The sequence below is a fragment of the Sturnus vulgaris genome, chromosome 4 (genome assembly GCF_052056855.1).
Source record: "Sturnus vulgaris isolate bStuVul1 chromosome 4, bStuVul1.hap1, whole genome shotgun sequence".
In the NCBI taxonomy this organism is placed as follows: Eukaryota; Metazoa; Chordata; class Aves; order Passeriformes; family Sturnidae; genus Sturnus; species Sturnus vulgaris.
The window spans coordinates 59,431,487-59,573,940 of record NC_142246.1 but is presented as its reverse complement, the minus strand read 5'-3'; the positions used below and the strand labels follow the sequence as shown (position 1 = coordinate 59,573,940).

Below are 142,454 nucleotides of genomic sequence, written 5' to 3'. Positions count from 1 at the left end.
TACTCCTGTAGATAAATTACTTCTTTGTATTAAAAAGAATATACAGACAAGTATCTGCAAGACCAGCCTCCAGGCCTCTTGTTTGTATCAGCAGCAATATTTCACCAGTGTTATTCAGCATTACTCAGCCTTGCACGGGGCCTCTGCAATAGCTGAGTTTCCCTACTGGCTGTCACATTTAATTTTTATGATCCGCTTCTTCTACAGCACAAAAGGCTCCCTCCATCAGCACCATCACACAGAGCACCTCCAGAGGTGGTGATACTGATGTCTGGTAGCTCAGCTGAGCTGCTGGCACACATATGAATGCAATAGTGCCATTTCTCTGCTTGACTTTTACCAGCAGAATCCATCCGCTGGCCATTTTGAGCTGAGTGACTTCAGAAGGGTCAGATACACCAGGAAACTCACTTGAAGAGAGAGAGAGACTACAAAGCACATCTTAAGCTGTGCTCTGCAAATCAGCATTCGATGATTGTCTGTGTAAAATTTTGGAAATCCTCTTTTTATCTGTACTATTATTGCAATTTTCACTGTAAGAAAATTGACAAAATAGCGACATCTGAGCCACAGCCTGAATCTGCTTCATATCAGTGTCTCCAAGGAGGTAAAGGTTTACTTCAGCTTTAGAGAAAGAGAAGGGTAAACCAAATTTACAGAATTTACAGTTCAAACATGACTGCTGAAATCCTCCCTAGCTCCCAACACCACACTGACATTCATTTTCCTCAGTAATTAGTAGAACCTTTGTGCCTCAGCAAGCTGGAGGCGAGATCATCCACAGTTCTGAAAAGATGCAGTAAAACATAGATATTAGAATTTACTGAAGTATGCTGAATTGTTTTCTTCTGATTTATCCTTTACAAAGTGCCACACTAAGACTGGTATTCACACAAGCAAATGGCTTTAGGTAGACCTGCCTCATGGATACCTGAAATGCTCACTTCATTTTCAAAATTACTCGTCCCATCCCTATTACAGAAATCATCAGTGCTCTTGCATTCATGCTAACCTGTAGATTAAATCTACATAATAAAGCAAGCATAAGTAACTGGCTGAAAAATTGAAGCCTGAAAATATAAAAAAATGTTTCAGAGCGTGGTCGAAAAATCATCTGAGCTGACCCTGGAAGCTTCTAACGAACTACTCAATGCTATGTCTAACCATAATTGGGAATTTCCTGCAGTCTCTGAAGTATGGTCCATGAGAAAAATTAGGAGATACTGGAAAACGGGTCAGCAAATTGCTAGTGAAAAAAATACCATCTTGCACAAGAAGTATATTAGCAGTAGAATACAATGGAAACAACATGGAGCTGAAACATTTGGTAAGGCCTACAGAGAAGAAAAACTAAGCAACATCCAGTCATCACTAAACTATTTCATCAGAGAGGAAATATTTACCAAGAAGCTTGTTTTAAAAGAAAATACAGCAACTGACAATACTGGGTGAAGACAAGACAGACATGAACAAGTATAGCTAGACAAATTTGAGACCCAGCAGGTGTGCCTGCTACCCACAGGAGGGTTTTAAATTAGGTTAAATGAACGTCTTAACAATTGTTTTGCTCAAACATTTGCTGAATCTTCATCCTGGGAGTTCAGACTGGACATCAGGAAAAGATTCTGAGTGGCCCAGTGAGAAAGTGAGTGGTCAGTAGAACAGGCTCCCCAGAGAAGTGATCATGGCACCAAGCCTGACAGACTCCAAGTAGTGTCAGGATAATGCTCTTAGTCATATGGTTTAGTTTTAAATATAGTCCTGCAAGGAGCAGGGAATTGGACTTGATGATCCTTATGGGACCCTTCCAACCTGAGATATTCCATGACTATTACAGGACTGGTCTGGCCCCACCAACTACTGTTTGTCCTTCATCCAAAGCATACAGACAAAAAGCAGCAGCTTCGCTAGTTAGAACTATTTGAGAACAACCTTTTTTCCTCAATCTTGTCTAGATGAGTAGTCTTTGTCAATCTTAGTTCACCACATGCACAGAAAGTGTTTGCTACTTTAGAGTTAATGAGGGCTAGAGTTACAGCAGCCCACAGCACCAAAGTACAAGCACAAAGCATAAGGTATGTAAAGCACTGGTTCTTTGGGTGACGAAAAATGAACATTTCAAGCACAGATTTCACTGATGGATCTGCAGCTTCAACAGACTACACGAGACCAGAGAGGTGTCCAGTGTTTCTTATCTTGTGTAATATCTTTAATGATGATCTGGGTGAGGGGATTGAGTCTATCATTAGCAAATTTGCAGATGACACCAAGCTGGATGGGAGTATTGATCTCCTGGAGGGTAGGAAGGCTTTGCAGAGGGATCTGGACAGGCTGGATCAATGGGCTGAGACCAAGTGCCAGGTTTCAGCTGGGTCACAACAACTCCAGGCAGCACCACAGTGTGAGGGATGAATGGCTGGGAAATGGTCCAGTGGAAAAGGACCTGGGGGTGCTGGGTGACACCAGCCAAACATGAGCCAGCAGTGCCCAGGTAGCCAAGATGAGCAACAGCACCCTGGCCTGTTTCAGAAACCGTGCAGCCAGCAGGAGCAGGGCAGGGATTGTCCCCCTGAACACTGGTGAGGCCACAAAACTGAGGTTCTGGAGCAGGTCCAGAGACAGGCAACAAACTGGTCACTCAGCCAGACTCATGGGAGTCTTTTTCACCCTTGCACATTTGCTGGCCTTCTCTATGAATGCTGACTTGCCTGTCCAGTTGTGATTATCCCCTCACAGAACATTGCCCTCATGTCTCTGCCTACAGTGAATATAAGTATCTGATAAAGGAGCATAACTGCACCAAGATAGTCACTTAACTGGAGTGTTTTAGCAGACAAGAGGCTGCACTCCAGCAGGCTGATTACAAAACCTCCAAGGCAATAGTAACTCAACTGTGATAGCCAGAACATTGCCAGAATTACAGTAGTATTTCATCTCTGAAAGGAGTTGTTCATTATCTTGCCCAATGATCTCATCTCAGGATCCATCACTCGCTTGTTCAGTTGTTTTTCTTTTTACTGCAGTATCTGGAGCTTAAATCATGAACTCTTTTTAAAAGGGCCATCTTGACTGAGCCAAACTACAGAGGCATATGACCAAGATGCAAAAATTAAGTTCAGTCAGAGCTACTTCAGTTTATCACAGAGGGAAGGTAGCAAAAAAAAGACTTGAACTGCACACAACAGGCTCCCCTTGGCTGGTACCTGTGCTCCCAAATGTGGGACAGCTGACCTAAATGAGGTGTAAACTCAAGCAGCCTCTCCTTACCCTTTTCTCAGTTAAACTCTTATACAAAATTGAACTTTCAGGCATGAAGCACCTGCACCAAATCAGACATACAGCTGAGCACAGACAGAACACTCTCCAGGTATAAAAACAAAGAGTGCAGAAGACAAAGGGTCACAAATAAAGCTGGAAACGCCCAAAATTTGCATTTCTACTCCTGAAAAGCTTCTTCTTCACCTCCTAACCAAGCAGCCCTCAGGTAACTGGAACACACAGCTCAGGAACATTCTCTGGGAATGCTGATATGGGGCAATATTAATGCTCTACTTAATCCAGGGAAACATTTGAACTATAGGTAGACCAGATGCTAATCTGCAACCTGAGTTATACTGTGATCCCAGTGTCTTCTCAGTTTCTGAAACAACTTAGAAAGGATATGAAGAACACTACAACATTATTTCTAAGAGGGAAGCAGACTTAGCAAATATTAAGTCACACTGAGTTTTAAACAGTTAAGATGTACATTTGGACTAATCACAAACTAGGTATTTAGAATATTTCTTTTCTGTTTTCCAAATAGTGGAGTCATTTCACCTTTAATGAAAAAACCTTTAAGTTTTTGTTGTGTAATGTAGCCATTTTACCTGCACAAATGGAATATAAGAAATAACCAAAAGAGCTCAGAGGCGTAAATCTTTTTAGAAGTGAAAACTGGCATTTTGGGTCCTAACTACCACTTTTAGATTTTAAAATTCCACATTATTTTGACATTCTAAATCTGAAATCCCACTACAACCTCTACAGGCTAAATGCCAGCAATGTTTAACATTGGAGAATTCTGCTGCATCAGTATAATCTCTACATCAGTGGAATTGATTAGGTTTGCTTGTAAAACACATGCAACTACACATATGTCCTTTACTAAAGAAAATATTTAACCCTATTTCCATTACACAGAAATTTGCATGCCAGGGAATCCAGCACACAAAATATATTTAAATTTCATATAAATCATTTCTGTTAGGTTTTCTTATTGTAGCACATACACATAAATAAAGGGACAGGGAAATAATATGTTACATGCTCATAAAACACTCTCAACTCTGCATAGTAAATGGAAGAAAACATGATAACTGTTTTATTCAAAGCAATCAGACATGCTACTAAATGTACAATGGAGAAACTGCAGAGGAAAATAAATCAGGACATTGCTTCGGAGAGCAATAGTTGCTAAATACCATTAATTGGTGCTGTACATTTCCTACGGAGCTCTTTGTGAAGGCAGTAAAGTTTAAAGACACATTTACTTCATGAAAGACTGATGACACTCCTCCTTCCAAGCAGTCCAGCTGACCTTACTGCTCCACAACTTTATTTTTTTGTGGGTAAAGTTGATCCGAGTCCTCTTGTTTGGCACCCACAGGAAGGGCAGTAAGCCCTAAAGGAAAGCACAGTAAATACCAGCTGATAAAGTTTCACATGTGTGCATGAAGAGAACCAGCAATTCTTAAGACTTCTGTGTAACAAAGTCGAGTGCTATTTCAACATGTATGATTTCTTTCTTAATTGAGCTGAGTCACAACTTGTCAAATATGAAAGGCTGACTTTTTAACCTTTGATTTGTCTGAATCATAGCAGGAAAAATAAATAGATGATAAAACTAGTAAGGAATTTGTCTTTTTGGTTGTACAAAGAAACAGTTTCCCACAATAAAACTCATACTCCAATTCTAAGCTTCTGAACAAGACATTCTTCTAAAGCTTTATATCCATTGATACTATAAATCAGAAGCTTCTCAGTTAGTTTCATTTATTTTAATGTCTTTTCATCTGGAAAATTTAATGCTTCAACACGCTGTTCTTTTAAATCAGAAAAGGACTTTATTATTACAGCTATGGGGAAGGTTATTGCTCCTTTAACCAGTAAGCTGGATTTTCATCCTGGCTCCTGCCTCAGTGCTTGAGGAACAGAAATCTGGAAAAAAAAAAAAAAAAATCAGAGCTGATAACATCCATTTCCCAAATGATGAAAACAGGTATACTTCCTATTTACTTCCACGGATGACACTAAGCCATGTCATACCTAAAATAATTCTCAAAGAGAATGAGTTTTGGGTTAATTTCATTGCTTTTATTCTAAAACTACCAGTAAATTGATTTTTGTTTGGTTGGTTGGTTTTCAAATCTTTAATTCTTGGTGGCTGCTACCTCCAGGGCAGCAGGGTACATCCACGGTACATCTTCCAAAACACTTTATTTTATTAATAAAGATTTTTTTTTAAAACTTTCTTTTCCTCTTTGAGTTTTCATTAAATTACAAGCTAAAGTGTGTTCAGACCTCTTGTGATCCTGGCCCAGACAGAGGTTTATACTGGCTCAGCCCAAACTTTTGCCTTCTGTGAGCTTTTTAAAATCAAGTTTTGTTTTTCACCTGCCTCTTGGAGGCTCCCCCTGCCCGTTCAAGCTCACAGCACCCAGTACCTTCCTTGCAGACAACCCCAGCTAACCCAGGCTTCTGAGGCAGCCTAAGAATGGGTGCAAGTGGAAGAAAATTTCAAAGACAGCAACCACACTGAAACAAGTTTGTTACAGCTGAATATGAGCTCTATTATAAAATGAAGAAATACAATAACCAGCTGCAAACACCATGCTGACAAAACAAGCAAGAACCTAGATAAATGGTTCCAGCTTTACCACTGTGAGACAAAGAGTTTTGATCGTAAGATCAGTGTGCCTAAATCCACTTAGGATCAGTTGAAAACAAAATTCCAGCTGCTGCCACTAAACAGACACGAAGTGTGCCTGTTTTCTCCTGTCACATGGTTCACACTGCTGGAATACCAAACTTAGTTTCCAGTCTTGACTTTCTGCTTCTAGCACTGTGCCAGACAGAATATCCACCCCAAAAAAAGCAGTGGCGAGGAATTGACTATATATGAATATTTTACTTGTGGTAATCAGATGCTGGTAATCAAACATCTGAACTGTAGGTAGGAGTAAAAGTAGGTGAGCTGTTGAGTTAATTTTTAAAATATTTAACTTGGTAGCCCAGTGTACTTGGCTCATGTACTAGGAAGGAAAACTTATGCTTCCTTTCATCACCAATATGTTAATACCACTGCTGAGGAGCAGCTCATCAAATACAGAGCTTGAAGTCAAATTTCAGCCTGCTTTATAAAATCCATGTGTCTGAAATCAGACAACCAACAACAACAACAAAAACCACAAAAACCCTCCAAACAAAGAACAACCCACAAAGCCAAAAGAAAAAAATACAAGAGACACACCCAATACATATAAAAGTAGTTCCAGGTGTTCTCACAGTTTCCTCAAACATCATCTTTGTACTTTCCTCCCTTACAAAAAAAGTGCTTACCAAGTTACCTGTATTTTGGCCTATCCTGAAACCATCAAGTTATCATCACATCAATCATGAAAACAAGATGTGTAAACTGTGAAACTTTTCAGTGTCTGAAAATGGAGCTTCCTGCTGTTTGCAACATCCTGTGTACACGCAGGGAAAGGGGAGAGGAAAAAAAATATAAGTGAAGCAAATAACATGAATGCTGTTACGAAGGGGAGCACTGCATTAATATGCTGATAATCTGGCCTATTATAGCCCTTTAAGGAGTTTTGATACACAAGATGAAAGGAAAAGTTGATCAAGAGAGAATAAATTACTGTCAGTGTTACCAGAAAGACTTTTTTTCCAATAATGCTATAGAGATCTAACACTATGGTTAGGGCAAACAGATTATTGTAAAGAAACTACCAAAGATTTTGCAATATACTGAGCCAAAAATATTACATGACTGTGTTTCAAGGCACTTCTAGACACAGTACTTGAGCTGTTTACTGAGCAGTCCACAAGCAGCCTACTCAGATATTTGATTTTATCGATGCAGGCCACCCACATCTGACCCAGTAAAAGCGCACATGTGCAAGAAGAATCCCCCCAAAACAGTGCATCTTTTTTATATAATCTGACCTTTAGCAAACAAAAAACTTCTTTTCTGTCATACTCATACAGAAAGAAATCCAGTACATAATTTCATGGAAAGTACACTGGAAATGTTTCTGTATCACTGAGCATGGCATTAAGTCAAGACAGGATTTTTTTCAGAGACTTGTCAATACCTCAGCATTTCTTTTAGTTCCAGTTTATGAAAGAATATCAATACAAAATGTTTACACATCACACATGTACCTAATGGGCAAGGTAGACTTGAGGCTCCCTGAGGGGAAAAAAAAAAAAAAAAAAAAAAAAAATCAATGGACAAAGAGTTGCTCATTATAGGAGGTTCTGGACAACATATGCTGACAATTACTATTACTAATCTGAAAATGTGTACTTCGCTTACACTTCCCTTACAGCAAAGGCAGGATGAAAAATAAACTGTTTCATCTTTTTCTTTTTCCAAAACCTAAAATTTATTCATACAAAAACACTTGCAGGCAATCTGTAAGGTTTGAGAACAGGGAGAACAGGGAGAAATGGAGCCTAAAGCAGAAAAAAAACAAAAGTGCAGCAAACAAAGCTCCATCAACCACCAGAGACCCACCACCATGTTGCAGTTTGGTTTAGAAACCACAACCTACACTGACTGAACAATTTGGTTTATACTTTCAACTTATTCCTCATGCAGGGATCCAGTTCTCACATCTCAAGTCAAACACAAGGAGAGATATACCTAGGAGAGAATAAGCCCTTGGCATAAAATGAATATGTGAGGTTTCTATATACAGCACTGAAAAGAACTTTCTCTTCTAGAGACAGAAAAAGTGAAAAATAAACAGTTCTACTGCAAAAGTATTTGCAGCATCATACTATTCTCATGCTTCTTATCAATCATCACAGATGTCAATGGTGACACCAAGGAATGGAGAGCTGTGGGATGGTAAGGCCTTCCACCAGATACAGGAACACCTACAGGACCAGGTCATGGGGAAACTGAGCTCTGCTGTGGCCAGCATTGTGTTTATGTAACACCTACAGAGAAAATCACTTTTGATTACTGTAGAGCAATTACAAGCCAAGATGCATTCCCTTGCCTCAAACAACACTTCAGACACTGTCAGAAGACAGGAGACATACCTAAGAATTTAAAAAAAAAAAACACATTGCAAATAAGATCATATTCAACATTAAAGGATGAACACCATGAATAGCCTTTTGTGAATTAGACAGCATACTGCAGCTGTGCCTCAAAGCAAACTGGGCAGCAGAAGATGCTGTGTAATGAGTAACTAATAAAAGGCACCCAGCACATGAGTGCTCAAAGACAGCCTCATCTCTTTTATGCAGTGACTCTTAGCTTCTGCATCCACCTATACACCTTGATTTGCTCATCTCTAGGTTTTTTTTGTGACAATCATCTCAAGTAATCTGAAAGTGCAACAAAGTGGGGACATCCATGAGCAACTTCTTGAAGCATAGCAAACATCCACAGTGACTCACCACACTCATCCATTTTTCTCTACCTGAATAAAAACATGGCACTAAAATTTTTCAAGGAAAATTCAAGTTTCAAAGGTGCTAAGTCTTAAGAGGCCATGTAAAATGCTGTCACTACTCACTTTTGTATTTCACTTGACTTACTCATCTGTCTCTATGACTTCACATTGTAGCTTTTCAAAAATTAAACCTACATTTGAATTGTAGAGGAACAAGATAGGTCTAACAGCATATTAAGTAGCAATGGCACTTCATTTCCCATATGAATTATACTTTCTCCTGCCCATTAATATTTCATTATACCAAGTCTATCTACCAAACAGCTAAAAAGCTCAGATCAAATGTAAAGGAAAAATGTTACAGTCCACATTTTATTAGCAGAGAGTGTGCAGCTGTGGGGTAAGCCTTTTGTAGGAAGAATGGCAAGCTGTATCCTCACTTATCTAGTTGGATAGCACAGTGGTGACTGATGAAAGCTTTTTTCCTTGCATCCTACAGGTTGTTTCCAACTTGGGCAGTTAATGTCTGGGAATATTCTAATCTTAACTCCCAATAAACATCTCATTATTTTGCTCAGTTCTGCTCAACAATCCCCTTTCAGAAACAATCACCCAACCCCATCAAAGCTTATTGCAGTTCTCTGTTTTCTGGTTTTGCATGTCTCACACTATGTAATTCATTCAGATGGTGACCAAGGGATTTAGTGTTGAGGTCAAACATAAGTTACAGAAGAAAAAAAAAATCTTATGCTGAGAGCAACTGCTTCTTGATGTGTACTTAACTTTTAATGCAGCGTGCACTTGGAAGCCACGAGAGAGTTAAACCTGCCCCAGACCTTGCCAGCTGCTCTGTGCACTTCCGAAATAACCTTGGGAAGGAGCTAGCAACAATCTGTGTCCCAGCTCCCAGAATGCCAGGCATTCACACATCACAGTAACAGATGCTCAATTATGGCACTGCAGCTTTCTGTACTGGCACACTTTCATTTGTTCCCAGCCATCATCCCCACTGACCTCCTACAGACCTCAGATCAAAAACAAAACAGGGAAAACTGCATTCAGGATCCCAGCTAAAAAGCAGCTTTCCCTCAGTATGATGTTACCTGACAAACCAAAACTAAAAGCACACCAGCTTTCAGCTACAATCACAGTATCACAAGCTGACAGTGTCATTAAGACAGTGCTTACCTCAATAAAATTAGCATATAACAACTTAACTTGGCAGAACTCTTTCCATCCCAATAAACCAGCGTCAAATTTTCCCAGTTACATAATCATCACAAAATGTGATTGGCCCATACAAAACCAAGGAGCATATTCTGGTTGTTCAAATAGGTCACAAGGTTTCCTCAGATATGAGGATAAAGATGGCCCTTAACTTCAGCCTCACTCCCAAGAACCTTGAAAAATACAGTGCTATATATCAATACCCCAGACAGCTGGGTGAAGTCTGTATTTCTGTGTCATGACTGATACTGAAATTTTTTTTCTGCATTAGGAAGGGATTTCAAAGTAACATCTTCCCAAGCACACAGAACAGACTCCACAGCAGCTCCTTTTCACGTAAGTGTTTGCCAAAAAGATGATACTCATGGGAAAATATTTTTTTACACTCAACTAGGAATGTTCAAACAAGTTCATTCCTATAACTGTATGAAAATTATGACACAGAGCAAGTACGAGGATGAATGCAAACAAACCTTATCTGTGAACTGACACTTGAAATAATGTCCACATAACTGGTACAGAGAACTCAGATACTAGTTAATAAAGGAGCAGCAGTGCTTGAATTTTTTGCCAAAACATGCATAAAACACTTCATTTAGAGTTGGTTGTATAACCTGAAATATCCTAGACTTAAATCTCCTTCCCTTCTGTATACCCTCGTCTTACCTACAGTAAAAAGGTATCTGTACCTGAAGAGCACTATGCATCACTTCATATTCTTTGTTTCAGAATTTGTATCACTTGCAAGCAAATGGATCTGGAACCCAAGCAAAATATAAAGCCCCTGAACAGGTACACAACATAGAATACACAACATACAATGGTCAAACAATTTTGCATTAGCACAGTCAAAAAAAAAAAATAGCTCTGAGCTTTAAAGCACTCCCATGACATCTGATGTGGAAATCTTCAGGGGGAAGATGGAGGGTTGGAGAATGACCAGCAAACAGTGGGTGGCAGCCACCTCCAGTCCTCCAGCTCTTCACCTGATGAGCTCACCAGCCAAAAGTCCTATAAACCATCTCCCCACCAAGCCCACAGAGACAGCCTCTGATTTGTGGATAATTTTTTTGGGCCCCCTGGGTATCCAGACAGAGGTCATCTCTATGGTCACTGTGTCTTGCAGCTATTCCAGAAAGCTGGAACATCTGAAAACATTACATTTGGTCAGAGAAGTGTCAGGAGGCTGAGCTGTTTCATTCATGAGCCTGACAAGTTCATGTGAGGGGATTTTATGGCCTTTTGTCTCTGTTCTAGTCTTCTGCTCTGTCCTGGCAGGTGTCATTAATAATCCTTTTGTGGATTTCACTTGGTCTGAGCCCTGTTTAGGAGGGAGACTACAGTAAATCCCCTTGAAGGACCAGGGAAAAACCTGGGTGTTATTCCAACACCAGCTCTGCCTGCTTTAAAGGGAACCTTCAGAAAGCTGCCCAGGTAGAGCATTCGAGAGGATGTGTGGGAACACTTACAGTTCTCCTTTTGGTGGGTGTTTCTTAGTAGCCAGTTACCATAATGAAGGAAATAATCCTTGCAATCTCCGTTTAGGACAGGACATGTGTACACACAAATAGATCAGGGTTTTTTCGGTCCAAGCACCAGGGTGTCAAGTGGCAGCAAAACAGGCACAAAATGTTCTGCCCCATAAAAATCTCAGATCTTAATGAAACCATAACAGTTACCAGGGAGCCAGCTTTCCTGTGTTCTGGGAAAACAAACACAGATTTGATGTGCCAGGGGTCTCATATTCCACCAAAAATAAACAGCTTCAAGGGTTAAAGTCAGCAGAAGACAGATGTGCTGCCTTTTCCCATCAGCCACCCATACCTGTGCCAAGCCTGCCTGAGACCACGGTGACAACTAACTGGAAGTCAGCTGAGGCAGCCTGTGAATCTCTTGCATAGCACAGGTTTGGAAACATTCAACCTTCCCTCAACAGCTGCCTTCAGAAGGTCTTCAAGGAATAATTTGGAATACAGAGGCAATTGGACAATGAAACCCTCAGATCATGGCTATAAATACTTCCTTTCCCCACTGCTATATTAGTTAAGGGCCATTCACACCACCCTTACACATACTATTCAATCCACTTGCATTAACTACTCAGAAAAGGTGCTGTTAATGAATTAACATTTCAAAAGCTCATTTAGCTCCTAATTCCACTTGGTTTCAGTAAGATGCCCAGCTGTGATGAATCTCAGAGCCTGTATCTCAAATGGACAGAACCAAGTATCTCCCAGGTGTCTGTCGGGAAAGTTTCTGCACCTGATGCCTTTTTCAACCTAGAAATGAAACAACATACACTTTCAACATAATATTAGCATAGGAGGTAATATAAAAGCTGGTCTTCGATGGAGGCCTCCAGAGGCAGTTATGGAGAAATGTCCACAAAAACCCACCCCCCACAGGGGTGCACACAGTTATACAAGTTTAGTAAATTCGCATCATTGTCAAAACCCACCAATTAGGAGCACAAGGGGTGATCCAGTCAGAAGTGAGAGGAAAGCTCATGTCTTGACAATTTGATGGGTGAAGGTGTGGGTGTGGATCTTTGAAATGGGTCTTAATGTCTCTACTAATTTTGGCAGCAGGTTTCTTGCAGAGCCCAGACAGCTCAGCTCCTGAAACACAAGGGTCTGCACCAGGCTGAACTTCTAAACTTGAGGGTAAAATAGGTTCAAGGGGAAGAATATGGGGTAGGAAGTTCGGGAAGGCTGTACCTTCCTAATGTCACTGAAACTGTTGGAAAAACAAAAGCCCTCCAACAATATTTTTAGTATTAGAGAATCACGGTATTACTTTTTTAGGATGTGCAACAGAAATCGTTTCATCCACACATAGCCCAGATGTGCTGAGAAAATCATTCCACAACACATTAATTTTACCTGATTTTTCACAAACTTCATACAGTCAAAACCCATAGAAATTGATTGGTTCAGTGTTCATTGGTTCTAAGTTACTTAGTTCTCAGTATTTGGTTTCCTGTTGGTTACAGTTCTCTTCTAATTAGATCCTCATTTTTATCTCTCCTTTTCCAGACCAGGTGTCTCCAGCTGTTGCAGGTTTATTGTTTGGAGCTGATGGTTCATTAATGGCCCTTGAGGGGCTCTATCTTTGGTGCATCTCCTGTGCTAGTCCTGTTGGGACTGTTAAACTCATCAGGACTTCACCTGGTGGAACAATGCCCTGGAAAGAAACAAATTCCTTTCCCCTGGGGTAAAGGCTTGATGGTTGGACTTGATGACATCAAAAGTCTTTTCCAATATAGGATATTCAACATGTTCACAGAATGGACTATCTCCAACAGTAGTTGCCAATGTAGTAGCCAATGGGGAAAGGAACAGGCCAACATGCAGCTGGGAGTTTAGGATAAAAGGAGGCTGCACCCTCTGAAACCCACAGTGTCCATCCGGGTAGACTCTCTCCCTTTATTTTTATTTGTATTCAAGTTGCAAGACTCCTCTGTCGCCTTTTGGGACATAAACCTCAGGTGTTTGTGGATTTTTCTTGCAGAAGTGACACCAGCATTGCTGTGACAGGAACAACAGGAGCAGAAGTGCTCCCAGTACTCTCAGTTCAGCCATGTCACTGGCAGATGAGTTGCTGGCAGACCTGGAGGAGGTGGCAGGGGAGGAGGACGAGGCTGAAGGCTCCAAGGGAGAGGAGGAGCTCCTGACTGAGGATGTTAGGGAGGAGCTGGAGCTGCCTAAGGCTGCGAAGTCCATGCAGAGCATCACCAAGCTCTGGGGGTCCCAGGCATCTGCCGAGATCACACAGAAGATTGAGGAATACATCGGGCTACAGCCCAGGGCAGCCAAAGGTTTGGGGCCAGTGGAGGCAGCCCCTGAGTACCAGCTGATCCTGGACACCAACAACCTCGTGGTGGAGACTGAGAATGAGCTCAACATCATCCACAACTTCATACAGGACAAATATTCCAAACAGTTCCTGGAGCTGGAGTCGCTGGTGCCCAACACCCTGGATTGCATCAGAATGTCAAGGAATTGGGGAATTCCCTGGATAAAAGCAAGAACAACGAGAATGTGCAGCAGATCCTGGCCAATGCCACCATCGTGGTGGTCAGCATGGCAGCAGCTGTCAGAGGAGGAGCTGGGCAGGATCAAGGACACATGTGACCTGGCGCTGGCACTGAGGGGCTCCAAGCTGTGCATCTATGAGTTTGTAGAGTCCTGCACATCCCTCATCTTGCCCAGCCTCTCCCTCATCCTCGGGGCCTCCACTGCTGCCAAGATCATAGGGGTGTCAGGGGCCTGACCCATCCAAGCTGCCAGCCTAGAACCTCCTCCTGCTGGGGCCCAGCCCCAGACACTGCCCGGATTCTCCTCCTCCTCTGTCCTGCCCCACATCAGCTTCATCTACCACAGAGACATCATCTGCTCCCTGCTGCTGGATTTGAGGAGAAAAGTGGCACAGCTCATGGCAGCCAAGGTGGAGAACTTTCACGAAAGCCAGGAGGGGAAGGAGGGCTATGAGCTGAAGGAGGAGATGGAGCGCAAGTTCAAACAGCAGGAGCCCATCCCCGTGAAGCCACTGCTGCCAGCACTGCTGGAAGGGCTGAGGGAGAAGAGGGGGGTGACAGTACTGGAAGATGAAGGAACTCTTGGGGCTGATGGATATCCCCAGACAGGCACCAGGATGAGTTTTGGGAGATCCAGGAGGATGCCTACAAGGAGGTTCAGCCTGGGCAAGGCCCAAGTCAATGAGGCCACCAAGGCCCAGATCAGCCAAGCCCTGCAGAAGCAGAGTGTCATTTAGGGGGCAAATCCATGATCTGGGACCACAGCTCAGGCATGGCCTCCAGCGTGGCCTCCATCCCCCTGCAGGGGCTGGAGATGGTGAACCTGCAGGTGGCCAAGAAAAAGTGGCTGAGGCCAACCAGAAATATTTCTCTGGCACAGCCAAGTTTCTCAAGGTCAAGGGGAGCAAAAATGTGGCCCCCATTCCCCCAACCCCACTTAGATTCCCCAATTGCACCTTGCAACCCCCCGAATTCCCAAAGATTCCCTCCCAGTGTTACTTTCCCGAGCTTTTTATAAATTTTGGAATTTGTGGTTGGAGCATCCTGGGGCAGTTGTGGGGGGATTGAAGGGAGGTCAGAGGGTCCTGGGTGGATTTCGGGGAGTGGAAAAAATATATATATATACACACACACAGACTACAGAGTCACAAATATATGTGTAAAGAATGCAGACAATAAATAAAACAAAAAAAGGCAAAAAATCGATAGGCATCACACCCAGATGGTGCTTTGATATTTAAGAAGTTGCCATGGTAACACCTGTACTGCAGCCCAGAATGAAGCAAGTCTTGCTACTAGTCCTCTGCCAGAACTACTGGAGCCTTATTTTTTTAATTACTTACAGTACCCTCAGGGCTAAAATATCAGCCCAAAAAGCAGACAAAAAACCCCTCGTCACTGAGTAGAACACTCAGTTGCAGAACTGCTGATTTTCCTGGGCGTTCAATTGACTGAATCTTATGCAAGGAACTTAAAATAACAGAAACTGATTAAGAGCTAGACCTAGATTAAGTTGTGTTTTAAGTTTGATTTTGATGCTGTAAAATTCACATCTAGAATTACAGATGCCCAACTCTTAAAATGAGAAATATGTTCCTGGGAGAGTACATCACAGTAAGCAATACACAGGTCTCATTTCTCAAGTTTTTGGGTTTTTTTACTAACTAAAAGAAAATATATATAGTCTCCTTGTAATCCTAAGAGTCCTCTCCATCCCCTTGAAATCCATCACCCGTGGCACCATGAATTCTGGAGCACCTGCATGTGTTTGGTTTGTAAACACAAGCTCTGTTTATTTTCTGTCACTCAAAGCAGGCAGCTGCTCACACACTCTGCACCAGTGAACCCTGGCTCACTGTTTCCTTAACTCTCCCACTTGAATCCCAGAAGAGGGCAGATGTGCAAGGTACTAACCTTATCTTCTAAAGGAAGGCATGGAAATACAAACATGTTCCACAACAGCAGCCTGGGAAGAATTACTTGACAGAAGGAGCAAAGTCCTGTCTGCTTTGTTGTATCACTTCAGGAAAGCTCTGTTATTTTGCCCACAAAAAGTTCAAAGACACCTCCTCTGACATCTTCACCTGTGCCTGGCACAAGCTGCTAAACAAGCCTTCATAACATAAAAGGCTTCTCATTCATTACTGACCTAAAACGTTGTGAGCAATATCAGATCTAAAAAAGCCTGCAAAATTTTCTTTCCACTTTAGCATTATTCCATGTTCTATCTAATGATGCAATATAATGGTAAATAACTCTGTAATCATGGATTAAGAAAAACAAAGAGGGATTTATCAATTTTCTCAGTGCCCTTTTTTTAATAATCATCTCAAATGACACCTTATCTTCTGACTGTATCAAAGTCAATAAGTAACTGAGAAAGCTAAAAGGATAATTCATTTCAGCCAATGCCAGGAACTTCTGTATCCATCACAAAACTCAAATATCACTGAAGCAAAAGAGCAGTAAAACAGAAATTATGTATAGAGGCACATACCTTTATAGCCCATTAAGTACAACTGTCACTGTTACATTTAGTGAAGAAAGTGTCATGGTTCTGCTTACTAGGGAATTTTATAATTCTAAATTTCATTTGAACCATTCTTCCAGCTCCTTCCACTGCCAGTCCTTGTGGGTTTTGTTATGCAGGCCCTAGGAATACATGGACCAGCTGCAACAGCAGGGATCCAGTTTCACTTTCTGTCTTACCTTATGGAACTACAAACACTTAATGTCGACCTTCAGAAAATTAATCCAGATGACATCCTTTGAAACACAGCATGCTGCTTTCTGCAGTTTGCTTTTGTGGGGAACTGCTGCACAAGTCCAGGCCTTCATGAGCTGCATGTTTCCTCCTAACATCTATGGCACTGCAAACATCAGACCAGATACGTTGAAGACTATTAGTAACACAATGAGGTAGCTATAACAAAACAGCAGTAAATATGCTCAGCTGGTTCCAGCTTTCTCATCTTACCCTTGCCTAACTTGCATTTTGTTCCACCTCTCTCATGCCATATAGTCAGCTTCCTTGCATGCATACTTTGTGTTTACAATTTGGAGTCAATGCAGAAGTTACTCACCATTAGGAATTAAAATTTTCTGAATTGACTCTTGTTTATTTCAAAATAAAATTCTATGTGTCCTGAGTTTCTCTTAAAATTGTTTACAAATCATTCCACAAGGTTTTTCTTTGGAATTCATGATAACTTGGCTGTGTACACATACCTCTCTCACTGTTTATAACAAGGTTTGTGACAACTTTCTGCTGCTTTCCTAAGAAAAGCAAAGCTCATCTATTTACCAAAAAGAGTTGTCTACTGACTTCTAAAAACTAAGTAGCTGAAGAGTGCTTTTGATGACATATTTTCTCTTGCAGCTGGCTACTAAAAAATGTTCCCAAATACTCAGCTTTAGCATAGCAATTTAATACCAAAGGCAACAAGCTTTAAAATAACAAGCTAGAGAGATTTTGAAAGGACCACGATGGAGTGAATCCAGAGAAGGGCAATGGACCTGGAGAAGGGTCTAAAGGGCAAGTCCTGGGAGGGGAAGCTCAGGGGTCTGGGGGTGTTTAGCCTGAAGAAGAGGAGGCTCAGGGGACACTTTATCACTGTCTAAAACTGTCTGAAAGGAGGTTGTAGAAAAGTGGGGGTAGGTCTTCTCCAAGGGAACCGGTGACAGGATGAGAGGAAATGGTCTGAAGCTGAGCCAGGGGAGGTTCAGGCTGGAAATCAGGAAGAATTTTTTCACTGAGAGGGTGATTGGCATTGGAATGGGCTGCCCAGGGAAGTGGTGGAGTCACCATCCCTGGAGGTGGTTGAGAAACAGCTGAATATGGCACTCAGTGCTGTGGTTTAGTCGGGGGACATGGGAATGGGATGGATTTTGGTCAAAGGTTGTGCTTGGTCCTGGAGGTCTTTTCCCATGTAGCCACAAAATAAACTAAGAGAAACAATTGTATGCCAGTGTTGCCAGAGCAGCTTTAACTGAATGCTGCCATAGTCAGATACTGCTTACATTAACTAAAATTAACATTATAAATTAGAAGTTCTCTGCCAAAACAGAGCTCATAGGCATTGATGTAGAAATGGACAGCCCTGCACTGTGTTCTGTAAAGGTAAGTGCTTTCTTCTGCCAAGCTAAGAATCAAATTCAACCCTCAACTAACATTGTTTCATAGAGCTTGGTCACTTTAACAGAAAGCATATTAAAATAATTATTTGCACTTGTTTATTGCATTATTTTACCAAGTCTGTTAAAAATTCAGACCTTAACCTCCACCCCACCTCACTTTGAGAAGCATTAGAGGTGTAAAAGTATCACCTTGTCCTTCTCAGTTATTTAAAAAAAACATGCAGACCCCTGACTTGGACTCAGCATCACAGACAATATTATTGTTTCATGCAGTAGGCACACAATTGCAAACTCTTAAAAGCATTCATTTCTCTGCCTGTACTGTTCTCAAACCCCAGCAGAACAGGAGGAAAACTGTCTATAGGATATGGGAGCATCACAGTTGTACTCATCCAACAATAGTGACACATAGCAGAAGACAGAGTAGCTTCTATTTTGAGGTTAATGGAATTCCAATATATTTTAAATTCAATGCCACAGTGAACTTTTGTCTACTTGATGCTTCTGTAAGCTAAACTAAACTAATGCTCCTCAACTCATCCTCTTCAGGACAAAAGTCATTGTTATACCACACAGTCTCCTACTAGCACTCAAAAAGAAGCAATTTAAACTATCTCTAATACTTACATATGTTGCAAGTGAAGCAAAAGACCCATCCCTAATTTCCAACTCTGGAGTTAAAGCCTAGTGATAGATCAAGTTAAGCAGGCTGCAAGTCAGTACTAAAGGAATTTTAAATCTATGAGAGGAATTTTCAGGTAAGGGCATCAACTCCACAGCAAGCTTTGCTGGTATGGTTTTAGATGAGGTTGCCATTTCAAAGTAATACATATAAAAAGCCATTTTTATCAAATCAAGTGTTGCATATGCTTTTATGCACATATTTTAACGGGACTGTCAGTGTAAGAAGATACTGGAAACACAAGTTTTAAACTGGATACCTGTTAAATGTGCCATGAATCAGGCTGTGGCAAATCATAAGTGTTTAATAGGCTTTTTCATGCAGGTATAGAACCTTACCAAATCAACCTATTTTTACAGGTAACACTATAAAGCCTAGAATTCCTTAACACATTTTATAGCCCAGAACAGGAAATTAATTATTGTGAGTTTCTGACAGCATTTCTGAGTGTGATGGGGGCTGAACACAGCTCAACAAATCCTTTTCTTCAACTGTTGGAAAAAGATGAGCTTTCAACCTCACATAGATGCTTATGGGGGAATGGTTACAGCCTGCTCAAAACAGCAGAGGACTGAGCTGGAAGAGACCTCTGGAGATAACCTGGTGCAATGCCCCAATTTAACATAGGCCATCTACAACAGACTATCCTAGACCAGGTTCTTCTGGGGTTTGTATAGCCCAAGAATGGAAATTTCACAGTCTCTTTGAGCAACCTCTGATCCTTCCTGACCACTTTCACAGGAGAAAGACTTCTTATTTATTGCCTTTTGCCCTTCCACTGGTGTAAGGCAGAGCAATTTAGCTCTGTCACCTTCAGTGCCTGTAAATGATGACATTTCCTATTACTCAGAAGACATCCCATAAAACCTAAGTTGAATTACCTAAATAAAAACCAGTTACTCTTAAATTTGAAGTCAAGCTTGGTAAGGAAGCTTGTAGATTAAAAACCCATCAGAATAAAAGAGATGATTCAACATCTGAAAGTCTCAGCTCCCACAAACCTGCACAGGCAAGTAAGAAACAATTCCAGCCTCTTTTCAAGACCTGCACAATTGACTCAGTTGATACAAAGGTGAAGGGATGTACAATTGCACAGGCTGAGCAGCAGGTATGAAAACAGCCTGAAGCTCCAAAATTCTGATTTAGCCTTGAAACAAACATGAGCTTAGTGAATTCACAGGGGAGGGCAGTCTGCCTCACAGGCTATCCAGGCAACTCAGAAATAGCGTGAGTTTTTTTTTTTTCAAACTTTCTTGTGCTATAAACTTGAATAGTCTTTACTTAGACACACTAATAAAACTAACCACTACTCTGATCTGGAGACAGGATAAACTTGAGATGGTTGTGTTCAATTAGCAGCTTCCCTACTCTACTGCTAAATCCAAATTCTTCCCTCAAAAGAGAGGGTAAAAGTTTGTTTGTTTTTTTTTTTTTTAAAGACGAAAATGGGCATAATCTAACTGTTTAAACTGTGCTTATGTTCAGCAAGCACAATTATTTTACCATACCACTGAATAAAATTAAAAGAAAAAATAAATTACTTAATTTTCTTATACACTCGCCAGATGCTACCTGCAGGTAAGTTCACACAGAATCCTGCACCTTTAAAAGTAAAGTCTAGTTTTAAGCACTAGACTCAATAAGCTCAAGAAAACATTGACTAATACTCATTTCTGGTCTGGCAAAGGGAAGGACATGATAGGATGAAAGGATTAGACAAACTCCATTAAATCACCTAATTATGTTAGTGTTTTCCTGCAGATGTTACAACTGTGTAGGACAGGTAGCTATCTAAATAAGCTTAAGCTTGATATTCTTAGTAACTTCTAACAAACTTCCTTCTCCCTGCCCTGCTGAGCTGAGTAGTTTCTGCTTCCCTCTAAAATAATTAGCAATCCCTACTGGACAGAACATTTTTTTTTTCACATTTTCAAAGAAAACATTACTCCCTTGATCATACCCTTTAATATTTTTCATATTTCTTTAATTTGGTACCTACAATACCAAAACCGGATGTTTCTTTCAGCAAATCTAGGATTTTAGCAGTACATTTGCTTGAATACAGAGCAAATACAGCCTACAGGACCTACCTGCATTAAAAGCTCTGCCTTTTACCTCAGCTTTTACCCTGAATCTGACTTGGAAAGAATGGACATTTCCATAAATCTCAGAGCAGCAGCCAGCAAGGACTCAGGAAACAAGTCAATAAAAGCCAATTATGTAACTAAGACAGAAGGATTAATTGAACTCAGGTACTTGTAATATTAATTACTGCAGAAGCTGCCTGTTCCTCAGTACAGCTTGAAGATTAAAAGTCAAGCTATTTTTTAGCTAACAAGTTTATTTCCTTCTTCTCTACCCTGTCCCTCCATTTGAAAGCAAGACAGACCAGCTTTCATTTGTGAACAACTGGGTGGAACCACTGAACTGAGATCATGTACCCACTGGGATTTTAAGAGACTTCCATTCAGTCCAGACAGCCTTGTAACACGGTGCCCCTGGTCCTCACTCTTGGATGGTTCACATGACTTTCTGGAGTTAACAGAGCCATCAAAAGTATCAGTGTGAAGGAAAAGTCAGGGCCAAAACATTAAACTGGACAGAAACATGAGTTCTGTTCCAAGAATGATTAAAGGAGAAGTTGGTGTCTGCTATTTGCTGAGCAGCCAAGTCTCAGACTTCAGTGCCCCAGAAATGCAGGATATAAAATCCAGATTGAATCTCATAGTTTGGACCCTCAGCTGAACAGCAAAACAGCACATCAGAGAGCAAGATGAAAATAACTGCATGTACTTGACTGAAATGCAGTTTACCCTTATTTCTGCTAAAAATGTTCAGATATTATTTAAAAATGCGTAGAAAACCACCTTCCTTTGGCCAGACTCTCATTTAAATATCAGATCTTTAATTTTTTTTATTAATTCATGCCATTTTTGTTGATAACAATGATGAGCACACACTATTAAAGTGATAAGCTCTTTTAATCTAAGTCAGAATCTGAACACTTCAGGAGATGTCTGAACTCACTTGTCAGTGTCCTGCACCCCCCCAAAGCAGACAACTGAAGCAATTACCACATTGCTGATAATCTTGCAAACCTATTTTTTAACTCCTGTTGCCCACTTCCATAAGGAAAATTATATTTCACCTTTAGGTGCACAAAAACATTTCAAACTGCTAATTTGCTAAAGCTTTAGCTGTGGAATTGACTTCGTCAGCTTAATATCCAGGGCTCCAATATTCTGGTCCAGCAGAAAGCTCCATTTTCTGAAAATACACAAAACCTCAGAGATCTGGAGCTGGCTGGCTCAAGTTACTCCAAGTTCTCCTGGGCTGTTTCTTAGGGTATTAAGTTGAAGTGCTCCCTTCCCCTTTTTGCTGGAGAGACTGCTTTCCCTCCAAAAGCCCTTCTGTATTCTCCCAGGCCTGATCTCCCCAAGCAGCAAGGGGAGCCCATGCAGAGGGAGCATTTCCATCTCCATCCTGTTTCTGCCTGAAGCCACTTTTTCTGCTTGGGGTTGCTGTACTGGGCACCCTAAATGTCTCCTCTTCTGCTGCCTGGAGTAGCTGGAAGACAAAAATACCACGGTCCCCATTCTTCACATTCACTTCCAAACCCAAAACATTTGGTACAGCTTGCTGTCCAGACATCATCCCCAAGGCAGTTCCCAGCCCTCCTCTTTTTTTCTGATCCTTGTTCTACTGTCTTAAATTTCCATGTTATTTCTCCCCAGAAGTTTCCCCCTTTGATCTACTTTTGATCCAGTAGGAAAAAAGTGGTGGGAAAACGAGATGCACTGAAAAGCTGCATTTATCACAGAAACATTCCATGAAAGTCTACTAATTTAAAACATGGAGAGACATCTCAGCTAGAGCTATCACAAGACAGTTTTGTGACACTAACTCACACACTGTTTCTAGTGAACTTTTATAAATACAGCTACTCCACCCTCCCTTCTTTTTTAGAGGAGAAATTCAAAGGGAGTGCCAGCACATGCTCACTCCAACCTTGTTCAGAGCAAAAGACAAAAGTCTTTTGTTCAGGTTCAGGAGGCATTTATTGTTCCTCTGTGATGACAAAAACTTAACAGAGTTAAGCTAAATGGAAAGGTTTTCTTGGTAGTACCAATAGACTTTTATATATCCATATGAATTTGTGCTATTAAAATCAATTACAGAATTTTCATTATAAGTATACCTAAAGGAGACTCATAATGCCCCAAAAAAGAAAGTTACATTACCAGCAAAAATGGAAACGAAACTTGTTTATGCTGCATTTTAGTGTACCACACTCCCTTCTGTTTTTGCAGTCCTCCCTCACGCTACATAACCTTATTTTGTCATCAATTTCTCTTTTGTTTTTCACTTTACATTTTGCAGCACCAGACCATAAGCATAATTTCTAGTGAGAAGTTGCACTGCATCTAAATTGAAAATAGAACATTTTTGGTTTAAAACCAAGATATTTCTTTTAATAAAAATGACATGAGCTATGATTTACAAAGTCTTCCACAGCCCAAGTGGTTCTGTGATACTCTGGAACTAACCTTAAAAATTCACAGCTTTTACTCATGTTTTAAGAAACCCACACCTCTATTGTCCACATCAAATGTCTGCTATGAATAAACCCAGTATGTCACTTCAAGGGCTGTCCATCCCAAAGTCGCTCCCGTACTAAGTTTAATTTGTTTTTCAAAAGGAGCAGAGCAGCTGAAGGTCTCTCTTCAAAATATTCAGAGCAAAACAAGACCTTGTTATTGCAGCAGCACTCCTTGTGGCCCTAAAGACGATGTGCCAGCCTTTCCCTTATCACAACCTCTATTTCTCAGAGGTTAATAACTGATGTACCTCTCTGCAGCTACACAGAACAATCCACAGAGTCTCCACCAGGGAGAAGCCCCACAGGATACAGCTGGGTCTTTTCCAATTAAAATTAATTTCTTCAAGCAAACAAGTCTAGCAACATTACAACGTTAAGATAATTTTCAAAACATCAAGGGAAATAAAATTGTCACTTAATAAATTCATAAAATGCTGTACTGAGTGAAACTGCATTTTTTAGCTGTAGGTATGCTCCAAATTCATGTTTGTCTTTAAACTGTTTGGAGCAGGGTTTTTTCACCTGTTTTCTAACTATGAAGAGAAAGGCTTCTGTCCTCACAAAAATTCCACACTTGAACTTTATGACACTCTTGCATTTCAGCAGTCCTCACAGTCCAAACCCATCAAATATTGCAGTTAACATGTGAAGATTCCAATTTAAAAGATTTGTTGCAATTCTAAAAGTACTTCAAACTCTCAATCTAAAAGTATTCACTTGCTTACAATGCTTTCTTACCCATCCAAATATTAGAGCAGGAGGTCGTAGCCAGCTCCATTTACTTCCAGCACTTACAGAGGATTTGCTACAGCCATGGGTACTCTAGCTTCTCACACACTCTTAAAATATGTATTTAAAGATACTATTTCATATTACTGTTTTCTAGAACTAAATCTTTCACTCCTCAATCTACATCCTTTGTTCTTCCATGTGACCCTGTTTAAGTACAAAATTCCTGGCCCCCCAAAGCTACTGGTCACTTTCTGACAGGAGGATTGAATAGACATGTTAACATGTGGCAAAAAAAAACAGTGAGAATTTAAAGCTGTGTTAAATGAATGTACTGCTTTGTGCAAAGCAAATATCCAGTTCTGATGCCTTAGCACAAAGGTCCCTCAAATTCCTCATGTCCACCTGAATATATGCTTTTAGAGGATGAATAGAGATTGATACTGGGGAAGTCTGAACTCTGTTAGACATACAACAACTGCACTTCCCCTGAAAACAGCTCAGTTATGATTCTGCACTTGTAACACCTGACTGATATGGTAACTCATTTTCCATGTAGGTGAAAGACTTAGCAGAGACCCTCTGGCCAAGCAGGGGCTTTAAGGACATTCTGGATATCATGGAGTTCTGCTTCTTGGGATTTCCTCCTGCTGCTATGACCATGCACAGGCACTAAGGACATTTAAGTGCAGCTAAATCCCCACCACACAATATTCCCACTTTTCTCATACTTCACACATTTGTAAAAATTTAAGAACTGATTATCAGCAAAAAAAAAACAGTCCTCCCCCCATCAACATGCCTACTGCAAGAAATGTGTAATTGTAGATTTTGCTTGATCTCTCACTGCCATTCATGAAAGGCACACATGAAACCTGTCAGAGCTCAATGGGACTTGCAGACTCTCACTGACCAGCTTACATGCAACTTGATGTTCTGCTGTGTGAAAAACAAGAAGGCATTGAACACTTGCCTTGCTCTGTGAACTAGACAATAGCTGCATTTTTCATCAATGAAATAATCTATAATTTAACTATGAAGTCAACTGTTTGTTTATTGTAAAAAGCACAATTAATAACATGCATCTTTCGAGCTACAACATTAAGTAAATGTCTAAAACGCCACTGTTCTCCTGGGCAGCCTATTCCAATGCCTGACCACACTTTCAGCAAAAACATTTTTCCTAATATCCAATCTAAACCCCCTGTGGTACAGCTTGAGGCCACTCCTCTCATCCTGTCCCTTGTTACCTGGGAGAAATGACTGACTCCCTCCTTGCTACAGCCTCTTTTCAGAGGGTTGCAGACTAACATTAAAGTTTCTCCTCAAAGCTCAGTTCTAGTCAACCAGAGAAATTTAATTTTAAGAATAGTATAGAAATTATTGAATTCCAACTGTACAGGCTCAACACCAGTGAAAAAAGTAAACAATAAAAACTCAAGTATTTAGGAAGCAGGAAAAGAGATTTTTCAGGTATCTGCTAGTCTTCTTCAATTTTTAAAGTGATGGAAGGAAAGAAAAGCTGTAGATGAGAAAAACACTGAATATTCTATTTAGCAACAAGATGTGAGCCAGGGCAAGAAAAGGATGATCTCATCTCTAACAGCACCACATTTTTCCATCCAGCATGTGCCACTTGGGCACATCACATGTCAGATAAGATCTCAGCAGTGCAACACAGCAGAGTACACATTTGCACATGCCTTCTTCACTCGTCACAAAATGAGTCATCCACTGCAAATCACAACCAAAGAACTGATTATTTTCACCTCGAAGAGGCAAATTTTGTTACTTCCAGAGAATAAGAGTTTAAGTAGGATCTCACTGCACGATTAGTCAGCATGCCCACGCTTACCTGTGCTTCACTACTATACAGTAGCATCTTAGGTATTGGTGTAAGGAAATTCTGATTAATTAAAATATCCCAAGTAGCTGCTTATTCTATTGTAAAATTGAAATTAGGACACAGAATAATATTATCTCTTAACTACCTGTAAACTATTTATCATACACATATATTGTTCGATTATACCTTCCAAAAGAAGTTTAATACCAACATTGAACATATAAAATACATGCTCACTGTAGGCAAAGCAGCCACAGAACTCTTCCACAGGGGCCCCACTGTCCATATCCAGCTCTGTGCTGTGAAATTTTCTTCAGCTGCTCCATTGCCCTCAGCCCTGCCTGCCCACCCCATGGCACAAAAGTCCTGCCACAGCCCAGCCAGAGCATGATTTTCAATTGCAGCTCTGAGGTTTCCATTTGGGATGTATTGGCCTCTGAATATTTACTGCAAAACCTGTTTTCCTTCTAACAAGAAATCACATGATTCCAAGTTTGTGATCTGCCACTGCATGTCACATTTCTTTAAATCTTTGAGAGCTTACTCCTAATTGTGAAGTTAGAGAAATCTCTGGAAAATTCAGTAAGCAGCAACAAATGAGAAGGAGCTTGTCTTTCTATATTCCTCAGCAGAAAAAAAAAAAGCTTAAATTTATTTGAGCTTATTACTGGCACAGTACTAAGAGGCAAGAGGCATTTTTGCATTGTTTCCAAAACTCACATATCTTGGGGAACTTGGCACAACTCCTTTTAAAACAAGCCTTGCTCTCCAGTCACCTTTGACAGAGATGGGGTTCACTGCACCCTCTCACTTCACTGGAGGTGTAGGAGCAAGCTGAGACTGGGGAACACCTGGCCACAGCAAGTTTACAGAGGAAGCAGATGAAAGAATATGATCTATAGACCATAAAGTGTAGGAAGCACCTTAAGATCATGCCTCTTCGGAGGCTTGTTCCAAAGCAAGTCAACTCCATCAAGATCAATAAGCCCTTGAAGTGGATTCAATTCATACAGGAAAAAAAAAATGTAAGTCCTTTCAAAGAGAAGAATAGCAAACCAGGACAAAGAGGGAGAGGCTGGAGATAAGTGAGTGCAGCCAGAGGTAACATAAAAGGCTGCACTCAAGACACAGAAGTCTACTGAAGCATCTCAAAGTGCTGTTGCTCCATATATTGTAGAAAACATTTTATTCTTCCTCTCTTTTATTATTTCTTGAGCCAAAGCCAGGCACTCCCTGAGCAGATCTCTGATTTCAGAACTGCTACACTCAGATGAATAATAGATACCAACTCTGAAAGGAAATAATTCGAAACTTCAAATTTGCTTTAGCACCAGAGAAATGTCCTTATTGTCCATTGTCTCCAAAAGTTAATGCAGCCTGCTGCACAGAAAAATGTGTGTTCGCCTGTTTCCAGAAGAAAATTTCTCCCCAGGACAAAACAGGATTAGTGCTAACCTTTACTTTGCACAGGCAAGACCTTTAACCTGAGAGCAGATCTGCATATTTCCACAGATGGCACTCAAGTGAGGATTGTGACAACAGCAGTTGTGGGACTGAAGAAAAAAATAATTTCTTGCTCCTATTTATGCCATGTTCTCCCCCACAGATGTGGAAGTGTTGTGGTTTTACCCAATCTGTCAATTAAGTACAACACAGCTGCTCATTCACTCCTCAGGAATTTCCAGAGGGGTTGGAGGCCCTCTCCTCCTCCCAGCAGGGCTGAAAGGATTAGGAGAAAGCAGTCAGTGGCTCTCCCTGTTTTCCAGGTAGCAAAACTGAGACAGGCCTGGCCCACAACTTTCTTTGGGTGATGTGGCTGGACAGTAGCAGAGCTGGCACTGTCACCAGACCACACAATCTTAGAGAAATGCTTTATGTATATGTATCAACCACCTGAGAAACTTCCTTTCCTGATCATGCTGCAAGGAAAAACCTTAGCTTTGAAGCACTATTTCCATGCAAAATAATCTCTCCTAAGCTATGAGAGTGTGTCAAATTAACTTACATCTCTGGAGCCCTGTCCCATACATAATTATGCCAACAGCAAAGCTGACACACACAGAGCATTGCTGTGAACATACACAGAAGACACACTTCTTTTGCTACTCTTCCTGTTGGATATAATCATGTCTCATAGATGTCTTGTTCCAAACTGATTAAACTCCTTTATGAACAATGAAGTGTATTCCTGACAACACTTAGTGAGAAAATGACAAGCTCCTCCAAGCAGAAGGAACAGCTGAACAGGACAAAAGCAAGCTTACATAAGTATTACAGTTCATCTTTCCAAAAGAACTTTCTAAAATACTCAACCTTGCAACACAGAGTTGAGTGAATAATAAAGTTAGAATTGGTTTGACTACAGGGTCATTTTCTACTTTGAAACATTTTCCTTATCAGGATCAGTCTCATAAGATAGAGTCTCTGAGGAAAAAGCCCTGGGCAAATATCCTAAGGTGTCAACATTTTTGCCTGCCTGCATTCCCAATACTTCTTAAGGAATGATTTATATTAACAGAACAATACAAACTTGTCCTAGCAGGAACATGAACTCTGTGACTGTTCCCTTCTAAAATATACTCCTTTTCTCATCTGTTCTCTTTGCAAACACCTTGAATTGCCAAAATTATCTGACTCACCTGCCCCCAGCAGTGAGCAGGCCATGAGCCCTTCTCATGAATAGCACTTTGTCCTTTCCCTTCTGACTGCAGTTCAGCTGAGGTGCTAGCACAGGACCCATGGACCCTGCAGAAGAAATCATACACATCCTTGAGGACTGCCCATCATACAAATGCTTTAGCATTCATTTCATCCACCACTAAATGTGCACAAATGAGATCATTATGGTCCCTTACAACCCAAATCATTGTATGGAAGAGTATGGAAACTGTGTTATTTGCTCTTCCTCAACTGCTTTTCAGGAGGCAGTAATGTAGTAGCTTTCTAATTCTCCCCTTACAGAGATGAACATTTATTAGATCACCTGACCACTCCAGTGGAAGCAGATAAATCATTCTGTTAGAAAATCCATGTATTCATACCTGCCCTTACAGACATTTAAACCTCAGAAATGACCTTGTGTTCCAGGAGAAGAAAGGGATGCACAAATATTTGTTTGGGTGTCTTGTTGAGGAAGGGAAGGGGAAAAGAGTGATCAACATTTCCTAGAATCAGTAGTATGAACATTAAAGCCCTGGCAAGTTATAATCCATAGCTTACAGCTGAAGTTGCATCAGAATTGCAGATGATATTAGACTGGTGCATCTTTTTGTTATACTATAGCATCCCACAGAAAATCACCACTAGAAAGGCTGCTCAGAGCTTTCATTTTAATGTGGGAGACCATAATTGTGCTTCAGGCATCTCAGTCAAGCAGAACAAAAAAGTTTAAAAAAAATAATTTGAAGCACAGACTCCAGCCATGACCCTGTTAGACATCAAATGTTTTTCATTTAATTTAACCAAGAACTAAGAACTTTCTCTGCTTACCACATTTTGTGAACTTGACTGACTGCAGAGGAGGTATTTTAAGTCTCTACTGCTAAGTTGTTTGCGACAGTATTTGTAACTTAGCATATGAGCATACAAGAGGTAAAACTTAGCTATTAGTGTATCAATAATATGTATTTATTCTGAACTTTTTGGGTTTTGTTGTTTTGGTTTTTTTTAATCTGTTTTGAAAAAAAATTTTATACAACAGTTATTCCCTTTCAAAAGAAATTTGCAACTTCTACTGCAACCATTTTGGTTCTGTTCTAGAAAGCTTTCCAGGAGCTGAAAACACCAACTAAGGGGGCTAAGTTTCTGATTTAAGACCAAACCATTATCCTCTCTTGTAAAAACTTCGGTCAATGTTATCCTGTCAGCCAATACAAAGAAATTATATCCTTAGGATTTAGAATATTGACAGGCACACTCACATACAGTTATACACAAGATAAAGCCTGTGGAAGGTGAGATGAGCCTGTTCAACATCAGCTGATCTTGGACTACGTGTCCTTGCACTTGCCTTCTTCCCAGTGTGATTGGAAACAGCTTCTACTGCAATTTGGACAGCTCTGGAAAATTTCCTGAGATAATCAGGAGATTGAGAGAATTACTTGCCCAGCTTTTGAAGGGACTAAAAGACCAGGGATAATTTGCATTTGGCCACTGGCAAAGGCAGCATAGAATAATGTGCCTGCAAATAAAGTGTCATTAATTTACTGCGTTATGGAGGCACTGGATGCTGCTAAATCAATAATAATCAATACCAGCAAATGCATGAACAGCACTTTTCCTTCACTCTTCCAGCTATGTAGCAGATGCTCAGCTAGAATAACTCTGCTCCCTGCCTCCAGGGACCCCAGCAGCAGTCAAGTTGGGACTCCACACCTCTAACCTTTGCACAACAAAAAACCATGACACAGGAGACTGCACAATCCCTAGATTCCCCTCTACAGTTTAAGATGCAGTGCCTGGTTGTTTAAGTGGTGCTCATTTTCACTTAATATCATTTCTGGTAGTATCTGGTTTGTTTCCCATCTATCAGGGATCAAAACAGGGCCACACTGAAGCATCCAGCTCAATATATTCCTTTAGATATGAAAGTATTACTTGCAAAAAAAAAAAGTTTTCTACCCTCAGGAACTGTAGCAGCAAATGAGAAATTGGATTTTGTGTCATTCTACCATACATTACCAAATAGTCAGGAAATGTCATTAATAGGAAGTGCTAGAACTATTTTTTTCCTGATACTGCAATTACTACTTTTACAGATATAATTAGTCTTCTCCCTGCCTGCAGTATACTTGCCACACAGCACCATCCCCAAAATCCTGGTTACATACCCTCAAAGCAGCACTGTTTACATTCACACTTAGTATTTATTATACAGGGTCTGAAGAGTTTGCACATCTGCATCCAGCCCTTCTCCACAGCTTTCCATTTCTCACACTTATCTTTGAAACAGCTGGAAGTAATTGCTGGAAAAGCCTGATAATCCTATTCAGATAAGCCACAAGTAACACCACATTTCTATTATCCAACAGTGTTCAAGTAAACCAGAACATGAATCAACCAGCCTACATTGATATCAATCTCTGTTATACAGCTTCTTAAACTTTATTTGGTTATTCCATCAAATGCAGGTTAATAGGTGTATTTGGTAGCACATAAGTCATTTATAAAAGGATACAAAGAGCAGCCACACATCCAATAATCCAGTAACATTAATTTAGAAAAACACTGCAAGTCTTGAAAACAGGACTTCTTTTTAATGCGGCTAAGTGGAAATTACCAGCTTTCGTTTCTTCAAGGTTACACCCAAGTTTCATGTATGGCATGATCCCCAGCTGTGCAAATGCTTAAACTGCATTCGTATTAACAGATGGTAAATATTTCAGTCTCTGAAACCATGACCACAAAACAGAGAAGTTCAATGGCTACATTTGAATATGCAAATTTGAAATATCCTTCTTGATGAGCAGGCAAAATACTTTGATTTCCTCCAACTTATGGACGCCTTAATTTCAAATCTAAAAGAAACAGATGTGATCATGCCACCTGACCTCGCAAATGGCAGCAATACTCAGAGTTCCTCCAAGAAGCACAGAATTACCCCTTGTGCTCACTGGTTTACTCTCTCATGTTTAGTGTCAAGCAAAGAGCAAACCAGGCTGGTACTGTGGAGCATCTGGTTCTGCTGAGACCCAGAGAAACTTCACTGACCTTTAAAGTTAAGCAAGTGCAAAACCTCAGTCAAGTAATGCCATTTGCTGTGAAAACCTTATGCCATTTCTTTATTGGATACAATTATGCCCAGGAAAAGAGAGTGGGTACAGTCATGTGAAGCCATAAAGGAAGTGCAAATTGCAGCCTCCTATGTACTGCTGAAGCATTTCCAAGTTAAAAACCCTCTGCTTCTTTCCAAGATGGCTCTCTACAGAGTGACTTCCTTGTTCTTCCTGTTTAATTGTTGTGCTTGGACACAGGTTACAGGTTTGACTTAGATACTTGTTTATGGCAAGAAAATTAATGTATGATGCAGACAGATATAAATATTTGCTCAGTTTTACTTCAGGAGAAGAAATTCTGTGAGAGATACAGATTGCCAAGTAACAAATGGTGATTGTCAGGCCACAGCCAGGGTAGTATTACACAGACAACTGCAGCTAATTTTTTAGTCATCATGCAGAGGCCAAATGCAGCACAAGGCTGTATTCCTCTCCTCCTATTTTCCATAAATATTTCTCAACATTTCAGTTTTCAGGATCTTTCATCAGCCCTCCTTTTAACTTAACATCACTTGAACTAGCTACCCTGTTGTTATCCTCCTTTTCTGAGAAGTGCAACTTTTCTTTCTGTACCTGTCTATAATTTGCCTAAGCAGCAGTTGATCATGTGGTTCTAATAGCAAGTATCCACCACAACAGAAAAAAACTTAAAAATAAAAAAAAAAAATCTAGGAAGCTCCTGTGATATTAAAAGGCAGTGAATACAGCATTGCTTCTTGATGGCAAAAGGTGTTTCTCAACTGGCAGAATTTTCTCTCTAATAGATTACTTTTCAACTAGAGAAAAAATTATACAATGCATGCTTCTGAGGTTCCATATACAATAATTTGATATTAATCCAAAGAATAAAAACCCCTCTGACAGATCTACAAGATAAAGCACACCAACCATGCTGTGCTACATTCAGTAGCTATACTGCAATGCATAGACTCACTGAAGCCTGTCAGCAAATTTGGTGTAAGTGACAAGGTAATAAAAAACTTACTGCCAAAAAATAACCAAGCTCAGCTCTAGCTCTGCTAAATTCTGATGATTCATCTAGCTCTCCACAACCTAGCCAGTGCATGCTAACTACAGGAATAAATGAAAAAAGCATGGCCTTTGCTTTGGGCTGGCCAGAGTAGGCTCTGGTAATGTTTATAACAGGGTCACTTACTGTTAGGCAAAGTGGGTGAATTAAGAGTTCCACCCAGATTTGCTGGTTATGGAGTTTCTTTAAAATGGGGATATTTGACTGTGAAATAGAAAAAGGCTATTTAAGAAGTAGGGCCAAATTTTCTTCCCTGACTTAATTTAGAAACCACAGTCATGGGTCTGGTGTGAGGCAGATGCTGTTCTGTTCCAGTACTGCAGAGCACTACTCCTGAGTAATTGGCTTTCTATTTACATAATTCTGCAGATAGATCTGATGCCTTTTAATAAACTTTGTACTGATCTAAGTGAAAAAGCAACTCAAAAAAAAAATCTAACTTAGGTACGTAAAATTACAAATCCAAGTGAACAAACCCAATCCCACTGCTCACTGACAAATACAGCTTGCTTTGCAGCATCTGCTCACATGTCAAGAAACCACTTTCCAGTAGACAAGTTGAATGCCCACATGTCCATTTTACAGCTGAGTTATCTGAGGCATCAAACAGGCTAAAAATACTTAAGATCTCAGAAGGAAGCAGGGTCAGGCTGGAACATCACTCGATATGAAAACAGTAGTCATTCTTCCAGCACAGTATCAGTGCTCACTAACTTTGGACAGCTGGTCTGTCTGCAGTTTGAACCACTGCTGCCCAGTTATTGATGTAGCATTTTCTCTAAAATGCCTTTTAGTGAAGGTTAGCATCTCCTTGCTTTTGTTTGAAACATCTGCCATCAAAAAAACCTTCCAAGACATGAGCCCAGACCACCCCCTTGTTGCTGTTGTTTTACCTTACACTAGGTAAGCTTACTGGATTCTTTAGATTCTGGTCTAATATCAGTTTTTCAGCCCTTGTGTTTAATCTAATCGTCAAATCTACTAGATTTGATGTCCAGATTGGGGATGCAAACAGGTGATTTTTACATTCAAAATTTCTCAGCTCTTATCTTTACTAATCCAAGGGAACCATTGCCATTTAAAAGGCTGTCACGTTACTGTAACATTGAAATCCTACTGACAGCATCTCTCAGTGTGCTGTCAGAATCCATGGCCAGCATGCAGGATAATGTCAAACTCAATTGTTCATCACTGACCACAAGCACTCAATCCACTGGTAAGAAACGCTTGTCCGACTCAAAAATCCATCCCACTCCGCAGAAACTTCTGGCATTTTATTTGAATGCAAAATTCAAGCATGGTACAAAAATCAGAGGATAAAAATCTCTGGAGTTTGACTGGAGTATCATATATCTAGGAAGATTAAACATCAGTGCTGCTACCAGTAACGTGAGACTTCAGTGAGCATCTCCCATTGTGTGCTGCACATGTTTCACTGAAACACCAGTGCCTGTGGCTTATCTTTCCACAAGAAAAAGCACTCAATTAGCTAAAAGTCCTGCAGAGACAAGTTCAATTACATCTATTTCTCCAGAACCCTATGGGGATAAACCATATGCACAACCAACAATCAAAATATAAAGCAGAAATAAAGTTACAGTAATCCATGAAAGAGTTAAACTTAGAGGCAAAAGATGAAAGAAAGCCTAGCAAAAGAAAACTATGGTAGCTTGTTGAAAATGAATTACGCAGTCTAATGTTTGCCCTTTAAGTCATTCCAGACTTACTACAATATATCTGCTAGTGTTTTGGCCTCTAGATAACCTGCCTAGTAAATCAAAGCAAAACAGTGCATAATTAAAACCTAGTCTGGTTCAGATTATAGAATATACAATTTATTTTTACAAGTAAGAAGACAAACCCCATAATTCACTTGACATTTCACCACTCTCTTGAAATATAGTCTTTCCACTGGTGAAAATAAACTGCCTAGCAGCTGTGTTATATATTTTACCTAAATGTATATTTAGATCCATGATGTGTACAGTCTAACAGATTTGTAGCAGTTTTAAGGGGCAGAGACAGTCCCTACTCAGTTTTCACACAGGCAAGTTGGGAAAACACGGTAATAAATGGCATTTGGGTAAAGAGAAGAACCAGTAGAGACCAGCAGGACACTCCATCAGTACCATGACATTGAGAAATAGCCTTTACCTTGTTTGGATTCCAACCTGTGTCTGCAGGACCCCTGTGCTCAGAACCAGTGAGGTATTGACAGCACAAAATTCACAGTTAGCATCCCAATGACAAGCCCAACCCCACCGACCTCTGCAAACACAGTGGTTTGTACTGGGTGGGATATCCAGGCAAAGTCACTGATGTGTGTCTCAAGGATGCACCCTGCCAACACAAATTCTACCCTCAAACTCACAGAATTTCTGATAAACCCCTAATACCTGGCTCATTTCCTGCTCTCCTCAGTTCATTTCCCTGCTCCAGCCATCCCATTTACACAGCATAGATGTTGAAAGTGCACTGAATAATTCCGTACATCCTTAGCTGGAATGCCAATTCCATACATTTTCCAATAGCTACATAATTAAGCCTGTACACTTAATGGAAGATGCAAGAGAAAAGGGAATAGTCTCTGCACATTCTTGTCCCTTTTTTGTGGCTCCCACTCCATCATAGACAGAATAACTGCATCCTGGTTTCCTCAGTCATAAGCAATGTTAATTGTGGCATATTTTGAAGAAGTAACACAACAGTTTCTTCAGCTACAATCTTTGAGATAGTTTCTGCAAGGAAAACAAACCTAAATCCCAAGATAAGCAATCACCATGTTCTTTATGACAGCCCTCAGCACTGTTTATTTCTTGCTACTCCATGGCTGCAGGAAAATCTGTATTACAGTAGATAGAGAAGATAATTTCCTATTGTTACTGTGTGACAATATTTGTACTAATGCTGTGCCACAATCCCAAGGCAACTCAGTTCACAGCCAGGCATCAGAGCCTGTTATATATCTTCCACCTTGCCTTTGACAAGGAGCTGCTGGAAAGGTTTCAGCTGAAAACAAACAATTGCTTCAGGCTAAGTTTTGTAGATTTTCTGTATTGCTACCTCAAAGATGTCCTTGCAAACCAGGACTTCACAGGAATTCTGACACTGTCAGTGCTGCTGACAAATTACACCACCTAAAATGGAAGGGGAGGAAATTTAAATAATATGGAAAGACCAATAGTCCTTAGCAAAACTTACTTGCATTAAATCACAGTCTTGGAAATCGTTGAGTACCAATAAAGTGTTTACTGTAGACAGGAGACAAGGACAATCCCAGAAAATCATACCCAGAAACATATACAAGAAGAAATAACTTTTTTTGTCCCATTAGCCCTGTCTTGACAAGTATAAACTATAATTTTTGCCCTTTTGTACAGTCACATGTTAGTTACACTGGATCTGTTACCATCAACACCACATTTTCCATTCATGTGAGTAATCTGTGGCTCATTTTAATCTCCAGACAAGAGGTTATCCCACTGGCATGGTCTGAATCACTGTCAGAGGAAGGGTTAACCCCTGGGGTCATGTGGCTGTGGTGGCATGAGGGACAGGGCTCTGAATATGATTTCCCCTGTCCAATGAATGCTGTCTAAAGGGGGTGTAAGCACACAACATCCCAGGCACGATGGCTCCCTTCATAGGCAAGCAGGATAACCAACACTCTCCTGGGGTCCCACACATCTTAAAAGGTGAACCACTCTTCTGTGGTTCAGCTTCAGGAGAGTGGATGCTTAATTATCCATGCAGTGCAATGGGTGATGCTGTGTGAGAAGCATCCTTGCTCCCTGACCATCCTGCAGGCCATGCTAAGGAGGTCTGGGACAATTCTTATTTGACTGTCCTCTCTGCTTCTCAGAAACCCTGATTCAGGTGGGCTCCTATCAGCACATTTGTAAATTGAAGGCACAGGGCAGTGGTCCATGTCCTCCCTTATCTGAACCACTGCTATTAAGGGACTGTTGGATCAGGTTGCATTTTCCCCTTGAGAAATAATCTTGGACTCCTCCACCTGCACAGGCAAAGGCTTTGTGTGGGCTCCCATCACAGCTTCAGGCTACTGCTCCCAAGCATTGTTTCCAAACCTAGTGAACCTGAAAAATTCAACCCCCCCAAGGGATCCTTAGTTTTTACATAATCTTGGCTGCATTTTGTAATTCCTCTTGTCTAAGCAGATCTTAGAAACATAATGCTGCTTATTCTTTCCTAAAGGGAAATCTGTGGAAGAGCAAAGACTAATTTCCACCTCCAGGTATTGGAACAAAACCACTCAGGTTGAGCCTTCTCTCAAGCCTTCCTCTGAGGCATTTTAAACCAACAGTTTGCCTTCCAATGGTGGAGAAATCCCTGCAGGGCGTTTTTGATCTAACAAAAATAACCCCTGGCTAACCTGTTATGCGTTTCTCAACTTCAGGAGACCAGATGATTAGTTATGCACACACAGCAACAGGCAATGCTCTGTGAGAAGCATCCTTGCTCCCTGACCACACTGCAGGCCACACTAAGCTCCTTTGGGACACCTCATGCTTGGCTTTCCTCTCTGGTACTTGGGAACTCTAATTCAGGTGAGTTAACTTTTTTTTTTTTCACACAAACCAGCACCAAGAGACCTCTGATAGAGGAGAAATCAGGTTTTTCAAGAAAAATTCTTCATTACTATGTTTAAGAGAAGATCTTGTAGTCTCAGCTCAACAGCCCCTAGGCTTTTATTGTAATAATAGTCCCTAATGCACTAGACAGGAGGCTCTTGTGTTCAGTGAAATGATGCTTTCTCTGTGTTAATACTGGAAATAAACTATGACATCACTTTGAACCACTGAGTGTCCTTAGGAGCTTAAAATGGTTCAGCACAGATTAGGAGCAGCAAAGGAGACCAGTTGCAGAGCACATCAAGAATGATCCATGTGACAAAGCAGCAAGTGTCTGAGAATGTTCTATGAAATGTTCTGTGGTTAGCACTCAGGTTTCATGGCAGCAAATTGGTCGTTCAGTATTGTAGAACACAAAAAGATAGTTCAAGGGGAGGAATGCCCAGGAGAATATATTCCCCTTGTTTCCTTCATCTTCCCCCAGATTTATGTGCTAAGCATGATGCCATATGGTCTGGAATATCCCTTGGGTCAGTTTTCCTGGCTGTGTCCCCTCCCAAATCCTTGTTGCACCCCCAGCATTCTTACTGGCAGAAAAGGCCTTGATGTTGTCCAAGCCCTGCAGTAACTAAAACATCCCTGTATTATTAACAGCGTGTTCAGCACAAATCCAAAACACTGCCCCCCATACCTGCTACTGTGGAGAAAATTAACTCTACCCCAGCCAAAACCAGCACACAGAAGGAGAAAGCAGCTTGTACATTTCAAAGAAACTAGAGCCCCTAATTAGCCATGCACAAAAACTAATTATGACACAGAACAGTTAAGAGATATGGAAGCAAAGCTTAATTGAGGTGAGCCAAAAGCCTATAACAGGTTAGGCACAAAACCCCAGAATTCAGCACAGCCTGTTTTACGTGGCTTGGATATGTCTATGGCACAACAAAAATCAGACACTGTGGGAAAACATCAGTGTGAAACAGAAACCTGCATTTTTCCACCTGGCTGTCACAAGGCAAAACCCCAAGTGCGTGCCCTGCAGGGAGGATTGGCACAGTTTCCTCTCTTGTCTCCCACTCCCAGGTCCCACAGGAGCCTCTGCCTGATGGACTGAGCAAGGTGCCAGAGCAGCTTGCTGGGTCCTTGCAGTGGAAACTTCCACTGTGGGACTCAGCTGCTCATTGAGGGAAAGTACCCAGCCGTATCAGCCTCACAGGTGTGGGTGCAGTGGCTCTCCAGGTCACCATGCACAGCAGCCATTTCCAGGAAGCAAAAAACCAACTGTGTGGAAAACATGAATAAAACATACCCCGTGCAAGGCAATAAAGAAAAGCCCTTATCACGAGCTGAAACAATACCACACAACTGATTCTTCAAGACATGCCCCGGAAACAACTACACAGTTTAAAGGGTAACTTTTTAATGGGGTATAGCTCAGATAATATTTTAGGTATTAAAACTGCCATTTTTACAGTGACCATTTGTACTATCAGGTATCCTGACAGGATATTTTCACTTGGGTTTCCTAACTCACTTCTGCTGCACATGCTTTAGCCTTGTGACCCAATCTCATTCAGAGATTTCTCTGATTGCTCAGAATCAGGCCCACATCAGCATATTTCTGTAGAAGTCTTGTCAAAATGTGCCCCTTTTTCATGAAACACCAGCTTTCAGAAGTACAAGTTCTGCTAACTCAAGCTGGTGTCTCCTTCTCAGGGACTCCCCACGAGAAAATCATTTTTAATCTTGCACATCTGTAGCACTTTGGGACATCCTTACAGCTGTTACACAGGAAAATGAGGTACACTGGGCTCCAGGGTTGTGACTCTAATCCATGCAGGGCCAAATCCCAGCCACATGAAAGACACAGGACAGGTTTATAACAGCACCCCTAGCACACAGAACATCTGGTGAACACTTAGTTACATTTGCTGTGAGACAGAATCAGTGTTTCATTTCTGAAGCCCTTAAAATGTGAAGGCAACAGATTCCCTTCCCATGTACTGCATCTAACTTGCAGAAATCCTAAGCTGGCTCCATGGTGCTCTTGGGAAAATCAATCAGCTAAGTACAAAGGGCTTCCTACCAAGATAGAATTTATTTCATTTTGTGAGAATGCAATGATTTGTTCTAGGCCCAGCAGCTTAAGAATTGATTGCCAGGTACTGGTGAGGAAGACAAGCCAACCATTTGCATGGATTCTCTCCTGTTTTAGTACAAGCTAATACCACAATCAATGCTGATAGCAGCCAGAAGCAATTGTACAACGTCAACAATGGAAGAAAATGCCTGACAGCTCCACAGGTGTGGGAAACAACAAGCTTGGAGGAGCACATGGAACATCTTTAACCATCTTCTCTCTTACCGACCAGGATTGTTTTAGACCCTCAGGAGCAGGTAGCAGCTGGCTGCTATCTGTCTCATAGTCAGACACTTGAGCAAAAATACGTCAGCAGTAATGAGCACATTGCTTTGTTCCCAGCTCCCACAGCATGCATAAACACACCTAAACATCCCCAATGCCTGCTGTCAGCACAGGTGGGTTTGTGAGAAATCCTTTGACACAAGAGTTCTCTGCCATACCTCCTCTTTCTACCAGCTGCAGCTTCCAGTAGGATTCCTCTGCAGAGGCTGGTGCATGCAACAGCTTGGCAATGAGATTAATGGTCACAAGGCCACAGAACTGAGATCAGGGTAAAACCAGATGGGCAGAGAGGAGAGGAACAACTGGCTATGAAATTGAATGCCTGCACAACAGGACATGTAATTGAATTGTCAGTTATCTTTTTTCAATTAAAAATTATGCAAGAGTCCAGTGTGTGATGAAGTATTACAACTGATAATCCAATCTGTGTCCTTTAGAGGTCTCTTACCCATCTGTCTCCCAAAGGCTATCCACATTGATGCCAGGAGGCAGCGTGCTGATGGGATTTCATGAGCAGCATCGGTCTGTAAATCATATTCAGAACGAGCCAAATGCCACAGGCTCTAGCTGACAGCAGGAGGCACGGGAACAGCCCCACCACTCTGCTGAGAACAGCCCACACTCCTGCAAGGTAGGGCAGACTGATTTGAAAGTCACGCACCTGCCCTTGGATTCTCCCCAATATCCACCTGCCTGCTCAGCAGCACTAATGCATGCCAATGTCTCCCACTAAAAGGCAAGGCACAACTGGTATTAGCTTTTCACCCATGTTTGATAACTCCCTGGAAAATGTTCTCCTGACTTGACTAAGGCAAGCAACAGCAGGAGTGTGCTTCACATGTAGCAATATATCCTCTAGCAGCACACTTTCTGATCAAGGAATTTAAATATGTATTTCATTAGTTAAAGTCATAACTGCCAGATGAAATGTGATTACCATATTGGAAAATAGAATGTAACCTTCTACTCAGACCCAGAAGTTGGTGTAATTATTATTAGATGCATTTGATTGCTTTGTTGTCTGGCCATAAATTTCTGATGCGGTTCTGCTTCAAATACAAGCATCACAGAATACAAACAATTACAGGCTACAGCATGGCAGCTGTGCAGAGCTGGGTAAGGTACAAGTCTTTTCACCTTCAAATCACTTCATAGATTGAAAAAGCCTAAGGCTTGAACAGACTATTAGGTCATGGTGACCTCCTGTAGGTCAGACCCTTAAATTGCTCTGTTGCCATTGGACTAAATTCAGCCACTTTCCAGCAAGGCAGCTATTCTGGATTTCAAGACAGCAGAACATTGGAAACCTACCCTTTGATAGTTAGTTCCAGAGCTTAATTTTAGCTCTGAGGAACTGCTGCTTTGTTTTCTCATTACAGCTGCATATTTTCAATTTTTACCCACTTGTTAGTGCATCTCTCACCTTAGTTCAGTAAATATGCTTCACATGGAAGAAAATGGGTAGTTAGCCACTCCAGGGACTTCGAGAGAACAGCCTAAATTCTTCAGGTCCTCCCTAAACAGTATTTACCTTTTTAAAATCAGTCTGACCATGCTTTAGTGTATTGTCCATATGTTTTAAAGCAGCTTTAAAAACACATATGAATATTTCAGGCTTATTTCTCTTAATGGCTTAATCCAGTACCAACATGCAACACAAAAAGCAATGAAATACTGACATACCCGTGTCTCATTTACATGCAGCCATTCAAGCTCTATTTTGCATTAATGACTCCCCTCCGCCCAGACTGTCTTGCCTTACCAGTCTGTCTTCACTGTAACACAGCACCCATAAATATTATTGTATTAGCTATTTACTCACAGACTGCAAACAGAAACGTTGAGTTGAGGCTGTCTCTAACAAAAACCCCCAGCTGAAAAGGATTCCTTAAGGAACAGTTAGAATGACATTAGTTTGTTAACTCTCATCCTATCAGCTCTGAATGGTTAATTCTTACAAATAACAAGCATCTGTGAAGTTGGGTACCTCTTGTCCCCTGCACAATTACCTTTTTCATAACCCTACTTATCTTGTTTGCCAGCACCTGTTTCCCTTTAAGCCATATTGACTTGCACTAATACATTCCCATCCTGTAATTCTTTATTGAGTGAATCTCATTTCAGTTTTGACATATTTTCCCTGGGACTACTGACAGAATAGTGAGCCTATGGATGAGCCCTAAACTAATGTGAGCTCCTAGTCCAGTGATCAACTCCCATCTGTTTATCACTTCACATCTGCCATAAAGAGGAGAAACAGTACTTACAACACAAAGGCAAATTCCAGTTAAAAAACACACACACAAAAAAAATCCGTATAAATCTGGAGTAGATATTAAGGATTCAGGTTTTTTCACTGTGATAGTTGCAGCAACTTTTGCCAGCAACAACAAAAAATCCTTCTGATCCTGTATTGGGTCTTCAGTTACCTCTACAGTACAAATACACCTTCTTAGGTCATGCATACTCTATTAGCCCCTCTAGCTGAGTGTGCATCCTGAATCCTCAACAGCCTCCAGGGAATTCATAATCTCACCCTCTCTCTTAATCCTTCCGTGGCTGCTAACCTTTATTCTGCATGGAAGGAAAAAGCATCTGATCAGAGAAGATGCCCTCAGGTTAGGGGAACAGGTATTGAGCTCCATTAGCAAAAAACCCCACAGATCAAAGCTATTGACAAGCTGCTGATAAAGGAGGCTTTATAAAGGCAGATAAGGATTTCCAGCCCTTCAAAAAGATGACAACAATGGAAATATCACAGACTGGGAGCACATTCAAGTAACAAGACATCTTACAAAGACTGTGAGAATTTAAAAGAATCTCTAACTATTCCTCTCTGGTTTCATCCAGTACTGAAAAGCAGAAATACAGCATGACAATTATCCGTGTTCAGATAATAAACATGCTAATTCAAAGGACAAAAACCTGGTCACACTGCTGCCTATAGCATCAGAAGCTATGTGGAGCCACAACAAAATGCCACATCCAACACAAATGTACAAGGCAAGGCAGTAGAAACTACAGCAAGTGGCTATTCCCTGTTCTTCAGAGAAGAATATTATGGCTAGTCATAGACTTTAACCATGCGAAATAATTACAAAATACTACACACACCTTACCATTTTCCTCTAATTTTATAGTCAGTGCGGTACCTTGGGACTCTTCATACCTCATGGAGACCAGCTAGACAGACCATGCTGGAAAAAGCAGTTTCTACCCTCCCTGGTTCTTAAAAAGCCTCTGAAACAATCAGCACCAGTTGTTACGTGAGGCTTTAATGCTAATCAGGTGTGTAACAAAAGTGCATGTTTGGAAAGCAAAGTCACAGCAACTGAGAAGTGTTTTGTACCCAGAAATAAAGCATCATACAGGTAATAATGGAAGCATTATATACCCCCGAAATATAGAAGTTACAACGATGATTGCAGCATTTGAAAGCCGACAAAAATTAATCGTGCTGAGACTCACCCAAAGCTGTGAGGTAACTGATAACACACGTTTTCCTCAATCCTTGCCCCAAACAATCCACACAGGCTGTGCTATGAAAATGTACCAATTGCTTCATTTACAGCACGGTAACTGATCGAGTTCCAAGCCCCCTGCCAATGGCAGGAACACCTGCCCCCAGACCTTCTAAGCCGGCCTTGAACACTTCTAGGGATGGAACATCCACAACCTCTCTGGGCAACCTGTGCCAGTGTCTCACCACCCTCACAGTAAGGAATTTCTTCCTAATATCTAATCTAAGCCTGCTCTCTTTCAATTTAAAGCCATTACCCCTGGGGTACCCCAGGACTGGACACACACAGTATTCAAAGTGGGGTCTGACCAGAGCAGAGGGGCAGAATCTCCTCCCTCCCCTGCTGGCCAGGCTGCTTTGGATGTAGCCCAGGACACACTTGGCTTTCTGGGCTGTGGGCACATGTTGCCAGGTCATATTGAGCTGCTTGTTTATTGCTTTTTATCTTCTTTTTTCTCTTCAGTCAGAGTCAGGATTGAAATTACGAGATGGAATTTCACGTTCGGACTCAGATGTTTATTAATTCTTATCTTTAGTACGGTGAGGGCTACAGCACTTCTAGCTAACAAGCTAAAAATGAAGAAATGGTGGTGTATCTTTCTTGTTGCAGTCTTTTTAGGCCTAATTGTCCAATTAAAAACTAACACCTGAATTATTTTACTTTTGACCCAATGCCCAAACACCTGTGACCCACAGTGCAGCATTTTCTATCCAGTTAAAGAAGTACCACCTAAACCCATGAAGAGGAAGGTGAAGAAGAAAAGAAACCTCTGCCCTAAAACCTCCATCTTGTCTCATACCTATTACTATATTCTAAAACCCCACATCCTTCACCATGTGGATATTCCACACTTGTATTCAAACTGCACACCAGTGATTCTAGTCCTATCATTCAATTTTGGAAGCCTTCTCCGGGGCCTCAGGTCAAAAGCAGTGTTCTTTTGGGGGTCAGTGCCTGACAGCACAGAAAGTTCAAAACTCCCAGTTTCCAGGGTTCCAACACTTACCCATGGACACCCCCAATTCCTTCTCCTCAGGGCTGCTCTCAGTGCATTCTATGCCCAGCCTGTATATTTGTTTGGGATTGCCTAATGCCCTATGCAGGATTTTACACTGTGTTGTGGGACACATATTGAGAAAGTAAGAAAATTACAGCCTGAAAAATATTCCAGGCTGGAGTTTCTCAGCTCTGTTCCCAGCCGATAAGCTGGGCCAGCTCAAGGCTAGGGAGAATTTCTCCCAGAGTGATAATGTGGTCAAAATAAAAAGGAATTAATAACAAAGATAGAACACCTGTTGTAGTACGTAACCAAGCCCTAGGAATAAAGTGTCTTCTCTCTAAACCAATCACCTTTTCTCTACTCTTAAAATTGCAAGTCATACTATAAAATCAAGTGTGTTTCTAAATAAACTTCTCTCTTTCTTCGTGTCATAAAAAACAACCATGTAGCTGTGCATCTTATTTCCACCTCACTTAAAAGGTTAAAACCCCTTTCCACGGCTACACTGTGTCTTGTTGAACTTGAGGCTGGTGGTTCACACAGCCCCACCTCTGAAGCCTGTCAAGGTGTCCCTGGGTGACATCCCTTCCCTCAAAAGTTATAATTCAAGTTTACACTATTGTAACAAAATGAATGCTGTGCACTCACTATGAACCTAGGCTGACCCCCTATTTTTCAGTCTAATGTTCTTAGTCTGGTAAACTTTTTTACTTTGCTTTCGGATTATCTTTTGCAATGAATAACAAAGTTAGAATAGTGACTACCACAAAGAATAAAACCATCATTTATAGAGAACTCATTTATCATGTGTAAAGCAAAGTCCCTAAGCCTTAAACAAGAAAAAAGGAAATGGATTTGCATGGGTGTTGTCCCCCTAACAGATTACTTACATTGTTTTCAGGTTTCTTCATAGAAATCCTTTTTTCTAGACAAATGTACTCATTGTACTAAGATTTTTCTTAAAAAAAACATTGTTAAGCTACCAAGACCTCATTAATCCCAAGTTCAGTCCCACATTATACTTAAAAACATATTATATATTGTTTTGAACAATCCTGTGAGGTCCTGTGGTAATTTTTACTCTCTTACTCTGACCAAAGTTCTCTTTTTGTCATTTTTACCTTGGGTGAAGGGAAAACTTTCTGCTACCAGAGGACTGTGAGTTGAAGTCGAGTTCAGCCTAAGCCCTGCATGTGGGAAACAAGCTTTGTAGCCTGCTCTGAGTGCAGCTAAAGGCTCACGAATCTACAGAGCCCAGAGACTGATTAATTTGTCCTTCTGTGCTCAGAGCTGAATCACAGGACAGAAGTGGGAATGCGCTGGTCTCCCACAGGCACTGAGGGCTCCATGCAGGATATGTGTGCTTAGCTCTCCATCTAGTGGGGAGCTCCATCCATGATTATCAACATAAAATCATGAAGGATTCTCTAAAGTATCTTGTTGATCAACTGGTAGGTCATTTAACTACTCAGCTAATGTGAGAATGGTGGATCCAGTTTTCCTTACCTAAAACTGTTAACTTCAGAATAGAACAAAGTAAGGCAGTGTACAGCCCCTGCCATTTACGTTCTTATTTGGATTTTTGTGAGAAAATGTTCATTAACACTTCCATGTCCAGGTTGTATATCATGTACCTTTATCTCCAGTGGGCTGGGCTGATTCCACTGAGCACACTTTCTTCACTCTTCAAATTCTTTGCACATATATATAATATATTGGAGCAGCTGTTCTGAGCCATTCCCTTCACCAGTTTCTGTAATGCCTCTAGTGTGGGCTGGGCAATGGATTACAGCAATTTCTGCAGGTAACTGTACTTACTCTAATAAATTAGATAATGCCTGCTGATGTGAAAATTACACTCTCTTTCCATAGCATTCCTGTTGCATGACATACCCCAAATACTGCATGTGTCAAGGCTACAAGTTCTGTCCCTTGTGTGTTCATCCTTGATGGGAAGTGGCTCTGCTTCCCTCACCTATCCCTGGCTCACCACAGCATTCCCAGGCTAGGTCTGGGTTATGTCAGGGGCCATCAGATCAGTCAGTGTGTGGCTTGACATATGCATCACCAAAGGTCATCTTGGTTTTGAGGCTTGAGTTGGCCACTTCAGGTCTGTCCTTTCAGAAATGGTTCAGTAGAACTGTTCAATGCTTTCCAGAAGTCAGTCCTGGCCTACAGGGAGAAAAGGTCCTCAAAACAGCTGTGAACACACACTGGTATGGCTTTTTAGGACTGGATTGTGCTTTAAATACCAGATTGAAGCAGCAAATAACCTAAATGTAAGTGTGTAAGAATGGCACACCTCCATCTGCAAAGGGCATGCTCCAAGAGAAGAGCTCTGTGCAGAAGTCAGAATACAAGCAAAAAGAAAAACAACAGGCTCCAAACTAATAGTGACTATGTCAGCATTTCTCTTGAAGGGAGAGAAAATTCTCAGCCAGTACCACTTCAAACAAGTTACAAGTAATTTCCCTTGGAACTAGGTGGTCAAAACACCCTTCAGCCTACTCTCACCATTTGTCATCACTTTGCTTAGCTTTTATGATGCTGTTGTACTAAGATGTGCAGTACTTGCACAGCAAAGAACATTATAATTGGGTTTATACTCACCTGACAGTTTATTACTGAGTAGTAGTGTCAATATAGCTTGAAACAAGGCACTTCTTTACAAACAATGTCAAGTGTAAGTACAGCAAGTATGCATGCTGCTCGTTCCTGTTTAGATTTGGATTTAATAGCAATTAGTTTCTACTGTGCTTGACATCCTGAAACTTATTAATTCCTTTCTTTGGGGATGTTTGCCTGATCAGCCAGCTTGGTTTTATTTCTCTAAGCCATTAAAGAACCAAAAAATATGATGGATCCAAGGTATGCAGCCAGCTATGCAATCAAGTGGTTAACTGAGTAGATGGAGTGCCCAAGACTGGAAATAACCACGCATAGAAGCCTCTGAAGATCCAAATATTTGTCATATTTTTTAAATGTGTGTATCTGGAAAAGCACAAGGATGGGTAAAGAGTGCCCAGCTCCAGACTGATAAACATCAGAAGGACCATTTTTGTACTTCACTGCTGTGCATAAGCATTTCAAGTTAGTCTTGCTTATCACGTGACACTTGACTTGCATTTTATAAGCAAAGGAGGAAAAAAATGGTTTTCGTTCAACATTTTCAGGGGCTGAAAATACAATTACAAAAATCTGATTTATTTCAAGTTTCTGTTTAAGAAAAAAAATGAAACCAAAACCAAAAAAACCAAAACCACAGGTCCTTACAACACTTAAACCAAGTGGCTTATCTCAGCCTTTATTAGAATAATTACAACTAAAAGAAACATGGTGCTTTTATTTTCACAGCAGGATGTGCATCACAGAAAGTAATGGGCTACAAAGCCAGAGCAATACAGTGGGGAAAAAAATAAAATTAAATAAACCAAACCCAAAGCTTGCTGCAGACATTACAGCTTATTTTAAATGGAAAACATAGTTTTCAGGGCAAGCAGAGTGCAACGCAGAGGCAGCAAGAGCATCAATCCAAGCTCAGAGAACTGGGAGCCTGTCACACCAAACATGGTATCAGCTAATTGTGTCCTAAGCCATAGTGGAAGCAGAAGATGGGGAAGTGAAGATGTTTTCCGTTTGTTTCCTAGTCCTGCTCAGCTCCTCCTGCCTCCACTGGGACAGCAGGACACGGTCACTGAGCCATCTGGGCCTCCATAGCCTGTGCTGTCCACTCCGGGGCTGTCTGACTGATCTTCTCCAGCAGGTTGTTCACCTGGAAACACAGCGACTGAATCTGCTTGTCCCAAGTTGGCAGGGCTTCACGAGCTGGAAAGACAAGAAAAAACAACCCATACTAAACAAACTAAGTCTTAGCAATTCCCTTGCCTTGTCAACTGCAACAACCTCTCCTTTTGCTACTACCCTCACCTAACTCACAGAGGAAGCCTTCCTTGCAAGTGACATCAGGATCACTTCTGTACTCAAAAGCTATAATTATTCTGGCTGCCTGTTACAAGCCCAACTCCTGCACCAAAGCAGATTTGAATAGAGATCTTCCTGATGAACCTGTTCCTAAGAAGGAGACGGATGGAACAAATTCACACTTTCCTGTGGGTAAGAGGATGCAGAGCAGGGAGTGTGTGAAGTGTTAAAGGTTGGCCCTTGTGGTCAACTCTGCCATCTTCTGGCCACAGCAGGACGAGCACGCTCACTTCAGGCAGAAGGGATTATTAATAAACTTATTTCCTTGCCCTGGCAGGCACCACCTCGAAAAGCTCACTCTGCAAGGTGCTAAAAAAATAAATTATGTTGTGGTTGCACTTACTCTCAAAGTGAACAATTCCATCAATCTGATCAATAAATCCGTTCATGCGACCCTCAGTTATCATCTGAGAAGCGATCTTCTCTGCCTGGAATAACAAGGAAGGATGTCAGAACCTTAGCCCATTCTCAAAGAAGTTAGACATTATTCAGACTGAACAGTCTTACAGGTTTTTAACCAGGTCCACACACAGGAGGGAAGGAATCTACAGACAGCACTCATTAAATGATTAGACAAACAATCAGTGGCCTCTAACTCCACTGCTCTTCATTCCACATTGTGCCGCTCCCATTATCGTAAGATGTGCTAGATATTTAACCTTCCTCATAATATGGAATATTTAATTATTCCCTAATATTTATATTATTTTCTTAACACTTACCACAGATATTTTCTAATGACATTCGTGATCCTTGTTTAAAAAAAAAAACAGGTAGGAAATGGATACCTTGGCTGCAGGGATCTCTAGTAATGCTCCAAGCTCTTCAAAGGTAATGTTATTGTAAAGTTTGCTTGCAGACAGTAAGTTGTGTTCAATAACAGCTCTGTCCAGAATACTGGAACCTTAGGGTTAGATGAGAAAAAAACAAAAACAAAACATTACAGTAAGATTGAAATATTGCTTTATATAGTAGAGCAACAGAAAAGACACTTCTCTTTTTTTTTTTTTTTTTTTTTTTCAGAATTGTTACATGTGCAGACGGTCCAGATGCATCTGCCTTACATCTCTGTTAAGCTGCACAGAGACAGTGGACAAAAACAAATGGATGGCACATGGCTGACTTTAAAACAGATAAACCCTTTAATTTAATTTAATTTATAGAGTAAGCAAGTGGAGCCCTTGCTACAAGATTTACTGTCTGAATTTAGAGGGTTTGACCTCCTGTGACCTTAGTGTGACAAACGGAAAGACCATTGGGGGTTTTCTTATTATTCATTATGGCTCTTAGGGGTACAATTAACGTCTCTCTTACTCTGCTTATGATAAACCCTTATCTGATGTCTCTCTTCTTGACTGAACAGTTTTCAACAGTATAACTCATTTGCCCCTTAACCTTTAGCTGAAGATAAGCACATTATTAAACACCAGCTAACCTGCATTTTTTAAGGACAAACAGTACAGGTTATAAATAAACAACAAACTGACCAAGGGAAGGAAGATAGCATACTTCTAGCAAGTACCTTTAACCCCGTTTTCACTTCTACAAGTACATGGTTACTTATTTTTCCTTAACCAACAAATATTTTTCACTAGGAAGGTTGTCCCGATTCAGAAGTATTTCATGCTCATGTATTTTTCCACTTGTCTATTCTTCCAATCTAGAAAACTGAGACCAGCGTGTTTAGGATAAAAGTAAAGTCATTGCTTGACATTTTTTGCGACTGTTCAGAGGTTCAGGACTTAGTGTCATGTCAGGGGAGACGTGTGTCAGGTCCAAACCATCCCCTCACTATGTCACCTTCCTGTCAAGTCAAGTCAGGAAGCAGCTCCAATAAATGTATCATCAGTACAGACCATTTATGGCCTACATGCATGTCACGGATTTCTAGGCACCCTACTCTGCACCTACAGTGCCTGAGAAGCTCACAAGGACAGAGACTCTGTTAGAAACACTGGGAAGCTGTCAGTGAGAGGACTGTATATGGACAGGGAAAAAAAAAATGTTAACAAGTTATCTTCCAGAAGAGTATTTCAAAATCTTAATGGCAAATCAGAAAGATCTGCCAGATCAGAACTATAACTAAGAAGATTTACGATCTAACTATACATGCTGAAAAATATTTCTTAAATAATGATAAAAGCAATAATCAATTCTTTTCCATGGTACTTCTTGACTGATTTGGGAAGTCTAACTCCCATGGAAGAACACCTAGCATTACAAGGTTTTAGAGAAGCGTGTACCATCAGCTGTAGTCGCTTTCTGGTGAGGCATTAGCATAGCTGCAAACTCCTGCAGTTGATTTCCACGGATAATTCTGTCGAGGTACATTTTCTCCAAGATCCCATAGGCTGCAAGCTGCTGGCATCTCTCATCCTTGAAGAGAGTAGCAAGCATGCGGGAACGCTGCTGTCCTAGGAAAGTCAAGAGTAATTCTCATAACTAACCACCAAAACACCGAGTACTTAAGAGGTAAACAGCAGGACGGAAAAGCTTTTTTCCCCAATGCATGTAAATAACAGCCAACAAAGCTCTACTGAAGAAGGAATTTGGTTGTGTTCAGTTCAAAGGCAAAAACACTGAACTAATCCAACTCTGAGCTAACAGTTTGCCAACATGTAATTCTGACATCGTGTTCACAACTTTGGATTCCTCACCAAACCTTAGTAATACAAGTAATACACAAGCTGACTTGCTTCAGGGGAAATACCTTTTACACAAAAACGTGAGGTGCATTTTTACCTGCTGATGCCAAAATAGTACAATGCAATGCATGTTTCAATGCCTCCAGCCGCTCAGTCTCATGGACTATGCTCTTGTAGGACAGCTCGTTGTACCTTTGGGCAGCCTCAATGAATTTTCTTCTGTAGTCAAGTACTCGAGCATAGCAAACCTAGAAAGGAAGGGTATCTCAGAAAAACAAAAGCAGCAGAGATGGCTGCATAATACAGGTATGTAAAAATTGCACACTACAAGTGATAGGTCCCATAAATATTGCTCTTCTGCTTCCCAGGGAAATGTGTGCTTTCAAAGAAATAGCTTGACTTGACAAGTCCTTGCTAAAGTATCAGGGAAATCAATTGAAAGGGCATTTCCCACCACTGTTCATGTGTTAAGCACTGCAAATGTCTAAAAGCCAAGTATTGAGCCTAAGTAATTGAGATCTTGTGCAGCTGATACTGTTACTTGTGCAAGTTTCCTCTTCACTACTGACACTGACAGCTACCACTTAGCAATTTATGTTTCAAGTATTTGCTTTCCCCTTTCAGCACAGGAACACCACCTGATATTTCTTCCTTCCTTCGTGCTTTTCTTGGATGCACAGAAAATATTTACACTTTCAACTGAGTGCACACTTCAAAACGTAACACGGGATAAGAAGAAAAAAAGGAAAGGGAAAACCAACAAACAAAAACCACCAGATGCTGAGTTACTGCTCATGGCACATCTGCTTTGTGTCACAGAATTTTAAGCATCACCACACTTGACCAGTTTTATTACACTGTAGTCATCACTGCTCATCAGTTACTAAACTGGTTTGAGAAATTTGTGTATGAACTGTGTACACAGTAAATCCACAAAAAAGCAGCAATGTCAGCAGTTAATTTACTACTTAAGACTTTAAGCTACTTTTATGTATGATACTTATTATTTAACTTCTGGGGGGTGGGAGGACTTCTACTGTCTCTAATATTAGATAGCTAGATTAGATAGAATTTTTCCCCCCTCTTAGATTTATAGAAAAAGGTGGAGGCAATATTTTCAACAGTATTTCAGACGGTTTTTAGCCTAGCTTTTATTTTCTATTAGTAAAGCTGGCATTTAAGGAACCATTACAGACTTAATTCCAAATGGTAAGGAATGAGTTGTTTAATTATTGCTAAGATGTGTCTTTCAAGCTCCCAAAACCATATAGCTTTTCCCTTTGCCTCTTTTCTCATGATGAAAAGTTTTAGAGGCAGTGCATTAAAACATCTCAATGGAGAATCATCTCCCTTTAGAAAGAGAAAGCAATAAAGCAGGTTAGACAACCTTATAATGGATTTGCAGCTGTTCATTAGTTGATTCATTCTGAAGCAGGGAAGCTCGATTAATGTAAGCTTCTGCTTGAACTGGGTCATCATCCTCCAGATACAGTCTGGCAATTTTCAGGTAGGTCTCCAGTTTATAATCTACATTGTACTGCCTGTGGGGAAAGAAAAAAGCAAGAGTTGCTCAGAGTTGCTCCAGAACTGCCTTTGCTCTTAGCTGCTCTAAACATTTGTTATGGTTCTTAAGCACTTGGCAACATTTACTTTACACTCCTTTCTTCTTCCCTGCTACCAAATTAGTGCTTTCTGTACAGAGTAAGGAAATTTGAGATGAATGCCAATACAGAACTGGCTCCTGCAAATACCAGTAGAAATAATACTGTCCACCAAGACACAAATGTGCACTCTCATAATCTGTTTTTTGTGGTTTGGAAGTTTGCCACCAGTGGTAAGCCACTTGAATTAAGAATCAACCCTGATTAAGAATCAACAAATAGGTGCTAAATAGGAAAAACCTACAGCAATTCATTCTATGTGCAAACTGAGAAAGGGGAAAGTACTGCCAGAGAAAAGTGACAGCAAGGGTTCTACACCTAAAAAACCCAAACAAACCAACCAAACTAATGTCAGTGTAAGGCTAGGGAGCAGTGAAAAAATACAGCAACAAACTAAAAACAACAAAAGGATCCCCAACTGCATTTGTTAATATCCTGTTTCAAACTATGTCTTCATTTTGAACTGAGAAGGTGAACATTGAAAAACTGCCACCTTTCAAGGACCTTTCAATAACCTGAGAAACATTTCTGCAAAATACTATTAAGAAGACTTGTTTATCAACAAGAATAATTAATAGTGGGTAACTTCTGGTGCAGCAAACCCCAAAATTCTCACTTCCTGGTCTAGTTCAGTACAGAGAGAGCAGGTACAGATAAGACCACAGAACTGGGTGTAACATACTTTTGCCCTGTTTCCAAAGGAATCCCCACCAGCACTTGTGCTGCATTTCTCCAGTCTTCTTCTTTCTCATAGATTGATGCAAGATGTTGCCTTATTGAAGCCACCTGAAGAACAATAAAATCAAAATCAGAAGTAGCCACCATTTATAAAGCCCTTAAAAAGATAAAAAAAATCTTTCAAGAACTGGAGCATCAAGGGCCACAAGCCATTTCTTGTAGTTACACCTCATATCATGCCTGTGAGGTAGGAATGAGGTGAACTGTGATTAGATCCTAATGAAGAAACTTCTGCTTTGGAGAGTGGCTGTCAGCAGGTAAAGTATTAGTGCTTACAACCTGGGTTTTTAACTGGAAGTGTGGATAAAAAAAAAATCATCTGATGTATTGTATTTAATTTATGAGTAATCATGATGACATACATGCAAGCATGTTAAGCTCAGAATAAAAGCTGCTTAAAAAGACAAAAGAAAGAGAAGCAAATAAAAATCATGGCAGAAACTGCCTTGACTTTCTATTTCAATACTAGATCCTAAGGGCTTTTTATATAAACAACTTCTCTAAGAATTCTCAGATGATACTGCACATTCATACAACAAAACACAGAATTGAACTGAAAAAGCAGAGCAGCATATTCAGTAGTTAAGCAGAATTTGATTTCAAGAAAATATTTTTTCCTGGTAAAATGATTAGGGCTAAAATAAACACACAGAGAAAATTATTTATTTTGAAATAGAAGCTATTTTTCAAGATGCATGCTCTTCACCTGTCTGCTCTGCTGCTGAGGTAAAAGGCAATACAAGGAGTAGCAGTCTGTCTCTCTAGATACCTCCAGCAGCTCAAGGATTGTTTCATTGTAACAAGCCAATTACTGGTGGCAGAGGAATTACAGGTCCATCATCATGATGAAGTGACAGTCTGTAAACTTTGCACAGTCCTAAGCGCTCTCTGCATTTAGCTCAGGTTTTCTGTGTACAGAACTGTAAAACTGGACTCTAAGTAGGAATCTCTGTTTTGAACAGCTTTTTGAAAGGCTTGAAATAATCAGCAGACAAGGAGGGGGAAAACTAAACCCAAACCCACAAGCCAAAACACCTCTCATCACTGATCTCTCACCTGTTCTTCAAATGAAATAACTCTGGGCTGTATCTTTTCCAAGGTGAAGTGGTAGATTTCTTTGGCTGTGCTGTCAGGGAGACTTGGAAGATGTGTACAGAAATCTGTCAGCAGCTGCCGTGAGATCACCAGACTGACATTCTCATTCACCACTGGTTCAGAGATGCACAGAAGAAAAACACAGAATGGATGCAATATTTTTCAGTGCCTTCACTATAGCTGATAATTTACATTAAATTTTAATATATCAATTTTTCAAACTGTGTGCAAGTGAAAGGGATCTTGTTTTCTTCTTTTATAAAGGTGGGGTTTTCTTTTCTTTCAGAAACCTTTTACACTAGAGGTCACCAGAGTTCTAACCCCTAACAGATAACAAATTAATTTTTCACCTTGATTTATAGTTCTCAGTTGCTAAAATACCTTGGACAAAGTACCTGTTCAGGCTAAATCTCACTAAGCATATTCTCAGCTTGAAAAACATTATAGCAGATATAATTTACAGAGATGTCCAATAAGCCAAATACCCAGTACAACACACAAAAAAAACCCTAACAACTTCTTGGCACCTTAACAAATGGGTGAAGAAGGAGGCTGTCAGTTTAAATACCACTTGGCATCCAGTAACAACTTCAGGACTCGGCAGAGACTGCTTTGTTTTCACCTTCCAGTGCTGACAGGTGGGAAAGCCGTAATAACCACAAAGCTTACAAATCCATTCCCTCTTCATTTCTGAATGTGGTGATGATGGTTCCTCTTACTGTTGTGTCTGAGTTCCAACAGGATACAAATATATTGCATTTGCACAGCCTCACTAGAGCTGACAAATACACAACCCCACAGACCTCTGGCCTTCACTCAGTGCACAACCACTTATACCAGACACACTTACTTGCTTCTACAAAAGCTTTCAGAGCTTCAAGCTGTTCCGCACCCGACAGCTGAATGGCTTTTTCCAATATTTGACGGTACCTGTCCATAAATAAATTTTTAAAAGGTTAAAAATCACACATTTTTTCACTAAGAACTTCTGCCTCTCTGCTTACTTTCTATGTCAAAGCCCTATTTTTGCTCATATTTTCTATACCTTGAGGTGAGAATTCCCCAGTTTTTTCCCATTCATTTCCATTCATCTGGAATTGGTACCTGGGTCTTCTCAAATCCCAGGACTAGATTCTCAGATAACAGAACTCACCATTTTGTTATCTAAGAATATATGTGTAATTTTGGAAGTTGAAAACAATAACAATAATCAAATGCCCAGGATGGTGCATAGAAAAAGCAATGAAAACTGTATTGCTCATAGATTCAGATTAATCAAGGTAGTCAAACATTCAAAATGCCACATTCAATGTGACTGAGAAATAGTGTTGTGATAAATATTACGTTACAGCCACTTGACATGAAAACAGGTGCACTCTATGTATTCTCAAGTGTTTATTCCTGAAAAAAATATAAAGTTTTCTATTCTTGTTTCAGCAAGCTGATGAAACTTTGCCTCAGTGTGTGTGATACCGATGAAGTACTACATCCGCGTGGAAACTACATTTTTAGGGGAAATTTTCCAAGGTTTTTCACGGAAATACTGAAAGTGACAAGCCCCCCTAGAACACAAGCAACTGGACAGGGAATCAAAGAATTCCAGGTGACAGATCTGCACCTGACTGGACTCTCGAAGTGAAAACCCGTGTAACACATCGCGCCACGAGAAGCTCAACCCCCAAGAGCTGCCGTCCAAAACACCCACCTAATGAAAAGGGCAAAAATTATTAATAATAACCAAAGAGTCGCTGATATTCCCACGGCAGCAGAGGAAAACAAACTCCACGGCCTCTCGCTGTGCCACAGCCCGGGGGCAGCAGCCGAGCCCTGAGGGAGCCCGTGAACGAAAAACCTACACACAACCGTGAAGCGAAACCTTTGTGTCTCCTTTTTATTCGAGGGAACGCGGCCGCTGGGGACGACCCCACCCTCCCAGCTCAGGGCGCCCCTTCACCCCGCACCCCGCGGGCGGCTCGCACCCCTCGCCCCAGCGCGGGGACGAGGCCGGCAACTCACTTTCCCGCCAGGTCCTTGTGGGAGCCGCTGGAGTTCATCAGCTGCGCCAGGTCCTGCCTCACCGCGCCCGCCGCCATCTTGGGAGCCGCCTCCTCCCACCATGGAGCCGCGCGCGCTGGCGGGAGGGGAGGAGGGGGAAGGGGGTGCGTGTCACGTGACGGGGGAGCGCGCGCGGGCCGCGGGTTGGGGGGGGCGGCCCCGCGCGCGCGGTTTGGGGGCGGATATCCCACGGAGATATCCCACGGGATTTACACCGCGAGTGGGATCAGGCCACACCGCCTCCTCCGCCTCCTCCTCCACGGGTGGTGCCCGCGCCTAGGCCCGGAAGCGGACGGCGGGGCGGGGCGGTCCCGGAAGCGCGGGGCGCTGCGCCGGCGGTTGCCAGGGCGGCGCGGTATTATGGGATGCGGCGGGGGAATGGCGCGGGGCGCGTGATTTTGAACAAACGCGGCGGCGGGATCGGCGCGGGCGCGGCCGCCGCCGCCGCGGCCGCCGGGAGCGGCACCGGGGGCCGCTGGCACTGGCGAGAGGCATCGCTAGCGCAGGAAGAAGAAGAGCGCCCGCCCGCCCGGTGAGTGCGAGGGGCGGGAAAGCAGCGGCGGGAGGACGGGGAAGGGGGTGCGGGCACGGCTGACAGCCGCCTCCCACTGGGAAATAACAGGCCCGGCCTCGCTGGGCGCTCTCCCCGCGGCGGTCCAGGCTCCCGAGTGGCCCCGCCGGCCTCCCCAGGATGGCGCGGACAGTCGGTCCCGGCCGCCTCTCCAGCGCGGGGATGCCTGCCCGGCGCGTCCCCTCCCCGTCGCTCGCCGGGGTCAGCTGCGCCCGGAGCCGCGGCGGGGTCACGGCCACGGCGAGGTTCCCCCTCGGAGCGGGGTCTGCGCGGGACCCGCCGGTGCGGAAGGGGTTGGGGTTCGCGGCTCGGGGGCGGCGCCGGGGCGGGGCGGCGGGGGCAGGTGCGGCGGGGGCGGGAGCGGCGGTGACGGGCTGAAAATGGCGGATCTTTCGAAATACGGTGGCGGCCGCCGGCGCTGACGGGCCCGGGCCGCCCCCGCGAGGTGAGACCCGGCCCGGGGGGCGCGGGGAGAGCGGCCGCGCTGGCGGCACCGCGCGGGGCCGGCTGCCGCCGGGACTTGCCGCACAGGGCCCGGGACCGGCGGGGCCCGGCTGCTCCGGCCCGGGGACAGCGCGTCGGGCGGCTCCGGGGCCCGGGTTACTCGCCGGCATGCGCCGTTCGAGAAGCCCGGGGAGCCGCCGGGGCCGCGCCGGGCACGGCCGCGGGTGGGTGAGGACGTCCCGGCTGTGTCAGCGGGATGCTCGCTCCGGCTCTGCCCCGCGGAGCGGGTGCGGTGCTTCCTCCGCTCGCCCCGGTGCCAGGGCGCTCCTGTGCCCTGAGCGTGTGCTTCCCGGCTCTGGATAGCCCTCAGCTCCAAGGGAATCCCTCCGGTTCTGGCCTCCTCAGTACAGAAAAACAAGGAACTATTGGAGAGGCCATGAAGATGACGAGGGGTCTGGAGCAGCTCTCGTATAGTGGGAGCTGGGCTTGTTTAGTCTAGAGAAGACAAGATTGATGTCATTAATGCACGTAAATATCTCAAAAGCGGGTGACGAGGAGATAGTGGCGGAGTTCTTGGTGGTGCTCAGCAACAGGATAGGGATAAATGGCCGTAAGCAAAAATACAAGAAGTTTCACGTCAACATGATGAAGAGCTTTATGCTGAGGTTGGCAGAGCAGTGGAACAGGCTGCCCAAGGAGGTTGTGGAGTCTCCCTCTCTGAAGCCATTACAAACCCACCTCACCATGGTCCTCTGTCACCTGCTCTAAGTGGTCCTGTCTCGTCTGTTTCATCTCCAGAGGTGCCTTTCAAACTTAACAATTCTGTGGTTCTGTGAATGTAGCCGGACCATCTTTTGGGATAGTCTCAGCTTTGCTTGTCACCATCTTACTTGTTATGAGGTATATCAGTATTGAGAATGTGGTTTTAATTATCTGTGGCCTTTACTTTGAAGCATGTCATGTACTAATTATGTAATGCTTGGTATTGAGGATTTGGGTTCTGGAAAGCCCTGTAGCATTGAGAGAAGATGAAACTGTCCACTGGAATATACTGTAATCAGGAGGAAAGCTCTCAGACTTAAGATGTCAGGTGAGGAAAGAACAGATATTTAAATCACCTTTCCTTAGTTTCATTCTTCTGAACAGTTCTTTGAAATATATTGCGATTACTGTAGGAAATATTGAATATAGAGGAATAATTTGAAGTACTCTTTGCAATGTTTACATGAAGCTTGCAATAACAGGCAGGTTACTCAATCCTTGAGCTTGGGCTTTTGGCTTATTGGAGGCAAGAGGAATAGTGGGTTATCAGCTGAATATCTTTGTTCTGTCAGTGGTTTTTTTTAAATAAAATGCATTAGACTTGTTTTTTATTCAATTATTATTTGTCAAGAAATCCAGTTTACATATCTGTCACTGAGTTACATGTTAGTTACATGTCTTGTACAGAGTTGCACCAACCCAGAGAGAGATGTGTGGCCGTATTGCTCTGTAGGCCAAACAGCCTTACAGGCTGGCTTGGAGAATGTGTTTGAAAACATAACCCAGCTTCCCTAATGGGTTAAAAAAGTACTTCATGCTTGCTGTGATGGGGTTGCTTCAGCAGTTTGTTATGCAAGGTTGCTTGTTCAGCTTATGTATCAAGAACTATCTGCTGATGTTTGGTTTGCTTATACTCCAGTGATGTCCACACTCAGATCCTTTGTAACTGAATGCTCTGAAAAGTTCAGTCAGAATTGTTGAGAAGTTTTAAATGCTTTCAGGAGGAGTATCTGCTAACTACAGGTGAATAAGAAGGGTGATGATGAAGAGTACTGTCAGAATTCAACCTTAGAGATGTATTTATCTCATACACTGCAATATATTTTACATGCTGTGAGTGGCACATCCTGATGTCCTACAGAGGTTGTACACTACAGCAGTGTGAGGGTGTGGTGGGACCCTTCATAGCAAGTACCTAGGAGATGAACTCAGGATTCTTTGGGTTTTTTATTATTCTTCTTAGTTTCAGGAGCTCACAAAGAGAAGTGGAAAATGTTTGTTGCATTCTTGTTTCAAAGGTTTGTATTTTGCCAGGCCTTTTATTTGAATACCTTGGTTTCCTCAGTTCTCAGACAGCTGATAAGCAGCATGTGGCTTTCAGTACAGCCTGTGACTGGGCTTGCTCACCTGGCAACATTAGAAGTCTGGAAAAGAATGTTCTTGCACAAGAAAGAAGGAAACTAACAGAATAATCCCTTCATTAGTCATGGGGCACAAAGATGTGAGAGATTCCTGTGTTCTAGATCTGGAAGTAGATTGGTAGCTGCTTAATTTGTGCATCACTCCCCTTTCAGAAGCCATCCTTCTGCCATTGTGCATGTTGTTGCCTACATGAGGGTTATGCCCTTAGTGTTGAGTCTGTTTTGATCTCTTGTATGAGTTCTAGGTACACGCTGAATCCCCATATTTAGGGACTGACTGTTTGGGGGTTTTAATTCCTTTGGCGTAACAGCAATTTCTGTTATAGACTGAAGAAGTCTGTCTTCCTTGGGTGAAACGATTGTTTCTGTGGAAAGTCTCTCAGGTGTGATCCCTTGGTGCTGCTCTGGTGCTCATATACTTTGAACAGAGTTATCTCAGCACACTGACTCACCAGAGTTTGCTTATTGCTTTGTGGAGTAGTTTTCTTCCTGGGTTGAACACCAGTGTCAGTGGCATGGAGAAAATGGGTTTTTGACAACCTACAGTTGATTTTGGATGGCTTTGCTCCTGCCTGGCTCCTTTGTCTGGGCTGCCCTTGCAGTTATACAGATGTTTGCTAGCACAAGGAGGGAAAATGTAGGGAAAAAAAAAGGCAGATGCCAAAGGTGGACAGGAGACCTATAGTAGTAGTGCTGGATTAATACATCCAGGGAATTGAAATATAGGGGAGATAATCCTGCTGCTCGTGTACACACAAAGTAGCAAATTATGCTATTTGAAATAACAGTGCAATAAAGATATTGCTAGGATATTGCTCACAGTAAATCCTATAAAATTGTAGCAGATGCTTGTTTTATTAGTGTATAATTACCGGTTTGTTGACATATAAGATTTTTACTTTTTGCTTTTCCTTTTAAAATTATAACGGAAGCATAAATTGCTCAGAACTTGCTGAGGGAAGAAGGATCTCCTCATAACTGGTATGTGGACGAGAGGTTAGTTGGTTTGTTGTTTTTTTTCTCTGTCCAGTCTTAAAAAGAAACCAGGTAGCGCCTCTGTTATAAACATGGCAGTGGAAACATGAGCTTAAGCCACCTTCCGATGGAAAAAAGCCAAAATAAACCCAAAACCCTCATGTACATATCACTTGACAGTGTCAGTTTAAACACACAGGAGTTGCTAATTTGTGTACTTTGCCCGTTCTTCTCATCTGCTGCACACAGTTGTTTGTGTGGTGTCTCAGGCAGCAAGCACTCACTGAGCAGAACGTAGAGTAATGGGAAGGGAATGGTGTGCGTTGGTTGAGGGAATTATGGTTGCCTTGGGAACTATATTGTGACTGTAGATGGTTAATTTGTGGTAGAAGAACACCTGGTATTTTCTTAAGTGTTGCTTGTAACAGTTGGAAAAAAGACTGGATACTTACACTGGTTATGTATTCAGCATTTGATAAGGTTGGGTTGGGTTTTTTCCTTGCTATGGTTTGCTATTGGTATTGTATTTGATAAACCTAGAGCCATGATCAACTGGGAAGCATGCAGACAAACTGCCTCCATGACTGGTCTTATGTGGGGATTGGGAAAGAGAATGGAAATTATTTTGTCTGTGTTCCACATACATATTTTGTTACCGTGTTAAAGCTATTTGCTTTCACTCTCCTATTACATATGCAAACATGGTGAGTTTGCAGTCTTAGATGATTAATTTTTCCACTTACCCTTGTTAATCATAGCTTCCTCATGGATTCATCTTTTTCTGGTTTCATGACATGCCTTTTGTTAAAGCATCTCTAGCTCAGTAAGCTTAAACAAAAGCCTCTCTGTTGAAAAAACAGTGCTGAGTGATTTTGTAATTCTTTGCTTTATGACAAAACAAATTTTTCAATTTTAGAGACAAAACATAGAGTGTCAGAGAGAGTAAGGAAATGGGGAATGCCTAAAATGAATTACACTTTTACCCATTATTGAAAAAAATAGCAACGTTGAAGAATGGCACTTAATTGGGAGAATAGTACAGCAAGATCACCTACGTGCAGTTGTGCTATTTCATTTGACAATATGCCAGCAGACCAAGGTGAGTCTTAATTATACATGTACTTTTGTAGAGACTTTTCTAACAAATGAATGAAAGTATGTCTGGTGTCAATAGTTTCTTAAGAACTGCATTTTTTTTCCATTCTTTGTGAATTTCAGTTGCCTGGAATAGTTGATGTGCTTGTTTGTATTTGTCAAAAAGAGATGAGAGAAAACAGCAAACAAGGAGATTACTCAGCCTGTTCTTTAGTTTGTTTTGCTTATAAAATGACCCAATAAAAGGATTTGTTTCTTTAAGATTTGTTTTCCCCTTGAAATCAACTTAGGCAAACAAGTGACCTTCACTTTCTAAACTGTAACTTGATTCTACTTTGCATAGGTAGGTGTTATAAATCCCTTGCACTACAAGCAGTCAAAAGTCTCTGGGAACTATGAACCTTGTGCTGCTATGCATTGATCTTTTCCTAAAATAAATTTTCTCTTTTCTGGGAGAATGCCTGGACCATTAAATGACCAGTGGGTGTTTTTCCATTTGCAGAGATTAGTTTTGGTGCCAGTGCTATGAAGTGGCTACACTGGAATGACCAGAAAGGCTCTAGTCAGTTTTGCACTCAATGATATTGGCAGTTTGTCACTCCAGTTTCTTGCGGACAAAAAAATCTGGATTTCCCCAGGAGAGAAGCAGAAAGTAGACAAGAGGGAGGCTACTTGAGGATTTCTACCATCACTACTGGAATGACTGGGGAAAATAAGAGCTCATTCTTTGTTGAACAGGAAGGTGAGTTTTGGTGTTACGCCAGCAAAAAGAAATAGGTTGAATAAAATGTTTTGACAAGTTAGATGTCCTGAATTCTTAACAAAAATTCTCAATGACATAGATAAATGCAGATGCTATAGAATTTTGCAGAAAGACATTCCACAGTTATTTTCAAGTTCCATTGCTGGGTTGGTTTCAGTAGACTGTGCAGTTTGACACAGAGCTATTTGGGTGTGTGTCCTGAGCTGGATTGTGAGAGAATTTACAGAGTGACAGCCTCTGGTTCAGGTGTGTCCAGCTCTTTGTGGTATGGGGTGCTGTTCACTGTGTAGTGATGAAGTAGGGCAGCTGAGTCACACAGAGAACCTGCCAAGCTGCAGGTCAGCTCCAGTGCCCTGTCATATGTTAATCACTGTCAATCTCCAATCCTCAAAATTATGAACTGACAGTTGGCAAAAGCTTCTTTTGTATATACAAATTGGTTTTAGATGTAGTAAAGAGCTAGATCTTGCTACATAAAAAAAAAGCCAAGCAACGTTTTTCCATGGAAAAATGCAGTTAAGGCTTTGCATACTATTGTTTCTTCACTTAGTAATTCTGAGAAGGAGATGAACGTTCTGTATCTGTATCAATTCGGATAGTGTAGTGGTGACTTGTCCAACTGGTGGTTGAGCATGTTTGCCATGAAAATCAAATTTGGAAGGGTATCCTGTAAGAACAGATTTGGGGCTTTTCTTGAAGCCTGCTGCTTTTTTAAGTTGGTTGTTAGGAAAGGGTTCTTCCCCCAGAGAGTGATTGGACACTGGAATAGACTTCCCAGTGAACAGGATGGAGGACGCATGCAGAGAGCTCTTCTTCCTAAACTGGCATATTGCGTGGAGTAAAGCTTCTCCAGGGATAGAATAAGATACAGTGTCGATATCTTGCTGTATCACCTTCAGGTTATTGAAAACAAAGGTTGTAAAAGATACAGTGTAGTCCTCGTCACTGCCATGCTTCTTTCTGGCTAGTCCTGTCTTTTGGGGGCTTTTTGAAGTGTTTATCCAAAGCTGTTGGTTTTCTTACCTACAGCTAATGAAATTTACGAGTTTGTGTTTCAGCAGCTCTTCAACTTGTTATAACACATGAGACTTCAGAGATCTGAGCAGCCTGCATTTGAAGTGACCCACATGGTACTGGAGCAGGGATGAAGATTCCACAAAAATTCCTATTTCTCCTGTTGAATTGATCTCAACTCAAAATCTTAATGTGGAATTTCATTCCACAAAGGTCAGTCAGTTATTGCACAGTCCTAGTTGTTTAAGTAAGTTTTCCCAGAAGGAATACAGAGGTGCTTTATCTAGAGATTGAAGTGGGAAGAAGGTGTTAATAGTGTTTTGTGTGAATGAAAGAATCTGAATGAAGTCCTGGTTTGCCTGCAGGTGAGCTATTTATCTTCAGCTCAGCACATCTGCAAGTAAATATATTCTGTACTTGTGGAGTGTTGTCATGTTTAAAGCTGGTAGAACTGCTAAGATCTGCAGCTAGAAGCATGTTTTCCTGCAAATCACTGCAAAGTAACTGTTCGGGCTATCTTTATTTTTGTTTTAATGCTCCACTTGAGTAAAAAATGAAGAAAGCCAACTTAGATAATTTTAAAAAGTGGTAGTGGCCATTGCAGCTTTCACTGCTGTTCAAATCTTGACAGCACTACCTTTAAAGCATTCTGCTTTATCATCTTAAGGTTTTTCTCTGGTTTTCATCTCTGTGGTGTTCTAACTTTGAAAAGGATCGTGATTGCATAAGACACATAAGGAATCAAGCTTTTAGGGCAAAATTTTCTGTGCCATTTTAGCATATTTTTTTGAAATTAAATGCTTCACTGAAATCAGTGTCGTGTGGGGGAGGGTTTGTTTCAGTTAGAATGAACTTCATGTATTGTACCTCCCAACTGGGCAGTGCTTGTCTAGTATAGATGAGATGCATTTGGATCATCATTGTGCTGCCCAGTTGGCAAAGTGTGAGTAAAACTGGTAGGTTACAGTTCTGTTGTGATGAACTCTTGCCCATAAATACAGCTATAAAATGTACTCTTGCTGAAATTGCTGGCAGTAAGCCTGATCTTAAAGGTGTGCAATATGATAACACCTGCTAAAAGTCTGTGAGGAACTTGGTATCAAGCCTCTGGTGGTAGTTTTCACAGTTTTTTAGAGTGTTCTTGGTGTGATATTGCTCTGTCTTCCGAATTCTTCTGTAGCCTCACATTCAAGAGGTGTCTGGAGTTTGGAAGGCAAGACCTTTATTTCAAGCTATATATAGAAGACAAAAATCTGCATTTTTTTGGGGCCTAGTGATAAGTACTCTATGCATTTCAGGTTTGTTTGGTTTTTGTTTTTTTATCAGTCAAGCTAAGTTCACTACATGTTTATTCAATGTAACTTTAGATTCGTAATGCCTTTTTATCGGCCTACCAAACACTGCAGAAAATTAAATTACTTGAAGTTATTTTTAGGGTTTTTTCTTTTGGTCTCACCCCAAAGTTTGTATGGAACATAAGGTTAGAAGCACTGGATTAAATGTAAAGGCCCTTGAATCTACAAACCCAACATTTGGAATTGTTCACTGTAGTGAACACCTTCAGAATATTTGTTGTGGTTGTAGCATCTGTGCAGTTCTGTGTTTCAACTTTTGTGCTATGGTATGTTTTGAAAATGACTGAAACTGGCATGCAAACCAACGGAAGGGTGAAGGGGAATGTTCTTATTTTTAGTTTCTATTTTATTTTTAGTTTGCCTAAAGGTCTGCTTGAAAGTAGAACATTGCTTCCCATTACAGAAGGCAATCTGAACTGCTTTGAAGTATTCTGCTGCACAGAATGTTATTTCCAGTACTTTCCTGGAAGTTGCTGCAAGTTCAGTGTGTGGTAAACAAGCAGTGTTTAAGACTTTAACTAATGACTCTGTGAGTGAATGCTTGGAGTTTTGTTGTGTTTTGTTTAGTAATACTGCTCTGTACCTCTCAACAGCTGGAATGTTCTTCCTTAATAATCTTCTTTTGTAATAGGTGGTGCCTTTGGGCAGTGTAATATTTTCTTGTGGTGGAAAGGGGGTTGTCAATTCCAGAGCTAGATATCCCAGTGTTTTGAAATGCTGGTTTTCTAGGAAACAATGCACTCACTTATACATGTAACATAATTCAAACATTTGCAATTTGTATGACATGCTGCTTTTATCCAAAATTTAGTTATAGCGTTTTTGCTTTTTCTGTCCACCTTCCATTTTGCCTGAAAGGCTCTGACTCATGGGGATTTTTGGTTACTATTATTTTCGGACCTCTTTCTAAGGTCCTTGTTAGTTTAATTGTAAAAATTGCTTTTGTACTTGGTGTGTGTAATCAAATTTCTATGGTAGCCTGCTGAGATTCCTTCTATGTGAGAAATAGTCTTGATGTGAAGAAAACAGCTACAGGTCACAGGATAGCTGAGTCTTGAAGTATATTTGTAACAGCTGTTGTGGTGAAGGAAGAAGATGCATTTGTCTAAAACATTTCTATTTTGAAGACAGCAAGACATAAATATTTTTGGAAACTTTAAAATTTTTTTTCTTTGCAGCATGTCTGCAGAGAGCATCATCTATTTCTTCTTCTGTGTATTGGGTTTTTTGGGCAGGAGGGAGCACTCATTATGTTTTAAGTGTACCTGTCAGTATTTTGTACTATTATTTGTTAATTATAGCAGCATGAAGGGCTTCCTGGAGAGCTTAGTAACTGTTTCATGGTGGAATAATTATAATATGCTTTTATTCTCTTACATCCCAAGAGCTGGAAGATTAGGAAAAGGAATCAGAGTGGATGAATGAATTGTTACTGCAATACAGCATTTCCAATGGATTGTACTGAAATTGTTGCAGCTTCCAGCTGCTCACAGAGTCACAGAATGGTTGGGTTTGGAAGGGACCTCTGGAGATCTAGTCCAACTTAACCTAGGGCAGGCTACATGTTTTTGTGTTCGGGCATTTCAAGTTGCTTAATCTCTACGTATTAAGGCCCTAAAAAATCGGATTTCTTCAGCTCAGCAGCCTTCAGGAGGTTACGTATCTGCCAGTTTTAGAGAGAGCAGATAAACAGAAGCTGAAAAATTTGAAAAGCCTTTAAGTAACTAAAATGTGGTTGAAAGCATCTCATGCTTTTCACTTAAATCATCAAGGATCCAGTCTGTATTTCCCCTTTTTCCTCCTGCTCTTGCCTATGTTCTAATGAATGGATTTAGGAATGAAATATATTGTGGTTTTGATCCTTTGCTAGTTCAGGTTTAAATATGGCAATTTTATGAATGTAACCATGTAATGTGGGATTTTTGAGTTTTAAAATCCTGATATGTGAGCCATAGCCTGCTGGTGGTCCTCTGCTGCACCTTTATTGGAAAGAGATAGTGATGGATTTTTGTCTGAGCAATGGAAATTCCAACTGTTACCTCTTTTGTACTGACTAACTGTTGATCGTGCATTCTTTTGTATTAATTTTCATTAGAGTCCACTGCACTTGCAGTGAACAATTACTTGTTAGGTTATCCACTCTTAGTTTTCTGCCATTCATCTGACTCAGGTTTTCATTATCACCTTTCTTGAGGGCAGGCTTCATTGTTATTCATACTTCTTTTTAAGGGCTTTTGCACAATTTTGGCTCAGAAGTTTAAAGTATTTGCACTTTCTGGCTCTTAAGAGTGCTGTTCTTAAGTGTATCTGTCCCAGCTTTAAAGAACTGCTAACAGATACAGCAGTATCTGGCAGTGATACTTAGTTTTGCTTAGCATTTTCTCACTGGTCCCAAGAGAATCCCTGCTGCTTCAGGGGTGCATTAGATGTATTTCATTTATGAGGCTTTTGATTTTGGATGGTGTGGGTTTGTTTTGTACTTCAAGAGGTGCTCATACAAAAACTGTTACTGATTTGATTTCCTTATTTTCTGGTGAAAGTGACACTTGAGAATTTGGTTAAAAAATGAGCATTGCCAATGACTCAAGGCAGGTTTGGCCAGTGTTCCTAGATCTGTCAGGTTGTAATAGAGTGTTCCCATGGCTGAGCACCACCAGACCAGCAGCCACAAATGGTGAGGAGTGCCTTGGCCCTCTGCTTCGTTGTCATGGCCTTGCTAACGTGCATCACCTTCCCAGGAGTTTGTGTAAAGCTGGCCTCAGCAGCCTTGTTTCTGTATAATCTGAATACCTAAACGTGTTTTGCTTGCAGTGCGTAGCCTTGCTGATGGTTCTGTAATGTCACCCGACTGGAGCTGTTCATGGTTGCAGGCTGGAAGGTTGGCTATTCTTAGTGAAATGGAGACGTTTCTGCATGTAATAAAATGCAGTTACTGTGAAGTACAAACATTGTTAGGTCTTGCATTTTGTTTACTTCTTTGTAGATCCCTGTGCTTTTATTAATTATACTGATTTTTTTTTTTTAATTTTCCTGTTGATGGGGCTGTTTTAGTATTTTATCAACCAAGATGTTGATATGATTGATCTCAATACTTTTAACAGAGATTATTAGATTTTGCAGTCATATGCTAATGACAGAGAAAAAAAATATCAAAATTCACAGATACCTGTCAGACACCATTCTGTATTTTTGCTAACAATCTTGGTCTTCTTTAGTCTGAAGTTTAAACAATTGCTTGGTCTAGATGGATTTCTTCCTTCAGGTTTTGAGTAAACACTTAGTGATGCATCTTTTCAAGGGGTTGTAGTTAGAGCTTGTGCATTATTCAGTACTCAAAGCATAACTGCTGAAGTGAAGGAAACTTTCAAGGGTTTAAATAGTTAAAGCTATTCTCTCCCCTTTCATGATGATCTCAAGGCTGTTACGATCTTAAAAGAGGTTGGCATAGTTTTTCTGTTGGTAATCGCTTTAGTAGAGAAGCTGGGAAAATGGAAACTGTATAAAAGCATTAGTAAAAAATAAACAGCTGAACTGTTGAGAAATCCTGGCTAGATTCCAAGAAGTAAAAATCTGCAGGGATATTGAAGTTGCCTTTGACAGCAGCCTCTGATATATCCAGGATGAGATTTTCATTGTTGCCCTTCATATATCTATTTCAGTCATGTCCAATATGCAGTGAAGAAATAGAACAAGTGGGTTGTGTTATGGTTCTTTTTTGCTGTTATTGAGCACACTAGCCTGAATACATTAATAGAAGCTAAGTTTAAAATGACCTGATAACTGCAAAATCTTCCAACGTGATTGCCATGAGCTGTTAATCCAGTAACTGAGTAATATTTCTTTCTTTTTCACCTCTCGCTTTCTGATTCCAGACTTGATGTGATGTATTTCTTTTCCTTCTGCATTCTGACTTGCAGTGGTTAGTTTGGATTCAAAATGCTGTTTAAAATCCTGACTCCACATATTTTAATATAAATATACTTTCAACTAGATATAGGTATTTAATAACCACTTACTGCTTTGTAACATAACCAAATGGCAAGGATAAAGAATGCAAATAACTGAACTATAAAAGTACTTTGATATATTTAAGTATTTTATGGTCATACTGTTAAACGATACAAAGAGTGGCCTTTCTTCTTGGGAAAAACATGTACAAATGCAAACCAAAAGCAAGTTATTAAAATCTATTTATAATTACAGAGTGAGGTGGCTTTCCCACTGCCTGACTTAGATGATTCTCTCCTTTTCAGACTTGGAGGCAATTGTTACATGGGTTGTGCTTGACATTAGGAGTCTAACTTCTGGATCCAAGCCCTGCATGCATATTGGTATAGAACAAGATAATGGCTTAGGTTTTTTTGTGTCTGAAATAGTTTGAAGTTGTACTATCTGAGCTGCAAGCTTTTGCAAGTTGCTGAGGTGACAGTCGAGTGACACTGCTCAGAAGACGATCTAGTGGCCTTAATATATGCTGTCTTCAATAAGAGTCTCCTTTTTGAGTAATCATCTGTGCAGTTAACCTATTTGACTTTAAGGCAGCAATGTGATACTATTACTAATGTGTCCCTAGGAGCTGGCTGTTTTGTCTAGGGCTGCTTACAAGGGCTGGCATCACTGTGCAGGCATTACTGGGAGAGAAATGCTTTCCAATGCCTTTTTTTATTTCTGGCAGTGACATCAGATAACTTTGTATCTTTAAATGCCTGCCAACAAGTGAGCTGTGAGTTTGACTGTCATTGGAGTTCTTTTTGAGCTCAGGCTTCTTGAGTGTCAGGGCAGTTTGATCTGGCTGGCACTCTGAGGTGAGGGGGGTCAGAGTGGCACCCTTGGCAATCAGGGAGGCCAGGACTGCTCCAGCATAGCCTCTGGAGCTCGGCATGGAAACTGTGTAATTCTAGCAGGGCTTTTTCCCCCCAATCCTTCCATCTTGTGGGTGAAATGCAGCTGTTCTGTAGTTAGCTGCTGTACAAAATGGGCCCACAATGACTCCAGAGGAAGCCATGTCACCTCGGCATTTGGGCAGTGTTTTTACTGGCACGGTTCCTCATGAATTAGTATTAAAACTCAGCTCTGCTTTTCCTAGCAAGTAGAAAACAGAATTTGAAAGGATTTTGTCCCCTTGAGCTTATAATTAGTACTCATGAGCATGCTGGCAGAGCCATGTGGTGTGCTCACCCATCCGGTGCCCAAGTGTGCTCATGGGGTCAGCAAGTGTGGAAAATGCCTTATTAAACTGATCTGTTTTCAGACTCTTGACAGTGATACAGCTTTAGGGGAATGGTATGATGTGACCATTTCCAGCAGGGTCTGTAAGGTTTCTCAAGTGGAAGTGACTCTGGCTTTGAATCTCACTGCAGGGGTTTGTTTAATTCATAATTTGAGTACTCTTTAAAAAATCCTTTTTTGTTTTTCATATGGTGCTATTTGTTTTGTGTTTAGAACACCTTTCAAATTAATAATGAATTTGTGTGTTATATTTTCTGGTCAGTATTGAGAGGAAAAAAAATTACTGAACTCTTCTTTTCATCAAGGGATTATCTCTTCATCTTGTGAGTGGCAGGGCTTTGACTTGATCCTGTGGCTGTTGATTGAGCTTTTGGGGTTGTTCAAGTCCATCACTAAGCAATCATTTGTTTTTCTCACATTTCCAAAACTAAAATTTGGCAAGAATGTTATGTCGGGTATGGATAAGGAGTCTCGTGAGCAAGATAACCTGCTAATCACCGTTGTCATGTATGAGAAGACATCATCATCTATTAGATTTTTTTAAAGCTGTTTAACTCTTCCTTTATAGTTCAGTGGCTTTAAATGTCTGTGCCCATATCTTCAGGGGGGAAACACTGCTTCTTTGTGTACTGTGTTGTGACTGGTAATGCCTTCATTTGACTTCACAGAACGATATTGTAAACGTTTGGTGTAAGTTATTACTGAGAGTAAATTCAGCTTAGTGTGTTACATTTTGATAAAGTTTTTTTTCCATGATATCTCTCTCTTGTGCATGCACAATAATTTTTCAGTCTGAAAAAAGTCTACTGTATTTTCTTCTTTGGTAATGTTATTCATAAAGCTTTGAAAATATGTGTTTTCTGGAAGCCAATAACTTTTTAAAATATTGCAGTACCTGCTCCGGCCATCACTGCCACAGCTACTAAAATGGAGGTGGTTTCAGCAGAAGTCAACAGCTTGCTCCCTGAGGAAATCATGGACACCGGCATAACTCTGGTGGAAGATGACAGCATCGAGGCTGTTATCGTATCTTCACCGATGGGAGACTCCATTCCCATGGAAACAGAACTGGAAGAAATAGTGAACATAAACTCCACCAGCGACTCCTCAGCCACGACTACAGCCACAGTCACCACGGAATCGGTTCCTGCGCCCAGCAGCCACTCAGGAGATGCAGCACTGACCACCACAGCCCCCAGCTCTGATGTGAATGCAGCTGTAAAGCCTGCCTTTCCAAGTGGCCTCCATAAACTTGGTGCTCAGACCCCTGTCACTATCTCAGCTAATCAGATTATTCTGAACAAGGCCACTGATATTAAAATAGGCAGTCAGAGTATTAAACCGGACGGGCAAAAGCTGATTGTAACAACTTTGGGCAAGTCTGGCCAGCCTATTGTTTTAGCATTACCCCACAGCCAGCTCCCGCAGTCGCAGAAGGCCGTGTCCCAAGCCCAGGGTGGAGACTCCAAGGTACAAGGCCAGCAGATCAAAGTTGTCATTGGAGGTCGGTCGGAAGTGAAGCCTGTTGTGGGTGTCTCAGCTTTGACGCAGGGAAGTCAGCTCATAAACACTGCGGCCCAGCCCTCTGTCTTGCAGTCCCAGCAAGTAAAAACAGTACAGGTAAAATGAGTTATGCTGATGAAACATCTTAAAACCAGTTCTGTTGCTGCAGTTGTTGTCTGTTTCCTGCCCTGATTGACACACTGTTGCTTTCAGCCTTTGCATTTATTCTTTGTATTGAAAAATACAATGCTGCTCTTAGCCCATGCTTTCATCTGTGGATGCGTTTGCCATTTTATGCTGTTTGCCTCTAGCTACTGTCTAGAAACCTAGCACCTAGGATTTGCCTCAGAGAAAGTGAACTATTCAGTAAATTGAAGATAATTTTCTCATTATTTTCATTTTATGAAAATAAACTCTACATACTTTCAGGAAGACTGAATTCAACTCTATATGCCTGTTGTTCTTTATTCAAAGTATATACTCATTTATGGAAGAGTAGCTTCTGCCTATTACATTCAGTTTGTTTAAATAAACTCTTTGAAAAAACTTCTAGCATCTGAAAGAGAAGAGAAAGGTGCATTTTATCTGCCTCAAATCTAGTTAAGCTTGTTGATAGACTGTGGTGAACTAGACACTGTCATAAACTGAACATTCAAGGATTTGTTCCCAATCTCTGGCATGGATCTTAAGGTATTTGAAACCACAGAGAATTTGCTTGGATCTGAAAATGTGCTGAAAGACTTGGGTTATGACCCAAAGGGTCTGATTCTCATCTACTATGTGGCAGAACTAAACGTGAGTAGCTTTGTTCTATTGGCAGTGAGGCAGAAATAAGACCTCTTAAAGTGAAGGACAAGTAAAACAATGCAGGTTATGATAGAAAAATATTTATTTTACTGTCTAAATGAAATGCAAAACTACATTCTTAAGTATGCTATTAAAATAGTCAGCTGCACATAAAAATGAAAAAGTTTAAAGAATTTTATTAGCCAAATGCTCCTTGAGTAGTTTTTCATGGCAGGTGAATAAGATCAATTCTGAATACTTCCTTTGAAGTTAGAGATGATTCCTGCACCAATTTCTACTTTCTCCTTTTTTGCTGCTACATCATTCCTGGAAACTTATTTAATAATGGCCATTTGAAACATAAATGATTGTCACTACAGTTTTCAAGAAAGTGTCTGCTCTTTGGTCATCATAGGAACGTTTAAGAGGGGATCAGTTCCTGTTACTTGGCTTCATTATTCACTGCCAAGCGGCAGATACAGGAAACTGAGAACGACTTAGCTGTGATGTGGTTTTTCCTTGCATGAGATGATTTGTGCTGTCAGTGACTCAAATCAACGACTTGGCCATCGACCTCTATGATTTGCCACGGGGAATTCTACACGTTCCTTAGGAGAAACTCTTACTAATGGACTTGCATCCATTTCTAAATCTAGTTAATTGCAGTTTGAGTAAATTTGTTTTGTTGCGGTTTCTTTTTGTTAAGCCATTGGTCCCCTTTGCAAGACAGTTTGAATTGTTAACACTTTATTTCTTTTTTCCCACAAGGAGAGGGGGGAGTAGAAATGAAAAGCAAAACAAGGTTAGCACCCTGTATTACAGAGGGAATGATTGCGTTAGCATTTCACAGACAGTGCTTTTCCCTGTAGAAAATTTCTAAGGTATCAGAGTGATATGAGGCTGGATAAGAGATTCTGGCTCTACTCTACCCTGAATGACAGGGGAGGCAACTCACACCTTGAGCCTGTCTTAGAAAATGAAGTGATTCATTTACCCCATCACCCTGAAGGAGCCCCTTAAGCTTTCAGTGAGTGGAAAAGGAGGCTGTGAATGCCTCTCCGACTCCCCGTGGGTGCTGTGTAATTTATCTCTTGTGACTTTGTGAATCAGGTATTTCAAATGGAAGGCAGCGCAAGACTTTGACTCGGTGCTGAAAAGTGAACTGGTACAAATTAGATGACAAAGAGCTCTTATCAGTTCTTGTGGTCGCTAGTATAGGGGCTTTGCATATCATTAGAGAAACTATTGTCTTGACATCTAATCTAATCTTGTAATCTAATTGTGATAGTTGAAGTCTCAGCACCTGAGGCATAATTGGTAGAGTTCAGCAAAATGTTTCTTGGAATTTGATTCCTTTTCTGGTTACAGTTGTAGATGTATGAGACTGTGAGGTGTTAAGTGTGGCGGGGGCCTTTGGCCTCATCTATATCCAGAGGTTAATTACTATCCTTAGCATCTTGTCCTGATTTAGTTGAAACTAGTGCCATGGATGTGTAGAAGAAAACTGTTGGGCAAGTACATCTGCTTTCAGCCTCTGATTCCTGCCTGCTTACAGCCTTAGAAATGGTGGCGTGCCTGCTGCTCTACTACTTTAGTCCAGGTTCATTAAGCAGGGGTTTGGCCTGGCACGTGACTCTGAACTAGGTGTCCAGACACATCACCGTGGCTGCCATTAAGTCTGACTTATGCTTGTTTTGTGTGGTAACTGGCTGTGGTTTTAACAGTGTCCATAGCATTGTTGCTACCATGGCAAGGCAGGTGCTAAGCCATCGTTGTGGCTTTATTTCATTATTGAAAAGGGACCTTGTGCACTCCCTAACCTCAAACTCCCATTCCTAGCTCAGTTTCTTCATCTCTGAAGTTAAGGTGTTCTTTTCTATTTCTAGAGTCCCTGATTTTTCATACTATGCCAAATATAAATTATACAGAGAGTGGGTACATGGACAGGCTCCCATGAGGCCATCTAGGGAGTGGGTTTATAGTGTATTAGCTCCTGTGTGGTAGCTGACTATGTGGATATCCAGCAGTAAATGTGAGGTATGAGTGTGCCTATTTCTGTATGAATAGAACAGAGTCTGAAAACAAAGTCCAGCTTATGCACTTGCTAGTTCATCTTTAGTGGGGAGTTTTTAGGAAGACATAACTTGACTCTTGAAGTCAAGTTGCCTGCAGGTAAATCTCTTGACTTCTGTAAGGTAAAGAAGGTTTGTGTGTGCTCCTAAATGTAGTAACATTCTCACGGAAGAGCTTGTTGCTCCAGGGAATATATTTGCAGTCTAACTCAAAGTAACTTGCAGAGGGCATGCTTAGCTTACATAGGCAGGGGGATAATGTTAAGCTCATTGTGATCAGTACAGGCGATGGCAGAGTGCTCCAGAGAACTTGCCTGTTCTGAAGTATCAAAGGGGCATCCTGATTATTTCCTCTGGCTTCTGCAGTCTTTACTGAGATGGGCAGTGAGTTTCCCAGTGGTGCCAAGAAGCTTTTCCCTGGTGGCTGGGGTTATCCAGTGCCATAAACCTCAGAAAGGCTCGCTTGGCAGCGGGTAGGGGCAGAAGTGCTTTTCCTGATTTATTAGCAACCACATTTGTCTTGCTGTTTCCTAAGCCCTGAGGGGATTCACTTGTTTATTTGACCTCCCTCTTTGTAGACAAACAGTTTATCTAAAAAGCAGAGGGAAATTTATTTGAAGAGGATACTGCAGGTCTAGTACGAGGGAAGCAGGGCTAATTGTGTTGACCTGTTATTAGGGATTTTAAAGTTTTTTTTCTGAAATACTTTGTGTTAATGGTCGTTAGTATTTTACACACATTTATGCAAGTCATTTAAGCGCATTTATTGACTGTTACTGGGAAACAACTGCTGTTATCCAGAGCTGGCTGTTCCTGCTGAGCATTCATCATCTTCTGAGCCAGACTTTGCTCTCACTTCAGAGAAAAAGCGATAGTGGTTGAGTTGCAATAATACCTTATGGCAAGGTAAGATTAAACAAAACAGAAATCTCAGATCAAGCAGATGAAATATGTAGAATCGATCAGGAATTAAAGTGTGTCCAAGCTGAAAAAAATGGTAAAATGCCTGCTCATCTATCAGCTGTATTATGTCCTAAGATAATTGAATCCTTGAAATTTAAAAATGGCTTTGAGTTGAATTTGTGAACAGGGCTGTGAATTGAAGCTTCCTTCTCCAAACAACTTATGTTTCAAAGTTTTAGTTAATATATCTCCAAAAAGAACAAATTTATTTCTCCTCTGTTTTCATTTTAAAGCCTTGACAATTGTATATCACCCATAAAGCAGCATATTTGTTCTGAGATGGATCTTTCCTCTGAGGAGCAGTGTAACTGTGGAGCAGCACATGGCTTCCTTTAAATGAGATCCGTTCTCTGGTAGTGCCTGGTGTCAGAGTTGCTCCTTGCTGGCTTCCCTGCTGGGTGTAACTCGGGCACACAGAGGTGCCCTTGGCTTTCCACAGCAGCCTGGAGGGCTCCAGTGCCATAGCAGAGGGGAGCTCCAGCTTCCCTGGCTGTGCCATGACTGCTGCTGGGAGCTGGGGCAGCCTCATGTGTGCTTTTTGTGGAGCAGCTGAGGAATTTGTTATGTGCTGCTGAATACTGTCAATGTTTTTGCCTCATGTGTTTGTAAAAAACGTGTTTTCAGGCAACAAATTCTCTAGATAGGGTTTTGTGTAGGAAACCATAACTTCCAGCCTACTCAACTGCTTCATTTGAGCATTTGTAACTGTCAGGTCTGTGTCTTGGTACATCAGGCAGATTTCTGATTTAGCTGCTTGAGTAATAAAGGTGGCTCTGTGCCCTTGAGAGCTGGCTCCCCACGTGGATGTTAATGTTGTGCCTCTCTGATATTGCTGGCATTGATGGCTGGTGCCCATGGGATGTGCCTGAGGGTGTGTGGTGGAGGAAAGGCTGGATGTGCCTGACCTGTGGGGTGGGCAGGTGTAAGGGCTTCAGTAATACCTTCCAGTGTGCTCACACAGACTCAGGCCACATCCACAGGCAGCCTCTGCAGTCAGCAGGTTAACAGTCTTTTAAAAAGTCAGCCTCTAAATCGAACTATTCACTAGCTGGGTGCCAGTGTATCAAAACTGTTGGAATAAATGCATCTGGTAGTTAACTTCTCTCAGTGTGGAAAAGGGAAAAAAGTCTTTAAAACTTTAAAGACTATATACTCCTGCTTACAAAGATTTCATGCTGAAGTGATCTGTCATTGAATGGCTGTACATGTTCTTGGTCCAGCTGTGTTTCAGGAGACTGGATTACAAAATGAAAATAGATCCCCTTGTACTTGGAGGTAGCCAGCTGATTGTTCTTGGCCAGTGAGTACTCAAAACTTTCAGGCACTGATGATCCATGTACTTTTGGGGAACTGTTGCAGAAGGAATTTTCCCCATTTGCAAAACAAGTGTGCTGCTGTGCAAAACAGGTGTCAAAATGGTCAAGAGATGTTTCAGAGCAGTAGTGGTCATATTTGAATCACCAGGGGACAAGTTTTGTCCTGGTTGGCTGAAAAAGAAATGACTTAATTTAAAGCTTCAAATACGGAGAGTTGTGCATTTAATTTTAACATTTTTATGTAGATCAACCATAAGAAATAATTTCAGCATTTTGAAGATGAGATGTTTGCACAGAGAGCTATCTTCTGAACAAGCTGAGAGGGATTTGGCTATCCTACTTTGGTAGCTGGCATTCTGAAGTGTCAAGGATAATCTCCTAGTTCTTTCCATAAGGAGAAATGGAGATGAAATGCAAGATACACAGTTATTCTTCTAATTATGTGTGCAAGTATTGCCCTTTTTATTTTTTATGTACTTAACAATACAATAATTTAGATCCAAAATGCTCAAGTTACTTTAGATCTTTTTTCCTCCATCTTTTAGATTGCGAAGAAGACTCGAACCCCAACTTCTGGCCCGGTGATCACCAAGCTGATATTTGCAAAACCAATCAATAGCAAAGCTGTTACAGGGCAGACCACTCAAGTGTCACCAGTCATTGCAGGTTGTACTACTTTGACTTGTTTTGCTTTACCATTTTTTAAAAGGCTTTTCAAAGAAATGGTAATTGTAGAAGTTCTGTCTCAACAATTTTACTGTAGTTTCTGTCAAAGTACCTCAAGCAATTGAAAAAAAAAATCAGAAAACTTTTTGGGTAGAGCAGGTAAATGCAGTTGTTGGTTCCTTTATACTTAGCTCATTTAGAATAATCTTGGTAATTGCAGAGTTGCTTTTACTGCAAGGTACTTTTTCTTCATGGATTTTTGGGAGGAGAAAAAAAAACCCAGGACCACAGAAAAGATTACTTTTCTGTAAGAAAGTATTTGCAGAAACATTATATAAATACAGAGGGGAAAGGGAGACACATGCTTTTGTATTGCTTTAATCTGCTTATGGTTGGACTTAAATGTAATATGTGCGAGTAACAGAAAAAAATGTTTGAATGAAAAAAGTGAATAAAGCTGTGTTTTTGTTAAATTGCTCACCTACTTTAAAAATAACTATCACAGAAGTGTCTAAGAAAGTAATTAAGGCAAATAACAACTGGTCTTTCTCTTTAGAAAACAACTCTATAGATTCTTATTGAAAAAAAAAAAAGGCCAGCCAACCACAGAACAACAGCAAAAACGCCAACAAAATTAAAGAAAAAAACAGAGTTAATGCCTTGTTTATAATGGCAGTGTATCTATTCCTAAACATCTTAGACATCTAATTTTTCTGAAAAAGACAAATGTAGGAAGCTGGAGTCATCTTCAGAGCTTTGAAGGATGTCTTTAACTGCTTACAGATCGATCAGCCTAAGTAGGCCTAAAATCTTTTCCACATATTTAAACAAATTTGAAGTCTTTACAGCACTGGGACTTGAGTGGTTTTAAAAAGGATGCAACTGTCTCCCGTGTTCAAAACCCTGATAGATGTCAATGAATGGCCCAAAGCTGGAATATAATATTTTTCTTGAATTGTCAGGCTGCCTGCAGCCTGACATGTGTTTCAGGTGAGAGAGGAATTCCCCACCCCACTGCCCAGTTTGTTCCCTTTCTCAAATTCCTTACCAGATATATCAACCTGTAAGAAGATTGTTATGCTTATAAATATTTGAATTGTGTTTAAAAAAACAAAATCCAAACAAACAACAAAACCCAGCCCAAAAACATTAGCAATAACCTGCAGTTTTTAAATCAGTATTTTGAAAAATCACCTGTGCCTGAGCCTGTGAGAGAAGCATCACTAGGAGGTAAAGTTGCTTCCCTAATTGAGAGGGAAATCTTTAAAGACTGTTTTTTCCCTCACCATTACAAACAGCCAGCACAGCTTGCCAGCTTTGAGAGGCTGGCATCACTTTAGGGAAGGTGTAACATTTGTCGTTTGTATTTTGATTTTGTATGCATGTTTCCATGAATCTGATAAATATTTTTAATTGCCTGGAAATTGCTGCAAGCTGAGGTGGAAGTTGTACATTTGAAAGGCTTGTCAATATAAGCAACCAGATTCTGTTTAGGAAGGTAATGCCAAGGGGTACAGAGAAGATGTAGTGAGAAGGGGAAAGCTTCTTCACCAAGAAAATAACTCGAAGAATTGGAACCTCTAGATGTTGAAATTCCCCACAGACTGACATTCTTCAGGTTGCAGCTTCTTTAGCAGCTGCTGGCAACTATCTCTGCTTTTAGACACAAAAGTGGTTATTTTAGAGCACATAGACTTCAGAGGAAATTGGTTTTCCATGAGGGTAGTGCTTTTCCTTGTTAGTTCCAGTTGACTTTAACTGTTATGCCACTAGTTGGTTTTGGATGGAAAAGTTATGCTGGTATTTGTTTGTTTGTTTCTTATTTTTATAAATGTAGTACAAGAGAATGAGTGACAGAAGCTATGACAGAAATGAGTCTGAACCAAAGTGGAGCAGAGGAAAGCTCAGTGGTCAAGCACTCTTTGGAAAGAAACTTAGAAAGTATGGAAAAAAAAATATCTGTTTTCCATTCTGGGAGTTTGCAATATTCCTGAAACTGATGTCATGACTTGGAGCTGCTATTTTTGATGTTTAATCTTCTTTGGCATTGTAAAAAGGGAGAGAATATATGACACACACATGAAAACATGGGTGGTAGTGTGATTAAAAACTGTTAGACAGTGAAAGAAACAAACATCAATAGGGAAAAGAAAAAACCCAAAAAGTCCAGAGCTGATTGTAGACAGACCAAACACCTTCTTTGTCACTGTAACACAGCTCGTTTTTGATGGCTGAGGTTTCAAAGCAAGTAGTCCCCCACAGATGCTCAGTTTCTCTGTACATTGGCAGCAGCCCAGGGCTTTCCCAGGAAACTGCCAGCTGGCTGCATGCTTGTGTGGTACAGGTGTATTGGAGGGCTCTGCTCCTCAGGATGCTATCCTGGCTGTCAAGAATTATCAGCTGAATGGCATGGAAAGCTCAATGTGCATTTTGGCTCTTTTTTAAAGCCAGAGCAAACAGTTTTGGTTTTTTTTAAATTTGTAATAATAGCAATTATTTTCTTCTTTGTTGCTAAATCTAACTTAAAGAATGCCAGTGTCCTACCTGTCAGGCCATACACTCTCAGAAGCAGGGATAAATTGCACAAATAGCAGGGAAAACTTTGCTTTAAAAGTTACTGTGACCAGAGATAACTGGAGCTGATGGTATCTTCATTGTTTATAGGTAGGGTTTTTTCACAGTCTGCTCCAGGGACACCACCAAAGACAATAACGATCTCTGAGAGCGGAGTCATTGGATCATCTTTGAGTACAACAACACAACAGACACCGAATAAAATAGCTATCTCACCACTCAAATCCCCCAATAAGGTAAGGACCTTCTATCCCTCCTGCACAGTGGTCTGAATGGAGCTCTCTGTGTCTTTGCTACAAGCTGTTTATTATCTCTCAAGAGAAACATATCTCCCGAGTCTATAAAAATATCTCCAGAGTCTCCATTTTGCATCACAATGCTCTGTGGTAATGCCCTAATTTAGATTTTTTTCAACTGGCTCTCTTACTATGGTCTTAAGTAGATATGCATTACTGCATAGTTTCCCATTCCTGCCATTTCTTGCCATTCTCTAAGCATTGATTCTGAGAGCAGCTGTTCCCTCTTAGCCAAGCACTTAGACTATTTTTAATGCCTTCATGAAACGTCAACAGACTGTTTGAGAGGAGACCTCAATAATATTAATAGGTCTGTGCTTATTAACCATTGCCTGTTACTGCACAGGCAAATTTAGTCTTCCCTGATCACTTCTGAAGTAAATGAGATTTGCAGTGGTCCTTCACAAACACAGAGCTGGAGATTGGCACAGGTCAAGGTGACACTTGTTTTAGGTTTGATAGTTGTCTTGAGAAGAGGAATATTGCTGGAGAAATGGAGGTAGGGGGACAAGATGCACAGTAAAGGCAAGCTAACAATAAAGAATTATTTTAGCTTGACTGTGCTTTAGTGATGTAATGTTATACAAATGGAGTAAAAGACTTGTGTTTGACAGTTATCACTAAGAGAAGCAACATAAAGAAGTTAATTTTTATTCTAAAGTTACCTTTTTAACTAGGAGTGAGTGTGAAAAGACTCTTTAGGGTTACATCTTGAATTCACTGTAGATAAGTAATTCTGAGTATCTGCTTTTTCTTAAAATATAAGGAAGTTTAGAACAAAAAGTAGCAAACCAGCCTTGGAAGGGGTATGGTTATAAAGAGTGTTCAAACACTGCACTCTGCAGAAATGTGGTCAGAAGACTGGATCTCTGTGGGAAACTGCAGTGTAGATTTCAAAGTATGATGTTCTTATACTTGGACTGAATCAGTAGTGTGAGCTGAGAATTTTATTTTCTTTTGAACAGCTTTTCTTTAAAATTCCTATTCATGATGAAATAGTCATTGTACCAATTGTGACACTTGCATTTAGAAGATCCTCCTAGACAATGCTGAGGCTTCAATGGGATAATTTCCTTTAAAAAACCCCAACAAAACAAATGAAAGACAACTCCTCACTCCCATCCGGATGCAGTGCTAGGTTTCTGCAGGAGCCTTTTGCTGCTGGAAACCAGTGATGCCTTCAAGTTCTTAAGGGCTCTGTCTGCTGTTGTTACAGCTGGACCTGTGTGAGTTGTGGTTAAATGCAGCACCTTTATTCACAGAAGGAGCTCTGTTCTGGTGGAGAGCTGTACTGTCCTGAGGAGGGGAATGTATATGTACAGGGTCCTGTATCCTGCACAGAGGTTTAAACTGCTTTTTGTTTTGCCAAGCAGCTAACAGTGGTGTCAGTGGCCTCCCAGCCTCCCAACTCCCCCCAGAAGACGGTGGGCGTCCCACTGAATGTAGCGTTAGGACAGCAGATCCTCACAGTGCAGCAGTCAGCACCCTCCTCCCCTGGGAAGGCTATAGTCAACCACACAACCACCCAGGTACAGACTGACTTTCCTTTGTCTTCTGGTGTGTCTGTGTCATTGCTTGCTGGAAACCGGAGTGTTGGAGCACGGGTTGGCAGCTGTCCGTCTGACCCCACCGTGTTCTTGGAATGGTGTTTGCTTAGGAACGGCAGAAGTACTGCCCCAAGGAGCGTGTACTTCTTCAATTGAGGGGTGCAAATCATTGCAAGCCCATACGAGGGCATGCTGTTAGAGAGTAGCTTTCCAACCTGGAAAGCCCCACTTGGTGCAAATTCTTGTTTCTGTGTACTGAATCTCCCAAGTCACTTGAAGAACTCTGTGACACGAGGAGGAGTTCTTCGGGTGGTTCTCTCTTCTGCCAATGTTTCCATGCCACTGCCTAGGGCTGCTTTCCAGGTGTTTCTGAGGTTTGCAGCAGTGGAGTTCATATTCCTGCTGTAGAGGACTGGGCTGAAACCTACAGAACCAGAAATTATTTCCTATTTCTCACTTCTAGAAAAACAGGGTTTTCTGTAATAGCTTTTATAAATAGTTTTGCATTAATTAATCACAAGACAAAACTGACCTTTCTTACAAATGACAGTTTCTGCTGTTTTCCCCTTTTGTGATCTTAGGCTTTCTATCATAATATCTGTAGTCTTGTTGTGGTAAACATGAAGGGATGTATACGGCTGTAAATATATCCGGAGTATGGATATAGCTGGGAGTGGACATACATGAACAGGATGAGATTGAGATTTTCCCAGTCTTATCTTACTGATACAGTAGATAGTTGGAATGCTGATATGGGAATATGGACACTATAGAAATTTGAACTTTTTTTTTCCCTAGGGAAAACTATCTTTTGAAATAGTTGTTTAAAGGTTAAGTCTCTCTAATGCAAGCACCCCAAGTGAAAAAAGGGAAATGTCTATGGGAGTTCTGATGCAAAGCTATCTGACACAACACAGGGGCTTCACCTTTCTTCACTGGGCTCAAGAACATGCCCTTAGAAGAACTGTCCCTTCAATTTTACAATTTTCCCAGTTGTCCTTGGATAGCAGCTGCTCACTTGCGTGCTAGAGAGTACTGATTTCCCTTTAATAATGTCTGTGACTATGCTTGCACATAGTGTTTATTTGATGCTCTGGCTTGTTAAGGTTTCAATGTCTTAAGAAAAATTAAAAGTCCCAAGAAAACACCTTTTAGAAGACAAGGTTTTTTTTCCTAGTAAAATGTGTGCAAATTGAGATTTCATTCATGTAGTTGCTGGAAGCTGGGAAAATGTTCTCATAAGAATTCACATCATATTGTCAACCAAATGTAATACTTAAACTTGATGTCAAGGACAATGTTCTTAATACCAATAGTAAAACATACTGAGAATAAAAAGTTGAGCTCTAAAAAAAGTTAAATGGAAGGAGAAAAGGGATGAAATCAAGGTTTGAGCAAGTCTGGAAAAAGATGCTGTTATCAAACCAGTAGACTGATGAATGCATAGAAATAAAATAAAACTTTATTGTTATTAGTTTGTAGTATGAGAAAAGTTGGAAAGATGAACTTTTGCAAATTCCAGGTATACTGATACTCCAGCTATAAGGTAGCAAAGGTCTGCTAAGCTCCCTTTTTTCAGCATTTTGCCTTTTTTCTTAATGAATTTGTTTTGCTACTCCTCATTGTTCTTGCTTCTTTCATTTCTCAGCTTGTACTCTTTCTGATGTCCATCAGTTTATGGATTCTGTTCCTTTTTCCTCTCAAGGGTTGCACACTGATTTCTGTGGATTAATCACAAACTATCTTAACAGTACATATCTGTACACATACAGATAAATTATAATGCAGTCCAGCACAAACTGTTCTGCAAATTCTTACCATGTGCTTTTAATAGTAGAAATATTTCTATATTTGGTTGTTTGATTGGAAAACAAAACTGCAGTCACCTGAAATAGTTTTGGCAGATGTTGTATCTTATGAAGTGGACTGAGCCACCCTACTCATGTAAATACTAGTTTACTCTGGTGTTTGTTGTAGAGTATTGAAGATGGAACTGAGTTTACTCTGAGCTGTTGAGAGGCATTTAATTCCTTTGCATCTGTTCTACTTTTGAAAGCAAAAACGGGGTAACTGTCTTCTCTCTCGAGGGTACAAATGGTATGCTAGAGTTGCCAACTAACAAACTGAGAAATAAAAATGCTGATATTCTTTCTGCCTTTGTACAAATAACTTCGTGCTGTCTGTGTTGGCTTAACAGGCTGTGAAATCAGCAGTGCAGACCATTACTGTAGGAGGAGTGGGTACATCTCAATTTAAGACAATTATTCCCTTGGCAACTGCACCCAATGTTCAGCAGATTCAGGTACCTGGAAGCAAGTTCCATTATGTCAGACTCGTTACTGCCACAACAGCCAGTAGCTCAACCCAATCTGCCAGTCAGAATCCCAGTACGAATACTCAGCCTCTGCAACAGGGTAAGTGCTGCTGGTAACATATTGTCTGAGGTCTCTGTTGGGTTTTTCTTTCATGTTTGTTCTGTAACGATTAAAATGAATACATAACAGATCTGTGAAGACTGCCAGATGTATTTGGTTTTGTGGTACGACTTCCATAAATTCCATATTCTATTACTACCTCTGATTTGTATGTGAAAATGCTTCTTTGTGTCAAATTGCTCTGTAGTTGGGCCTGAATCTCAGGAGTATTTTAGGTTGCTTTTCCCTAGTTTACCAGATTTGTGGGTGGTTCATGGTCTCTCCCATCTCCTCTATAGTGTGAAGACAGGACAACTCACAAGCATATTGCCAAAACTCCTGTAATATGAAGATCTTTCCATGTAAATTGCTTTAGAAGTGCCAGATGTTTTTGCTGTGTTCTGTCCATGCTTTCCAGAGCAGTGATGGAATAAAAGATTTCAAAGGAAAAAGGGATGTAAGGGAAATCCAGTGTCCAGAGGAGGTCTACACCCTGGCTGGTTTTTTTAAGCCATTGCTGTGAAATGTGTGCACATGCTCTTGAGCCAAATACTGCCTGTTTACAAAGGTGCTGTCTAGACTCAAGTGTTGCATGCCATGAGTTACAGTGTGAAGTACCTCTGTGTTATGCGCATGTGGAAGTCTGAAGGGCTGAGCTGTGGGCTTGGAGTGACTAACACTCATTCATATGATGTTGTTTCTTGACACCAGCCAAGCCTGTGGTGGTGAACGCGACCCCAGTGCGTATGTCAGTTCCCATAGTACCAGCACAGACTGTGAAACAGGTAAGTTTGTCATGTTATGTTCCTCACTTGTTTTGGCTGGACAGAAAAAAAGTCTGCATCCAGTTCTCTAAAAAAAAAATTCTACTAATGAAAGTGTGTTCTGAATGACTGAAACACTGTTTTTATAAAGAGTTCTTTTCTCTCCAGGTGGTGCCCAAACCAATCAACTCAACTTCGCAAATAGTCACTACTAGTCAGCCCCAACAAAGACTTATCATGCCAGCCACTCCACTGCCACAGATCCAGCCCAACCTCACCAACCTTCCTCCAGGCACTGTGCTGGCACCAGCCCCTGGCACAGGAAATGTTGGCTATGCAGTCCTTCCAGCTCAGTATGTCACACAGGTATGGCTTTCCCAGAGACGGCTAAGCAAATTCTGCTCTTGTGGAACATTCTGCCTTTGTCTTAAAGGTTCCTGCTCTGTGACTGTCACCTGACACTGAGGCAACAGTTTCTTTTAAGGGCCCTTGACAGAATGAACATGGCACTTTAAGTGCAATCATAGTTGCAATTGAAGCTTTGTTTTCTCAACAGAAGTTTTTATTAGCATAATAGCACAGCATTTCTATAAGCAAAATCAGTGTAGTACAGTTTTGAATAGCATAGTACAGAATTTATTATGCCAACTTACTCAAATCACCTAGATCTCAGCCTGGAATTTCTAATCACCCAGACCCTCTGCATGCTGGGTCAGATCTTGATGCACAGTTTGCTTCATCACTTTTTCTAGGCTTGAAAATCATATGAAAGAGTACAAGTCATTTGGTCCTCAGAGGATGCAGATGTCAGTGGAGGTGACCCCGGCCACTGGTGGTCACAGTGGGCTCAGTGTCTAGCAGCAGTTCCAGTCTAGGTTTATCACTTAGGACTTGCAACAGCTTGCCTTTAGAACTGCTGTGTGCTGTAACACTTCCCTGTTCCATGCCAGTCACCACCACCTGTTTGTCTGGGTGTCTGAGACCTCCATGGCCAGTAAGGAACAGAGTAATTGGCCTGGTGCCCAGGAGTCCTGAGACCTGTAGTGAGGGGAAGAATAAATATTATTGGTTTGTCTGCTTGCTTCACAGGACCTTCAGAGCCTGATGATGAGGAAAAAGGGAGCATATATGTGATCTGCTTGGTCACAGAGTATGGCTGTCTTCATTATAAAATTGTTAGTTAATGCTAAGCACATTGCCAGGGGTCAGAAGCAGCTGGTACCAGTTACCCAAACTGAGGCCTAGGGATTAGTTTTTTGCTCTTTACCAAGATGAGGATGAAAAGAATAAATTAAATGTTCTGCTGAAGGCAGAGTCTTTGTAGAAACAAAGACTCTGATAGCTCCTGGCATTACTGGTACTAGACTGGTTTCTGGTTGCCTTTTGGTTTTGCCACAGTTGCAGTTTGACCCTGAAGATTGTTACTGTGTCCTTCCAGTCTAGTTGTGCAAATTTTACTTTAAATTAGAATCTGTTGGACCTCCCCTCTCAGGTTTGTGTTCCAGTCACAACCTGTCCCCATTTGCCTGGCCCCAGCAGGTCAGTATCTTGCAATGTGCCAGTATGTCCCCAGAACCTGTCCCAGCAGGAGCAAACAGCTGCTTGTAGGTAATGCTAAAGAAGGTAGCCCAGAGCAGTGTTGCTTGGCAGGTTCTTATGAAATTATTTTTTTTAATGTGAAAAATAAGTGATGTGTTCAAAGTGATGTATACAAAGGAGTTAGAATGCAAACCATTTTGCTTAGTTTCATAGTAAGTGGCTTGTATATAAAGGAAGCTACTAATTTGTGCAGGAAGTGATTCTGTTCTGTTAAGGAGAAAATGAACATGTTTTTAGGAGCAGGAACTGTTTGTGGTCTGAACATTTTTGTTTGTTATCCCTGTCGTCTATATGGATCTAGACACACATAGACAACAAAAAATAGAATCTAAAATAGTATTTTTGTGCCAAGTATGGAGGCAGGAAGTTGCCACCTGGTCCATGTCTTAGAGGCAAGTTATTTTTATAGCAATATCTGGAAAGCTAATTTAAAGACTAGCAACACATCCTCTTGTGTATAATTTCTCTCATGTCAGGCATTAACCTTTTTGTTTTGTTAGCTACAACAGTCATCCTATGTATCTATAGCGAGCAACACTGGCTTCACAGGGACATCCAGTGTCCAGTCCCAGGCACGGCTGCCATTTAACGGGTAAGAGTCTTGAAAAAAAAAAAAAAATCCCAAAACCTGAATTCTCAAAGACACTCAAGTGTGCTGTGGTGTGATTATTACCTCTGACTGAAGGGTGTGGATCTCTCTGACATTTGAGCCAGTCTATTGATCAAAGCTGTGTTTTCCTTTCTGTTTTTTGAGCTCATGTAGCAGGAGGTTGACTTGAAAGCTCCCTGTTGCTCGTTTTTTATTTGCAACAGTACCTGTGAGCTACAGGCCTCAACTATTTCTCAAAATTGCTGCAAAGAGGTTCTGGACAACATATAGGCTAGATACTTAACACATGCAGAAATTCAGCCAAATGGCAAAATGGATCTTGATAGGAAGCTTTGGCTTTTTTCAGTCTTGCATTTTTCCTTTAAGGATGAAAATAACAGCTAATGTACATTATTTTCCCTTTACCAATCCAGCAAGCAGGCTTAGCTGTTCTGCAGAGTCCTTTTGTGTTACTGTTTGCTGAAAATTGTGAACATGAAAGTGCTTTTTGTTGCTGCAACCTCAACTGATGCAAACTAATCCCAAATCCAGATGCAGCTATTCAAATGAATGGGTTTGATTTAATCTCCCTGGTATTACGTGCAGAAATTGCTGGATAGGGATGGAACAAATCTCATCAGAAGTGATTAGTGTCACAAAATCCAGGTTTTAGGAGCAGTTAAAGACTGTGTCTACTACAAAATTTATCTGAAAACTGAATACTGTGGTTTGGCTTGTTTTCCCATAATTCAAAAGAGGATACTTTTTGTTTTCTGGGATTTTTTTAATTCCACATAGAACAAATCATGTGTGATTTTTGGTTGGATCTGGTCTCACTGCACTTGAAGGGATTCCGGGGAAGGTTTCCCTGGCTCAAGTTTTTTAGTTATGTTTCCTCTAGTTTTAAAGCCTAATTTCTACTTCAGGCATGCATCCAAATTTGCAGAAAATCTCTTTCTGGGTTGGAGAGACACTATTTATAATAGTTACTTAAACACAGTCAGCCAAAAGCCTAATGCAAGGGGAATGTGAAGATTTTCTCTATGTTTTCCCTATGAGCTGTTTATATGAATTTAAAATAGGAAGAAACTGATAAAACTGTGTGTATATAAATGCACTTTTCCCCCCCACAGAATAATTTCTTCTGAGTCTGCAAACCGCCCCAGGAAGCCTTGCAATTGTACTAAGTCTCTGTGTTTGAAATTGTAAGTACAGCTTGGTACAGTTTTTATATTTTAAGCCTTATTTTTAACATCACAAATGTGCACCAAATATCAGAATATAATGGTTTCAGGTATGTCAGAAATTTTATGTCTAGATGCTGATTTAAGGTGGATATTGGTGGAGATGTTGCAGAGCCTGTATTATTTTGCAACTCCTGTGAGCTATATGGACCATAACAATTATAAATGTCTAATTTTGCATCATGTACCTTATTGCACAGTGGAGGAAATTCCACTCAGCAGCTCTGGTTGCCTGCTGGTACCGTGAGTGAAATGGTATCTCATGGTATCATTCGTGGGCATTTACAATACTTGGGTGAAGTGCATCAGTAATACCATGCTGAATCAAATACTTTAGAAAAATTAGGCTGTGTATATTTTATTAAAGGATTGAATAGACAAGTGATTCTTCACTGATAGGTCTGCCTCTTGCTTATCCATGAGATATTTTGCTGTTCCATTCCATGTATTTGTAAGAATTTGACACAAAAGCATTTGGAGCTGAGGGGAGTTTCTTCACCTTGAGGTAAAGTCAGTTTACTGATATTATTGGGACAGGAATGGGAGGAGATACTGAAATTAATCTATGGTTCCCTGAATCCTAGACAATGAAGAGGAAATCAGGGGTGTGGTACTCAAAGGGGAAGTGATGCAATGGCATCTGAACCCAAATTAAGAAGTGTGTTTAAACTCTTAAGCTTGGATGTCTTTTTATGTAGTGCACCCCACCTCTGTATGGGGAGGTGTTCTCTGTGTTTCCTAGTCTCAGACTGTTGCATAGCAGGAAGATGTGTAGCTGTTTTTCAGATATTTTACATACATGACTGACCTCACAGTTCCCAATGCATGTTAGATGTGTAGGGGTTTAGGTTTGGTTGCCTGAATGTGCCCTATAAATCCTGGGAGAGTAATGGCATCATTGGGAATACTTTGTGCCTTCAGAATGCTGTTAGGATACAAACTGTTCTTGTAAATCACGACTGTTATGTGTTCTGGGCATTGGTGCAGAGCAAATGGTTAATTGACTCTGGCACAGGTGCTTTCTCACTAGTAAAACATCTTTTTCTTTCCGGAGGGGATCTTATTTTTTCCCAAATGCTTGTGAAAGGCAGGCACATAGCCTATTCTACTAAGAAATCTACTCAGTTAAATTATTTGCTCACTTACATTCTGGATTGATGCTGGCACTGGTTTTTTTTTTTTTTTGAAACCAGGAGTGTTCTACCACCGAATTTTAAAAAAGTAAGGAGAGGTATTAGAGGTTGTAAAAGCTTTTGATTTAGTTTGTCCCTGGGACCATTCAAGATGCTAAAAATCTCCAAAATCGAATTCAACCTGATGAAGGGTTGCAGTGGGCTCCAGGGCAACCCTAATCTGTTTTATGTAGTGCTAGGCTGGGAAAGCCACAGAAAGCCAGTTTAGAAATGGGTTTAGGCTCCAGAAAATGACCATACACTCTGAGCAGGATTTGAAAAGCAAGTGAAGAGGATCAGCAGTTTTTAGCTATTAGCTGGAGGTGGTCCTGACAGCCTTGAAACATGTCAGAGTTTGTCGTGGCCTAAAGCCATGTTTGAGCTGGGGATGAATGTGGTATTTCAATGTATCAGATCTGTGAATCTATGGAATGCTGAGATGTTGTTTTTGATGGGAGGCACCAAAGGTACATAAGAAGCATGGCAATGTGATTGGCTTTCCCTGTCCATGTTTTGCTGCTTTTTGTTCATATATTTGTTCCTTTTTAAAGTCAGCTTTATCCTCATTCAGATCCTTCCCCTGGTTAACTGTGCTTCAAAGCCTCCCAGATGTACCAATTGTTATTCCTTTCCTATTCTTTCATCCCAGCTTAAGGGCAAAATTAACGATAAAAAAGCTCCTTGCTGGCTTGGTTTGCCTGTTAACTGTCACTCCAATTGCTTGCCTTTTGTTTTGGCTGTATGAGGGCACCTGAGGGCTGACTTGGACTGACTGGGTCAGGAGCTGGCTGTGAGATGGCTGCAGCAGAATGGCCCTCCAAATGTGGGTGACCCGAGAGTCACTCTTGGAAAATTAGCTTCTCTTGCTGCTTGGGGGACCTGTGCTATGTGATAAGCTCAGGTGGACACCCTTGAGCTCCACCTGTGTCTTTAGACAGCAGCTAGACCTGCACTAGAGGATTTAGGCTCTGCAGTGAGGCTGGTACCACTTGTATGTGTGGAGTTGAGCGTTACCCATATTGGTGCCAGAGTAGGAACTTCTACTGCAGTGTGTGAGTCAGTTCTCACACACCACTGTAATGGTCGTGTTTGCAAATGCCTTCTGCATCTTCTGTTTCAGGTATTGTGACTGCTTTGCAAACGGTGAATTCTGCAATAACTGCAACTGTACAAATTGCTATAACAACCTGGACCATGAAAACGATAGGCAAAAAGCAATAAAGGTGAGGGGCCTCTTCCCATGCCCCCTGGGATCAAAGTCATTTAGCTCCTTTTTTCTGAAGCTCCAGAGCAGGGCAGAGTGGGTGTATAATGCCCTGATCTCCTCCCACATGTGCAAGGCTTAAGTTATTTTATTGCACCTCTAAATTCTGTTCCCTGCATGCCATGACTGACCCTTTGGGTCTGCATTGACAGGCCTGCCTCGACAGAAACCCTGAAGCCTTCAAGCCCAAAATAGGGAAAGGAAAGGAGGGAGAATCGGATCGGAGGCACAGCAAAGGATGTAACTGTAAACGCTCGGGATGTCTCAAAAACTACTGCGAGTGTTATGAGGTATGAAGCATTATCTCATTTGAAAAATAGTAGCTTTTTCCCTTTAGTGTAGTGACTTCTCTCATTTGTTTTGTCTCTTCCTTGTTTTGCTATAATGTTTTCTCTTCTGATTATTTCGATTCTTATAATGTTACCTCTTCTCCCAGCAGTTTTCACATAGAAAGCCATGTACATGGAAAAACTGGTCTCTACTGTTCTGTAATTTTAATTTTAAACAATTTAGCAACTTTTCACTTAGGCTTGGATTTGTTCTTTACTGAATAGCACCATTTCCTAAAGAAATCTGCTGCACCAAATCCCTAGGAGGAGTTGAAGCAGCATCCCACAGATGCTGTGGGATAGAATGTGTCTGTGGAATTCAAAAGCAGAAGTTGTTTTTACTTCATCTGCTAACTGATCAGTCTGTGGATGTAGAGGCAGTGTAGACTGACCTTTCTCAAAACTCAGCTGTCTAAATTCCACTGGAAGCTGGAGGTTGATGAAGAAAATAATGAGTGGGAGACCAGTAATTTATATTCTATGCTCTATGATTCGATTCAAGTATATATTCTAGGAAGACATCTCAACTTAAGGTAAGAAATCAGAGAGGAGACTACTACTTGGGAGTTTGTTTTAGTGGTTAATTGGTAAGAAATTCAAATAAGGTCTCCTTTTTGTTGTGGTTTCTCGTAAGGGGAGTCAAAATTGCAACAGGTTTGTTTTGTTTTGTTTGTTTCTTTCAGGCAAAAATCATGTGTTCTTCCATATGCAAATGCATTGGCTGTAAAAATTTTGAAGAAAGCCCGGAGCGAAAGACATTGATGCATTTAGCAGATGCTGCAGAGGTCAGGGTCCAGCAGCAGACTGCTGCAAAGACCAAGTTATCTTCCCAGATCTCAGACTTGCTGACAAGGCCAACACCAGCACTCAGCAGTGGTGGTGGGAAGTAAGTTAATGCCGCACCTTCGAGTTCTTTCTAATGCCGGTTTTTGATGTGTCTGACCGGTATGTCCCTGTCATCTCGGAGCTTTGTCTGTGTAAGCTGTAGAGGTGGGAGCTGTCAGATGAATGGAACATTTTGTTCCTGTAACAGTAGGGATTCTGACCCACCGGTTCATTTGGCTGTTAACTGAGGCTTATTCACTATCTGAAGGCTCTTGGAAGCAATGGGACACATGAAATCTCATCAGTCCTCAGACGAAAAGGTTGCCAGCCCTGGAGTTAGGTGCCTTGTGTGTTTTTGCAGATACTAAGCGGATGTTTCTTTGTTTCAGGCTGCCCTTTACATTTGTCACCAAGGAAGTGGCCGATGCAACCTGTGAATGTCTCCTGGCACAGGCAGAGCAAGCAGAGAAGACGGGCAAGTCCAAAGCTGCAGCGGAGCGCATGATCCTGGAGGAGTTTGGACGCTGTCTGATGAGGGTTATCAGCTCTGCAGGGAAGTCCAAATGTGACCCTTGTGCCATGAACTGCTGACTCATGCACATGAGCCACAATGAAGCGGACTGAACAGAACACTTAAGGCACAGGGACACTTTGGTTTAGCATAAAGGATTTAATAATATTTGTTAATTTGGTGCTTGTTGTAAATTGACCCATGTAAGATTGAAACAAGAAATTCTTTTATAACAGGATGTAGAGCCTTTTAAATCTTAGCTAGATCCTCTTCTACATAAGACAATACCTAAAGGTCAGTTCTTCTACCCAATGTACAGCTTTTACCCTGGGTTTCTTAAAAATTAGATGTGTTCTCCCCTTTCCCCCAGAATAATTGTCTGAAGGGCATATATAAATTATTATAATATATATATTTACAATGTATGGATTTGCATCACTGTGCATACAGGAAAACACAGGTGATGTCAACAGCCAGGTCACGCTTTTGCTGACAGGCCTGTAATATGGAGGTACCAGTGTATCCAAGATAATTCTGAAAGGAAATATGTAGAAATAAGCATCTAAATGGAAAGTAGTACTTGTATGTAGGACCTGACACAGCATGTCCCTTTAGTGCACAGAGCACTGAGATACATAGGCAATAGTACAGAGGGGTTGCTTGCAGATGTAGCACTGAGCAAGTAATGGAGAATGTTTCCAGAGCAGGGCCCAAGGAGTACAGAGGTGAATGGCATTATGGGGAATTTTTTATAGGAATGGAGCAGAGTGCTCAGGTGTTTCTTAAGCTGGAACTTGAAGGCTAAGACAGTGGCCTGTCCTCGGAAGTGAGGAAGAGCAGCCACATCACAATGCCAAACTGTCTGCCCAGCATGGTGGTACCTAAGTGTGTAGCAGATTGATGCTGTTGTTTAGGTGAAGCTTGGTTTTTCAGAGGTCTGCAGCAGCCCAATCTCTCACGGGAGGTAGGGCTGTGTAGTCCGTTGTGTTTTCTAGGATCAAGCTGTAATCCTGGAAAAGTGTTTAGGCCTGAAAAGCTGAAGTCATGGGAGATGACAATCTGCGTCTGAATCGACTTGCAAATGCAGCTAGGGATCATGTTCAGCCTGGCTGTTGGTATTCAGGATGCTGCTTCTTTCCATGTTGGCAATTTACTTGGCATAAGGACTCTTTTTAGTGTTGTTTAGAATAATTGTGAGAGCTGTGATCAGAGAAAGTACTAGTACAGAATCAGGATTGCTACAAAAACAGACACAGATCCTTTTACACTAAATGGGGGGCAATCAGTTATAGCTGGGCATAGACTAAGGCAGGGGATTTTTTTCAGTATTTGTTACAGGCAATCTCAGATCACATTTTTGATAGTGGAACACATTTGCAGAATTAACCTGGTGGGTTACTTAGCTATCATGAACATCCATTAACCATGTTTAATCACAGGCATTTTTATTACCTGTCTCACTGCAGCCTGAATTAGCTATGTTTTTTCCAAAAGGGAATTTGTATTCCTTCTATAAAACTGTAAATACAGAGAAATGCAGCAGAGCTCTTTCTCCAGGTTTCCTAGCAGGGCCAGACTGAGGAGAGGTAGGGGCTAGGCACACCAGCAGCAGAGATATGTGCCTGTGTGTGTAGGCAATAGGGTGGGAGGATGCTTCACCTCCCAGCCCTGTGCACTGAGCAGAAGACCCTTGACCTTTCTCTGGTGCCTCTTTGAAATGCCTGGCGGGCAGCCAGCAGCAGTGGTGGGCTCACAGAGCAGGTTTGACCTGCCAGTCACTGTCTGAAGGGCTCTGTCTGGCAAGGATATCTCCCTGAGCATAAATGGCACTGTTTGTGCAAATCTCTGAAAAGGGAATCCACCTCTTGTGTAAGTAAATGCCACTTTTTTCATGATTAGGACATGGATTTACTAAAAAAAATCAGTGCAGTAACTTTACCTGTAGATAGTGCAGATATTCTGTTCCCTTCTAGTGACCTAATATAGTCTGTCCAGTAAGATTTGTATAAATGTAAATTAGTGTAAGTGAATAAAGTAATACCTACTTACGTTATTTTTCCAACAGATTGCAATATGCCTTTTGTTTAGACTTCAATCTGTGTTAATTTTGTATATATTCAGTGTCTTACTCTAAATTGCACCTTTTGTGATGTGTATTTATATACAGTGTGCAAAAGCACTTGTGAAATTTAGATTACAGTTGTAATTATGTATGATGGCATTGCTGGAGAATATTTTGCTTGTAAAGACTTTGAAGGTGCAATCAAATGCTCTTAGTTCTTCTATTTTGTTTTGAACAAGCTTCCTCAAATATTAAGCTTGGATTCCTCTCTCCCTTCTCCCTGGTGTAGAGTGTATTAATTGGTTTTTGTACTTCCTTAGCCATTTGCATCAAACTGCTGGACAAGATTAACAGTCAAGTTCATCCAGTTACATAAAAAATAATTGAGAATGGGGCAAGGGTTCATTTTATAGTTCTGTTTACATCCAAAAGTAGAAAATTAGATTTATATTTACAAGACCTATTCAAAGAATACACTTTTCTATATTGTACAAATAAAACAGTCAGATAAATCACAAAAAATAAACATTTATACTATTCTGTAAACATGATTTTTTGCACTCCTTTGCTTCAGCACTGACAGATATACACAGAAGGTTTGTCACTGAAATATCAAAATAAATTGTTAACACTAGGTCCATTTCTGATGCAAGTACTGACTTGGATTTTCAGTGTGAGACCAAATGCTACCAGAGATAAATAAATATGCCTTGGTTATTGGTGTGCTGTCATGCACAGCAATCCATGGCACTGTTCATAACTGTCCATCTTAGAGCTGGAGGTGGAGGCAATGCAAGTGTTCCAACATTACATGATTGCAACCAATCTGTCACTGGGATTTCATCAGCATTTTGCCAGTTGTCCCAAAAATCACATATAGAGGGGAGGGAATAGTTTCTTGCAAAGTCTCTTGTAGCTGGAATGGCTCTGTGACAGTGATGGCTTCAACGTGTTTTTTTTGCATAGATATTTGGATTGGAAGGGGGGAAAAAAGCCCAGAGGTTCTGGTTTGTTCCTCTCAGCAGTGATTGTATGTATTTCTGTGGTGCTGCTGCTCTCAAAGCAGAGCTTGAGGGATTGAGTGCAGCAGAACTAAGGGAAGAAAGAGCAACCCAAACCAACCAGGGACAGTTTTGTCAAGTCACTGATAGGCAGAATAGTATTTTTAATATTATTATTGCCCTAGGATGTGGCATTTTTCATTCCAGCTCCATTCTGGATCTTGAAAGTGACTGAACAGCAGGTTTTGTGGGAATTAGTTGCTTTCCCTCTCTAAGGATGCAACTCCTGTTCTGCATGGCAAAGGGAAAGCCCTTAGCAGCAGTTCTGTCCAATTTTGCTATTCCAGGAAAAGCACTGGAGGCAGCTTCCTTGCCATGGAAATGAACTAACTGAAGAGGCCTGTCATACTTGGTGGCACTTGTGCCTGGGCTGCAGGACACAGGCCAGCCCTGGGAGGATGGGGCCATGGAATGGGAACTGAAATGCTTGCCCTGCTGCAGCACACCCATGTATTCCTGCCCCTGGAGGAGGGTATTAGTGCTCCTGAATGCCACTGGATACAACAGTCTGGTCACAGGCTCAGCACTGAGCCAGAGCATCTAGACTTGACCAGCATCTTTAGCTGATTGATGAGACATGTGGGAAAGCTGGCATGTTCTTTTCACATCTTTATTTTCCTATTTACGTAGCTCTGCAAGCTTTCTAGCTCCCAGCTTTTATAAAGCACATTGTTTTGCTGAAATCAAAGTCCCAGTGCATGTGATTCCCCTGCAACCCCATCAACTATCAGTTTTCTTCTGGCAAGAGCACTCACAGCACTGAAACCACCCAGCATTTCCAGGGACACTGCAGTCTCCTACCACTGCCCCAGGCACCTTGAGCAACTGCTGCTCATCCTCATCTGCCACTACGTGGCTGCTTTGCAGGATTGCTAGAAGGAACAGGGGGTCAGACCAACTTCCTTGCTTTGCTCAGTTAAACTCTGGTTAGGGGGTTTGCAGTGGCCCAAAACATCACTGCTTATCAACACTAGTTTTGCCAGCATTATTTCCTCATCTGTGTTGCCCAGATCTGTCCAGCACTGAGCATAAGCAAGGAACAGCCATCCTTGGAACCACAGAGTACTCAGTTAGACCATGTGTAGGTTTAGTTTGACTGACAGCTACCCAGTGGTGATGGAAACAAATGCTCTCCCTTCAGTCTCTTCAACTTGTGTTTTCTGCAAGGATATTTCAAATTCAGGTGTTGGGCGGGGTTTGTTCTTATGTTTAAGTAACACCGTGTTATTTCCTTTACTAAGACTGTGTAGTGGTTGTTGATGCTCAGCTCCCCCTCAAATAAATGGTTTGTGAGGGTGGGAAAGAGGGGGCTTTCTCCCAAAAGCTCCTGGAAGACCTTTTGTTCTAGAGGCACATGCCACAGCTGAGTATTTTTGTTGGCACCTCCTATTCTGCCGTATCGGTTTAGGGCTTGTTCTGAAATGCTTGTTATGTGGTGCACACTGGCTGAGGGCAGACTTACGCCACCTAACTTCTTTATGTACAGCACTGACCTGCATCTTGGCCTGCTCTCATCTGCCTCAAACAGAGAGGCAAGACAAGCCTCACATTGCAAGTCCAAGGCTAGCTGCTCAGCCACCCAGCCAGCAGTGCAGGTGAGGCTCTGTGTGTACAGAGACAGATCTGTCAGTGCATTGCTCAAGGCACAGCTGGGCAGAAGCAGGCCTGCACTGTAGGGGTACTCTGGGGCCAGAGTCCTCCCAGGAGCTGGGTGATACTGAGCACGAATGCTGCCCAGAGTCAGAGCTCTCCTCTGAGACAGAGATACGTCCTGGGGGCTGGCATTGCCACTGCTGTGTGGTGAGCCAGGTGCCAGGCTGCAGCTGGCCAGCAGTTTGTGGTAAGCAGCCTGGAACACAGTGCAGGTGGGGCTGCCACTGCTGCCACAGGCTTGCTGGAGGGCCCTGAGAAACTGCTCGAGAGGGTCCAGGCTGAAGGCATGTGTGTGGAGGTGGTGGGAAGGAGTGGCTTCTGGACATGTGTAGTTGGAGAAAAGCCACTTGAGACTTTCAGCATTGAGCAAGAAGCTCAGAAATCCCAGTTTGCGTTTGCTCTTAATAATGTATCTCCCCACAGAGTCTGTTAAGTTGATAAAGCAGCTCTTGGCCTCATCGAAGAGGTTGCTTATTTTGGTGTAATTTCCAGCTAGCAAAGGCTCCTTTCCATAGGGACCTCTGCCATAAAACACATCGCACAGAGAGCTCATCAGACGCACAAACTTGACAGTCCCGCTGCAGTTCTGAAACGAGGCCAGGCCCAGCTTCTGGAGGTGCTCCAGTGCCTCAGCAACACCCTCGCTGAACAGCAGGGTAGCAAAGTTGACCTTCAGGTGGAAACTCCCTTTACTGCCAGCCCTGCCTGACTCGGCACTGCACAGCTCCAACACGCTCTGCTCCTGCAAAGCTGCCAGCTCCACCACATGCTGCCACCACACGGTGTCACCGAGCCACTCTACCTTCTGGAAGCACTGCAGAGCATTCCTTATCAGCAGGAGGGTGTGGCAAACGTCAAAGAAGTATGCAATGCTGTGAGCAGAACCGGGTGGATGCTGGAAAGTGCACTGAATCCTTTTGGGATCTATCCTGATCCCCAAAGCTCTGGCAGTCTCAGCACCACGAGCAGAGGCACCCGATGTCACAGCCAGGACCACGATTCCAATGTTGTTCAGCTTATTGATGGCCTGACGAAGGAGCTGGGCAAGGAACTGGCCGGATGTGCTGTTCACCAAGAAATAGCCAAGGGGAGCTGTCCAAGAGCTGGATATGCCAACTGCCATGAGGATTATCGCTTCTGACGCCAGCGGAGCTTCATCAGCATCAAGGATGCCTGCTCCCAAATCAACAAAGCCCGTCAGCTGCTTGGTCTGTGGGTCCCACTCCTGCTGCTTCTGCAGGGACATGTCCTGCACCAGCAGGGCGCAGTAGCGGTAGGCCTGATCCCCTCTCTCCACCTTTTCCTGAAGCCGGAGAAAAACGTCACTGCTGAAGCCTGCAGCAGCCTCCCTGTTAGACAGCCAGCTGGAAAAAAAGAGGGAGAATGTGAGTAGGAAAAGTGGTTCCGGAAAAGTTGAAGCAATAAGCAGCACTTTTTACCACTTAGGACGTGGTCAGCCATGCCCAGAGCTGCAGAGCAGGCTGAGACATGCAGGGCAAAGAACGCAGCCCTGCTTTCCTTCATGCATAATCCAAGTTTCTTTCCTCTCATCCTAGAGGTGAGAAGCCAAGGAAAGTACTGGCCATGCAAGGGAAGTAACAAGGCAGCTTCAGGACAGATCTGTTACACCTATTTCTACACAATTACCTGAAAATACATTTTGAATGAATGAATAAATAAAAACTTGCTTTGTCAGGCTGTAAGGATGAGGGAGGGGAACAATCTTCCGTAGGTAGTCATAGGCCTTAATATGGTAGAGGTGGAGAAGACAAGCAAATTGCCTCATTTCTGGTGAGTAGTCTGCCATCTGCTTCCAGCTGTCCAACTCTCGAGGCAAATCTGCTTAAGAAATCACAAAAGATCAACTTTAGTGAAACAAATAAATGGCTAGAAACATTGGGATGCACGACACAAATGCACTGCAGAATACAAGGCAACAGCGTGGCCTCTGGAACAACTCAATCCTGAAGTCTGGCGTGAAGCATAGGGCTCAGCAATGACACCACAGTGCCTCGCCTCTTCCTTGGCACGGGTTAAGCAAAGACATGACACCAGGGCGAGGGAGTGCACTCTGCCTCAGCAAGCGTCCCCAGCAGTACCTGAAAACTGCGCCTGCAGCAAACTCACGATTTCCTCAGAGAGCTGCCGCTTCTCCGCCAGCTCCCTGAGGATGCTGCGCACGGTCCTGCGGCGGTGCGCGGGGCCGCATCTCCCGGCGGCCGGCGGCTGCTGCTGGTGCGGCGGGGCGGCCGGCGGGGGCCGCGGCTCGGCCGCCCGCTGTTCCTGCAGGCTGTAGTTGTGGTCCCCGGCGGGAGGGCTGGGCAGCGGCTGCTTCAGCGCCCGCCCGGGGGTCTTGCTCCTCCTGCGGCCGGCGCCCGGCGGCTCCTGGCGGGGGAAGGAAAGGGGAGGTCACGGCGCACGGCGGAACCCGCCGGGGGGAGCGGGGAGCGCGCCCGGTACCCGCCCGCACCGAGGGGAGGAAGCGGGAGGGCACGGCCCCCCGCCGCAGCTTCCGCCGCAGCCCGTAGCGCTCGAAGTCCCCTTCGGAAAAGTGTCGGGAGCAGAGGATGGCGCCGGGGCCGGGCCGCCACGCCCGGCGGCTCCGCGGGTCCACGCGGTTCACGGCGCGGATCCACTCGCGGCGCTGCGCGGCGTCCACTGGGAACCTGGGACAGAGGGAGACGGCGGGATGAAGGGACGGAGGGATGGAGGGATGAAGGGCGGGCGGCGCGGGGCGGGCGCACTCACTGGTGGAAGGAGATGCCGCGCTCGCGGCTCCGCCCGGTGTCGCGCGCGGTGCAGCCCAGCGCGGAGCAGCTCCGCGTCATGGCGGCCCCGCGCGCGCCACCTCCGCCGCGCCACTGCCGCCGCGCGCGCGCCGCAGCGGGCCCGCCCATTGGCCGCCGCCACCGCCCGCGCGCCCGCCCGCCGCCTTGCCATTGGCCGGAGGGCCCGTCGGACAGCGGCCCCATTGGGCGCGGCGGCGGGACCGGGAGCGGACCGAGCCAACCGGGAGCGGCGGCGGGCGCAGCCAGTGGCGAGGGGCGATCCTCAGCGCCAATGGGAGCCGCGCCTCCAGCCCCTATTTATAGAGGGGCCGGCAGCGCCCGCCGCCTCTCTCCCGCTGTGCTCCCGCTGAGCCGCGCCATGCGGCCCGGGCAGCGCCTGCCCCGTGCACGGCGTCTGCCCGCCGAGCGGCCGCGGAGCCCGGCGGCGGGAGGCGACAGCGGAGCTGTGCCCCGGCTGCCGTGAGGAGGTGGGTCCGGGGCTGCCTCCCCCGGCTATGGAAGCTGGCTGAGCTCCCTCGGGCTGTTCCCCGCCCTGGAGTAGCTCCTGTCCCGTGATGAGCCTCACTGCTGTTCACATCATGAGCACACCATGATTACTGCCCTTGAGCTGAGGACAGGCGGCACCGCGGCCCCCGCGCTGCCAGCGCTGCGCCTCGGCTCCCCTCGGTCCCGGTGCCCCTAACCAGTCTCCCTCTTCCCCAGGGCCGATGGCTGCTCCCGCCCCGAGGGACACGGAGAATACGCGCGGAAGGAGGCGGCTGCACATCCCCCCCACACACACCCTCCCACCACCTCCACCACCACCCCCCGCCGCTTCCCGCTGCTCCCCGTGCCGGGCAGGCGCGGCCCCGCTGCCGCCGCCCGGAAGCCGCGGGGCGCGCCCGGAAGGCGGTGGCGGCCGGGAGGCGGTGCCGGGGCTGCCACGTTGGAGCGGTCTGGGGACGGGTGAGCGCCGGGGACGCCGAGGTGAGGGCAGGGACGGCGGAATCCTCTGGTTTGCGGCTGTTTTCCTCCGGTTCCTGTCAGGAACGGGGCGCTGCTGGCGGCGCCGCTGGCCGCGCGGGGCGCGCCCGGGGCGGGGGAGCCCTGAGGGGCTGCAATAGGACCCAGAAAGGAGCCGCTGAGGGTGTTCGGCGGCAGGGTCTAGGGAGAGACTTCCCGGACCGGGTTAGTTTCGTGGGTTAAGGCAGAAAGCTGCTGTAGGGTACTCGATGCCTTGGTGCTGTGAGAAGAGGGTTTTCACAGCTGTCGAAGCTTTGCCCACGTTTTCCTGTGTTGTGTTCGGCACCCGTCAGTTTCCTCTACGTGTCAATGTTACTCTGCCAATGGAGAGTTTTTCCTCCCCTCCCCCCTGGGTCTTCTGGAGAGGATGGCTTGGGTGTCTGTATGTGGGATATCTTTAGGAAAACAGTCCCTCCGGCTGCTTCTGCCAAGTCCTAATGCGGCTCCTGAATCCGTGGCAGTGCAGTCTCACCATGCACCATTTCAGCACCGCCTTTCTTGGTCTTACTTTTCAGCAAAATGAAGCTGAAGGAAATAGACCGTACTGCCATGCAGGCATGGAGCCCTGCCCAGCAGCACCCCATATACCTGGCCACAGGTGAGTTTTTTGGGAAGCACATACTAGCAGACCCCGGGCTGTGTGTGGTGGCTGCCATGAAGGGCCCATTATTGAAAGCTGTGTCTTGAGGGCTGGAGTGGGGTGTACTTTGTGTGGCTTTGAGTGAAGTTCTTGCATTGTAATGACCGTGCTTTGCATTCTACAAGTGACAGCAAGCATCCTCCTCTTTCTGCCAGGGAAATGTGACACCAATCCTAAGCACTAGTCACTTGTGGCACCTTTGTAACTTAAATTATATGCTGTGCATCATCAGGGAGAAGTACTTGCCCAAAGCTTTTTCTGCTCATACTCATTAAGAAAAACCCAAAGGGAAGCCCATGGGGAGGAAAGTTGTGTGGGACTATATCTAAGTAACAGAAACAGAAGTCTGACCCCATCTCGGGATCCTTTTTGAAAGGATGATTGTTTTTTCCCCTTGTGCTGCATTTGCAGTTACTGCTCTGTGTATCGTGGCTTTCTCACTGCCAGACATGCTTCCTCACAGGTACATCAGCTCAGCAGCTGGATGCAACCTTCAGTACAAGTGCTTCTTTAGAAATATTTGAGTTGGACTTAGCAGACCCTTCACTGGATATGAAGAGCTGTGCCACGTTCTCGTCCGCACACAGGTAGGCAGTGTTGTTAGAGAAAAGTAGAGTGTGGGACTGTTACATATGGTGTGTGTGGAAATGTCACTTCATGTGCTTTGCCTGTGCTTGTTGAGGAGAGAAGCAGAAGTTCAGCACTGAAAGATGAAGCCAAGTGCGTGCAGTTGATATTGTGGGGCACTGAGCTTGAACTCCAATCAGGCAGCTCATGCTTTGACATAAACAGAAAATTTTTGAATATATGTGTGGGTCCTTTAACTCAGGAAGCCTCTGGGATTCACAAGAGAACAGAAGAAAATGTGAAATTGTGAAAATATGGTGGCAGTTTTTCATATTGCACTATCCTGTTTGTATTTAGCCATTTCAGGGGGACTCCTGTAACATAACTAACTCGGGTTATGTTGTGTGTGTTCGTACAGCTGGGAAACCGAATTCCTGGCTGCACAGCTCCACTTAGCTGTTAGTTTCTTACCATGTGCTTATCCAGACAAATATTGTTAGCATGAGAGCATCCAGTTTCCGTCTCAGCAACACTCGTAGCTGCTCTCTGGCAGAGCTGAAACAACCGCAGTCCCTTTTTAAATGCCCTGCTCTGTGAGCGGAACTGGTGTCAATGTGTCCTACTGACCTGCTCAGAGCAGGAGGCAGTGTTGGATCTTTGAGTTTAATTGTTCTACCTTGTTTTAACTGTGACTGAGATTCTTCAAGACTTGCCATTTGCTTACTGAGTTTCTAGAAGCACTCCTTAGCCAGGATGCAGTGCTCCTTAGAAAGTACCTCCCTTGACCAGCAGCACGAGAATTTGACTTTGCCCCAGAAAATGATTAAAAAGGAGGTTGAGGGTTGTTTGTTTTTTTGTTTTTAACTAAAGATTAGATAGCAGTGTATACGTCAGGCTGTATTTTGGTTTGTGGCAAATGAAAACGTCCAGGTAATTAGACTCACAAAAGATAAATCCTTAATTGCCCTTCAAAGAAAGCTTTACACTGCTTTTATAGAACCATGCTTTATCTTGGAAAGAGTAAAGGGCAAGACAAAAGTAATTGCATAGTTAATTTTTGGGTTTTCTTCCTCACTGTTTCCTACCTTCATTCCTATTCAGTCTTGCTGGTGATGCCTGGACAACCCTGTCAGTCACTTCATTTCTTGTAAACTTGCATAGTTAGATGCAGAAGCATAAAAATCATACCCAGGAATGGGTCTGTCTGATATCACAGACCAATTTCCATTTGTAGCATCATTCTTTGGTGAACCCCTGCTGTAATCTCAGCACTGGGAGCCTGAACACTTGGCTGTTATGGCATTTCTCACCCAGTATATGCTCTTTGGGTTGCTTTCTGCAGTATCTATCTTACCATGCTAAAGTTGCTGTGATTTAAAGAAATTACTTGAAGATTTCACGGAGGTAACGGAGAGATGATCAGTATTAAAGTGAATGCTAAGGTATCTCCTTGCCACCTTCCAGTCAATGTGGGTTTGCTTTCTGCTTGCATAAGAGCTCATAGGTGGCTGTGTCATTTTATGTGGAGCATATTCATTCTTTGCATGGCTAAGTGCACAGGAATGCTGTTTTGCTTATGCAGGAAGTTAATTGAGTTGAAGGGAATGTGGGTATTCATAGATGGACACAACAGTGTTCTTAATTTCTGGAAGTGTGTTTGATTCCTCTTGAGTTAGCCTGAAAACAGGCCGTGGTCTAAGAGATGTCTGTGATGTTGATTAAACTTGCTGAGTTCCTGGTATGGCAGACAAAGCACTTACACATCCAAAACCACAGCTGTGGAAAAAGATATGGAATTTTTCTTGTTTCACCTGTTTCTTCTCCTGTACGAAGCTGCTCGCAGATAGCAGAGGTTTTTCTCCAGACTTTAGCTGCATGGGCTTTGATTACTTTGATTATTCCTGATGTGGTTGGGAGCACTTACCTGGTTTTGCAACCAGGAGATTGGAGATGTTATCAGTTTGTGGGTTATTGGTTGTGCATCTTGTTAATGAGCAGAATTGGGGCATGTCTTCCTGATGGAAAGGGTTGTACAGAGACTCCTTAGGGAGAAATGGAGGCAATGCTTTTCTCTGACTTTAGCTGGAGTGAGCAAAAATGGGATGTATCAACCTATAGGGAGCTGGTGGTGGATGGTTCTAAGGCTATGGGGCCTCCCGTGTCTTACAGGTACCACAAGCTGATCTGGGGCCCTCACAGCATGACCTCAGGGGACAGAGTGTCTGGAGTCCTGATTGCTGGGGGTGAAAATGGAAATGTCATTCTATATGACACAGCCAAAATCCTCGATGGAGAGGCTGAGGTAATAATAGCCCAGAAAGACAAGCACACAGGACCAGTGAGAGCGCTCGATGTCAACATGTTCCAGGTTGGTGTTTCTGTTTTCCTCTTAACATACCATCGATAGAGGAGTGGTCTGTCTTAACTTGTAACCTCAGATGTTTCTACTGCTTCCCCTCCCCTGAAAAGCATGGACTATATTTGGTGTTTGAGTGTCTGTTTGTGTTTAGTAGGCAAGACCTGTCCCATTACTGACATTTCAGGATGGGGAATGAATGTGCCTGAGATGTCTGCTTCGTTCCTTCCCCTCATCAGTTTACCTTGTTAATTTAATCCATCTTTTTAGCTCTGCTTATGTGTGAAGTAGAGATGCTCCTCAGGGTGCTTTTAATCAGTCTCTTCTCTTTAGCTTCTGTGTATTGTGCCAGTCACACAGGAAGGAATTATGTGCTTTCATTCATATTTTTGGTGAGATCAATTTTCAGCTATCTCCTTTGGGGATTGGGTAGGATCCACCTTCAAGGCCTCTAAGTATGGTTGGTTGGAAACAGGAGACATCAAGGAAACACAGCCATGTGGCCTCTTTAGCAGAAGGGCTCTCAAAGCTTACAGTCCTTCCCATATCACCAGTGAGCACTTACTTCCTTCTAGATACAGTGCATTGGTTTTTCCTTGTTGCCACCAGCTGTGTGAGAATTCAGTTGGATTTGTTTCCTAAATAACAGTTCTGTCCCTGCACACTTGCCTCCAGCAAGGCTGTGCTGTGTTCGTTGTGTCCTCTCTGAATTGCTTCCTGTCCCTTTCCGCCTGTTACGGACTCAGGACTTGCCTGTCATCAGCCACAAAATGTGACCAAAGGGCACTTGGTGCCCTTGGCTCATGTTGCCCTGCCTGGACTTTGGCATGCCAGGTGCAGGAGGGCTCTGGATGGCTGCACTCACTGTGGGCAGGGCAGGAATGCCACACTGTCCACAGCAAAGCTCTGTGGTGGCTGTAACTGCAGCACTGCTTCCTCTGCCCTGTCACTCTTTGCCCTGTGTCCTGAGCTGACAGGGGACATTTGCAGAGTCCTGCAGATCTGATGCTTTCCAGCAGCTAAGACTGGGAAAGCTGATGCTGAAAATACTCTTAATGTCTATTAATGTTTCTTACAGACTAATCTGGTGGCCTCTGGTGCTAATGAATCTGAAATCTATATCTGGGACTTGAACAACTTTGCCACACCAATGACACCAGGAGTGAAGACACAGGTACCAGATTTGTTTTTATTAAATTCTCCAGAGCAGACTCATGGAAAAAGATGAATGGCAGTTAAGTGAGAGCTGATCAAAATTTGTAGTTTTAAAGCAGTCTCAAGAGCATGGAGTGGGGGAAGCCTCTTGAAGTCTAACTTGGGTAGTAGCTGCATACAAGGGTGACTGGATGCTCCTGCTTTTGTAACCCCTGGAGAGCAGTGTCCTGACTGTGCCTGTAAGTGCAGGTGTGCACGGGTCCATGCAATGAGTGGTGTGCTCTGCTTCCCCTGCAGCAACCCTGGGTGTGCTGTCTTCTTTATCCACAACACACCTGCAGTTTTGGCTTGGTGCACAAGCCAGCCATGTCTTCATGTGGCAGTTTTTTGTTAAGAAGTTGGCCAGGGAAGGCTGTAGCGTTCCCTTAATCTTTGAGAAACGTTGCATATTATCAAGCAACAAGCAGAGTTTCTCAGGTTACACTCCTTTCCAAATACCATAACCATTGCATGTCTTTTAGTCTTCCTCTGCATGTTTCACTGCATGCACAAATCTGAAGATGGTGAAGGCACACAGAGAAAAATAGGAGAAAGATAAAAAGCAGCTACTGAGAAGTCAGATGATGAGACAGTAGGTTTTGCAGTTACCTTGGTGGGTTTCGGGGAGTGATTTAATTGCTGTACTCAAGGTCCAGTGTTTAGCCTGTGTCTCTTAAAGATGATCTATGGGGAAAAGCAATAGTCTCTTGTGCATTTTGTCTTGTGGAGGAAATGGAAGAATGGGAGGAAGTTGTTTCAATGCAGATACGCTTCTGTTGATGTTACAAAATTCCACAGAAGTTCATGATTACTGGAAAATGGATTTATTACTGCATGAAAATTTGGAGACAAAAATGTGTGCAAATGGGATGAGATGTCATTTTCCATGTAAAGATTTTTAGTTTAAACTCTGTGGGGTTTGGTTACTTTGTTTACTTCAACAAGTCGTTTATTAACATGTAGGCATTTGAGAGGATGCTCATCTTAGAGATCCCTGTAGAAGACTTTGTATGTCTAATAGCGATTTTTAGGCTGGGATATCTTTTAGGCCATCTGCGTAATGACAGCTAGAAATAATAGGGCAACAAGATCTGGGTTAATACTACGTTCAGTTTTTGGTCTAAAAATAAGTGGGGAGGGGGAATAAAAAAACCCATGGAATTTCTCCAGGCAAACTTTTTTTTTTTTCCAAAAAAAACCTAATAGTCCAAGACAAAGAATAGTTCATATATCTGGATATACTTTCATGGACTAGTTTTCTGTTCTTGAAGACAGTTTTGCTTAATCTTGTTTTAATAACCAATGTGTACTCCTGTAAAGCAGGCAATAACTTCACAGAGAAATTCTAACAGCTTGTAAATCAGTGTTTTCAGGCGTTATACACTACAGCACGTGTAGAAAGGAAGCCAGAACACCCCCAGTACACAGGGCAGTCTCTTTGCAGATTTCTCACTTGGCAAGTGCTGAAAATAGCAGGGTTTGAGTCTCCCGTGTGGCGGGGTTGTGACAGGCTGTTGTGTGTGTGGCAGCCTCTGGAGGACATCAGCTGCATTGCATGGAACAGGCAAGTCCAGCACATCCTGGCATCCGCCAGCCCCAGTGGCCGAGCCACCGTGTGGGATCTCAGGAAGAACGAGCCCATCATCAAAGTCAGTGACCACAACAACAGGGTGAGTTTTCTCCTGCAGCTGCTGGGCTGCTTGCAAAGACGTGTAGGGATGGGTCGTGGCACCTCTTCTTATGTGACAGAGATACTGAGGCCTGGCCCAGTTTGCTCTTGAGAGGACATTTATGCAAGAGGAATTATCAGCATTATAAATTAAAATAGCCAGATGCACACTGAAGCAAGGCAGTCAGAGTGGTGATTTAATTTTGGGAAAACACTTACTGATCTGTTTGGGGCTATCACAGAACGATTTTAATTGATTTTGTGACAGAAAGATGTGGCATTGACCAGGTTACATTGCCTCCTATAGTTATAATCCCCCTTTAGGCAGTGTAAATGTAAAAAAGAGCCTGTTCAACTCGTGGAGAGTGACATATTTGTATGATTTTGTATTATTTTAAATAGAATGTTACTATAACAGATTCCAAAGATACAGCAGGAGTTAAAAATGAAACTTAGAAATGGATGGTTGTGAAGTAGCTCTTTCTTCTTTCCTGTATTATTTTGACAAACTGTGTAACTTCCAGTGTTGTCTGTGTTTGTTGCCTGACATAACAGCAGCACAGTAGGTTGTCTTCATCATGGGATGGTATCCTGTGATGCAGTGCTGTCATGACAATAACTCTGCCTAATGTTGGCTTTTATTAAAATAGCGATAAAAATTTAGAAGAAAGTAGAGGAAAAGGTTTATATGGTGAGCTTTAGTATTTTCTCACATTAAAACATAGGACTGTGAAAGTCACCACAGTGTAATCTCTCTGGGAGGACCTTGGGAAACTTAAGTGCAGATCTCCTCATTCACAGGAATAAGGAGAATATTCCAGTCTGAATACAGTCAGAAATAATGTCTGGAAACACAGCTGCAAATTCCCTTGCAGCAGTGTTTTACCATGCACACAGACATATTTGGTCTAGTTCTCTTTTTCCCTTGAGTGCTGCTCAGGTATGTGATGCTTTGGCCCAATGTTGCCCCTCAGATGCACTGCTCAGGCTTGGCATGGCACCCTGAAGTTGCCACCCAGATGGTTTTGGCCTCAGAGGACGACAGGCTGCCTGTTATTCAGATGTGGGACCTAAGATTTGCCTCCTCACCACTTCGTGTTCTAGAAAGTCACACCAGGTATGAGTCTTACATAGCGTGGTGTGCTCTGTGGTGTTCGTGCTGTTGGTGACTGTCCTGATTTGTACATCTCACTTCTGCTGTTCCCCGTGAAGGAAGGCTCTGGTGGTGGTGGCAATTTCAGCAGCAGGCAGTGCTGTATGCTGGCTTGCTGACCAGCCAGCCCTGTGCCGTGAAAGACATGCCTTTTTGGAGCTTGCAACTCTGAAGGAAACAGGCCCCAAAATTAAATAAATAAAACCACCAGGCTGCTGAAACAGTGAAACTATTAGTTTGTTTCTACTTTTTTTAAGAAGAGGAAGCTAAGGGAAAAAGAATTAGTAGTAGTTGATTCTGGCTGAATCATGTACTAAAGGTGCACCCAGGCACATGTGTGGATTGCACGGTTTCTGTGCCCCTCAGTCCCCTAAATGCCTTAATTTTGGGTATAGTGGGTGATTTTGTTCAATTCTTGTCCGTCCCCCATTGTTGGTGAAACTTCTCTTATTGCTCAAATCCAATGCTTGATTTAAGAAGGGAGAACACTCTTGTGACTTCTACCAAAACTGCTGCCAGTGGGTTCTGCTGACTTGAATGTGTTGCTAATAAAAAGCTGAAAAGCTTCTTAGTCACTGACCTTACTTGTGGGTTTGCACACTGGATATTAGTGACACTGCAGGCAAACAAACCATATTGTTACTGATTCCCAGGTTCTCCCATATGACTGTTGCATTTAATTTTCAGATACAGTGGCTGCATCTTTATACTTTTTCATGCAGAAAATATAAAACATTATTTCAACAAAACAAGGCCTGACAACATTGAAAAATTTCTCCTCCTGTAAGAGAAAGGGGTGGAGAGAGCATTTTCACGTGGGTTGCTGAACTTCAAAATGCACTTTATCACTATTTTGCATTTACATTAAGCTTTTTTTTTTGTTGTGACTTTTCATGCAGGGGTATATTGGCCATTGCTTGGAGTATGGCAGATCCAGAGCTGCTACTTAGCTGTGGGAAGGATGCTAAAATTCTCTGCTCCAACCCTAACACAGGCGAGGTATTGTATGCATACCATTTTAAAAATCCCAAGAATATCTGTCCAGAGGTGGCACATGCAAAGCACATATTCCTGTGCTTGCATTCCTAGGAATGATGCTTCTGTGGGATGATGGTCCCTATCCTGTTTGCTATATGTGTCTTCTGAGCTTGTTCTGGTTATGCAGGATGCCTTTCTCGTATTGTCAATATTACACATTTGTCCTTGAAGCTTCTCTCTTACTGAGTAGTGATGTTCCTCTTCATTATAAGAGATGGAAATGGATTAACTTAAACTGAATGTATGCTTTCTACTTTTTGTTTTGGGTCCAGTGTGGCTGGATCATTGTTGCAATTGACTTTTTCCTTCTGTAAGAACTTTATCCAGACAGGAGCGTTTTTGTAGGTTGCCATAGTAGTGGCAGATCAGTGAGAGCCACTCAAATGTGTTCCCACCCCACCCTTTTGGGCTTGGGGATACCTTTCAAAGAGAAAGCAGATCTATTTTTCAGACAATGTTTGTGCCTAGACCAGGAGAAAGGCCCCAGACATGCTGGCGGGCTCTTTGCCTCCAGTGGACAATAATTGTGGAGCGGGAAGTGTTTCTGAAATTCAAACATTGGCCCAAAAGTGCAAAAGCTGTGCAGTGGTAGATGAGTTATCTGAGCCGTTATGAAATTTTTACATGTGGTTGAATCATGCTGCGTGTTTTTATTAAAAATAAAAACCAGTTCCTTGGGAGACACCATTTGCTGACAGCTAGCATTTTGTTCTTTGAATTTGTCCTGGTTTACAGTCAAATGTCTGCTGTAAGGTGGGGGGCTTGTCTGTTCCAGGGCACAAGAGGCTGTCTGCCCAGGGTGCAGGTTTTACCCTTTTCAGTTTTCCTGTGAAAACAGACTTCTTCCATGTAGTGTGTGGGGATATGTAAATCAGCTCTGAATAAGCTAGTGTGAATGTCAACAGCTCACAGGTCTGAGTGGGACAGCACAGACATAGCCCACCTGCATCATTTGTCCTGTGTGGATTAAACAGAAGATTTAGTGGGAGGAGAAGGAGATGAAGCAGTGGTGTGTGATCATCTACTGTTGGGAAATCATCAGGGTTTGCCCATTGTTAATGTGTATGGGGCTGTGGAGGCTGTTGGGGAGCAGGAAGAGCAGACCAGTCTCAGGGCACACGGGAGGATTGTTGCTATCAGGCGGGGTTCTCCATGAAAGCTCTGATTTGTTGGCTTGGTTTTGCTCCTCAGGTGCTGTATGAGCTGCCCACGAACACCCAGTGGTGCTTTGATATCCAGTGGTGCCCCAGGAACCCTGCGGTGCTGTCTGCAGCCTCCTTCGACGGGCGCATCAGTGTCTACTCCATCATGGGCGGCAGCACCGACGGCTTGAGGCAGAAGCAAGTTGACCAGGTGTTGAAAATTGTTCAGTTAACAATAGGGACAGAAAGTGGGGGGGGGGAACAAAATATGGGAAGTCTTTAGTAGCTGTCTGCAACCCTGCTTGCAGGAGTACCACTTCAGCACAAATAAATGTTCAGCTTATTAGAGATATGTCACTTCTATTTTTTTCCCCTTGTGTTATCAAAGCTCTCCTCGTCTTTTGGGAACCTCGATCCATTTGGCACAGGCCAGCCCCTGCCTCCCCTGCAGCTTCCCCAGCAGACTGCCCCACAGAGTGTGGTGCTGCCTCTGAAGAAACCACCCAAGTGGATCCGGCGACCCATGGGAGCGTCCTTCTCGGTAAGGAGACAGGGGTGGACAGGGTTGGCCAGGCAGGCAGGGAGATAGTGCTGGCACCTGAGAAACACCTTGGGAAGGGGGGAGTTCAGTGTGGTGCTCCACCTTGGGAAGTCTTCCTGTTTGTCATCATAGTGGAAGATGCTTGGGGCAGCTTCCAGACAGGGCATTGAGGACCTGTCCAAAGCCTGACCAAAATGCTTGGGAAGAAAGGTTGCTGAGAGACATTTGTTTGTGTTTTGGCATTAGGGCTTTGCTTTTGTTCTTGTGCAGTGCTTGCTTTAGAGTAAATAAATAAACATTGGGGGGAATGGGAGAGGGGAACGAGACGAAACTGGGCAAGTATCTGAGACTTCATAGCTTCAAACTGCACTTATGTGAGTCACTGTGGTGGAGAATACTCAGGTTAGCTTTGATCAAGGTAGCAGGAGTTGCTGTAGCAGCACAGGGCTGAGTTCCTTCATGCTGGTTGATTTGCAGAAGAGCCAGCTGAGGGGATGGCAAGGTCTGCTTTTTGAAGTCACCTGCTCTTTGACTCTACTTTTGGCTTATTTTCTAAACCCATATATTTGGGAACTTCTGTAGATTTTAGCCTGTCCATTTGAATTCCATTTCTCTGCTGCAGTACTTCTCATTTTTCAGCATGGTATGTCTGCTTATTCGTGATCTGATGTGCAAATTAAATGCAATTTTCTCCCGTCAAAGAGAAGTGATGTTGCCTAGCCACTGGCTGATGTGTCATTTTATGTTGTTTATTCCCTTATTTGTCCTGGTTTCCTAGGAGTCAGGTGTCAGTCTTTTCCCTGGCTAGGCATTTGCTTTTTTCTAATGCAGCTTTTACTGGACTGGCCTGTGTAAATTAACTTTGAGCTATAGAATGAAATAATATCATAAGCCTCCTCCTAATTATTTTTTTGCGTTGATTTTACCTCTTCGAATGTTGTCACAGCTTACTGCATATCTTTTAGTAATGTTTCAACTGCTAAACAGCCTGGCAAGAACAGGGCAGACATCATACTTGAGCGTTTACTTAATGTTGTATAGGTTTCTTTGGCAATTGCATTGCAATATCGTGAGATACCCCACTGATGCTGGGTACTATATAGACCCACAGTTCTAGCTCTCAGTTTCTGATCTGTCTTTTGTATGAGAAAAAAACAGGCACAGGAATGGCTGTGCTTATAAATCCTATTAAATGTGAACCTACTTATCCAACAAGCTCCTTACATGCATAGAAATATAGGGTGCGTGGGAAACAAATGAGTAGATGTCAGGAGTGTTCAATTATTGGACAGTAATCATATATATGTCTTATACAGTTTCACACATGCTCCCCTGCTGTATACGTGTATTTTCACCTGCTGCATGTGTGCTTCAATTCCAGTTTGGAGGCAAGCTGGTGACGTTTGAGAATTCCAAGTCTCCGCAGCAGCCGGGCATGGAGCAGCAGCAGCAGCATCCCCATGTCTATGTGAGCCAGGTTGTCACAGAAAAGGAGTTCCTGGCCCGCTCAAACCAGCTGCAGGAGGCTGTGCAGTCCGAGGGCTTTGTCAGCTACTGCCAGAAGAAAATCGACATGGCCCTGGCTGACTTCGAGAGAAACGTGTGGGCCTTCTTAAAGGTAACAGGGCGACAGCCCTTCAGGAGTTCCCCACGGACTGGGAAAGCCAGGATGTGGTTCCTTCTGCACATTTAGCTGAAGAGGTGCTGGGAACCAAAAGCTGCAGGCTCTGGAAATAGTTCCCATAAACCATGTCACTGGAGGGGGCCCACCAGAAGAGGGAGGGTCCTCAGGACCAGGGGTATTTGTGGGGTTTGTGAGGAGTTATGGCAAAGCAAAGGTGTGGGTGAGGTTTTTGATTGTCCCTGTCGGCATATATTTGTACAGGGAGCTGGTGAGAGGGATTAAAGCTTTGGGATAGCTTTAGATGGGCTTTTCACTGCTCACTCTAAGCATTTAGAGATTTCAGAGTGAAGCAGATAAACGGATTGTTCACCTACAATAACCAGATGGAAGCCTTGCCCACCTGCTCAGGTGCCTGAGTCACTGAAGATTTTCACATTTGTCTATTACATTCAGTCTACTCAGTCACTAAATCTCACTGGGTCATTTGTGACAGTGAGGGAGAAAATGAAAAATTGTGAATTGCAATCAAGTCTTTAACTTTTTAAAGGTGAACTTCGAAGAAGATTCACGTGCTAAATACCTCGAGCTCTTAGGATACAGGAAGGATGATCTGAGGAAGAAGGTAAATGTCTGATATGTGAGATAAATAACTTTCGAGTAATTTCAGAATTCTTACAGAAAACAGTTTACTCTGTGGGGTTTTTTCATTAGTTGTGTCTTCTTGCAATATGGATGTTCAGTGGAAATGTCAGAGCAGACAGCAGATTTAAGAGATGTGTCTGCATCTGACTGTCCATTGCTGATGTGAAATTCTCACTCATCGAGAAGCTTTGATATTTATTGACTCAGGCTATTCATGTAACTTTGCTATTTGACATCCTTCTACTCGAGCATCGTGGAATGGGATTTGCTTTTAGGCTTTCTGGTTGAAGAACATGTAAGCAGTTTTTATTAGCTAGGAAAACCTGGGATAGTCTTTTTTGTTTGTGGGAGAAATCATTTATTTTTGAAAAAAAGAAAAAAACAAGCCCAAAGGTCAAACGTGGTTACATTAGGAAAAGCAAAATTTATATTACCAGGAAGCAATTTGCACATCGTTATAGACCTTTCTTCCCAGTTGGAAGATTTTTACTCAGGGTTACAGGGTTACCTGCTGTGCTTTTTGGCTCTGTGATTTTCAGTTGTCTACCCAGGAACTATCTAGTATTTCTTCACTTCTGTTTCAGTGGATTTTAACATTTGACTCATTTTTCATTATATCAAACTAATGTTTTATTTTCTAAGATTGGCTCCATTAAAGTGTCATTGTGCTCATGTATTAAATGTCCTTCAAGGCAAAATTAATATGATTATGGAAAAAAAAAATGGTTTTGATAACAGTTTGTCCTCAACTTCTAAATATTTGTGCAAAGGCAAGCACAGCAAGGGTAATCCTGTTTTTGAAAAGCAGATCTCAATTAGAAAATCCAGTTGAAATTTAGTAGTGATTCTGCAGAGTGGCCTCACGGGATTAAAGCCGACTGCTTGCTTTTGCTCTGGGTTTTATAGGCCCTGTGCATGGGGAGAAGCTGGGAAAATGGGCACAGCTGAACTTAAGTGGTCTGGAATGCTGGACCTATCCTATTATTTCAGTATTTAGGAAACAGATGAGAGGAGCTACAAGGTCCTGTTTTTATGTAGCTGTTTTCTGAAAACATTCCACACAGAAGTTGAGTCCATGTTTTATCAGTGTCATGAAGCAGCACGGTACAGCTCATCTGAAAGTTTGTGATACCCAGGTGGAGAGCTCACTAAATCACAACTTGGTTTTCCTATTATTGGTAGCATTAGGAAAGTAAAAACAGGGATCACACATTTCAGCTTCTTGTAATAAGCTGCTAAGAACGTGGGAAGGGTGGGTTAGTCTTAAAACCTGTGATTCTCATGCAAGCCAAGTCCTGGATTTCTCATTTTTATTGTAAACTAGTGATTAAAAAAGAAAGAGAAAACTGTCTCCAGCCATTTGAGCTCAGGTCTTTACACAAACCAACCTACAAGGGTAAAAGAAAGCCTACAATACAAAAAGCAGTAGATAATTTTAGGAGCAATGTGAAGCCCAGGCTCCCTGCTGCTGAAATAATATAGAAACTCTATACATAAAATTGCAGGTTTCGAGAGCCCTAATTGAAGCTGGAGTCATGATAATTGAAGCTGGAGTCATGATTTGGTTTGCAAAGCAGTAAAAGCTGGGCACTTTAACTCTTTTTTTTTTTTTTTTTCCCCCCTGGAAAATCCTAGCTTGCAGCCAAGTGCCTGATGTACTTGAACCCACAGCTTCCTGACAGGCTCTCTGTTCCACCAGGATTGTCACTGCTTTATTTTCCCTGACCAGAGCAGACAGAGGGTTTTGTCCTTCATGTTCTGATAATGCTTTTATTCATGTAATTTCCGGCAGCTCTAGTGAGGTTTGAGGCCCTTGAGTTAACAATTAAAGGTTTAAAGGCATAGGGCAGCTGTTGTTTCCATCAGAGCCTGAGGTGCAGGGATTTTAGCAGTAAAGGCTGGAAAAGGAAATGGATTTAGTTTTATGTTAAAATGTTTAATTGTATGTTAATTGTTGTGCAAGCAACGTAGTAGCTACATGTGCCAGTTTTGCAATCTGACAATTTGGTGCCTCTTTAAAAGGGTACTTAAATCTGCTGTTTTCTAGATCACATCTGCTCTGAATAAAGAAGGTCTTGCAGATGGTGTCTTGGGAGAGGTAAGCAAAGACATGTAACTCTGTGGTTAGTTTTATAATGCCGTGGTAATTTGTTAAGTAAGAATAATTTTTCTTTCCACATGATAGCTCTCCTAAAGTAAGTCACAAATAATCCAGCATGTGGCAAGTTCCTACATTGAGCAGAATGAAGGTATTATTAAAAAAAAAACAAACAAAACCACAGCTCTTTTCCACTCAGATGTTCCCCTCCTTTTCCAATGAAGGGCTCTCAGTCACAGAGTTTAATGTGGTTTCTCATTGATGTCCCTCCACCTTTCCTTGCTGCTGCCCATGCCTTACCCACTGTGGCACTTTGTGCTGTGCCTATGAGGTAGGGAAGAGTCTTGCTGCCTGGCACCTGATTTCAAGAGCAGCACCTTCATCAAGCTTTAAAGGAAGCAGCACTGGGACTGTGGTCCTTTTCCTGGGAGAGTTCAGGCACTGCCCACTAACTGCAGTGGCCTGTGTCTACAGCAGGACTCCAGTGCTTTTGTGCCACAGACAATTCAGTCATCTGTAGCTGCCTCATGGGGAAGAAAGCTTTCGTTGCATATTTTGAGGCAGCTGAGATGAAAACAGCAGAAGGTACTTTGTAATGACAGAGAGCAAGGAAATAAGGCCTCTACCCTGTTTATGATGCTCAAGTGTATATTGCCAATGCATTTCTGTGATTTTCAGTCTGGTTCTAACTGTTGGTTGGTAGAAGGTGACTGTACTCTGCAGTGCAAAGTATTTCTGCCTCTTTTGCTGGTGGATTTTTATGGCATCTTCTCTCTGCTGAAGGCTCCTGCAGAATCTGATGGATCTGTGCAAAACGAGGGGGATGAAGGCCAGACTACAGAAGAACAGTTCTTGGGAGAGGTATCTGTTGCCCTCTAGACTAATCCTGCTGACCTCCCCTCTATATACCTTGTTCCTTTTAACAGCATTTCATTTTGTTGCTTTCTCCTGCTGCTGAGGATATACAGAAATATGAAAAAAAAATTATAATGTTAAAACTGGAGTCTTGTTGAGATTCTTTTCATCTGCTTCAGGCAGTATGTTCAGGATTATTGCAGGCAGTTTGTGCTCAACCATGTCAGCATTTGGGATCCTACACCATTTGAACAGCATTGTTTTCAGTTCTGTACTTTGCATATGCAAACATGTCTTTAATTAGCACTAAGGACCCAACCTCTGCCTTGTGTGGTGTTACTAACACTAAAAGTAGTACATTGCTGTGTGAACAGGCCAGCTTCATTCTTCCCCATTCCCTCATTCTGCCTTTTGGATTGGTATTTGAGCTGGTAGCTGTGCTTCCTGTGCTTGGTGCCTTTCTGCAGCTGTCTGTGGAGATGGGGACAGTGATTTTAGGCTCATGCATGTTGGGGTGATGCACTTAACTCCACATAACAAACAGTCTGTTAAAGGCACTAAAATCAGAATGCTCTCCTTGGGTTAGGTGCTTGATTGCTTGTTAATTCTTTAGGCTCTGTGGTGGTTTGACACTGTAAGGGTTTTGCTGTATGCAGCCATGAAGGTACTGGATGTCTCATAACAGATGTCTCTTCCAGGAGAGAATTCACAGTCAAACATGACCTTAGCCTACCTAAATATTTGTGAACCTGGCCTGAAGCCACTGGTGATGCATCAAGGGCATGCTGTCACATACATAAAGTAACTGGATGGGCACATTGTTCCTGTGGTAGTCACAACATGCTCTCAACCAATACCAAACACATCTGGTGTTAGCTGACAACAAAATCATTTTCCAGATGCTGTGTCCTTTTCACAAGTCAAACAAAAAGCTTGTTTCAGAGTTGCTTCCCCTTCCAAATGAATGACTTTGGTCTCCTGTGTCCTTCAGTTTAGCAGAACAAGCAGGGTATTCCTCAGTTCCCTTCATATACTGGAGCCATGGCTTGTGAAGAGGTGGTTTGTGGGTCAGGTTCTGCACTCTGCTTAGCCTGTGCTGTGAAAATTGATGGTGGAGAGAGGCTTCCCTTTTGATACTATTTTTTATTATTGACGTGTTTTGTTTGAAATCCCAAAATCCAAGTATTCACACAAAGTGGTCCCTGTCTTAATTCTGAGGGAGTCTTATTAAAAAAACAGCCTCTCTCTACTGAGCACTGCTGTACTGAATGCTACATTGGATTTCTGTGTTGCAAATTAAGCTTGTGTTCATGTGTAATTTGCTTAATTAAACTGAGATGTATATCTAGTGCAGAGGGCTTCAAGGATGAGCTGAAATTCCCAGTGGAGCAGAGTGGAACCTAAGTAGCATTAATGGTAAACTGTTCTTGGTAGGGGTTAAAGCTGAAAGAGGAGGAAGAAAAAGGATTCTGATTTTCTCATTGTAGCTGTAGCTTTGCTTGGAGGGGCTTGTGTGTATATGGTTACAGATGCTAGTTGGTACCCAGGATCCAGGTGTCTGGCTGCTTGTGAGATAAAGGAAGTTTAATTGGTAAAGCAAAGAAAAACAAGGAATTAATTCACTGCTTCCCATGAGCAGGCAGGCTTTTGTCCCTAAGAAAGCTGAGCTCTATCACATGTAAAAGTGACTTGGGAAGAGAAACACCATCACTGCAAACATCACCCTCTTTTTTTCTTCCTCCGGCTTTGTATTATGCTGAGCATGATGTTATATGGCCTGGAATATCCCTTGGGTCAGTTTGGGGTCAGCTGTCCTGATTGTGTCTCATCCCAACTTCCCATGCACTCCCCACCTCCTCACTGGAGGTAGGAGAAGTAGTAGAAAAGGCCTTGGTGCTGTGCAAGTGCTGCTCAGCAAAAGCAACATCTCTGTATTATCAACACTGTTTCCAGGACAAATCACACAAACCCATACTGGCTACTGTGAAGAAAAGTAACTTTACCTCTGCCCAAACTGGCACACAGGGATAACCTTCCCTAAGTTAATAGTCTCTGAGTTGACTGATAGTCTGAAATTTTAAATTTAATTTGCAGTGCAAGAGCCATATGGTTTTAAAATGTGTGTGTTTTCGAAGTGTTTACATGATCTCAGAAGTGATGCTTTTCCTTTCTTTTAGATGCTGAAGGACCCTAAAAAAGAAACTGAAGATTTGGGATCTGCAAAGACAACATTTAACATTTCTGTTAGTGGAGGTACAGAAAAGTTTTGATATTGATTTCTTTGTATGTACTGTTATTTATAAGCACTGATGTTGATGCTGGTGTTCCAGTGAGAAGGCAAATTCTACACAGACTGTGAAGAATTGTAATTACTTGCTGCTAACTGCATTCTCGTGCAATCTCAAGGCACTTGAAAATACAACTTTTTTTTAAGGAAGGAAGGAAGTCATACAGCACTTGTGTACCCCGTTGCTGACATGCAGCTGCTCTGAGTGATTTCTGATATAAAAGACGACACGCTTGGTCGGGCATGAAGTGCTGCTTATACACAAACTCCCAGGGGATCTTGAGTAACACAGAAGCCACTGACCCCTGTCGAGGTTTGACTTTTTATAGCACTGTTCAGGTAGTTGTTTAAGGGGCGCTTTAGACCTCTAGGAACTTGCTCTGTCACAAGGTAAGTAGTGCTTGACAGTGCCCCTGTGGCATGGCTGTGCCCATGTGTGTTTGAGGCTGGAGGTGAAGGTGAGCACCCCTGTAAGCACCTGGCTGGGAGCAGGCTGGTGTGTGGACAGCTGTGCCAGCATTGTACAGCTGGACAGTGTCATCTGCTGCTGCATCTCTCAGTGGCTTTTGTGGCAGCGTTTGGAAGTGCACCCCTGTCTCGTTGCAGATGTGGATGGGCTGATCACACAGGCTCTGCTGACAGGGAACTTTGAAAGTGCAGTGGATCTGTGCCTGCACGACAACCGCATGGCTGACGCCATCATCTTGGCCATTGCTGGCGGGCAGGAACTGCTCTCCCGGACACAGGAGAAGTACTTTGCCAAGATGAGGAGCAAAATTACCAGGGTATGTGTTTTCAGGTCAGGAGTAACATGCTCATATGCCTTTGGCAACTCCCTTTTTCACCTTAAAAAGTTTTCTTGCCATTTTACAGGTTTATTTCTGGCAGATGTTAATAAGTGTTCAAGTTGATAAGATCTCGGAGCAGAAGGATTTCTATTACTTTTTTAATGCCTTGATAAGGGGAGAAGAGGCACACTACCTGAATATCAGTGCACAAGAGTGCTCTTTATCCCATCTCCAGTGTCTCTGAGTTGCATATACAATTATGAATTCTCAACAATAAAGACAAATCTCTTAAGCAGGATATTTCGGTCTGCTGTTCTGTCACATTTTTCACATGTGACCCACGCTCAGGGCCAACAGCATTACATTGATTTCTGCCCCTGATCAGTGTTCACGGATTTTGCTGATGCTTTGTTTCACTGCATGCACAGAAGAGAGAGGAAAGTATACCCAGGGTAGATTAATCACCTTTTGTCTAGGAGACAGCATGTTATGGCCAGCTGGTTATTGTTATTTTCAGCTTTTTGCAGTGCTAGGGGTTACTGATGCTGCTTGTGCAAATATTTCTTTTTTTACTACCAATATGAAAAAGTAGTGACAGGAGGTTGAAACAGGAGAAGTGGCTTTAAGAGGATAGTTGGTTTAGCAAGGGTGGCAGCTTTTAGAGAAATGTCTTCACTGTAGCTCATCCTTTGGGGAAAGGTGTTTTTATGAAGAGCTGACCCGTTATCTGTGCCTATGCTGACAGGCAAACATTGACCTTGTAGTTAGGATGTTGCATTTGTTGTTCAGGTGTGTTTTTTCTTTTCTGATCCCAAACTGCACACATACTGCTTGTTCAGCTGTTTCTGAGTTTGTAGTCTTGGCATGAGAAGAGCTTTGTTCACTAAAGAGCAGCACAGCTGCCAAGTCTGTCTTTTGTCCAAAGCAAAATAACGGGAGGCAGAGTTTTAGAAGTAACAAACTGGAATTTAATTCTGAGGGCTGTGCAGAGGCAGCATGTGTGGGTGGGTGGAGGGTAGGATTACTACAGCCAGCTCAGGTTGATATTGCTGCCAACTTGCTGCTTTATGCAGCCTTTTCAACTACCCTTCACTGGTCAGCTTGAGACCAAGAGCTTAAAGCTGAATGAAACAGTTTAACAAACAAAATTCATACATCTCCTTGGGCATTGTATACAAGCTAAATACTCGTTAGGTTATCTATGTCTGCAAAAATAGTGCTGAAAACCATTTGCAACAGCTTGTGAAAATTTGTCTATTCTTGTACATGTTGTACAAAGATATTCTTGCTATTTTGTAGCAAGAATAATTTGCCTCTGTGTGTTCTCTGAGCTTGTTTTGTGATTTTTTTCCTTTTTAAGTAGGATGCTCTTGTGCAGCTGTTTAACTGCAATGCAGTACCTGTCATGATTGTGGATACACTGGGAATGAGTACACTGGAACAGATCCAGATTATCCTGTGTATAATACAGAGGAAATCCTAAGAAGATCCTAACTGTGGTCTCTCTCCTGCTCTAGCTCATCACTGCAGTTGTAACAAAGAACTGGAAAGAGATTGTGGAGTCTTGTGACTTGCAGAATTGGAGAGAGGCTTTGGCTGCTGTGCTCACTTATGCCAGGCCAGACGAGTTTACTGCCCTTTGCGGTAAGGACACTTCATGGACAGGATAATTCCAGAGCAGGATCATGGCTTTGTGCACAGTTCCTTGGCCAGTTGCTTCCCCAACTTCAGCAGTGATGGGGAGGGATACCCAGAGTGATTTACCAGCATCTTTTGTTCTTATTTTATCTAGATCTCCTGGGTAGCAGGCTGGAGAATGAGGGGGACAGCATTCTGCAGACACAAGCTTGCCTCTGTTACATTTGTGCTGGAAACGTGGATAAACTTGTTGCTTGTTGGACCAAAGTTCAGGATGGAAACAGCCCCTTGTCCCTTCAGGTTGGTAATTCTTTTAAAAAAGATGTTGGAAATAATAGACTGCAATCATTTGGCTCTTAAATTATCTAGTGTAGAGCTTTGCTTTCTGATGTACATCAGGATGCAAGCCTTTCTTTCTGGAAAAATAACACATAAATATGATACTGGAAAATGTGGCTCTTGTGCTTGCCTTGGTCTTTGGGTGTTTTACACTTCTTGTGTAAAATAATTCTAGTACTTAGTGTTTTGATAAAGAAGGGTCTTTGAGTGCTTGCATCTTTTGTGGTTAGGAAATACTTGGACTTTTCTACTTCTGGAAGTTCAGGAGAAGAAATCCAATGGAATTAGATTTAAATCTGGAGAGACAGCTGTAGGAAGGTTCTCATGAGAGTTTTCTCTAGGGGTTTGCCCATACAAAGCTTGGTTTCCAGCAGTGAAGTACATTCCTTCTAGCAGATATCTTGAGGGCATAGGGTTGATGAGTGGAATGAAGCAATAATAGAATATTTTATAATACAGTATTAGTTTCTTCCATCTGTTTAAGGCCTTTGAAGAACCAGTTCTAGTAAGTATTTACTTGACGATGCTGTGAGACTCTTTAGTTAATTGAAGGAACTGATATGTATCTGAGTTTGCTTCATGTCATTAACTCTCTGAATTATTAAAATAATTTGATTTTGAGGGCTTTAGTTACAGATTTACCTTCAGTTTGAATTTGCATTATGATTGCAGGGCTTCGGTCTCTCAGGCAATAAAACTGGAAAATATTGTTCAAGTCCTAATCAGGTGGCTTGTTTCCTATCATAGTGGGGTTTTATTCACTTGCCTTTTTTGAAGTGATGATTTGTAGGGAAAAACGAACTGTTAGAATACAATCTTTATTAGTAATGTATGGTTGAAATCTTTTGTGTGCTACACTCTCATTAAATCTCCTGTAAGATTTTAAAAAGGGCTTTAATTTTGGCAAATGAATATTTGTAGTATCCTTCAGCATAAATACACTAAGAAAAACATGAGAAAACCAAGCATTTAGGACTAGAAGGAAGCCCAACCAAGACCAGTTCTGGTGTTGGGAGATGTGCAAGGAAGGCAAGATAGAGAGTATTTCTGGTGAATATCAGGAAAACCATATTGCTGTAACAACCAGAAAACTATGGACAGCTCTTCCAAGGGAGTTTTTAGATCCTTTTAAGATGGATAAGAACTGACTTATTAAATCTTGTAAATAGACATGCAGCAGTGTGGCACTAGTAGTGGTGACAGGCGTGATGTTGTCTGTTTGCTCTGAGGCTGTCACCAGATAATTTTATGAAAGCATCCACTTGGTGGACATGTTCGGTGCTGTTGGGGCCCTGAAATCTTGTTTAATAAAAGCAGGGGTTTTTAGCTCTGCTGTTAGAAGCTGCTTGGTAGGTGGTTGCTGTTCTGTCCTTTGGGAACAGCCGTGCCTTTGGTGCAGCTGTGGCTTTTTGGGAAACCTGCACTTGGCTTGGGCTCCCCACTGAGTGAGAAGGGTCCTGCCAGGGACAGTCTTTAGCCAGGACCTATTTCACTTCGTTGTTCTCACTTGTGGGTGGGTTTTTCCCCTCCTGATCTTTCAGGATTTAATAGAGAAGGTCGTGATCCTGCGCAAAGCCGTGCAGCTCACGCAGGCTGTGGACCCGAATGCCATGGGTGCCCTTTTGGCTGAGAAGATGAGCCAGTATGCCAACCTCCTGGCTGCTCAGGGAAGCCTGGCTGCAGCACTGACCTTCCTCCCTGCCAACACCAACCAGGTATGGGCCTTCGGGCTCTTTGCTCCCTCTCTGTCTGTGAACAGGTGTGCCTCAAGCAGAGGTCTCTGCACGGTGCAGTTCGGCATTAGGACTGCCACTTGACATGCACCTTGGAATGTGACAGTCAGGCTGTTCCCCTCACCCTGCACTGGCCCTGCTGAGCTGGCAGACATGCACAGACTTCTGCTCCCTCTTGGTTTCACACCCTTGTGCCTGCAGGCAGTGACTGCCAAAGGGCGTCCCTCTTGTAAGCCAAACATGGCAAATGAAATGACATTAACATTTGGTTGTTCTCTTCTGACTTCCCATCTTCCATCAGCTGGTTCTTATGGACAGGCTGGTTTGGGAATGACGCAGGCAGTTGTAAGGCAGTTCCAATGGCCTCATGTCTCATGCAGAAAAGACTTTTTCCAATGGAATAAAGCAGAGCAGGCTTCTGAGGGAGCTCATCAGTGAGTGGCCACTCAGCCTCTTGGTGTGATGCACTGTGTGTCAGGCAGTGCATTTCAGCTGCCTTCGCTGTCCTTTTCTGATTGCAGCCAAACATCGTGCAGCTACGGGACAGGCTTTGCAGAGCCCAAGGGGAGCTCCCAGCGGGACAGGACGGCCTCAAGGGACCATATGAGAGAGAGCCCATGCCCAAAGGGCGAGCTGGCCCTGTGGCTGGACGGATGCAGGCGCCCCAGGCACCAGCCCAGCAGTATTACCAGCAGGTAAATGGGCTTTGGCAATAAGGGAGGGGCGTGCTGCTTGAGTTTTGCAGAGTGATGGATGTAATAATTTTTTTCCTTTCTCTTGGTCTGAGGCTGTGTGACAAACCTCTACTGAGAGCCTTGTGTGGAAGGTCACTGGTGCTTCCTTTCAGTCAGCATAGATGCCTCCTTTACTCCTCATCTGGAATGGAAACATCCTTTAAACACCTTGTCAAGTAGCCTGCTTCTGAAGATTAGGCGTTTCCCCCCTTTGTTTGGCAATGTGCTTCAGTGCCAAGGACAGCTGTGTGGGAGAGCACTGCAGGAGTTCTGTGTTTCCTCTCACAGTCCCTGATGTTGTCCCATCCCTGCGGGCCTTGGGGCTTGCTCATGCTGCTCACCAGCCTCTTCTAGGGTGGATTATTCCCACCCCTGGCTCCGATTTTGGCTGCAGAAGCTGCTGAGCAGTGGCTATAGCAAACTGAGGGCACTTTTCTGCAGCTGTGGGTACAGCCTGCTGTGAAAACACCTTCCCAGCCAGGTGTAAGGGAACCTGGGCTGGTGGGGAGGCTGAGAATGAGCTGTGCTGAAAGAAAAACCTGGTGAGTATGAGACTAATAAGGGAGCTGTGCAGGGAGGAAGAGGAGAAATGGGGGAGGAAAATTCTCTGGTTTAGCTCTAAACTGAGGATGACACTGCAACAGAACACCCTGGCCATCAGGGTGATGTGGTGTGTTGGGCAGCCCTTGGCTCTGTGTGTGCTTAGAGAGCACTGCCAGGTCTCTAATCTCCCAGCACAGCACTGCAGCTCATCTAACCCCCTCTAGGTACTCTGGGCTGGGCTTTTCTGAGAGCAGAGCTGTGTTAGGGCTGTGAGCATTCTCTTTATGCAGAGATTGGCACAAACAGAGATCTCTTGTCTGTGATGCCTCCAAGCACTGCCTGCCAGAAAACTCAGGCTGGGAAGAAAGAAGGGTTGAAAGGTTGGGGAGGAGTTGGGCATTCTTGATATCAGCAGTAGTGTGTGCCTCTGCCTTCTCTCCAGGGTGTTAGCAAGGTATATTTCAGAAGGGACAAAGCCTTCATTCAGGATTTACCTTGCCAACCCCATTGCATATGATTTTAAATGTATCATCTTTAATAATCAAGTCTGCTCTGCTGTCTGTGTCTTTGGCCTTCCTCCTTGTAACCAATGAGTTGCCTTGAGAAGCAAAGCTGTATGTTTCCTGTTTGGCTCTGGAGAATAACAGCTCACCTCTAGATATTGAGACATGAGCAATGCTTTTTTTAAACCAGAGTTCCCTCTTTCGCCTTCTGTTTCCAGAATGCCTCAAGCAATTATTTCAGCAAGGCCTGCTCGTTAATTAAAGGCTAGGTGTATCACAACCCCATGAGTTCACTGGGAGTTACAACTCCCTATGTTGCTGGCTTTTCAGGGAGCTCATCCTCGGCAGGAAGGGCTTGAAGGGGATAGGTGTCAGTCAGGTTCCCAGCTGATGAACCAGAATGTAGAGACATGACATGTTTGAGTCTTAGGGTACTTGCTTTGTTTGACTTCCTTTTAAGAAAGCATGTGTGTAGGACTTGTTCAAGCTTGAGGCAGCCTTTGTTTAACTGCTGTCCCAAATAGGAACACGTTCTTAACACTTGGATTCCTTTCAGCATGGTTTTGTTGAACCTTCTTTTTCATCTGAATAAACCAGGCGTGAAGGGGGATGAACAAGTCTTTTTAGATACTGCAGTGATGAGTTATGCAGGCATTAGCAGTGGCTGTTGTGCAGCTGACTGCACCATTAGCTTAGCACTGCATGGGGTTAGAGACAGATAGACTGAAGCCAGCTGAGCCAGCCAGGGCTCTAGGGTCACAACTTTCCCTCTGCATATATCCTTGAACCCCAGCCACGTGTCCTGCTGTTGGGCAGCATGCCCACTCCTTGCTCAGGAATGTCACAGGCAGAGGAAGTTCTTGATTCCTGTCCCATCAGAAAGGTAGGAGTGGTTGTATGGAATTGAAGCCGTTTGGAGTAGCAAAGAAGGAAGATGGAGGAAAGGAGCTATGGGAGACTGGCTGGGAAGCAATTACCATTATGATATCTATTTGTGCATGTGCAAGAGCTGAATATCAGTTTTTAACCTTTTAAAATTATATTTTAACCTTTTTAAATTCATTTGAAGCTCAGTTTAAACAGGCTCCTTTTGTGTGAGGCATATGTTTCAATTTAACAGGGAACCTGGGGCTTGCAGCTGTGGTTAGTGATGCTCGCTGTCATGGACCAGTGTTGGGGGGGCTTCTGCAGTGGGAAAGTGTGATGAAAGATGGAGACCTGGCTGACTGGCACTCATAACACTGCACTTGCTCCACAGCCTATTGCAGCTGCAACTCCACTGTGCTTCTTCCTCACTTTGCAATTCACTTTGGCTCCAGTGCACAGTGATTTTTGTCTGTCTTGAATGCAATTCCCTTCTTCCTCTGACATTTTATGGCTGTTACAAGTGCCAGCATGCAAACCTTCTTGCATTCAGTTCTTTGCATCTTGTTTTGTGAAACCCTTTAGACTTTTTTATTGTTTTGTTTTCCATGATTGGTATTTCTTTGTTCAATTCAGGTTAGAATTGCCCCTACTGTCACTACCTGGAGTAACAAAACTCCTACTGCCCTTCCCAGCCATCCTCCTGCAGGCTGTCCCTCTGACACACAGGTATAACCTTCATTATTCCTCTCTGAGCCTCTGCTCCACCCCAGTATGTCCCCTGGTGTAGTCTGTGTGCTTGGCACAGTCTGATACAGATAGATGGAAGGAGCAGCTCCCATGTGGGCTCTGGTTTTACTCCTCTGCATCTCCTTACTTTTTTTTTCACCAACGCCCAGATGAGTGGTACTGAAAAGTCTTGAGTGGGAGCTCAGTGTGACCTGAGTCTCCCCAACCTTTGCCCTACGCTGGAATATTTGAAGTATAATTTTTCCTTTCCCCCTTTTCCGTGGAGATTAGAAGCTTCGGAGTTACCATTTAAGTTTAGTTGAAAGATGGCAGAGTGCTCTTGGGCTGCCTGAACATCAGGCGGCACTGGCAGGGAGCTCTTCCTTGTGCAGGCAGGTGTGTGCTGCTCTGCTTGCTGCTGAAGTCACTGCACATCCAGCTGTGCTTTCGGTGCTGTGCTAGGCACCCTAAGGTACTTGGGTGGTTGGAGGCATTTTCCCCTGTGCTGATGATTCCCTTCTTCCAGGGAATGTGATTTCAGGCCTTGAAACATGAATTCATCATTTTGCTGCAGTCCTACTTCAGCACTGCATTACCATTGCTGATTAAATCCTGTCTCTCCCAACCATTTTTCCTGTAATTTTTTTTTTTGACAGGGGGACAACCCACCTCCTCCAGGATTTATCATGCCAGGTGCTGTTGGCCCCAGCATGCCACCACAGCAAGCCACATCTTCCAACTACAGCATGTACTCACAAGCAGGAGCACGGCCAGCGTACCCACAGAGTGAGTGACAGCAGCTTCCCCTTCTCCCTCCTGCCCAGGTGGGCCAGCATTAACTCAGGGATAACCAGTCCCCTCCTTGTGGCTGGGAGTGTTTAGACCACAGCAGTCCCACAGTTCTTGCAGGGTGGGGAAAAAGGTGAGGTGTCATCTGAGGGTTGTCGTTTCTTGGTGGGGTCCAGGCATCAGACATTCTCTGTCAAACGTTCCCCCTAAGCTCTCAGACTCACTCCTCACCTGGCCTTGCCCAAGGTTGTGCTAGGGGCAGAAACTCCAAAGTCTGAGTCCTGGGAAAGCAGCACAGGCCTGGTAAAGAGAGACACAGGTCATCTGTGTGCAGCCAGGCCATCCATTTCTCTTTGTGGCTCCATGGAAATGGGAGACAGGATGAAGAAATGAGGGCAGTAGTAGAGGAGAGTGAAGAAGGGGGCAGAGCCCTGACTCACTTAAAGCAGGGACTGAAAGTACTGGCATGAGGGAGGAAAAATGGCCATAGATGGGCAGAGGCAGTGAAATTAGACTGCAGGGCCCACAGTGAAATAAAGGCTGTGAGCTTACATTCCCTTCCAGAATCTGTATTCATTTCCTTGACCTAAGTTTTCCCTTTATGAAAACCTCAGACAGGGGTTTCCTTTCTTTGAGAGCCCCTGTGAGGATTGCAGTGGTCCAGAAAACAGCAGTGTCCTTGTGTCCCAAGCAGCACGGTGGCTCTGGGCTGGAGGTGTGGGGAGAGCAGCAGTTCTTTGAGCCAAGGCCATATTCTCTGTGCCTCTCTGCTCCCAGTGACAGGCTGGGCATTTGAGCACTCCTACAAGTGCAGGCAGAGTTGTGGGAGCCAGGATTTGGCTGGGCAGGTAAGTGGTTTTGGGAGGTAGGGGCATGAAGAGAGGAGAGTCAAGTGCAGAAGGAAGCAGAGGCAGATGGAGCCTGCTGCTCTGTTATGAACTCACTGACCGACTGTTTTTTCTCCCTGTTTGTAGCGTATCAGGCCACACAGCAGTACTCCTCTGGAACAGGGGGACCAGCTCTCTATCAGCCTCAGCAGCCTATTGCTGCCCCTGCTTCAGCCTCTTACCCCAGCCCTGCCCCTAACACCACCCCTTCCTACCTGCCCTCTGCCCCCTCCATGCCCTCCCCGCTGTACCCCGGGCAGCCTCAGCCCTCCCCAACGAGCCTGAATCCCGTCTCTTCCTTCCCTGTTCCTCCTTCTGGCACATCCTTTCAGCATGGCAGGCCAGGACCTCCAGCAACTTCTGTGGCTTATGCATTACCTACTGGACCAACAGGTACTCTGCCTGCAACCAGTGACCTTCCTGCATCCCAGAGAACAGGTCTGCGCTTGGACAGGGGGGCAGGCAGGGAGGAGGGAGGGGTTTGGTCTTCACCCACTCAGTTAAATATACACTTTTTTCCTTGTGAATGCTCTGTAAAAAGTTGGCTTTTGCTTAGACATCAGTTCAAAGCATTTCTAAACCATGTCATCAGCCCTGTGTATCTGTAATAGGACTGTGTTGCTGCACTGAGCAACATGAGCAGTCACCTTTCCCTGGTGAGCCAGACCTTGCCACAGTCACAGAGCTTTTGTCTTACCCAAGACAGAATGCTACAACAGGCTTGGCATGATGCTCTTGTATACCATGAATGGATCATGGCTTAATTTTAACATTGGTGTCAGAGCCTGCATTGTGACTGGAGAGCAAAGTACAAAAATGAGCAAGTTTTCCTAATCGCTGTAGACAAGATGATCACAATTCTCATCGCTGAATGATTTTGCAGATGTGATTTGTCTGTGTCCCTGGCTCTTGAGCAGCCTTTTAAGCCTGGGATTGGCAGAATATTTAATTCAAACAGCATTTCCTATCTCTCTTTCATTATTTTGTCCCTAACCTCTTACTGCAATGGGATTTATTGTGGCTGCAAATGCCTTAAAAGATAATCAGAAGTGATTTAGAAATGCTTTTACATGTCTCTTCCCTGAATGTCAATTAAAAGCATGTGTGTGTGGCTGACACTTAGGAGCATGTTGGAGCATGCTTGGTGAGAGAGCTGAGGTGGGGTTCTATGTCTGCTTGTGACTGCCTGGGTGTCACTGCTGTGGGACAGTGACCTCGCCTGCCATAACAAACCTGTCCCTTCACTTAGCAGCCTGTGAAACAGCAGCTTTGCATGTCAGACAGTGCAGGAAGAATCAGCAGTCCTTTTCTAAACCTGCTCCTGAAAATCCTTCACATCCAGATGGTCCAGCTGAAGAGTCAAGGAGCAGATCTGGGAAGCAGAGGGTGCAGGGAATACTTGGCAAGATTTGAGGCATGTTTTGGGGATGTCTGCTCTGCTGACAGGCCCTAATGTGCCCACTGTCTTATTTTAAAAGTCTGTTAGGGATGATGCTATGCAGAAAAGGCATTTTGCCTTTGGCAGCATGAATTCTTTAAGTAGGTGCTCCTGTTGGTGTCCTTGAGGCTGGCAGCTCACAAACCCCCTTGTGTTTGGGGGAAAAGTGAATGCTTTTGCTATGTGTTTTGCTGGTGTAGGACTACCAGAGTTGCATCCACCACACAGCCAGATTTGGCCTCCTTTCTGGTTTTGGAGGAGCTGTATTGTGGCTTCTCCTGACCCCGTGTTATAGGTCATGTCAAACTTGAATCTCTAAGCCAGAGGAATTATTAAATTGGATGGAGGGAGAGATGTTGGATAGAGTTCTAGGCCTGGGATGTCAAGCAGCACATTATAATGCAGACAGCATAGCTTCTGCACTTCCAAATAAATGCAAGGAACAAGAAAATGGTTCTTTCTTACCCATTTTACTACTCAGCTTGCATCACTGGCAGGCACTTTGGCTCTGCCACTTGCCTAGTTTCTTGCAGTGATGTGACATAGTCCACATGGCATGCTCAGAGTGGGTGAAGCTCTTTTCAGAGTTAAAAGTTGTTCATACTAGGCTTTTAATCAAACTTTGAGAACTATCAATACTACTTCTGTTTTTCTCAGCATCTATGGTGAGCAGGGTAGCCAGTACAAAGTGTCAGACCTTCAGGAACCCAGACTTGGGCATTGCCTCTGATTTCTGCAGCCTTAGGCTGAAATGCAGAGGTGGACTGCAGGATTTGGTGAAGTGCTGAGCCCAGGATGGCTCATGCACACACACAAGTGATGATTGCAGCTGGAGAACTGGAAAAAAGACAAAGTGTGTCTGAAGAGCACACTCTGTTCTCTTCCAGTGTTTAGATTACACCTTTCAGAAAGCATACCAACAGGAATGAAAAAACCCTTGTTTTCTAAGTGCAGTAATGACAGTGTGCATGCTTTATATGCTTAACCACCAACACATTTTCTGAGCAGCTGCACTGCCTAGTGGGGGATGCCTTGGCATGAAATCCTGTAGAACCACACAGATCCACAGCCAGAAGTAGATCTCACCTGTAACTCTGAGTGTTCTGGTGCAGTGGTGCTGATCCTGGCAATGAAGTGGTATGCTGTTGTGTATGGTGATGATCTAATCTGGCAACATCATGCTTCACTTTGCAGTTGTGACTCATTTAAAGGCAGGAGTAAGGGAGGAAGGAAAAAATATCTCAAATCTGAAGTCTTGACAAGCACCTGTAAAGATGCATGTAAAAAGGAAGAGTTCTGTAAATATTTTCTGTTTTTCTGCAAAGGCACATAACATCAGTATGTGATGTGAGTTAAGCTATGCTTGAAGCTTCTGTAAGCAAGAAAAGCCCACATTTAATTTTATTTTCAACCCCTCTCACTTTGTTTTGTGATAGATCTTAGAACCCACTTTCAAGGGAGTTCTAATTTTCAGCGTATTGAATCTTATTTGAAAATGCAGTAGAGCAATACTGACCTGAAGGAAGGATTTGCACCAGAAGTATGAGCAGGCCAACCCCAGGGACAAGAGTTATCCCCAAAGCTCCTTTCTTCTTTGGAATGGAGAGGGCTTTATTGGCTACATTTTGCCATTTGGGTTGTTGCTCAGTCTGAGCAGGCAGTGTGTCTTTTTGTGTGAGTGTAAAGTTGATGTGCAAACATACTCGTGTTGCTGGGCTGCGTGCAGATTTGAGAGTGTGCCTTGGTTTGAGAAAATACTTGGGAAATCCACCTTGAGGTGAAGTACTTAAAGCATCTCTTGAAAAGCTTTCTGGAATGATAAAATAGTATTGAGGAGATTGTGGCTAGGAGTAATGGTCTGTCAGCTGCACTGGACTAGAAAATAACACCAAAAGAGATAAGAAAAAGGGCCAGATCGCTGCAATATTTGTTATAAACAACTAGAAACACTGATTTGCTGCATGGAAAGAGCAACAGGCTTGTTTTGGGGGAAGGTGGACATAAGCAATTCCATAAGGGGTTTGAACAAATGACTTGTCTCCAAGCTGGCATTGTAATTAGGTTAGGTGGTTTTTTTTCTGCTGATGCATGTTGTGAAACTAAATTGCTGGTCAAAAATTAAAGACCGACTGCTTTATTATTTTTGAAGAAAATTTTTTTTTTAGTTACCTTTGCATTTTGTCTGCAGAAAGTCTACCATCTCAAGACCAGGCCTCTCCCTTCGCAGGTGAACTAGGTACCACCTAACCTGAAAATAATTACAGCCACTACATGAAATTTATTGAACAAACATCAATTATGCAAATGTTCTTCAGCAAACATTAAGTGTGATGCTGTTTGCCAATTAGACTTTAATCAAATTGATTTTTAATTCCTTAATTGAAACCAATAACAATATATTTGGAGTTTTTAACCACAGAATCAAAGTACTTTTAAATATTTTCCTTTTTCTTGTGCAAATTATTCCAGGAACTTAACAGCAGTAAGAGTCTGGGAGATTTTCTTAACGTGCTACTCCTGTCAGTTAGATTCCATGTATCTGAAATACTCTGGGATTTTCCGGATAGAGAGGAATAGAGGAGGCTACCAGGAGATGGCACTGCTTTGGTTAAAGAGAAAGCAGATGTGAAAGGGGTTTTAAATAGTTTTTAATTTACCCCTTTAACAAAAGCCTGGGAGCAAATGAAATTTCAGATAAATTGAGCAAATTCTGCACTAATGTTAACATGTGTTAAGGTAAATTTGTCATCTGCTAAGTGAAAAACACTGTGGTGAAAAAGTCCATTGAGTAGGGATTTGGTTTTGTTGGCTTTTTGTGGCTTTGTGCAACAAATCCTTATTACTCGGGGAGGTGGTGGTAATGCCTGGATGTAATGCTGTGGGCTTAATTCCATGTGCTCCATGAGGAGATGGGCAGCTTTCTAATGCACTAGTGGGAGCTTTGGGGTGCAAATCTCACAGCTGCAGGGGGCTTGCTTTCTTGGGAGAGCAGAAGGTTTGGTGCAGAGCAACACCCTAGACTTGGAGTCAATCTGCTCAGGCATCCTCTGTGCTTCCAGTTTCAAACCGTCCCTGGTACAGAAAGCCAGATTTTTCCACCTTGCTCAAGCAGCTCTGCTCTGATTTGGGGTACAAAGCATGCAAAACCATGCTGTAGCTGGCAGGGGAAAGCTGGGTTTATTCTATGTTTCCAAGGTGACTGGGTGAACCTGAAATGCTCAAGGCCTCTTATGCCTCTTCTTTTTGTGTGGTGTTTTGTGTGGTGTTGCTGGGGAACTGTACAAATGTCCTGGAAAAGCTCTCTTCACATACACAGTGTGTGTAGCAGAGCGTTTTTGGACATGGTAGGCCCTCTTTAAGGGCATGTCTGCTCAAAGCTCTTTTTTCCTGCAAGAGAAGAAAAAGTTAATTATTAAGTTATTAACTTGAGAACAGTTGGTCAAGATCCCAAACCTTGCCCAGTGGGTGCGGAGCCCAAAGGGTCTGATGGCAGGGATGTTGGGAGGCTCTGGCTGGTACAGGAGATGTTCTGGCCCTCAGGCAAGGGCAGAAGAGCAGGCAGGTCAGGGCAGGCTCTGCCAGTAGAGCCATGACATGGATGTGGTCCAGTTCAGCTTAAGAAGGCATCACTGCCCTCCTCCCAGGTACTTAGAGTCTCTGTTTTCTTTCTGTCCCAGGGCCTCAGAACGGCTGGAATGATCCTCCCACCCTGAACAGAGCTGCCAAGAAGAAGAAGGTACTCTAGGTTACCTCAACACATCTGAGTGCTGGTCACTTGAAAAACAAGAGTTGAAGCTGCTCCTGGGAAACGTGTTGGCAGGATAAGGAAAGAGAAGGGATAGCAGCAAACAAAAGCTGCATCTCATGAGCCGAAATGGCCTTTATGTCTCTCTAATATGTGTTATCCCTCTCAAAATATCTAAGCCTCTAAAAGAGATGGTGGGGTTTTGCTGAAGTTGTGGTTGTTTATAACAACATTGTTCATGGTTTGAAGCAAATGCTTCTGACTGTTTCCATCTGCAGTAAAGTAGCAGAGTTTTGCAGGAGATGATACTTGGGCAAAATGAAGAGGCTGTGCAAACTGTTATAGATTATTGACGTTGCTGGAGCTGAAAGCAATTTATCCTGATTAAGGGTCTGACCCTGAGAGATCTGTTGAGAATAAGACAATTTCCATGATGGAGATAATGTAGTTTTGCAAAATGGATTTAAATTGCAGCAGGGCAGGATAATTGGGAACACTTGGCAAAGAGCAGAGTGAGCCTTTTCATCCCCTGGTGCTGCTTGTAGCCTGTAGTACCTCCACAGCAGTGAGTATTACCCACCACTCTGACCCTGGGAAGCAAGAGTTAGTCTGGAGCATGTAAAGTGTGGGGGGAACAAAATATTAGAACAGCCAAGATAAAGTCTGGGTAAAGGCAGAAGTCTTCCTTGCCCTTTGGGTTCTGGTCTCTGCAGTTCAAGGTGAAGAAGCTTTTGGAGGCTGAGTAGAGAGCTCTTAGTGTCAGAGTAACTGCTGGAGCAGAGAGCTCAAGAAGCAGCCTCCTGCACATAGGGTTTTTGCTACTTCTGTGTGTGTTACAGCCAAAATTTCTGCCACAGCCAAGCTTGCGGGTTGGTTCCTTCTAAATGGCGAATGTGTTTGTTGCATTCCCTGTTGGGTATTTAACAAATCTGTCAGTTGTGTTTCTATGTTTGTTTCCCTTCTGTCCACTGTCTGAGGACTGGTTTAGGATATTATAAAATGACTCACCACATGGACTATTATAAAATAGAAGAAATGTCTGGCATTTCAAGCCATAATTTTCAGCTGTTTTTGTCCTAACTAGGAATTTATTCACCGCTCAAAAGTTTATTGCTGTCATTCATTTCTTTTATAATTGACTTTGTTGCTGGATTGGGATTTTTTTTTTCTGCTGTCCCAAACCACTAGCTTAATTCTAGCATCATTCATTCAGAGTTCTGTAATCTTCCCTTTTTTTTCCCCATGCACACCCAAAGACATGTGTGTATTTCCATGGAAGCCCTTTCTGTTTTGATTCCTGCATGATGTGTAGCAGTAGTTCACTTTGTTTCTTCCCTCTAACGAATGTTTGTGAAACACCCTGTGTAAAGACTTGCAGATGCTCAAGGATGAATCTGAAATGCCCTAGTAATCTTAGCCTTAGTGCAGACCTGTGTGCCAGAAGCTTGAAAGGCTTTCAGAAGCTTTACTGGGGCATGTTGCTGGCTGTGACCTACGTACTGCATGGACAAAAATACACCCTTGAAAGTGAGACACAAAAGTCTAAATATAATGACCCAATAGTAAGAATAGATGTAGGTGTGGGTTAGTTTTCTAATAGTGCTGGTCTGCCAAGCCTCTGGGTTGGAGGGAGGGTGGATTTGATTCGAGGTGGCTGCACTCAGCTCTTGTGGCCAGGGGCAGGCAGGGCTGCCCCAAGGCACTTCTTACTGTGCAGACAGAGGGATGGGCTTGGTTATCCAGAGTGAAATTGTGTTGTCTGCCTCTATTTCTGTATCCAGCGCTCCCAATTACTGTGGTTTGGGAAGTCTGTAAGAGCTGGGTGTTGTGCTATGCCTGCAGCAGTCACACCAACATAAATGCCCTGCTTTTTTCCTTTTTTCCCCAGGTCCCTGACAACTTCCTGCCTCCAGTCCCCATCACCTCCCCCATCATGAACCCACTGGCAGATCCACAGTCTCAGCTGCAGCAGCCCCAGGCTCCAGCACCACCCAGCAGTGCTCCCAGCTTCCAGCCTCCACACCTCCCTGCAGGGCAGATGGTGCTGCAGGGTGGCTTCCAGCCTGCTTCCCAGCCCCTGGGGCCATCCATCATGCCACCCACTGTTTCCAAACCCAGCACGGAGGGGGCCCCGGGGGCCCCAATTGGAAATGCCATCCAGGTAACGTAGCCCCAGCCCTGCGTGGGTTTGCTTGTTCATCAGTAGAGCTGTCCAGGCTTTTCTTGTAGCCACAAAGTATACTGTGGAGTTTCTAGGCACTGGCTTTGCACCGTGCTGGCATTTTGTTACTGTAAAGTCCCCCTAGATGCCACTAATCCTCTAGTCAGTAGGGGCCAACAAGCTGCTTCCTTCTACAACTTTCACAGCTGCCTAGAGGGAGCAACAGCAGGTGCTGGTAAAGTCACCTCCACACACCCACAGGGAAGAAATAGGAGTTGTGCCAAGCTAGGTAATAATGCCACTTGCTTTAGCTGAAAACAACATGTGGGCACAGTGACCTGGAAAAGCCTCCCCTGTTCTCTGTTGCTCAGCACGTGCAGGCACTGCCAACAGAGAAGATCACCAAGAAGCCCATCCCTGAGGAGCACCTTATTCTGAAGACAACGTTTGAAGCTCTCATCCAGAGGTGCCTGCTGTCTGCCTCCGATCCGGTAGGTGATTTCTGTGACTTGGGATTTCTGATAACAAACTCATTTCAAAGGGAAACAACAGTTACCTGGGAAAGGGAAGGTAACAGCTTTAACACAACCACTGGAGCTGGATAGGAAAAACATTTCCTATGACAGCCAGTACCTTGTAAATGAGCTAACCCTCCCAAAGCTTCTCATTTATTTTTCACAGCCAGTAAAGAGCATGCCACCACAAAGCCTGATTGTTCAGCTCGTGCCTGTCACATGCTAAAAGGTGGTGCTGGTGGTGTGCAGAATTTGTGCACTGAATTTGCTCGATCTTGTCAGTTCAGTATCACTCAATTGCTCAAAAACCTTTATTTCAAGGCTGCAGAGTGCATATATATGTGTGTGTGTATGTTGGTATGTATATATAGTGTATTCTTCATTCCCTTTGACCTTTTCTTCCTCTAAGTGCCTCTTCCTCCAGACAGACAAAGAAAGCAAAAGCATTCCACTCATATCTGCACCTGGGGATTGCTTTTCTGCTCTGCTAACACATTTTGCTTGCTTCTTGTTAAGTGTCCCTGATTTTCTTAGGCAGTGAAAGTGTTTCAGCCCACAGAGACAAGAGACACCACCCTGACTGTACACATCAGTTGTTGTCAGAGCAAATACAGGCACTGCTCAGCTATTACATTCTAAAGGGGAAGATGGGAGTGGGAACTAAAGAGTGAGGAGAACAACCAGTTTGCACTTCCACCTAATTGCTTTGGCTGGAGAAATGTCTTGCTGTTTCCTAGACGCAATTTATTCCTCTCTGTCCTAGCTGACCATCTGTAAAATGAAAATAGCATGTGCAGCTTTCCGTGGGTTTTGAAACAAATGTTCTGTGGTCATGCATGTGAGAATTAGGCAATCCAAAAGAGCTGGAGGTTTCTTACCTGCTCCTCCTGGGGTATTTTATCCTTAGATATATCAGTTCCTTGATGACATAACTGCAGCTGAGGCGTTTTCTGCATGTGGTCCAAGGTCTATGTGCTGTGTTCTCCTTTATGCCATCTGAACAGCTTTCCCTAATTTCTAGCACAGCAAGCAGCCAACAGTTGGTCTTCACCCTTGAGCTAGAGCATTCCCACAGGCTTTATTTTCTCCAGGCAATTATTTAATCCAGAGAAATGTTTCCAGTTGCCAGGGAAAATGACAATTATCCTAAGTGAAGATGGATTAATGCACAGACTGATTTAGGAGGAAATTCCATTACTCTTGTGCACTGATGCCATTTCTGTTGACAGCATCGTTTTTGTACTCCTGCAATTGTAATCTTGATGCTTTATTACTGTTTTATTACTCTGGAGCAAAACCTAAAATTTCAGATGTTATTTTTTAAAAAAGTGGATAAAAATTCGTTTCTCCAGCAGCTGCAGCTCCAGGTTAAATGTACTGAGTGGGGTTATTTTAAGAGCCTTTGGTGGCAAAATAAATCCAGGCACATCAGTGGGTGGTTTACTTTATAAAAGTCATGGAAGCACAAAGTGTCTGTAAGGACAGATTGGGTTAGGCTATTAGTTTTTCTGTTGACACTAAAAACTTGCAGACAAACTGCTGGCTTTACTAATCACATGAGGAAAAATATAATTAGGATTTGTCAAAAATGATGAGTGAGTTGTACACACTTAGAACTGGAGAATCTGCATGTGCCCTTAAGCTCTCACTAATGTTTCTGGATACTTCATTCCAGTAAGAATTTTATCCAGTTACGCTTTTTCAGTGAACCATAGAAGAAAAAAAACTGTGCTGCAACTCAGAATTCTGTCACTTTTCTTATCAGCTATGCCAGTGGGATTTGCAAATGACCAGTGGCTTTTGGGGTGCACCTGTACAGTTTTCTGTTTTCTGTTGACAACTGAAGTGTTTACATGTGGAGAACTACAGTCATGTGGTCTTTCCAGCAAAATCAGGGGAGGAGGATACAGAACAAAGAATCCAAATGATGTGTGTTAGGAAAATGTTGTTGAGAAGGGAATTTGATGTGCTGCATGGACTTCCTTGCAATGATACCAGATGGGGTTCTTAAAATCGCTGTGCTTTAATGTGTTTATTTGTCTTGCAGCAAACCAAGAGGAAACTGGATGATGCAAATAAACGCCTGGAGTTTCTGTATGACAAACTTAGGGAACAGACAGTAAGTTCTGTTTTACTTCCCCCCACCCTTCAGTCATGTATGGCCAATGAATTCATTGCTGCAATACTACTTCTGCAGTATGTAGCAGGTGCTCATTTTTTCTTCAGAAGTGTGCTCCAAATCCATTTATTGGAAGTTTGCATGGATTTCTTAGAAAACAGCCAGTTACTGTGCTTGGCCCCACATGCTTGTGCAGACTTTGCAGTTGTTTTGGGGTCATGTCATGAGTTTTATGGTGCTGTGCTGAGGCAAAGAGCAGAGCTCCTTGCAGCAGGCACCGTTTCTCTGCTCCAGGCAGGAGCTGAGACACACAGCCTGGGGTCAAAACAGAACCCAGGGGATTTGGATGTTGGAGGCTCACTGACTTCACTGGAAGGCAGATGTGCAAGTACTTTGAAGATCTGGTAATTTTTCCAAAGGCTTCCAGGAGGCTTTGGCAGAATAAAGGACTGTGCTTAAATGTCTTAGTACCTTAAGATTAGAGTGATGTAATCCTCTTCTTGTCTGGCCATGTTTGCTGAGCAATTACCCTTACCCAAAGGCATGAAAGCTCAGTAGGTTTTTCTGGTGCCAAGAGTCTAACACCCCAGGGAATTGCATCCAGGGGCTGGCAGGGAAGGCTTGCAAGGTGTAGCAATGCTGCAGAGAAGGTCCATTCCGGATGAAGTCTATTGTTAGACTTCCCAGTGACTCTTACCTATGTGGTGCATCTCCAAAGAAAGGAACTGAGTGCTGCACCTTCCTGAGGGCCGAGCACCACACCCAGAATTTTCTCTTTTTTTAGTTTTTCCTTTGTGCTGACCTGCCTTGCCTGCCTTCCTTGCAGCTCTCTCCAACCATCATTAGTGGCCTGCACAACATCGTGAAGAGCATCGAAACCCGCAACTACCAGGAGGGACTGAACATCCACACACACATCGTCAGCACCAGCAACTTCAGCGAGACCTCTGCCTTCATGCCAGTCCTGAAGGTTGTCCTCACCCAGGCCAACAAGCTGGGGGTGTGAGGCAGCCCTGCCCTTGCAGAGCCCTGGTGGTTGCTTTCCCAAAGAAGTGCATTTCTACGGCAGACATGCAGGAAATGGACCAAACGCTCGTCCTCACAGCATGGCGCAGTAGAGCTGACAATGGCATTACACTCTCCCTGCAAAGTACTTTGTTCTAGAAGGGCTGTGGAGCCCTGGTGCTTTACTTCTTATTTTAATCCTTTTCCCATCCCTAACGACTCTCATCTACAAATAGTATATTTAATGGATGATGTCCCACGTTGTCAATTTTTAGGTGCATGTTACGCTGCTAAACAGTGGCTTTTAATAACAGATGTATGTGTTGAAACAACAAGATAGGTGTATTGTACCCTGAAACAGATTATTCCCTTCCACCCACCCCACTGTTCCTTATCCACCAGATTAAAAACGGTCTGATCAGGTTACAAGTGTATTCGGTCTTTCATTTTATGAAGCTGCTTGCAGTAATGTTATTACAATTTACATGTTAAATAGCTTAATTGTGCACTGGGGCAAATGAACAAAATAAAAGCTAATATGATATTTTCAATCAATTTATTAAAAGTTTCCTTTATGAAGTGCAGTGGAGAGATTTTTGAACTGGAGTACAGTGGGACTGCTTTCTGTTGTGTCTTGAGCATGAGAATAATTTTGTTTTTCTTTTTATCACTAAAAGGTCTGTGTAGAACACCAAGATCAGCAGTTGGAAGAATTGTCTGGGTTTGGGAAACAAAAGAAGCAGTTTTACATGAAAACAACCTAAAATATCAGTGCTGTGGAATGTAGATTTGGCAATGCATACTGCAAGAAATAATAACAATGTAAATCACTGCTGATTTCCGTGATTTCAAACAGATTTGTTAGGCAAAACAGATTTATTTCCTTTCCAGTATTTTCTTACTTCATAAGCTTTTAAGATTGGTAACTCAAGGCTCCAGCTTGGAGTTACCTTATTTTAGGGGTTTAAACAACAATTTGGAGGAAATTTTTGATCTAGGTAATAACTTTCTAAGAAGTGTTAGAAGTATTCTTGTATAAGTGTACTTATAGCAGTGTGTTCAGCACCTCTGTCTTGATTCAAGGTAGAAAAGAAATTTTAAAAGAGCACATTCAAAGGTAAACAGGAGTAAAATAAATTTTAAAACACCCCTCAACAGGGTGAAAAGCAGCTGTGCTGAGGTGGCCTGTGCTTTCTGTGATGCACTGCTCAGCAAGGAAAACAAAAAGCAATCTCAATACTTAAGGACCAAACCAGCAGATAGGAGGTAAGGCTAGAGGAATTCAGGAGCTGGCCTTGCATATGCTCTCTGAGTATTTTTAGGACTTCTGGGCATGGAGCAGGACTGGTGGTGTGCACTGGCACTTGTGAAGAACAGGTATGGGTCATATTTTGGGAAGCTGGCTGTTCCTGGCAGTGACAACTGGGGAGATGGATGTTGGTGGCAGAAGAGCATGCCTTCCACTTGTGGGCAAGAGCACTGCTGTAAACTGGAAGCTCATAAGTTGGGAACAAGAGTGGCAGGATGTGAGGGTAATTAGCTGGGAATATCTCCTGTGTAAGATAAGGCTTTGTAAAAGCCAGTGAATGTTTAGTGACACAAACCTTCATGAGACTTGCATCCATGTCAAAGAGGATGCCAAATGAGAAGGGACTCGGCAAGGCACACATGCCAGGGACAGGACTGAAGAGTTTATTTAATGGGAAGAAATTAAGTAAATTTTTCTTGTTCCCCTTGTGAAGAGCACAAGGGAATCAGGTTGATTGGACCTAGAGAGCAGTGTTGCATGAGAACAAATGTGGTATGAGTTAGGCAGGTGTAGGTTTGGTCTGGAAATTGAAGTGGTCAAAAATGTGACCACCAGATAAGAGGGAAATGAGGAGGGGTTTTGGGGTGATAGTATCCTAAGAGTACCCTGATGGTGCACCATGTCCTGGACAGTGTCAGCAATAGAGCCATCTCTCCTTGCTGAAAGGAAGGCTGTCTTCCACTTCAGCCATTGTCAGGAGCTCAGGACAGGAAAACTGCACTGCCCAAGTGCATTACAGGAGTGGATGCAAAAATCTGCTACTTCTCTCCTGAGAGTAGCTGAGATGAATTCTCAGTTATGCTTCCATCTGTTCATATCTTCAAGGAGCGCCAAGCAATTAGCCACCCATCTGATGGGATAAATGCAAATGGCCATCTTCATTTACAGAAGGCAATGAAGCCCTGCCAAGTTATGCTGGTAAAATAATTTGGCCCCAAATAGCCTAATTTTGATCTGAGTGAGTGAGAAGAGATTTATACCTTTATAACACCAACGAAACTGCTCCTCTTTGCAGCCACCCAAGGCTGCAGAATTATAAGAAGGGATGGAAGGAAATTCAAGGGTGTATTCCAAGCAGCATGGGTGTTGTCTGACAGCAGCTGACTTGAGGAGGTACCTTGCTACCTCAGCAGTCGCCATCCAAGCAAAAGGGCCAGCAGGAAAGGGCAGAGTTAATGCAGTTGTGTCCTAGTTGCTGGAAACAGGTGGGGATGTAACAGTGGCTGTGCTGCAGAGAGGCCTGGCTGCATGCAGAACATCCAGGATAAGCACTTGAGTGAAAACCTTGCTGTGCTTGTAAAGCTCTGTAATGGATTTGCCTTGGTTTTGCTGGCAGAGGTCCAAGGTCAGCATTAGGCATGAATGCTGGAGATTGTCTTTAATTGCTGCTGCCTTTCTAGCCTATGCAGTTTGTATCAGATTTTTCCTGTGTTGTGCCTCTCGGATCACACAGCTCCCAAACATAAGACTGGGAATGTGGATTTGCTGCATAGTAACTGTGTTTTCTCTGTCCAGAAGGAAGCATGTGCTAGGCTGACTGGGCTAAGAGAGACAAGGGACAGGGGTCTTGCTGCCAGACCTGTTTCCCCAAAAAGCTATGGAGAGGAGGGGCATGTTTTGGGAAGCGTGGCAGGGCCAGCATGCAGAGCAGTGGCACCACTCCCCAGAGTTCTGCAGGCTGCCTTCAGCTTCATCCTCACCTTCCCCACCATGCTGGTCCTTGGCTT

At 42.8% G+C, this 142,454-nt stretch overlaps 5 protein-coding genes across 14 annotated transcripts; 3 read left to right on the top strand and 2 right to left on the bottom strand.

Moving 5' to 3' along the window:
- The first annotated feature begins 13,484 nt into the window (after positions 1-13,484).
- Positions 13,485-15,009, top strand: PRPF31 (pre-mRNA processing factor 31). Its single transcript, XM_088164389.1, is given in 8 exon segments — positions 13,485-13,893; positions 13,896-13,989; positions 13,991-14,482; positions 14,484-14,552; positions 14,554-14,595; positions 14,597-14,673; positions 14,676-14,783; positions 14,786-15,009. Coding segments are annotated over 8 exon segments (1,515 nt in total).
- Positions 15,010-47,543: 32,534 nt separating this feature from the next.
- Positions 47,544-56,809, bottom strand: COPS4 (COP9 signalosome subunit 4). Its single transcript, XM_014880603.2, has 10 exons — positions 56,414-56,809; positions 55,248-55,327; positions 54,359-54,510; positions 53,247-53,350; positions 52,291-52,444; positions 51,001-51,151; positions 50,502-50,672; positions 49,047-49,162; positions 48,602-48,686; positions 47,544-48,102 (listed from the first exon to the last, which is right to left on the bottom strand). Exons 1-10 carry the CDS (start codon positions 56,488-56,490, stop codon positions 47,969-47,971), a joined length of 1,224 nt encoding a protein of 407 aa, XP_014736089.1. The 5' UTR covers positions 56,491-56,809; the 3' UTR covers positions 47,544-47,968.
- Positions 56,810-56,968: 159 nt separating this feature from the next.
- Positions 56,969-95,123, top strand: LIN54 (lin-54 DREAM MuvB core complex component). Of its 6 annotated transcripts, none has more exons than XM_088164046.1 (16): positions 61,395-61,724; positions 62,223-62,462; positions 63,545-63,710; positions 70,974-71,701; positions 77,267-77,387; positions 80,052-80,197; positions 81,631-81,786; positions 84,002-84,218; positions 84,930-85,003; positions 85,151-85,348; positions 87,082-87,173; positions 88,304-88,375; positions 90,707-90,809; positions 91,003-91,140; positions 91,863-92,065; positions 92,394-95,123. In XM_088164046.1, exons 4-16 carry the CDS (start codon positions 71,009-71,011, stop codon positions 92,593-92,595), a joined length of 2,415 nt encoding a protein of 804 aa, XP_088020172.1. In that variant the 5' UTR covers positions 61,395-61,724; positions 62,223-62,462; positions 63,545-63,710; positions 70,974-71,008; the 3' UTR covers positions 92,596-95,123. The 6 variants fall into 6 exon arrangements, with proteins under 6 accessions (XP_088020174.1, XP_088020172.1, XP_088020173.1 ...); XM_088164047.1 differs by having other exon boundaries at positions 63,542-63,710; XM_088164045.1 differs by lacking the exon at positions 63,545-63,710.
- THAP9 (THAP domain containing 9) lies at positions 94,961-100,119 on the bottom strand. Its single transcript, XM_014880523.2, has 5 exons — positions 100,040-100,119; positions 99,762-99,957; positions 99,391-99,676; positions 98,980-99,130; positions 94,961-98,655 (listed from the first exon to the last, which is right to left on the bottom strand). Exons 1-5 carry the CDS (start codon positions 100,117-100,119, stop codon positions 96,726-96,728), a joined length of 2,643 nt encoding a protein of 880 aa, XP_014736009.1. The 3' UTR covers positions 94,961-96,725.
- An 840-nt stretch (positions 100,120-100,959) lies between these two features.
- SEC31A (SEC31 homolog A, COPII component) lies at positions 100,960-139,969 on the top strand. 5 transcript variants are annotated; one of them, XM_014880544.2, is made up of 28 exons: positions 100,960-101,046; positions 101,598-101,680; positions 102,186-102,309; positions 104,459-104,657; positions 105,724-105,819; positions 107,369-107,509; positions 108,483-108,625; positions 109,561-109,660; positions 110,891-111,052; positions 111,230-111,382; positions 112,764-113,000; positions 113,554-113,628; positions 115,696-115,746; positions 116,530-116,607; positions 118,779-118,854; positions 119,495-119,673; positions 121,194-121,320; positions 121,469-121,614; positions 123,195-123,368; positions 123,908-124,081; positions 127,416-127,545; positions 128,523-128,873; positions 132,062-132,109; positions 133,551-133,609; positions 135,507-135,779; positions 136,151-136,270; positions 138,342-138,413; positions 139,240-139,969. In XM_014880544.2, exons 2-28 carry the CDS (start codon positions 101,602-101,604, stop codon positions 139,417-139,419), a joined length of 3,747 nt encoding a protein of 1,248 aa, XP_014736030.2. In that variant the 5' UTR covers positions 100,960-101,046; positions 101,598-101,601; the 3' UTR covers positions 139,420-139,969. The 5 variants fall into 5 exon arrangements, with proteins under 5 accessions (XP_014736030.2, XP_088020157.1, XP_088020156.1 ...); XM_088164029.1 differs by having other exon boundaries at positions 101,004-101,025; XM_088164031.1 differs by lacking the exon at positions 132,062-132,109 and having other exon boundaries at positions 128,523-128,828.
- Positions 139,970-142,454: the final 2,485 nt, after the last annotated feature.

Coding starts and splice junctions, on each gene's coding strand:
- COPS4 (XM_014880603.2), bottom strand. CDS start 56,490: ATGGCGGCGGGCGCGGTGAGGCAGGACCTGGCGCAGCTGATGAACTCC. Junction 49,163..50,501: donor GAAAGCGACTACAGCTGATG/GTACACGCTTCT, acceptor TCTAACCCTAAG/GTTCCAGTATTCTGGACAGA. Junction 48,687..49,046: donor TAGAGATCCCTGCAGCCAAG/GTATCCATTTCC, acceptor TTGTTATTCCAG/GCAGAGAAGATCGCTTCTCA.
- LIN54 (XM_088164045.1), top strand. CDS start 62,420: ATGACTGGGGAAAATAAGAGCTCATTCTTTGTTGAACAGGAAG. Junction 85,004..85,150: donor CAGCACAGACTGTGAAACAG/GTAAGTTTGTCA, acceptor TTTTCTCTCCAG/GTGGTGCCCAAACCAATCAA. Junction 92,066..92,393: donor CTCAGCAGTGGTGGTGGGAA/GTAAGTTAATGC, acceptor TCTTTGTTTCAG/GCTGCCCTTTACATTTGTCA.
- THAP9 (XM_014880523.2), bottom strand. CDS start 100,119: ATGACGCGGAGCTGCTCCGCGCTGGGCTGCACCGCGCGCGACACCGGG. Junction 99,677..99,761: donor CCTCCCGCTTCCTCCCCTCG/GTGCGGGCGGGT, acceptor TTCCCCCGCCAG/GAGCCGCCGGGCGCCGGCCG. Junction 98,656..98,979: donor CATCCTTACAGCCTGACAAA/GCAAGTTTTTAT, acceptor CTTTTTTTCCAG/CTGGCTGTCTAACAGGGAGG.
- SEC31A (XM_014880544.2), top strand. CDS start 101,602: ATGAAGCTGAAGGAAATAGACCGTACTGCCATGCAGGCATGGAGCCCT. Junction 104,658..105,723: donor TCGATGTCAACATGTTCCAG/GTTGGTGTTTCT, acceptor TGTTTCTTACAG/ACTAATCTGGTGGCCTCTGG. Junction 121,321..121,468: donor CGAGTTTACTGCCCTTTGCG/GTAAGGACACTT, acceptor TATTTTATCTAG/ATCTCCTGGGTAGCAGGCTG.